Source organism: Nicotiana tomentosiformis, chromosome 2, assembly GCF_000390325.3.
Source record: "Nicotiana tomentosiformis chromosome 2, ASM39032v3, whole genome shotgun sequence".
NCBI lineage: Eukaryota > Viridiplantae > Streptophyta > Magnoliopsida > Solanales > Solanaceae > Nicotiana > Nicotiana tomentosiformis.
The window spans coordinates 9,075,090-9,219,268 of record NC_090813.1 but is presented as its reverse complement, the minus strand read 5'-3'; the positions used below and the strand labels follow the sequence as shown (position 1 = coordinate 9,219,268).

Genomic DNA, 144,179 nt, shown 5'->3' with positions numbered 1-144,179 from the left:
AAATCTTAACCTACCTCAAACCCTAAACCTAAAAGCTTAACCACCCGCACACTCTCACCCCCACCGCCGCCGCATCACCATCCAACCTCACCGGAATCACGTGCCCATGGTCCCCTCCTCATCGTCTCTTTCTCCACATGGCATAACGACTTCTGACAGAATATTCTCATCTTCACCTCCCTCGCACGTTTTGATTTCTTTGGATGAATCTCGGATAAATGGGAGCAGTTGGATGCGAGTGAAATCACATCCACGCCTTCCATTTGTCCGGGTTTTGTTCGATGTGGAAATTTTCCTGGATTTTCGGAAGGGGAGAGGGATTTTGGGCGTGACTTGGAGGGAAAGGAGAAGCTTCTAGAGTGGGTATATAATCCAAGTTTTCGGATAGAAAGAAGGAGGAGGAAAAAAAAGGGCTAGGTTTTTTTTCGGATTTTTGAAGGTTCTTCCTTCTCATATTCAGTTGGTTCGCATATAAAAATTGGAGAGTTCTCTTTTATTTTTTTATTTTTTTTTGGATTTTCAAAAACAAAAAACATATATATATATATATATATATATATATATATATATATCAACTTCTGATTTGTTTTATCAAAAAAATGGAGTTTAGCTGAGGTCCGTCGACCGTTTGTGAGGTTCTTATGGAGTTTGATTGAGGTTTGCCGTTGAGTTGAAACTGTCGTTCGAGGTCGGCTCGTGGTTCCTGACTTGCATGTCACGACTTCATTCACTGCTGGTCGAGTCCATTGTACAATTTCCTTGCTTGTATTCCATCCGAACAGAAGCTTTAATTGAAATCCTCTTTAAGGTCCATTCTCTTTCCCTTGCTTTTGTTTTGGTGTTGATCAAAGTGTGATAAGAGTCGGGGTTTGATTAGTTCAGTATATGTTTAAGAGCTCATTTAGATGGAACTATTTTGATTTGAATGTTTGAGGTCGAATTTAGATTTCCATATATTCTGAGTGTCATTCTTATTCCATCCTGTTTTGTTCTGTAACGAGTTGGTCAGATTTCGTGATTACTGATTATAGCTCAGAAAAATCTAATGTTTTCAATCATGGAGTTTTGTATTTTAAAAAAATATTTTCTGACTCTCTTGCCGAGTGTCTGATAGTCCATTTTTTTTAATCAAAATGTTAGAATTCGATTCATGTGATGTTCATGAGTCTACCTTGGTTGTCCAGTGTTGAACTTAACAGTTTTGAGCATGAGGACTAAATTTGATTTTGTTGTCGATTTTCAATTGAATCTGTTCTCATCATAAAGATGCTTGGTGTCATCTGTTTGCTCTTATTGAGATTAAGTGCAAGTAATTGATATCAGTTGAAGAGTTCAGGTGCGAGTCGAATATCTAGTTCCCTGGGAATTCATTGAAATCATATTGTTGATCTTCTGCTGCGTTCAACTCGATTTGTTCAAATTATCTCATCATTTTCTGTTGCAAATTTGGGTAATTTCGAGTTTAATTGAGTTGGAATTGTGGTATCTTGCTTCAAATTCTTTATAAGAGTCACTGTTAAATGGTTAATTGCACGGATTACGTTCTCATGAACCGCTAATGAATTTTCTTCTCGAGTTGATATATTTGACATGTTTCTGATGACAGTTTGGATATAACATTGATGTTATTTGTGTTTGAGAATTTTGGTTGGTTCAAATAATGGAAGTCGAAAGCAGTATTGGTGTTGTGAATGGTCCATTCTGACGTGTTTTGATTTGAATTCAATTGTTTGTGTATTTCTGTAAGACTAATGAGAGGCTGCATGATACTAATTGGAGTCTGCAAGTGAACTTGAGAAATTAACAGTTATGAAGATAAAAGGGAATAAAAGAAAATGAGAGGTTAGATAGCATGATAACCCAAAGAAAAGAAGGGGTCTGGACGGGTTTTAAGCTCTTATCACACTGTGATTCACCAATTTTGTCCTGATTTTATTGTCGTGTTTGTTCTGTCGAGCTATTATTTTCTCTCTTTTCTTTTATGTGTTGACTGCTATCTTATCTTTGTGAGTAAATAATTTGAATAATTTGAATGAGTTAATTTTGAATGTTTGTGGGGGAATGGGGAAAGGACACGCCCATTAGAGTCCATTAATGATTAAACTGTCTATATGCTTTAGGATTGGGCTCAGTCTAACAAATGAATTTAATTGTTAAGAAAAATGAGGCATTTTGAACATTGTAGCTTGCTTTAGGTGCGATTCATAAATAAATCATCGTGATTATGGGTACGGTTCCCGTGGCATAGTCATGATGCATAATTTCAAATTCGAGTGTGCGTTTCACGTGACTCGACCATAACTTCTAATAATAAAAAATAAACATGTTGTAAATTACGGGTGCGTTTCACGTGGCGCGGTTTGCAATCTGTACCAAAACGACAAGTGTACGACATCGTGACTTGTTTCAAATAATTTCATAAATATTAAAAGCGGTCAGAAAGCTAAAAAACACAATAGATTTTAAAACATGTATTAAATCAGATAATTAGGCCAATTATTAATAGTTGAGCGACCGTGCTAAAACCACGGAACTCGGAAGTGCCTCACACCTTCTCCCGGATTAACAGAATTTCTTACCCGGTCTTCTGTGTTCGCAGACCATAAATAGAGTCAAATTTCCTTGATTTGGGATTTAAAATAAACCGGTGACTTGGGACACCATAACTTATTCCAAGTGGCGACTCTGATCAAATAAATAATCCCATTTCGAATATTGTCACATTAATTGGAAAAAATCCCTCTCCCCCATCCCTTCGGGAAAAAGGAGGTGTGACAGCTCTGGCGACTCTGCTGGGGAACCGAACCCAGAATCTCTGGTTCAGGGTTCAGAATTCGAGCTTAGATGACTGTTATACTTGGCTTTTACTTATTATCTGATTTTTTTTACGTGTTTGAGCCTAATGTGCTAAATGCTTATTTTTACAGCTTTGATATTGTTTGGACTGTATATAAACTGTCACGAAACCATTCTCCTCTCTGAGTCTTCTAAATCTTCTGGGAAGTGCACGCTGGCGTGACTTCTTTTCTGTTAGTGTCATATCCTAATTTAGAACGAGGATCGGATCAGTTACAAAGCCGTATGGCCTTTTGGTTACCGGTACATTGCCCCCCCCGGCTCGAGTTGTCCGCTCGGGTAAGCCAGGTCTAGTACCATACACCCAGGGTTTTAAACCTAGAATAACATAGCCTCATGCCGGATCCCTAGTAGGTACGTTTGTTTGCATCACGTGCATTTGACTTTGGAGACTCAACACAGGGGTTGGGTCTGTCTAGGACAGGTGTACCCAATTTAAAAGACCATTATGATACATTTCTACATGCTACTTGTGCATTTATCGGTTTCGGCTTGTATGTTGACCGAATTTTAGAATAGGGAAAGAAAATCAAGCAAAATCAAGAAGTGAGGTAGGATAGAGAAACATCCGGAAAATACCGATGTTCAAAATATCTTGAAACTCTGCCGAATTTAAAAAAAAAAAGAGAGAAAAGAAAAGGATGAGTCTTTGAAAATACAAGTCCTATTTTTTTCACGAGTCAAAACTCACCGAACTACGCGGGTCTGATTTTCACCGGATGTGAGATACGTAGGCAAACCTCATCGGTTCCGGCCCCCAATTTTCAAGAAAAATCTAAAAATATTTTCATTTATTTCCTTGTTTAGAAAGCCTTTCTTTGAGACCCCATTTTAAAAAATCCAAAAATATTTCCTTTAATTCCTTCTTTTAGGAGTCTTTTTCTTTTTTAGAAAAAATCTCAAACAAATAAAAGATTAAAAAATAATATTTTATTTGTAGGAGTCTTTCATTAGAAAAAGAAAATAAATGAAATTAAAATCCAAAAAATATTTTCTTTCTTTTTATAAGTCTTTCTCTTTCTTTTTTGACCACTTAGCAAACACAACCCTAAAATCTTCTCCTACAAAGTGTTGAAAGGTCGTATTTGCAAAAGTGGCCGTGATTTGTTTTCGGTTGTGTTTTGCAAAATTATCTTTTCATGGTCAGTTTTGTACAAAATTTTAATCTGGTCACCCTAATTTAAAATGTGCAGAATGAGCACCGTTCAGAACTTACCTGTGAAGGTTATGGATCAGATTCCACTGGCACTCCACATGTGGTGGGAGGATTTGGGAAAACAAGGAAGAGACATGGTCAACCAATACCTAGGGGCGCTCACAGGACTATTGAAAATTCATCCTAGAAGGGACCTGATAGAGGCATTAGTGGCATTCTGGGACCCCGCTCATAATGTTTTACACTTCTCAGATTTTGAGCTTACGCCCACTTTGGAAGAAATGGCGGGTTATACTGGGAGCACGGAAGGACTGAGACACAAGTACCTGGTATCTCCAAGGACTGTTACTCCCCACAAGTTTCTGGACTTACTAAAGATAAGCAGACAAATCAAGACGGGAAGTCTAGCACGGGGAATTTCCACTTTTCATTTTCTATATCAGCGATACGGGCATCTAGGGGGATTCGAAGACCCTGAAAATGGACTCTGCGGTAAAGAAAACCGATCAAAATGGGAGACCCATAGATGTTTTGCCTTCATGGTGGCATTTTTAGGACTTTTGGTGTTTCTAAGGGAGGACGGGCACATTGATTTGCGGATAGCCGGGGTTGTCCACGTTTTGACTACTCAGGCCAAGAGTACTCTCGCACCCATGATCGTATCAGATATATTCCGAGCCCTCACGTTCTGTAAGGCCGGAGCCAGTTTTTTCGAGGGATGCAACCTGTTGTTGCAAATGTGGATGATCGAACACCTCTGTCATCGTCCTCGATACATGAACTATGGGTCTACGGGAAAAAACTGCATTGAAGAGTTTAGTGCACGAGTAACAGGATTCGAGATGCCGAAAGGGGTCAAAGATTGGATTACCCGCCTTCAATCTACGACCGCAGATCAGGTAGAATGGACATTGGGTTGGCTTCCCGTTGATGAGATTGTTTATATGCCCGCCACTGGTCCCTACTTCTTGCTAATGGGTCTCCGAAGCATCCAACCCTATGCTCCGTACCGGGTTTTGAGACAGCTTGGAAGATGCCAGACAATTCCTAGAGATGAAGATCTTAGCACTTATGTGGTCGAAATCCGTCCTGATGCCCAATTTCCCGAAGAAGCGGTTCGCCAAATTTGGAGCGAATGCCAGTATTTGGGGGCAAACACCCGAGTACGTGATTTGTCTAAAGGTGAGGTCTTACCTAGTTATATTGCCTGGTATGGAAAGAGAGTCGCGACGAGTGGTGAACCCGAACGACCAACTAAAAGACCTCATATCCAAGAATTTGTTGACGCATCGCAAGAGCAGTGGGCTTGGTTAGCCAAAGAAAGGGAGTACCGGACCACCATAAGCAAGCTAGAAGAACAAATCGAAAAAATCAAATTTGATAGTAGTTTGCAGGCAGCTGAAGATGAAGGGGAAAAGAAGAGGTTGGCCAAGGAAAATGAATCCCTTCGAGCCCAAATCCAGAGAATGAAAATAGCCGCCGAGGCACCAGCAAGAAGTGAGAGAGATGAGAAAATTATAACCAACCTGAGGCGGAAAGTGCAACGGTTTTGACTTGACAAAGGCCGAAAGAGACTTGTTAAATGCTCAAGCAAAGTTGGCCAAAGGTGTGGAGGAACAAGCTAGATTAGTCCACCAGTTGAAGCAGAAATATGACAAAGAAGCAGCAGTTTTACAGAAAAGGATGGTTGCCCTTGAGAATGAAATGGTCAAGAAAACAAAGGATTTCAAGGCAGAAAGAGAGCATTGCTACGCATTGATTTATCAATTACAAGAAAGCATGCAGCAGTTACAAGACCAAAACAACGCAGATGCACAAGTGTTGGAGGCTCGGGCCCAGCAGATTGGACGTTTGCTTCAAGAAAAGGGTGTCATCAGAATGAGGATTAAAGAGATAGTTGATTATGTTGTAATGAAATGCCATGAATGTGAAGACATGACCAAGTCTATGTTTTTTGCTTCTGTAATGACATTCGTCCGACAAGTGATTGTTGACCTAGACCGCCTTCAAGAAGATATTGCCCGCAGCCCTATGCGGAGACCGGCTGATGTCCTGCAAGCCTCCGGAGTACCAGTGGAGGCTCTTATGTATTTTTGATTTCCTTTAGTAGTCTGTATTTTACTTTCTCTGAGTCTTGTTCGTCTTTGTCAAGGTTGTCTATTACTTTATTTCGAGTCTGTAGATTTTCCTTTTGCAGTCATCGCTACTTTAGTCCTTGTAATAGAAAATCCAAAAAGATGTCTTTTATTAATGAAATAATTTATTTCGTATCTATTTATCTGAACTACGTAATGATCTGATTCATGCGGCGTCATGATACGTAGGCAATCCCCATAGGATTCGATCATATTCTTAAAAGAAGAGAGGGAAAAAGAAGAGAGAGGAAGAAAGAAAAGAGGGGCCAAACTAAAAAAAAGGGAAAGAATAAGAATTAAAAGAGCGAAACACAGCAGGAGGTGAGAGGGAAAAGTCAGGATTTGGAGAATTTGGAAAAGCCGAGATGAAACATACGAGCCGTCGCAAAGCATCTAGGAACGTTAACTGCTCAGGTGCATTGCATACCCAATGTGCGATTAACTATCTGTAAATTGCTTTTAAAACTGACCAAGTTTTTGTGTGCGCATAGACAGGTTTTGTTTTAGGTGGTTAGTTTGTTGGCATCCTGGCAAGTTACCCTTATAACACCAGATCAAAGTGCAAGGCAGTCATGACTAGCAAAGAATTAGACACGGGTGTTGTCGACCCGCCGAGGGAGATTATAGAATTGGAGTCTGAATTGAAAGAGGAGGTCTACAGGTTGAAGCATCAAATGGCAGAAATGTATCAAGCCTGGGTCAGGGGGCATCCTCCACCTTCATTCCCCGCTAACTACGCAGAAAATCCCACTTTCATCCCACCACTGTCACAAGCCCAAGATCCCATTACCATTGATCTTTCCCCTCAGCACGCACCAGGCTTTACCCCTTATCGCCACTACCCTGGCACCTCGTCCCAAACCTTTCACGCTCCACCAGCCAAAACAACTGCATACCCTGCTCCGACATCCGCTCCTATTTTCATAGCCCCTCCGCAAGCTACCCTTCACAGATCTTCTAGTGAACCCGCATTCCAAGCTCCAGATACCTAATATTATGTTCCAGAACCAACTTTCAAAGTCGCGGATCCTTATTCCCATGCCCCTCGCTTTGAACCTCTTGTCGAAACTGAGAAACCATCCCGGAATGTGGAGCAGGACGAGATGTTCAGGAAAGTGAAGAGCCTAGAGCAATCTTTGAAGAACATGCAAGGGATAGGAAGCCAAGTAAGTGTGGCTTACAAGGATTTATGCCTATTTCCGGATGTTCAACTGCCCGCTGGGTTCAAGATGCCCAAGTTTGACCCGTACGATGGACATGGAGATCCTGTGGCCCATTTGAGAGGCTTCTGCAGCAATATGAGAGGCGCCGGTGGGAAAGATGAATTATTAATGGCATATTTCAGTCAGAGTCTGAGTGGGGCAGCTTTAGAATGGTACACCCGCCAAGACACTAGCAGGTGGTACACATGGGATGACTTGGCTCAGGCCTTTGCTCGGCACTTTCAGTACAATATAAACATTGTCCCGGATCGCCTATCTTTGACCAAGGTAGAGAAGAGGCCCAATGAAAGCTTTAGGGAATATGGTTTCAGATGGAGAGAACAAGCTGCACGAGTCTACCCTCCGATGGAAGAAGATGAGATGGTCGAGTACTTTCTTCAAGCCCTAGAGCCCACTTACTTTGGCCATTTGATCTCGGCCATAGGTAAGTCCTTCAACGATGTGGTAAAGATGGGAGGAATGGTGGAAGAGGGACTCAAGTCAAGCAAGATCATGAGCTACTCTGCCATAAAAGCAACCACACAAGCAATTCAAAGTGGCACTGGAAGCCTGTTAGGCAAAAAGAAGAAAGAAGATGTCGCTATGTTTGTCTCCGGATCATGGCGTGGCCCAAGGGGTCTGCCTCACCAGTACACCCAAACTCAACCCCAGCCTCAAACCTACACCCAAGCTCTATATAATCCATCCCAGCATTATTTCCCACCACAAGACCCTCGATATTCTGTCGAGCTACCCCAATACCATGTTCACCACGCACAGTCATATGCTCAACCCCCTCCTTACCCGCAATGGCGTGCTCCAACTCCACAAAATCCTTATACACCCCCACAACCATACCAAAACCCTACTGGTCCAAGTTTTCGACCAAGGCCAGATTACAGAAAAGAGAGGCAACAACGGAAAGAAACCTTCACCCCTCTTGGAGAGTCCTATACCAGTTTGTTTCATAGGTTGAGGCAGTTGGACGTTTTGAGGCCGATTGAGCCCAAGATACCAAATCCGCCTCCAAGGAACCTTGATTACTCCCTTAGATGTGCATATTGTTCTGATGCTCCGGGGCACGACACAGAGAAGTGCTGGCATTTGAAGAGGGCGATCCAAGAGCTTATTGATACAAATCAAATTGTGGTCCAGAGCCCGAAGGCGCCAAACATCAACCAAAATCCTTTGTCGGCCCATGCAGAGACACATATGATCGAGATAGTTCATAAGGATGGGGAGCCCAAAAACTCTTCCAAGTCTATCATGATGATCCGGGCTAGCGAAAGTAATCCAATCAAAGCTCTAGATTCTGCAAAAGCAATGTCCTTGACAGTTAAAGGGGTGTCGGAGAAGCCAAGCACGCTCAACGTGAAGCCTTCTGTATTGGTTGTGAAAGGGCCTCCGGTTGGTGTTAAAGCGAACCAGGAGAGGCAAAAAGTTGTCGTGCCAGGGGTCCCAGGCAAGCCTGTCATAATCGTGGAAGGGGTTCGTGTTACCCCCGTTATTATTAAGCCAGTGACCCAGTTACCAATGGTTGACACAAAGGCCGTCCCGTGGAATTACAAACAAGTGATAGTAACATACAAAGGGAAAGAAGTAGAAGATGAAGTCAATGAAACCGGAGGACTAACTCGTTCTGGGAGATGTTTTGCCCCAGAAGAACTGAGGAAAACCAAGCCATTCAAGGACGGCCACGTCCCAGTAAAAAAGCCGGTCACCGAGGAAGAGGCCGAGGAATTCCTGAAAAAGATGAAAATGCAAGACTATTCCATTGTAGAACAGTTGAGGAAAATACCAGCTCAGATCTCTCTTCTGTCTTTGTTGATACATTCAGATGAACACCGCAAAGCCCTAATGAAGATTTTGAACGAGGCCCATGTTCCTGATAAGATCACGGTGAACCACTTGGAAAAGATTGCTAACAAGATTTTCGAAGCGAACAGGATCACTTTCTCAGATGATGAACTCCCTATAGAGGGTACAGAACACAATCGAGCTCTTTATCTCACAGTGAAGTGCGAGGATTTTGCTGTCTCAAGGGTACTGGTGGATAACGGTTCTAGTGCGAATATTTGCCCTCTGTCCACTTTGCAAAAGTTGAAGATTGGCACCGAAAGGATCCACTTTAATAATGTATGCGTTCGAGGCTTCGATGGAGGAGGGAAAGATTCTGTCGGTGATATAATGCTAAATTTGTCAATAGGGCCGGTTGAGTTCACTATGGAGTTCCAAGTGCTAGATGTGGCTGCCTCTTATAACTTGTTGTTGGGCAGGCCCTGGATCCACGCTGCCAAGGCAATCCCGTCTTCTCTGCATCAAATGGTAAAGTTCGAATGGGACAGACAGGAAATAGTTGTGCACGGTGATGAGAACTTATCTGCTTACAATGACACAATCATTCCATTTATTGAAGTTGAAGATGATAAAGGGCCTTGGGTTTACCAAATGTTCGAAACAGTGTCTGTCGGGAAAATTCCCGAAGGAGAATGCATCCTAGGTTCGAAGATACCATCCGCGTCTGTCATGGTAGCAAATGAAATGTTGAAGAATAGTTTTCTGCCGGGCAAAGGTCTGGGTTCATCTCTGCAGAGTATTGTGCATCCGGTGTGTCCATGTGAAAGTTTTAGTACATTTGGTTTGGGATTCACACTCACAGGAAAGGACGGGAAAAAGGCTAAAAGTTTGAAAGGAAAGGCATGGTCACTTCCTAAGCCTGTTCCACATATCTCCAAGTCTTTTGTCAAGCCAGGGGTCGCAAAACGCCCAATATCAGCGGTCCCAAAACCTGTGGTCGACTTTGATGAAGAGTTGATCAAGAGGTTCCAGAGTCTGTTTGATGAGGTCAATATGGTCGAAATTGGGGAAGGTTCCAATAATGCCGATGTGCAGTTTGTCGGGCCAAACGTGAAGCTTAGCAATTGGAAAGCTATTCCTCTCCCCATCCGGAAAGAGTTTTGGTAGTTTGCTTTTTTTTCCTTTCTGCTATCTGGGTTTTTCCAGGGTTGTAATCCAGATTTTTTATTTTTTGCTTGTTTTGATGTACAAACCCTCCTATCCTTTTATTTTCAATGAAATACAATTTCCCGTTTTCCATTAATCCTGATAGCGTTTCATTTTTGTTTTTGCTTTTCTTTCTGTACAGTTCCTTTTATGCTGGTTTCAATGACATGACATGCATGAGAAATTTTCAGCCAAATCTTAAAAGCCAATCTAATTCTGAAATAACGATCCAAGAAGTAGAGGGTGATGATGAAACAGAATACGATGAAGAGGCGGCATTTGAGGAAGTCAGTAGAGAACTAAAACACTTCGAAGAAAAACCCAAGCCTAATTTGAATGAAACCGAAGCAATCAATTTAGGGGATCAAAATAATGTCAGAGAAACCAAGATAAGTGTGCATCTGGAACCGCAAATCAAGGAAGAAATAATCAAAACACTATTTGCATACAAAGATGTCTTTGCATGGTCGTATGACGACATGCCGGGCTTGAGTACTGATTTGGTAGCTCATAAATTGCCAACCGACCCTACATTCCCTCCTGTCAAGCAAAAGTTAAGAAAGTTCAAGACTGATATGAGTGTGAAGATTAAAGAAGAAATCACAAAGCAACTGGAGGCAAAGGTCATTCGGGTCACTCAGTATCCCACTTGGTTAGCTAATGCGGTACCAGTACCAAAGAAGGATGGTAAGACGAGGGTGTGTGTTGATTATCGTGATCTCAACAAGGCAAGTCCAAAGGATAACTTTCCATTGCCGAATATCCACATTCTGATTGATAATTGTGCCAAGCACGAGATCGGGTCTTTCGTGGATTGTTATGATGGATGAGGAAGACGCAGAAAAGACAGCATTCATCACGCCATGGGGGACGTATTGCTACCGGGTAATGCCATTCGGTTTAAAGAATGCTGGGGCAACTTACATGAGGGCAATGACCACTATATTTCATGACATGATACACAAGGAAATTGAGGTTTATGTAGATGATGTGTTCATAAAGTCAAAGAAGCAGTCCGACCATGTTGGGGATTTGAGAAAGTTTTTCCAAAGGCTCCGCAGGTACAACCTCAAGCTCAATCCGGCGAAATGTGCATTTGGTGTCCCGTCGGGGAAACTGTTGGGATTCATAGTCAGTCGACACGGCATCGAGTTGGATCCGTCAAAGATTAAGGCCATCCAAGAACTACCACCACCAAAGAATAAAACTGAGGTGATGAGCCTGCTCGGGAGGTTAAACTACATCAGCAGGTTTATTGCTCAACTCACGACAACTTGTGAGCCCATCTTTAAGTTACTAAAGAAGAATGCTGCGGTTAAGTGGACCGATGAGTGTCAGGAAGCATTTGATAAGATCAAGAATTACCTGCTGAACCCCCCTGTGTTGGTCCCGCCAGAACCTAGGAGACCTTTAATCCTCTATTTGACAGTCACGGATAATTCTTTTGGTTGTGTGTTGGGTCAACACGACATCACGGGCAAGAAAGAGCAAGCCATTTATTACCTCAGCAAGAAGTTCACTCCTTATGAGGTTAAGTATACTCTTCTTGAAAGGACATGTTGCGCCCTGACTTGGGTGGCGCAAAAGTTGAAGCATTATCTGTCATCCTACACTACTTACCTCATTTCTCGCATGGATCCTCTAAGGTATATCTTTCAGAAATCTATGCCCACAGGGAGGTTGGCAAAGTGGCAGATTTTACTCACAGAATTTGACATCATCTATGTGACTCGAACCGCGATGAAAGCCCAAGCCCTAGCCGATCACTTGGCCAAAAATCCGGTGGATGAAGCATATGAGCCATTGAAGACTTATTTTCCTGATGAGGAAGCGATGTATGTTGACGAGGCTGATCATGATGAAAAGCCAGGTTGGAAACTTTTCTTTGATGGAGCCGCCAATATGAAAGGTGTCGGAATAGGGGCTGTATTCATTTCTAAAACAAGGCATCACTATCCCGTAACAGCTCGACTTCGATTTTATTGCACTAACAACATGGCTGAATACGAGGCATGCATCCTGGGTTTGAGGTTAGCTATAGACATGGGAGTTCAAGAAATATTGGTTTTGGGAGACTCAGATTTGTTGGTTCACCAGATTCAGGGAGAATGGGAGACCCGTGATTTGAAGCTCATACCGTATCGACAATGTCTGCATGATCTTTGTCAATGATTCAGGTCGGTAGAATTCAGGCATATTCCCAAGATTCATAATGAGATTGCCGACGCCTTGGCCACTCTGGCGTCGATGTTACACCATCCGGATGAAATTTATGTCGACCCTCTGCATATCCAAATCCGTGATCAGCATACCTATTACAATGTGGTCGAGGAGGAACTCGATGGCGAGCCTTGGCTCCACGACGTTGAGGAATACATCAAATCAGGGGTATATCCGGCACATGCCACAGGCGATCAAAAGAGAACCATTCGACGTCTGGCTAGCGGATTTTTCTTAAGTAGGGGAATATTGTATAAGAGAACTCCAGATCTAGGTTTACTAAGGTGTATAGATGCTAAACAAGCCTCGACTATCATGGCTGAAGTGCATTCCGGGGTTTGCGGGCCACATATGAGTGGGTATGTCTTGACGAAGAAGATTCTTCGAGCAGGTTATTATTGGCTCACCATGGAACGTGATTGCATCAGCTTTGTTTGCAAATGTCATCAATTCCAGGTGTACGGTGATTTGATTCATTCCCCGCCATCTGAGCTACACACAATGTCGGCACCTTGGCCCTTTGTTGCTTGGGGCATGGATGTCATTAGACCGATTGAGCCGGCAGCATCAAACGAGCATAGGTTTATTCTGGTGGCCATTGATTACTTTACCAAGTGGGTTGAAGCTGTAACTTTCAAGTCCGTGACCAAGAAGGCAGTGGTAGATTTTGTTCATTCAAACATCATTTGCCGGTTCGGAATCCCCAAGATAATCATCACAGATAATGCTGCTAACCTCAACAGTCATTTGATGAAAGAGGTATGCCAACAGTTCAAGATTATGCATCGAAACTCCACTCCATATCGTCCTAAGGCAAACGGAGCTGTTGAGGCTGCTAACAAGAACATAAAGAAGATACTTCATAAAATGGTGCAAGGTTCGAGGCAATGGCATGAAAAGTTACCGTTTGCTTTGCTAGGTTATCGCACTACTGTCCGCACTTCAATAGGTGCAACCCCATATTTGCTGGTATATGGAACCGAGGCAGTGATACCTGCGAAAGTTGAGATTCCATCCCTGCGGGTCATTGTTGAAAATGAAATTGATAATGATGAGTGGGTCAAAACCCGGCTAGAGCAATTGAGTTTGATTGATGAAAAAAGATTGGCAGCAGTATGCCATGGTCAACTGTATCAGAGAAGAATAGCAAGAGCATACAACAAGAAGGTGCGTCCCCGAAAATTTGAGGTGGGTCAGCTAGTATTGAAACGCATCCTCCCACATCAGGCTGAAGCTAAAGGCAAGTTCGCCCCAAACTGGAAGGGGCCGTTCATTGTGACAAAGGTATTGCCCAATGGTGCTTTGTATTTAACAGACATAGAAGGTAAATGTGTGGATATGGCTATCAATTCTGATGCAGTCAAGAGATATTATATATGATTTCTTTGCTTATCTTCAATTGTATTTTGTACTAGACACGTTCAAAGTTGGAATGACAAAGGCATTTTATTCTGCTATCCCAAACACTTTTAGCATTTGTTACCCCTTTTTGAGCCTTATTTATTTTCTTTCATACCCCTCTTTTGGAATCAGAAGCAGTATTAGAAATATAAAAGAATAAAAAAAAAGAGAGAAAAGAAAAAAAAAAAGAAGAGAAAAAAAAAAGAAGGAAAAGAGAAAAGCAAAGAAAGAAAAAGAAAAGAAAGGAGAAAAAGAAAAGCAAAGTAACAAAAACAAAACTCTTATTTTGGAACTACGTTAGACTTGATTCCTTTTAAGGATACGTAGGCAGCCTTACTCTGAGGTTCAGTCCCATCAAATAAAATTCAAAATTCCCCAGATTCAAAAACTGGGGCAGAAGTTTTAGTTTTGCAATAGGTTTGATTCCAAAAGTTGTAATTTTGAACCCTTTCATCTTAAGTCATGTTGAGCCTTATACTACCTTTTCTTTCTAACCCTTTCCAAAAGCCTATACTACGGTCCAAAGAAAGACCTTCCGACCAATCTTTGAGGATGCCAAGTCGAGTGAGATAGAGGTATGATCTCCATTATGGGTAACACTTTGTTCATTGGGTACAAGGAAAATAAATAAAATGAGAGAGTCTTATTGGTGAAATCCCTCATGGGCACCGTAAGGCGATGGTGAGCTGAGGAAAAATTTAAAATGAGAGAGTCTTATTGGTGAAAACCCTCACGGGCACCGTAAGGCGATGGTGAGCTGAGGAAAAATTTAAAATGAGAGAGTCTTATTGGTGAAAACCCTCACGGGCACCGTAAGGCGGCGGTGAGTTGAGAGATGAACAAATGAGAGAGGCTTGTTGGTGAAAACCCTTCGGGGCACTGCAAGTCAAAAGAGGTTGGTGACTTTACGAAAAGTTGGATCGTTGAAAGCCCGGGTTTTGAAGTATGAAGACATGACATGAACAGAAATGTGATTAGTTGGATGGACTAGGCTGATCAATCCGAAATGCATGTCATGATCTGTAGAGCTAGCTGATTCATTCAGATAAGTCTCTTTTCAATTCTTCTTCAAATAGTCATCTCAGTCTTTCTTTTTATTCCTAATTCTCGAAGTCACTTCGCTTCGTTTCTTTTTGGGTCTATTTTTCTAAGTCTCTGTCAAATTAGTTTTTTGTTAAGCAATCAAGAAAGGACTTCAAAGCTCATTACCGGCTTTTTATTTGCACCAAGCGAAATTTGGCCAGGCACATTCCAAGTGACATGGTTTAGAACGAGCAATACGATGGTAACTGAAGTTCAGGTGGTCAAGTGATTCGTGAATTTGTAGGAAATGCAAAGGTTCCACAGTTGTCAGAATGAAAGTGTTATACGACGAGTTGAATGTAAGGGATTCAAGTCATTCAGAGGTTTTGTGTTCGAGGTCTGATTGAAAGGTCAAACAATTCTTCATAGCCCGAAGAAGCTAATCAGAATGAAGAAGGATAGTGGCAGAAGCAGACACCTTCAGCAAGGATGCCACAAACTAACCGCCACAGTTTCAAACTGACAAAATTTTCTTTGTTTTAAGCAGGGGAAAGAAATCTTGTTTGCTTTGCTAGGAATCCCCCATGAGGAAAGTATGTTCCAGATAAGTTCAGCCTTAAGTTTTCAGGACCCTCCTGGATAATGGGATCTAGTTTTAAGTTTTCAGGACCCTCCTGGATAATGGGATGCAACTAACAATCAATGAATGTTCCTGGTACAAACTGGGGCAGAAAATTTTCTCTGTTTTGTCTGTGTTGTCATGATTGCAGGAGCCCGCCTGGAGAATGAGGGAATTCATTTCAGTTTTAAGTCAGCAGGTACCCACCTGGAAAATGAGAGAATTTATTTCAAGTTTTAAGTCAGCAGGCGCCCACCTGGAAAACGAGAGAATTCATTTCAAGTTTTAAGTAGATGATTGAAAGGCCAAACAATTCTTCATAGCCCGAAGAAGCTAATCAGAATGAAGAAGGATAGTGGCAGAAGCAGACACCTTCAGCAAGGATGCCACAAACTAACCGCCACAGTTTCAAACTGACAAAATTTTCTTTGTTTTAAGCAGGGGAAAGAAATCTTGTTTGCTTTGCTAGGAATCCCCCATGAGGAAAGTATGTTCCAGATAAGTTCAGTCTTAAGTTTTCGGGACCCTCCTGGATAATGGGATCTAGTTTTAAGTTTTCAGGACCCTCCTGGATAATGGGATGCAACTAACAATCAATGAATGTTCCTGGTACAAACTGGGGCAGAAAATTCTCTGTTTTGTCTGTGTTGTCATGATTGCAGGAGCCCGCCTGGAGAATGAGGGAATTCATTTCAGTTTTAAGTCAGCAGGCACCCACCTGGAAAATGAGAGAATTTATTTCAAGTTTTAAGTCAGCAGGCGCCCACCTGGAAAATGAGGGAATTCATTTCAAGTTTTAAGTCAACATCAGGCGCCCACCTGGAGAACGAGGGAATTTATTTAAAGTTTTAAGTCAGCAGGCACCCACCTGGAGAATGAGGGAATTTATTTATTTCAAGTAAGTCAGCAGGCACCCACCTGGAGAATGAGGGAATTTATTTCAAATTTTTAAGTCATCAGGCGCCCACCTGGAAAATGAGGGAATTCATTTTTATTTTTAAGTCAGCACAGGCGCCCACCTGGAGAATGAGGGAATTTATTTCAAGTTTTTAAGTAAGCAGGCACCTACCTAGAGAATGAGGAAATTTGTTTTAATTTTCAAGTCAACATCAGACGCCCACCTGGAGAACGAGGGAATTTATTTAAAGTTTTAAAAATGAGGGAATTTATTTTAAGTTCAAGTAAGTCAGCAGGCACCCACCTGGAGAATGAGGAAATTTGTTTTAATTTTCAAGTCAACAGCAGACACCCACCTGGAGAATGAGGGAATTTATTTTAAGTTCAAGTAAGTCAGCAGGCACCCACCTGGAGAATGAGGAAATTTATTTCAAGTTTTAAGTCAACATCAGGCCACCTGGAGAACGAGGGAATTTATTTCAAGTTTTAAGTCAACATCAGGCGCCCACCTGGAGAACGAGGGAATTTATTTAAAATTTTCAAGTCAACATCAGGCGCCCACCTAGAGAACGAGGGAATTTATTTAAAGTTTTAAGTCAGCAGGCACCCACCTGGAGAATGAGGGAATTTATTTTAAGTTCAAGTAAGTCAGCAGGCACCCACCTGGAGAATGAGAGAATTTGTTTTAATTTTCAAGTCAACATCAGGCGCCCACCTGGAGAACGAGGGAATTTATTTAAAGTTTTAAGTCAGCAGGCACCCACCTGGAGAATGAGGGAATTTATTTTAAGTTCAAGTAAGTCAGCAGGCACCCACCTGGAGAATGAGGGAATTTATTTCAAATTTTAAGTCAACATCAGGCGCCCACCTGGAGAACGAGGGAATTTATTTCAAGTTTTAAGTCAACATCAGGCGCCCACCTGGAGAACGAGGGAATTTATTTCAAGTAAGTCAGCAGGCACCCACCTCGAGAATGGGAAAATTTATTTCAAGTTTTAAGTCAACATCAGGCACCCACCTAAAAAATGAGGGAATTCATTTCAAGTTTTTAAGTCAGCAGGCACCCACCTGGAGAATGAGGGAATTTATTTCAAGTATTAAGTCAACATCAGGCACCCACCTGGAAAATGAGAGAATTTATTTCAAGTTTTGAGTCATCAGGCGCCCACCTGGAGAACGAGGGAAGTCATTTATTTTCAATCCAAATCAGAAGTAGCACGAGCCGCCTGAAGAACAAGGTTTGCAAGCTCAAGTCTACTCCAAGTTCAAGTGCAAGCAGCAGGATGCCAGCCTGAAGAACATGGTCAGCTTTCAGTTTTCTTCAAATTCAAGTCAACAGGATGCCCACCTGAAGAATAGGGTAAATTTTCAATTTCAAGTTGAAGGATCAAGTGGAGATTCAAGGAAGATTCAAGACAAGAAGTAGATAGGATCTTGTATTTTCTTTTATTTTTGCTTTCAATTTATGATGTAATGGCAGGGACCGCGGACCGGAACCTCGACGGAACGGTATCTCACTCGACTCTGTCATCCTCTCCACACACTCCATTACTTCATTCACTTCTAAACTACACGTGACATGATTCCTTTAAAGCCAAATATATGTAGGCAGCTCAGATACCAGGGCTTGGTCATAATTTTTTGTCCGTCTTTGTTTCGTTTTGAATAAGCGTCGGGTCATAAATCAATTACGTTGCTTATTGTTCTTTGCTCCGAAAACTCTTCATGTTTTCCAGCAAAGAGGGGCAGCTGTAAGCACGTAATTTTTGACCCGTCACGTCTTTAAGCTATATTAATTTTTCTTGCATATTTTATATATTTGTGTAGTGGTTCTTTGAGTCTTAATTTATTTTACTTCAATTACAATATTTGAAAAATACCAAAAATAGTTTCATCTTTATATTTAATACATGTGTTAGCTATACATCTTTATAATAAGATAAAGTTATCCCAATTTGCAGCAATTAGCCCAACTTAGAGGCCCAGTTTCGGGCAAGAAGGAGCCCAAATCGGCTCCCTCGCTTAAACCAGTCCAAACCCGTTTTAACCCTTGACACGCCCATTTTATTTTTAATCTCATCCACCCATCATTTCTCATCTAACGCCCCATATCAATTCTCTTAACCACATAAAATCTTAACCTACCTCAAACCCTAAACCTAAAAGCTTAACCACCCGCACACTCTCACCCCCACCGCCGCCGCATCACCATCCAACCTCACCGGAATCACATGCCCAAGGTCCCCTCCTCATTGTCTCTTTCTCCACGTGGCATAACGACTTCTGACAGAATATTCTCATCTTTGCCTCCCTCACGCGTTTTGATTTCTTTGGACGAATCTCGGATAAATGGGAGCAGTTGGATGCGAGTGAAATCACATCCACACCTTCTTCCTGACTTGCATGTCTCGACTTCATTCACTGCTGGTCGAGTCCATTGTACAATTTCCTTACTTGTATTTCATCCGAACAGAAGCTTTAATTGAAATCCTCTTTAAGGTTCATTCTCTTTCCCTTGCTTTTGTTTTGGTGTTGATCAAAGTGTGATAAGAGTCGGGGTTTGATTAGTTCAGTATATGTTTAAGAGCTCATTTAGATGGAACTATTTTGATTTGAATGTTTGAGGTCGAATTTAGATTTCCATATATTCTGAGTGTCATTCTTATTCCATCCTGTTTTGTTCTGTAACGAGTTGGTCAGATTTCGTGATTACTGATTACAGCTCAGAAAAATCTAATGTTTTCAATCGTGGAGTTTTGTATTTTAAAAAAATATTTTCTGACTCTCTTGCCGAGTGTCTGATAGTCCATTTTTTTTAATCAAAATGTTAGAATTCGATTCCTGTGATGTTCATAAGTCTACCTTGGTTGTCCAGTGTTGAACTTAACAGTTTTGAGCATGAGGACTAAATTTGATTTTGTTGTCGATTTTCAATTGAATCTGTTCTCATCATAAAGATGCTTGGTGTCATCTGTTTGCTCTTATTGAGATTAAGTGCAAGTAATTGATATCAGTTGAAGAGTTCAGGTGCGAGTCGAATATCTAGTTCCCTGGGAATTCATTGAAATCATATGGTTGATCTTCTGCTGCGTTCAACTCGATTTGTTCAAATTATCTCATCATTTTCTGTTGCAAATTTGGGTAATTTCGAGTTTAATTGAGTTGGAATTGTGGTATCTTGCTTCAAATTCTTTATAAGGGTCACTGTTAAATGGTTAATTGCACGGATTACGTTCTCATGAACCGCTAATGATTTTTCTTCTCGAGTTGATATATTTGACATATTTCTGATGACAGTTTGGCTATAACATTGATGTTATTTGTGTTTGAGAATTTTGGTTGGTTCAAATAATGGAAGTCGAAAGCAGTATTGGTGTTGTGAATGGTCCATTCTGACATGTTTTGATTTGAATTCAATTGTTTGTGTATTTCTGTAAGACTAATGAGAGGCTGCATGATACTAATTGGAGTCTGCAAGTGAACTTGAGAAATTAACAGTTATGAAGATAAAAGGGAATAAAAGAAAATGAGAGGTTAGATAGCATGATAACCCAAAGAAAAGAAGGGGTCTGGCCGGGTTTTAAGCTCTTATCACACTGTGATTCACCACTTTTGTCCTGATTTTATTGTCGTGTTTGTTCTGTCGAGCTATTATTTTCTCTCTTTTCTTTTATGTGTTGACTGCTATCTTATCTTTGTGAGTAAATAATTTGAATAATTTGAATGAGTTAATTTTGAATGTTTGTGGGGGAATGGGGAAAGGACACGCCCATTAGAGTCCATTAATGATTAAACTGTCTATATGCTTTAGGATTGGGCTCAGTCTAACAAATGAATTTAATTGTTAAGAAAAATGAGGCATTTTGAACATTGTAGCTTGCTTTAGGTGCGATTCATAAATAAATCATCGTGATTATGGGTACGGTTCCCGTGGCATAGTCATGATGCATAATTTCAAATTCGAGTGTGCGTTTCACGTGACTCGACCATAACTTCAAATAATAATAAATGAACATGTTGTAAATCACGGGTGCGTTTCACGTGGCACGGTTTGCAATCTGTACCAAAACGACAAGTGTACGACATCGTGACTTGTTTCAAATAATTCCATAAATATTAAAAGCGGTCAGAAAGCTAAAAAACACAATAGATTTTAAAACATGTATTAAATCAGATAATTAGGCCAATTATTAATAGTTGAGCGACCGTGCTAAAACCACGGAACTCGGAAGTGCCTCACACCTTCTCCCGGATTAACAGAATTTCTTACCCGGTCTTCTGTGTTCGCAGACCATAAATAGAGTCAAATTTCCTTGATTTGGGATTTAAAATAAACCGGTGACTTGGGACACCATAACTTATTCCACGTGGCGACTCTGATCAAATAAATAATCCCATTTCGAATATTGTCACATTAATTGGAAAAAATCCCTCTCCCACATCCCTTCGGAAAAAAGGAGGTGTGACAGCTCTGGCGACTCTGCTGGGGAACCGAACCCAGAATCTCTGGTTCAGGGTTCAGAATTCGAGCTTAGATGACTGTTATACTTGGCTTTTACTTATTATCTGATTTTTTTTACGTGTTTGAGCCTAATGTGCTAAATGCTTATTTTTACAGCTTTGATATTGTTTGGACTGTATATAAACTGTCACGAAACCATTCTCCTCTCTGAGTCTTCTAAATCTTCTGGGAAGTGCACCCTGGCGTGACTTCTTTTCTGTTAGTGTCATATCCTAATTTAGAACGAGGATCGGATCAGTTACAAAGCCGTATGGCCTTTTGGTTACCGGTACATTGCCCCCCCCGGCTCGAGTTGTCCGCTCGGGTAAGCCAGGTCTAGTACCATACACCCAGGGTTTTAAACCTAGAATAACATAGCCTCATGTCGGATCCCTAGTAGGTACGTTTGTTTGCATCACGTGCATTTGACTTTGGAGACTCAACACAGGGGTTGGGTCTGTCTAGGACAGGTGTACCCAATTTAAAAGACCATTATGATACATTTCTACATGCTACTTGTGCATTTATCGGTTTCGGCTTGTATGTTGACCGGATTTTAGAATAGGGAAAGAAAATCAAGCAAAATCAAGAAGTGAGGTAGGATAGAGAAACATCCGGAAAATACCGGTGTTCAAAATATCTTGAAACTCTGCCGAATTTAAAAAAAAAAGAGAGAAAAGAAAAGGATGAGTCTTTGAAAATACAAGTCCTATTTTTTTCACGAGTCAAAACTCACCGAACTACGCGGGTCTGATTTTCACCGGATGTGAGATACGTAGGCAAACCTCATCGGTTCCGGCCCCCAATTTTCAAGAAATATCTAAAAATATTTTCCTTTATTTCCTTGTTTAGAAAGCCTTTCTTTGAGACCCCATTTTAAAAAATCCAAAAATATTTCCTTTAATTCCTTCTTTTAGGAGTCTTTTTTTTTTTAGAAAAAATCTCAAACAAATAAAAGATTAAAAAATAATATTTTATTTGTAGGAGTCTTTCATTAGAAAAAGAAAATAAATGAAATTAAAATCCAAAAAATATTTTCTTTCTTTTTATAAGTCTTTCTCTTTCTTTTTTGACCACTTAGCAAACACAACCCTAAAATCTTCTCCTACAAAGTGTTGAAAGGCCGTATTTGCAAAAGTGGCCGTGATTTGTTTTCGGTTGTGTTTTGCAAAATTATCTTTTCATGGTCAGTTTTGTACAAAATTTTAATCTGGTCACCCTAATTTAAAATGTGCAGAATGAGCACCGTTCAGAACTTACCTGTGAAGGTTATGGATCAGATTCCACTGGCACTCCACATGTGGTGGGAGGATTTGGGAAAACAAGGAAGAGACATGGTCAACCAATACCTAGGGGCGCTCACAGGACTATTGAAAATTCAACCTAGAAGGGACCTGATAGAGGCATTAGTGGCATTCTGGGACCCCGCTCATAATGTTTTACACTTCTCAGATTTTGAGCTTACGCCCACTTTGGAAGAAATGGCGGGTTATACTGGGAGCACGGAAGGACTGAGACACAAGTACCTGGTATCTCCAAGGACTGTTACTCCCCACAAGTTTCTGGACTTACTAAAGATAAGCAGACAAATCAAGACGGGAAGTCTAGCACGGGGAATTTCCACTTTTCATTTTCTATATCAGCGATACGGGCATCTAGGGGGATTCGAAGACCCTGAAAATGGACTCTGCGGTAAAGGAAACCGATCAAAATGGGAGACCCATAGATGTTTTGCCTTCATGGTGGCATTTTTAGGACTTTTGGTGTTTCCAAGGGAGGACGGGCACATTGATTTGCGGATAGCCGGGGTTGTCCACGTTCTGACTACTCAGGCCAAGAGTACTCTCGCACCCATGATCGTATCAGATATATTCCGAGCCCTCACGTTCTGTAAGGCCGGAGCCAGTTTTTTCGAGGGATGCAACCTGTTGTTGCAAATGTGGATGATCGAACACCTCTGTCATCGTCCTCGATACATGAACTATGGGTCTACGGTAAAAAACTACATTGAAGAGTTTAGTGCACGAGTAACAGGATTCGAGATGCCGAAAGGGGTCAAAGATTGGATTACCCGCCTTCAATCTACGACCGCAGATCAGGTAGAATGGACATTGGGTTGGCTTCCCGTTGATGAGATTGTTTATATGCCCGCCACTGGTCCCTACTTCTTGCCAATGGGTCTCCGAAGCATCCAAACCTATGCTCCGTACCGGGTTTTGAGACAGCTTGGAAGATGCCAGACAATTCCTAGAGATGAAGATCTTAGCACTTATGTGGTCGAAATCCGTCCTGATGCCCAATTTCCCGAAGAAGCGGTTCGCCAAATTTGGAGCGAATGCCAGTATTTGGGGGCAAACACCCGAGTACGTGATTTGTCTAAAGGTGAGGTCTTACCTAGTTATATTGCCTGGTATGGAAAGAGAGTCGCGACGAGTGGTGAACCCGAACGACCAACTAAAAGACCTCATATCCAAGAATTTGTTGACGCATCGCAAGAGCAGTGGGCTTGGTTAGCCAAAGAAAGGGAGTACCGGACCACCATAAGCAAGCTAGAAGAACAAATCGAAAAAATCAAATTTGATAGTAGTTTGCAGGCAGCTGAAGATGAAGGGGAAAAGAAGAGGTTGGCCAAGGAAAATGAATCCCTTCGAGCCCAAATCCAGAGAATGAAAATAGCCGCCGAGGCACCAGCAAGAAGTGAGAGAGATGAGAAAATTATAACCAACCTGAGGCGGAAAGTGCAACGGTTTTGACTTGACAAAGGCCGAAAGAGACTTGTTAAATGCTCAAGCAAAGTTGGCCAAAGGTGTGGAGGAACAAGCTAGATTAGTCCACCAGTTGAAGCAGAAATATGACAAAGAAGCAGCAGTTTTACAGAAAAGGATGGTTGCCCTTGAGAATGAAATGGTCAAGAAAACAAAGGATTTCAAGGCAGAAAGAGAGCATTGCTACGCATTGATTTATCAATTACAAGAAAGCATGCAGCAGTTACAAGACCAAAACAACGCAGATGCACAAGTGTTGGAGGCTCGGGCCCAGCAGATTGGACGTTTGCTTCAAGAAAAGGGTGTCATCAGAATGAGGATTAAAGAGATAGTTGATTATGTTGTAATGAAATGCCATGAATGTGAAGACATGACCAAGTCTATGTTTTTTGCTTCTGTAATGACATTCGTCCGACAAGTGATTGTTGACCTAGACCGCCTTCAAGAAGATATTGCCCGCAGCCCTATGCGGAGACCGGCTGATGTCCCGCAAGCCTCCGGAGTACCAGTGGAGGCTCTTATGTATTTTTGATTTCCTTTAGTAGTCTGTATTTTACTTTCTCTGAGTCTTGTTCGTCTTTGTCAAGGTTGTCTATTACTTTATTTCGAGTCTGTAGATTTTCCTTTTGCAGTCATCGCTACTTTAGTCCTTGTAATAGAAAATCCAAAAAGATGTCTTTTATTAATGAAATAATTTATTTCGTATCTATTTATCTGAACTACGTAATGATCTGATTCATGCGGCGTCATGATACGTAGGCAATCCCCATAGGATTCGATCATATTCTTAAAAGAAGAGAGGGAAAAAGAAGAGAGAGGAAGAAAGAAAAGAGGGGCCAAACTAAAAAAAAAGGGAAAGAATAAGAATTAAAAGAGCGAAACACAGCAGGAGGTGAGAGGGAAAAGTCAGGATTTGGAGAATTTGGAAAAGCCGAGATGAAACATACGAGCCGTCGCAAAGCATCTAGGAACGTTAACTGCTCAGGTGCATTGCATACCCAATGTGCGATTAACTATCTGTAAATTGCTTTTAAAACTGACCAAGTTTTTGTGTGCGCATAGACAGGTTTTGTTTTAGGTGGTTAGTTTGTTGGCATCCTGGCAAGTTACCCTTATAACACCAGATCAAAGTGTAAGGCAGTCATGACTAGCAAAGAATTAGACACGGGTGTTGTCGACCCGCCGAGGGAGATTGTAGAATTGGAGTCTGAATTGAAAGAGGAGGTCTACAGGTTGAAGCATCAAATGGCAGAAATGTATCAAGCCTGGGTCAGGGGGCATCCTCCACCTTCATTCCCCGCTAACTACGCAGAAAATCCCACTTTCATCCCATCACTGTCACAAGCCCAAGATCCCATTACCATTGATCTTTCCCCTCAGCACGCACCAGGCTTTACCCCTTATCGCCACTACCCTGGCACCTCGTCCCAAACCTTTCACGCTCCACCAGCCAAAACAACTGCATACCCTGCTCCGACATCCGCTCCTGTTTTCATAGCCCCTCCGCGAGCTACCCTTCACAGATCTTCTAGTGAACCCGCATTCCAAGCTCCAGATACCTAATATTATGTTCCAGAACTAACTTTCAAAGTCGCGGATCCTTATTCCCATGCCCCTCGCTTTGAACCTCTTGTCGAAACTGAGAAACCATCCCGGAATGTGGAGCAGGACGAGATGTTCAGGAAAGTGAAGAGCCTAGAGCAATCTTTGAAGAACATGCAAGGGATAGGAAGCCAATTAAGTGTGGCTTACAAGGATTTATGCCTATTTTCGGATGTTCAACTGCCCGCTGGGTTTAAGATGCCCAAGTTTGACCCGTACGATGGACATGGAGATCATGTGGCCCATTTGAGAGGCTTCTGCAGCAATATGAGAGGCGCCGGTGGGAAAGATGAATTATTAATGGCATATTTCAGTCAGAGTCTGAGTGGGGCAGCTTTAGAATGGTACACCCGCCAAGACACTAGCAGGTGGTACACATGGGATGACTTGGCTCAGGCCTTTGCTCGGCACTTTCAGTACAATATAAACATTGTCCCGGATCGCCTATCTTTGACCAAGGTAGAGAAGAGGCCCAATGAAAGCTTTAGGGAATATGGTTTCAGATGGAGAGAACAAGCTGCACGAGTCTACCCTCCGATGGAAGAAGATGAGATGGTCGAGTACTTTCTTCAAGCCCTAGAGCCCACTTACTTTGGCCATTTGATCTCGGCCATAGGTAAGTCCTTCAACGATGTGGTAAAGATGGGAGGAATGGTGGAAGAGGGACTCAAGTCAAGCAAGATCATGAGCTACTCTGCCATAAAAGCAACCACACAAGCAATTCAAAGTGGCACTGGAAGCCTGTTAGGCAAAAAGAAGAAAGAAGATGTCGCTATGTTTGTCTCCGGATCATGGCGTGGCCCAAGGGGTCTGCCTCACCAGTACACCCAAACTCAACCCCGGCCTCAAACCTACACCCAAGCTCCATATAATCCATCCCAGCATTATTTCCCACCACAAGACCCTCGATATTCTGTCGAGCTACCCCAATACCATGTTCACCACGCACAGTCATATGCTCAACCCCCTCCTTACCCGCAATGGCGTGCTCCAACTCCACAAAATCCTTATACACCTCCACAACCATACCAAAACCCTACTGGTCCAAGTTTTCGACCAAGGCCAGATTACAGAAAAGAGAGGCAACAACGGAAAGAAACCTTCACCCCTCTTGGAGAGTCCTATACCAGTTTGTTTCATAGGTTGAGGCAGTTGGACGTTTTGAGGCCGATTGAGCCCAAGATACCAAATCCGCCTCCAAGGAACCTTGATTACTCCCTTAGATGTGCATATTGTTCTAATGCTCCGGGGCACGACACAGAGAAGTGCTGGCATTTGAAGAGGGCGATCCAAGAGCTTATTGATACAAATCAAATTGTGGTCCAGAGCCCGAAGGCGCCAAACATCAACCAAAATCCTTTGTCGGCCCATGCAGAGACACATATGATCGAGATAGTTCATAAGGATGGGGAGCCCAAAAACTCTTCCAAGTCTATCATGATGATCCGGGCTAGCGAAAGTAATCCAATCAAAGCTCTAGATTCTGCAAAAGCAATGTCCTTGACAGTTAAAGGGGTGTCGGAGAAGCCAAGCACGCTCAACGTGAAGCCTTCTGTATTGGTTGTGAAAGGGCCTCCGGTTGGTGTTGAAGCGAACCAGGAGAGGCAAAAAGTGGTCATGCCAGGGGTCCCAGGCAAGCCTGTCATAATCGTGGAAGGGGTTCGTGTTACCCCCGTTATTATTAAGCCAGTGACCCAGTTACCAATGGTTGACACAAAGGCCGTCCCGTGGAATTACAAACAAGTGATAGTAACATACAAAGGGAAAGAAGTAGAAGATGAAGTCAATGAAACCGGAGGACTAACTCATTCTGGGAGATGTTTTGCCCCAGAAGAACTGAGGAAAACCAAGCCATTCAAGGACGGCCACGTCCCAGTAAAAAAGCCGGTCACCGAGGAAGAGGCCGAGGAATTCCTGAAAAAGATGAAAATGCAAGACTATTCCATTGTAGAACAGTTGAGGAAAATACCAGCTCAGATCTCTCTTCTGTCTTTGTTGATACATTCAGATGAACACCGCAAAGCCCTAATGAAGATTTTGAACGAGGCCCATGTTCCTGATAAGATCACGGTGAACCACTTGGAAAAGATTGCTAACAAGATTTTCGAAGCGAACAGGATCACTTTCTCAGATGATGAACTCCCTATAGAGGGTACAGAACACAATCGAGCTCTTTATCTCACAGTGAAGTGCGAGGATTTTGCTGTCTCAAGGGTACTGGTGGATAACGGTTCTAGTGCGAATATTTGCCCTCTGTCCACTTTGCAAAAGTTGAAGATTGGCACCGAAAGGATCCACATTAATAATGTATGCGTTCGAGGCTTCGATGGAGGAGGGAAAGATTCTGTCGGTGATATAATGCTAAATTTGTCAATAGGGCCGGTTGAGTTCACTATGGAGTTCCAAGTGCTAGATGTGGCTGCCTCTTATAACTTGTTGTTGGGCAGGCCCTGGATCCACGCTGCCAAGGCAATCCCGTCTTCTCTGCATCAAATGGTAAAGTTCGAATGGGACAGACAGGAAATAGTTGTGCACGGTGATGAGAACTTATCTGCTTACAATGACACAATCATTCCATTTATTGAAGTTGAAGATGATAAAGGGCCTTGGGTTTACCAAATGTTCGAAACAGTGTCTGTCGGGAAAATTCCCGAAGGAGAATGCATCCTAGGTCCGAAGATACCATCCGCGTCTGTCATGGTAGCAAATGAAATGTTGAAGAATAGTTTTCTGCCGGGCAAAGGTCTGGGTTCATCTCTGCAGGGTATTGTGCATCCGGTGTGTCCATGTGAAAGTTTTAGTACATTTGGTTTGGGATTCACACTCACAGGAAAGGACGTGAAAAAGGCTAAAAGTTTGAAAGGAAAGGCATGGTCACTTCCTAAGCCTGTTCCACATATCTCCAAGTCTTTTGTCAAGCCAGGGGTCGCAAAACGCCCAATATCAGCGGTCCCAAAACCTGTGGTCGACTTTGATGAAGAGTTGATCAAGAGGTTCCAGAGTCTGTTTGATGAGGTCAATATGGTCGAAATTGGGGAAGGTTCCAATAATGCCGATGTGCAGTTTGTCGGGCCAAACGTGAAGCTTAGCAATTGGAAAGCTATTCCTCTCCCCATCCGGAAAGAGTTTTGGTAGTTTGCTTTGTTTTCCTTTCTGCTATCTGGGTTATTCCAGGGTTGTAATCCAGATTTTTTATTTTTTGCTTGTTTTGATGTACAAACCCTCCTATCCTTTTATTTTCAATGAAATACAATTTCCCGTTTTCCATTAATCCTGATAGCGTTTCATTTTTGTTTTTGCTTTTCTTTCTGTACAGTTCCTTTTATGCTGGTTTCAATGACATGACATGCATGAGAAATTTTCAGCCAAATCTTAAAAGCCAATCTAATTCTGAAATAACGATCCAAGAAGTAGAGGGTGATGATGAAACAGAATACGATGAAGAGGCGGCATTTGAGGAAGTCAGTAGAGAACTAAAACACTTCGAAGAAAAACCCAAGCCTAATTTGAATGAAACCGAAGCAATCAATTTAGGGGATCAAAATAATGTCAGAGAAACCAAGATAAGTGTGCATCTGGAACCGCAAATCAAGGAAGAAATAATCAAAACACTATTTGCATACAAAGATGTCTTTGCATGGTCGTATGACGACATGCCGGGCTTGAGTACTGATTTGGTAGCTCATAAATTGCCAACCGACCCTACATTCCCTCCTGTCAAGCAAAAGTTAAGAAAGTTCAAGACTGATATGAGTGTGAAGATTAAAGAAGAAATCACAAAGCAACTGGAGGCAAAGGTCATTCGGGTCACTCAGTATCCCACTTGGTTAGCTAATGCGGTACCAGTACCAAAGAAGGATGGTAAGACGAGGGTGTGTGTGTTGATTATCGTGATCTCAACAAGGCAAGTCCAAAGGATAACTTTCCATTGCCGAATATCCACATTCTGATTGATAATTGTGCCAAGCACGAGATCGGGTCTTTCGTGGATTGTTATGATGGATGAGGAAGACGCAGAAAAGACAGCATTCATCACGCCATGGGGGACGTATTGCTACCGGGTAATGCCATTCGGTTTAAAGAATGCTGGGGCAACTTACATGAGGGCAATGACCACTATATTTCATGACATGATACACAAGGAAATTGAGGTTTATGTAGATGATGTGATCATAAAGTCAAAGAAGCAGTCCGACCATGTTGGGGATTTGAGAAAGTTTTTCCAAAGGCTCCGCAGGTACAACCTCAAGCTCAATCCGGCGAAATGTGCATTTGGTGTCCCGTCGGGGAAACTGTTGGGATTCATAGTCAGTCGACGCGGCATCGAGTTGGATCCGTCAAAGATTAAGGCCATCCAAGAACTACCACCACCAAAGAATAAAACTGAGGTGATGAGCCTGCTCGGGAGGTTAAACTACATCAGCAGGTTTATTGCTCAACTCACGACAACTTGTGAGCCCATCTTTAAGTTACTAAAGAAGAATGCTGCGGTTAAGTGGACCGATGAGTGTCAGGAAGCATTTGATAAGATCAAGAATTACCTGCTGAACCCCCCTGTGTTGGTCCCGCCAGAACCTAGGAGACCTTTAATCCTCTATTTGACAGTCACGGATAATTCTTTTGGTTGTGTGTTGGGTCAACACGACATCACGGGCAAGAAAGAGCAAGCCATTTATTACCTCAGCAAGAAGTTCACTCCTTATGAGGTTAAGTATACTCTTCTTGAAAGGACATGTTGCGCCCTGACTTGGGTGGCGCAAAAGTTGAAGCATTATCTGTCATCCTACACTACTTACCTCATTTCTCGCATGGATCCTCTAAGGTATATCTTTCAGAAACCTATGCCCACAGGGAGGTTGGCAAAGTGGCAGATTTTACTCACAGAATTTGACATCATCTATGTGACTCGAACCGCGATGAAAGCCCAAGCCCTAGCCGATCACTTGGCCAAAAATCCGGTGGATGAAGCATATGAGCCATTGAAGACTTATTTTCCTGATGAGGAAGCGATGTATGTTGACGAGGCTGATCATGATGAAAAGCCAGGTTGGAAACTTTTCTTTGATGGAGCCGCCAATATGAAAGGTGTCGGAATAGGGGCTGTATTCATTTCTGAAACAAGGCATCACTATCCCGTAACAGCTCAACTTCGATTTTATTGCACTAACAACATGGCTGAATACGAGGCATGCATCCTGGGTTTGAGGTTAGCTATAGACATGGGAGTTCAAGAAATATTGGTTTTGGGAGACTCAGATTTGTTGGTTCACCAGATTCAGGGAGAATGGGAGACCCGTGATTTGAAGCTCATACCGTATCGACAATGTCTGCATGATCTTTGTCAATGATTCAGGTCGGTAGAATTCAGGCATATTCCCAAGATTCATAATGAGATTGCCGACGCCTTGGCCACTCTGGCGTCGATGTTACACCATCCGGATGAAATTTATGTCGACCCTCTGCATATCCAAATCCGTGATCAGCATGCCTATTGCAATATGGTCGAGGAGGAACTCGATGGCGAGCCTTGGTTCCACGACGTTGAGGAATACATCAAATCAGGGGTATATCCGGCACATGCCACAGGCGATCAAAAGAGAACCATTCGACGTCTGGCTAGCGGATTTTTCTTAAGTAGGGGAATATTGTATAAGAGAACTCCAGATCTAGGTTTACTAAGGTGTATAGATGCTAAACAAGCCTCGACTATCATGGCTGAAGTGCATTCCGGGGTTTGCGGGCCACATATGAGTGGGTATGTCTTGACGAAGAAGATTCTTCGAGCAGGTTATTATTGGCTCACCATGGAACGTGATTGCATCAGCTTTGTTTGCAAATGTCATCAATTCCAGGTGTACGGTGATTTGATTCATTCCCCGCCATCTGAGCTACACACAATGTCGGCACCTTGGCCCTTTGTTGCTTGGGGCATGGATGTCATTAGACCGATTGAGCCGGCAGCATCAAACGAGCATAGGTTTATTCTGGTGGCCATTGATTACTTTACCAAGTGGGTCGAAGCTGTAACTTTCAAGTCCGTGACCAAGAAGGCAGTGGTAGATTTTGTTCATTCAAACATCATTTGCCGGTTCGGAATCCCCAAGATAATCATCACAGATAATGCTGCTAACCTCAACAGTCATTTGATGAAAGAAGTATGCCAACAGTTCAAGATTATGCATCGAAACTCCACTCCATATCGTCCTAAGGCAAACGGAGCTGTTGAGGCTGCTAACAAGAACATAAAGAAGATACTTCATAAAATGGTGCAAGGTTCGAGGCAATGGCATGAAAAGTTACCGTTTGCTTTGCTAGGTTATCGCACTACTGTCCGCACTTCAATAGGTGCAACCCCCTATTTGCTGGTATATGGAACCGAGGCAGTGATACCTGCGAAAGTTGAGATTCCATCCCTGCGGGTCATTGTTGAAAATGAAATTGATAATGATGAGTGGGTCAAAACCCGGCTAGAGCAATTGAGTTTGATTGATGAAAAAAGATTGGCAGCAGTATGCCATGGTCAACTGTATCAGAGAAGAATGGCAAGAGCATAAAACAAGAAGGTGCGTCCCCGAAAATTTGAGGTGGGTCAGCTGGTATTGAAACGCATCCTCCCACATCAGGCTGAAGCTAAAGGCAAGTTCGCCCTAAACTGGAAGGGGCCGTTCATTGTGACAAAGGTATTGCCCAATGGTGCTTTGTATTTAACAGACATAGAAGGTAAATGTGTGGATATGGCTATCAATTCTGATGCAGTCAAGAGATATTATATATGATTTCTTTGCTTATCTTCAATCGTATTTTGTACTAGACACGTTTAAAGTTGGAATGACAAAGGCATTTTATTCTGCTATCCCAAACACTTTTAGCATTTGTTACCCCTTTTTGAGCCTTATTTATTTTCTTTCATACCCCTCTTTTGGAATCAGAAGCAGTATTAGAAATATAAAAGAATAAAAAAAAAGAGAGAAAAGAAAAAAGAACAAAAAAAAAAGAAGAAAAAAAAAGAAGGAAAAGAGAAAAGCAAAGAAAGAAAAAGAAAAGAAAGGAGAAAAAGAAAAGCAAAGTAACAAAAACAAAACTCTTATTTTGGAACTACGTTAGACTTGATTCCTTTTAAGGATACGTAGGCAGCCTTACTCTGAGGTTCAGTCCCATCAAATAAAATTCAAAATTCCCCAGATTCAAAAACTGGGGCAGAAGTTTTAGTTTTGCAATAGGTTTGATTCCAAAAGTTATAATTTTGAACCCTTTCATCTTAAGTCATGTTGAGCCTTATACTACCTTTTCTTTCTAACCCTTTTCAAAAGCCTATACTACGGTCCAAAGAAAGACCTTCCGACCAATCTTTGAGGATGCCAAGTCGAGTGAGATAGAGGTATGATCTCCATTATGGGTAACACTTTGTTCATTGGGTACAAGGAAAATAAATAAAATGAGAGAGTCTTATTGGTGAAATCCCTCATGGGCACCGTAAGGCGATGGTGAGCTGAGGAAAAATTTAAAATGAGAGAGTCTTATTGGTGAAAACCCTCACGGGCACCGTAAGGCGATGGTGAGCTGAGGAAAAATTTAAAATGAGAGAGTCTTATTGGTGAAAACCCTCACGGGCACCGTAAGGCGGCGGTGAGTTGAGAGATGAACAAATGAGAGAGGCTTGTTGGTGAAAACCCTTCGGGGCACTGCAAGTCAAAAGAGGTTGGTGACTTTACGAAAAGTTGGATCGTTGAAAGCCCGGGTTTTGAAGTATGAAGACATGACATGAACAGAAATGTGATTAGTTGGATGGACTAGGCTGATCAATCCGAAATGCATGTCATGATCTGTAGAGCTAGCTGATTCATTCAGATAAGTCTCTTTTCAATTCTTCTTCAAATAGTCATCTCAGTCTTTCTTTTTATTCCTAATTCTCGAAGTCACTTCGCTTCGTTTCTTTTTGGGTCTATTTTTCTAAGTCTCTGTCAAATTAGTTTTTTGTTAAGCAAGCAAGAAAGGACTTCAAAGCTCATTACCGGCTTTTTATTTGCACCAAGCGAAATTTGGCCAGGCACATTCCAAGTGACATGGTTTAGAACGAGCAATACGATGGTAACTGAAGTTCAGGTGGTCAAGTGATTCGTGAATTTGTAGGAAATGCAAAGGTTCCACAGTTGTCAGAATGAAAGTGTTATATGACGAGTTGAATGTAAGGGATTCAAGTCATTCAGAGGTTTTGTGTTCGAGGTCTGATTGAAAGGTCAAACAATTCTTCATAGCCCGAAGAAGCTAATCAGAATGAAGAAGGATAGTGGCAGAAGCAGACACCTTCAGCAAGGATGCCACAAACTAACCGCCACAGTTTCAAACTGACAAAATTTTCTTTGTTTTAAGCAGGGGAAAGAAATCTTGTTTGCTTTGCTAGGAATCCCCCATGAGGAAAGTATGTTCCAGATAAGTTCAGCCTTAAGTTTTCAGGACCCTCCTGGATAATGGGATCTAGTTTTAAGTTTTCAGGACCCTCCTGGATAATGGGATGCAACTAACAATCAATGAATGTTCCTGGTACAAACTGGGGCAGAAAATTTTCTCTGTTTTGTCTGTGTTGTCATGATTGCAGGAGCCCGCCTGGAGAATGAGGGAATTCATTTCAGTTTTAAGTCAGCAGGTACCCACCTGGAAAATGAGAGAATTTATTTCAAGTTTTAAGTCAGCAGGCGCCCACCTGGAAAACGAGAGAATTCATTTCAAGTTTTAAGTAGATGATTGAAAGGCCAAACAATTCTTCATAGCCCGAAGAAGCTAATCAGAATGAAGAAGGATAGTGGCAGAAGCAGACACCTTCAGCAAGGATGCCACAAACTAACCGCCACAGTTTCAAACTGACAAAATTTTCTTTGTTTTAAGCAGGGGAAAGAAATCTTGTTTGCTTTGCTAGGAATCCCCCATGAGGAAAGTATGTTCCAGATAAGTTCAGCCTTAAGTTTTCGGGACCCTCCTGGATAATGGGATCTAGTTTTAAGTTTTCAGGACCCTCCTGGATAATGGGATGCAACTAACAATCAATGAATGTTCCTGGTACAAACTGGGGCAGAAAATTTTCTCTGTTTTGTCTGTGTTGTCATGATTGCAGGAGCCCGCCTGGAGAATGAGGGAATTCATTTTAGTTTTAAGTCAGCAGGCACCCACCTGGAAAATGAGAGAATTTATTTCAAGTTTTAAGTCAGCAGGCGCCCACCTGGAAAACGAGGGAATTCATTTCAAGTTTTAAGTCAACATCAGGCGCCCACCTGGAGAACGAGGGAATTTATTTAAAGTTTTAAGTCAGCAGGCACCCACCTGGAGAATGAGGGAATTTATTTATTTCAAGTAAGTCAGCAGGCACCCACCTGGAGAATGAGGGAATTTATTTCAAATTTTTAAGTCATCAGGCGCCCACCTGGAAAACGAGGGAATTCATTTTTATTTTTAAGTCAGCACAGGTGCCCACCTGGAGAATGAGGGAATTTATTTCAAGTTTTTAAGTAAGCAGGCACCCACCTAGAGAATGAGGAAATTTGTTTTAATTTTCAAGTCAACATCAGGCGCCCACCTGGAGAACGAGGGAATTTATTTAAAGTTTTAAGTCAGCAGGCACCCACCTGGAGAATGAGGGAATTTATTTTAAGTTCAAGTAAGTCAGCAGGCACCCACCTGGAGAATGAGGAAATTTGTTTTAATTTTCAAGTCAACAGCAGACACCCACCTGGAGAATGAGGGAATTTATTTTAAGTTCAAGTAAGTCAGCAGGCACCCACCTGGAGAATGAGGGAATTTATTTCAAGTTTTAAGTCAACATCAGGCGCCCACCTGGAGAACGAGAGAATTTATTTCAAGTTTTAAGTCAACATCAGGCGCCCACCTGGAGAACGAGGGAATTTATTTAAAATTTTCAAGTCAACATCAGGCGTCCACCTAGAGAACGAGGGAATTTATTTAAAGTTTTAAGTCAGCAGGCACCCACCTGGAGAATGAGGGAAGTTATTTTAAGTTCAAGTAAGTCAGCAGGCACCCACCTAGAGAATGAGGGAATTTGTTTTAATTTTCAAGTCAACATCAGGCGCCCACCTGGAGAACGAGGGAATTTATTTAAAGTTTTAAGTCAGCAGGCACCCACCTGGAGAATGAGGGAATTTATTTTAAGTTCAAGTAAGTCAGCAGGCACTCACCTGGAGAATGAGGGAATTTATTTCAAATTTTAAGTCAACATCAGGCGCCCACCTGGAGAACGAGGGAATTTATTTCAAGTTTTAAGTCAACATCAGGCGCCCGCCTGGAGAACGAGGGAATTTATTTCAAGTAAGTCAGCAGGCACCCACCTGGAGAATGGGGAAATTTATTTCAAGTTTTAAGTCAACAGCAGGCACCCACCTGGAAAACGAGGGAATTCATTTCAAGTTTTTAAGTCAGCAGGCACCCACCTGGAGAATGAGGGAATTTATTTCAAGTATTAAGTCAACATCAGGCACCCACCTGGAAAATGAGAGAATTTATTTCAAGTTTTGAGTCATCAGGCGCCCACCTGGAGAACGAGGGAAGTCATTTATTTTCAATCCAAATCAGAAGTAGCACGAGCCGCCTGAAGAACAAGGTTTGCAAGCTCAAGTCTACTCCAAGTTCAAGTGCAAGCAGCAGGATGCCAGCCTGAAGAACATGGTCAGCTTTCAGTTTTCTTCAAATTCAAGTCAACAGGATGCCCACCTGAAGAATAGGGTGAATTTTCAATTTCAAGTTGAAGGATCAAGTGGAGATTCAAGGAAGATTCAAGACAAGAAGTAGATAGGATCTTGTATTTTCTTTTATTTTTGCTTTCAATTTATGATGTAATGGCAGGGACCGCGGACCGGAACCTCGACGGAACGGTATCTCACTCGACTCTGTCATCCTCTCCACACACTCCATTACTTCATTCACCTCTAAACTACACGTGACATGATTCCTTTAAAGCCAAATATATGTAGGCAGCTCAGATACCAGGGCTCGGTCACAATTTTTTGTCCGTCTTTGTTTCGTTTTGAATAAGCGTCGGGTCATAAATCAATTACGTTGCTTATTGTTCTTTGCTCCGAAAACTCTTCATGTTTTCCAGCAAAGAGGGGCAGCTATAAGCACGTAATTTTTGACCCGTCACGTCTTTAAGCTATATTAATTTTTCTTGCATATTTTATATATTTGTGTAGTGGTTCTTTGAGTCATTTATTTTACTTCAATTACAATATTTGAAAAACACCAAAAATAGTTTCATCTTTATATTTAATACATGTGTTAGCTATACATCTTTATAATAAGATAAAGTTATCCCAATTTGCAGCAATTAGCCCAACTTAGAGGCCCAGTTTCGGGCAAGAAGGAGCCCAAATCGGCTCCCTCGCTTAAACCAGTCCAAACCCGTTTTAACCCTTGACACGCCCATTTTATTTTTAATCTCAGCCACCCATCATTTCTCATCTAACGCCCCATATCAATTCTCTTAACCACATAAAATCTTAACCTACCTCAAACCCTAAACCTAAAAGCTTAACCACCCGCACACTCTCACCCCCACCGCCGCCGCATCACCATCCAACCTCACCGGAATCACATGCCCAAGGTCCCCTCCTCATCGTCTCTTTCTCCACGTGGCATAACGACTTCTGACAGAATATTCTCATCTTCGCCTCCCTCACGCGTTTTGATTTCTTTGGACGAATCTCGGATAAATGGGAGCAGTTGGATGCGAGTGAAATCACATCCACGCCTTCCATTTGTCCGGGTTTTGTTCGATGTGGAAATTTTCCTGGATTTTCGGAAGGGGAGAGGGATTTTGGGCGTGACTTGGAGGGAAAGGAGAAGCTTCTAGAGTGGGTATATAATCCAAGTTTTCGGATAGAAAGAAGGAGGAGAAAAAAAAAGGGCTATGTTTTTTTTCAGATTTTTGAAGGTTCTTCCTTCTCATATTCAGTTGGTTCGCATATAAAAATTGGAGAGTTCTCTTTTAGTTTTTTTTTTTTTTGGATTTTTAAATCAGAAAACATATATATATATATATATATATATATATATATATATATATATATATATATATATATATATATATATATATATATATATATATATATATATATATATATATATATATACAGCTTCTGATTTGTTTTATCAAAAAATAGAGTTTAGCTGAGGTCCGTCGACCGTTTGTGAGGTTCTTATGGAGTTTGATTGAGGTTTGCCGTTGAGTTGAAACTGTCGTCCGAGGTCGGCTCGTGGTTCCTGACTTGCATGTCACGACTTCATTCACTGCTGGTCGAGTCCATTGTATAATTTCCTTACTTGTATTTCATCCGAACAGAAGCTTTAATTGAAATCCTCTTTAAGGTTCATTCTCTTTCCCTTGCTTTTGTTTTGGTGTTGATCAAAGTGTGATAAGAGTCGGAGTGTGATTAGTTCAGTATATGTTTAAGAGCTCATTTAGATGGAACTATTTTGATTTGAATGTTTGAGGTCGAATTTAGATTTCCATATATTCTGAGTGTCATTCTTATTCCATCTTGTTTTGTTCTGTAACGAGTTGGTCAGATTTCGTGATTACTGATTAAAGCTCAGAAAAATCTAATGTTTTCAATCGTGGAGTTTTGTATTTTAAAAATATATTTTCTAACTCTCTTGCCGAGTGTCTGATAGTCCATTTTTTTTAATCAAAATGTTAGAATTCGATTCCTGTGATGTTCATGAGTCTACCTTGGTTGTCCAGTGTTGAACTTAACAGTTTTGAGCATGAGGACTAAATTTGGTTTTGCTGTCGATTTTCAATTGAATCTGTTCTCATCATAAAGATGCTTGGTGTCATCTGTTTGCTCTTATTGAGATTAAGTGCAAGTAATTGATATCAGTTGAAGAGTTCAGGTGCGAGTCGAATATCTAGTTCCCTGGGAATTCATTGAAATCATATGGTTGATCTTCTGCTGCGTTCAACTCGATTTGTTCAAATTAGCTCATCATTTTCTGTTGCAAATTTGGCTAATTTCGAGTTTAATTGAGTTGGAATTGTGGTATCTTGCTTCAAATTCTTTATAAGGGTCACTGTTAAATGGTTAATTGCACGGATTACGTTCTCATGAACCGCTAATGATTTTTCTTCTCGAGTTGATATATTTGACATATTTCTGATGACAGTTTGGCTATAACATTGATGTTATTTGTGTTTGAGAATTTTGGTTGGTTCAAATAATGGAAGTCGAAAGCAGTATTGGTGTTGTGAATGGTCCATTCTGACATGTTTTGATTTGAATTCAATTGTTTGTGTATTTCTGTAAGACTAATGAGAGGCTGCATGATACTAATTGGAGTCTGCAAGTGAACTTGAGAAATTAACAGTTATGAAGATAAAAGGGAATAAAAGAAAATGAGAGGTTAGATAGCATGATAACCCAAAGAAAAGAAGGGGTCTGGACGGGTTTTAAGCTCTTATCACACTGTGATTCACCACTTTTGTCCTGATTTTATTGTCGTGTTTGTTCTGTCGAGCTATTATTTTCTCTCTTTTCTTTTATGTGTTGACTGCTATCTTATCTTTGTGAGTAAATAATTTGAATAATTTGAATGAGTTAATTTTGAATGTTTGTGGGGGAATGGGGAAAGGACACGCCCATTAGAGTCCATTAATGATTAAACTGTCTATATGCTTTAGGATTGGGCTCAGTCTAACAAATGAATTTAATTGTTAAGAAAAATGAGGCATTTTGAACATTGTAGCTTGCTTTAGGTGCGATTCATAAATAAATTATCGTGATTATGGGTACGGTTCCCGTGGCATAGTCATGATGCATAATTTCAAATTCGAGTGTGCGTTTCACGTGACTCGACCATAACTTTAAATAATAATAAATGAACATGTTGTAAATCACGGGTGCGTTTCACGTGGCGCGGTTTGCAATCTGTACCAAAACGACAAGTGTACGACATCGTGACTTGTTTCAAATAATTCCATAAATATTAAAAGCGGTCAGAAAGCTAAAAAACACAATAGATTTTAAAACATGTATTAAATCAGATAATTAGGCCAATTATTAATAGTTGAGCGACCGTGCTAAAACCATGGAACTCGGAAGTGCCTCACACCTTTTCCCGGGTTAACAGAATTTCCTACCCGGTCTTCTGTGTTCGCAGACCATAAATAGAGTCAAATTTCCTTGATTTGGGATTTAAAATAAACCGGTGACTTGGGACACCATAACTTATTCCAAGTGGCGACTCTGATCAAATAAATAATTTCATTTCGAATATTGTCACTTTAATTGGAAAAACTCCCTCTCCCCCCATCCCTTCGAAAAAAAGGAGGTGTAACAATTACATGCAATAATTAAATATTTTTATTTTATTTAAGTAAAATATGAAAATAAAATTTAAAAGTACTTGATTCTTTTAATATAAGTTAAATATATTAAAAATCATTCAACAAATATAAAAAGCATTCACCCCTAAAGTCATTATATATTAGAAAGCTATCCTAAAAATAATAAGAAATATTTATACATTAATATCCTAAGTATTAGGTTTAACTGCTTCTCTCCAATTTTGATATATAATATATTTTATTAAGGGTATTTTTGGTAATAGGAAAAATCAAAACTGCTTCTGCTTATGCTTTTCGGAATAAGCTATTTTTTCTATAAACTTGCAAGTTAGGAAAAAAATATACTTTTGAGAAAAAAACACTTTTGGCCTAGCCAAACATGCTATGAGAGAGAGAAATAGAGGGGTATTGGATGTATACCTTTGCTTTACCACATTACTTTCTTTCGTTCTATTTTCTTTGTTTTGGATATTTGTTACTCTACATAGTATTTTTTTTTTCTTTTTTATGGGATGATAAAAAGATGTGATAAAGAAAGAAATTACCGTTACATGATAACTGAATTTTATGCTTATAAAATTGAATTGAATCACGCAAACTAATTTTTGGTATGGAGCGGGGATTGAATTTTTTTTACTTTCTCAAAATAAAACTTACATAGTTAGAAGTTAAATAAAATTATTATAAATCATAATTTTGTATATATGAAATGTTTAAAAATATTTGCAACCGTATTAAATAATATCATTCATTTAAGATCTGGAGAGGAGTACTATTTAGGGTGAGATTTAAAAAATTAAAGGTGAAAGTTTCTTAGAAACATATTAGAAAATTGCTCAAGAAATCTTAATTGAAATTGAAAATATTTCAATTATTTGGGTCAAGTTGGGTTGTTTCGACTATAAATTATCGCTTAGCACATTTTGACTCAACTATCTTGATCCAAGTGAAGTTTGGACTAGGTTGGACAATGACTCGTTTATAGGTTCAGCCTATTTTGACCAGCGTAATCTCAGTCCAACGGCACATTTGCGCCCCTAATCTGATCTTAAATTTAAAAGTAGAAGCCCAAGTGGTGGACGAACATCCAAATATTTTATCTCAGCTAATGAATTGTTTTCATTCTTATTTGGTCGGGCATCAGAAGACTATCCCAATCAAAGCTCTATTTCAGTTGTTTAACGCCTCTCAAATTTTTTCTGCGTCATTTTTCGATGATGGTAAACTTGATTTTTTGTTACTACGTTATACTCTTACTGGTGGTTTAAAATCCTTAGTTAATTATCTCTATAAATTAAATCAAGCGCAGAGCTTTAAAAAAAAGAGAATAAAGCTCAAGAACTAATAGTATGATGAATTTTTTGTCTTTAACAGATAAAGGATTAGAGTAAAAATTAATTTTAAATATGGAACAAGCAAAAGAGCAATAAAGTAATGAGCATTAGGGGCTTTCATGGGAAGAGATAATGACCTTCGGCACCAAAAAAGAAGGAGACAATCCAAGGTTGGGGAAAGGGAGGAGATAGTCTAGGGGTGGAGGCGGGGTTTGTCTTCCTTTTTTTTTCCTTTCTTTCTTTTGTGGTATTTTTTAAAAAATATTTTTTAGTTATACTTATCAATTCCTTTTCTTTCAAAATATACTATATGTTATTTAATAACTGGTACACTTGACACATCAATAGGAGGTGTATTTCATGCTCTTGGCTTTGTCGGCATAGGTGTTCAAAAGAAACACATTTTTCGAGGTAAAGTGCCTATATTCAAAAGTTTAAAATGCTATGTAGGTATTTAGCCATGGTAAATTGGAAGACTCAAACCCTTAACATTGAAATTATATTGAACATCCTTCACTACTGAACTAGCTTTCTCATTTGTGTCAAGGATTTTCTATAGCGGCGAATTCAGAATTGAAATTTTATGATTTTAACCTTTAAGATTTTTAGCATTGAACTCATTATATTTTTAAAAGTATGAGTTTATATCTACTATTTATTGCAATTTAATAGATTTTTACACATAAATTTAAGTTGGAAGAATTGACTAAGCTTGGATTTTTGAGTAAACGACCTCGGAATCGGGATTTGAAGGTTCCAATAGGTTTGTATTATGAATTCGGACTTGGGCGTATGTCCGGATCGGGTTTTGGATGACCCGGGAGCGTTTCGGCGCCTATTGTGAAAGTTGGCATTTTGGAAGAATTTCATAAATTTGGGTTGAAGTGCATTTCAATGTTATCAATGTCCGATTGGGATTTCGAGTCTGGAAATAGCTCCGTATGATGATTCTGGTATTGGGAGCACATCCGGAAGTGGATTCGGAGGTCTGTAGGTCATTTTGGAGTCATTTGGCTAAAGCTAGAAATTTGAAGATTTTTGAGAAGTTTGACCGGAAGTGGACTTTTTGATATCGGGGTCGGAATCTGATTCCGAAAGTTGGGGTAGGTCCGTAATGTCAAATGTGATTTGTATGCAAAATTTGAGGTCAATCGGACGTGATTTGGTAGGTTTCGGTATCGAATGTAAAAGTTGAAATTTTAAAGTTCATAAAGTTTGAATTGAATTACGATCCATTATTTCGATGTTATTTGATGTCATTTGAAGGCTCGACTAAGTTCGTAATGTGTTTTGGAATGTGTTGGCATAATTGGTTGAGGTACCGAGGGCCTCGGTTGTGTCTCGGATCGAGTTCGGACGGATATTGGACTTTGAGGAATTGCTGGTTTCTGGATCTGGTTTCCTCTTCCGCGATCGCTAAGAAAGGGCCGCGATCGCGAAAGGTTAAGTGGACTGGTGGGATTTTTACTCTACGCGATCGCGTATAATGGTTCGCGTTCGCGGAGGGTCGAGCGGGAGGTTATTCGCGTTCGCGTCGGGGCTATCGTGAACGTGCTGTGTTAATGGGGCTGGCCCGTTTGGTGAAGGTTGTTCTATGCGATCGCCTAGAGGTGTTCGCGGACGCGAAAGTGGAGGGGGGCTAAGCAATGCGATCGCATCCTTGGCATCGCGTTCGCGAAAGGGAAGCTTTTAAGCAGCTGTTGATTGGCCTTCGCAATCGCAAGTGGATTTCCGCGATCGCGAAGGGGAAAGACCTGGGCAGTATTCTTTTAAAATCGAGGTTTTGGCTCATTTGCACTTCATTTCCTCCATGGGAGCCGGTATTGGAGCGATTTTGGAGCTTCATATTCATCATATATGTCAAGGTAAGTGATTCCCACCTATTGCAAGTTAAATACAAGGTTTATATACGGATTTAGATATGAAAACTAGTAGAAATTTAAGATTTTGAAGAAAGACCTAGAACTTGGTATTTTGGATTTTTGCCACGAAATTTGGGCATGGAATTGGGAATAAATTATATATTTGAGTTCATAAGACTATGGGTAATAATTATCTTCGAAAATTTCCGGAATCCGGGCACGTGGGCCCGAGGGTAATTTTATCGACTTTTCGAAAGGAGTTGGAAATTATTGTTAATAGGATTATAATGAGTATTAGAGTATATATTTATGGATTTGCTTGCTTATTGACTAGCTTTGGAGTGTTGGACATCGATTTGAGTTGATTGAATGGCTTGGGAGCCGGTTATGAAACTTCAGAGCGAGGTAAGTCTCCTTTCTAACCTTGTAAGAGGGAATTAACCCCATAGGTGAACTAAATTATTATGTGCTTCTATTTGTGGGGGCTACATACGCACGAGGTGACGAGAGTCCGTACGTAACTACTAGTTATGCCTATGTCCGGGTAGTTTTAGGCTCACATCATGCCTTGTTGATATTGTTATTGATTTATGTTTATTGTCTGCCTTGAGAGGGAGCGATATTGAGTTTGCTTATTATATGTTTTTTAAAGGAGTTTAAATTGAAGAACGTAAGATTTAAAAGGGTTCGTTTGAACTTCATAATTTCTAAAAGGATTGAGTAATGCTATAACAGCTTAAGAAATCTATGTGTAACCGCGTCGCATGTATGTTTTGTGAGCGGGGTAATTTCCTTAAAAAGCTACGAGCTGAATTTCCCTTATTTTAAAAAGAATCAAGAAAGAGATATGATTTTAATATTAAATTTATATTTGACCGCATCGCAAGTATGATCCGCGAGCGAGGAGATTCATTAAATTTATATTTGACCGCATCGCACGTATGATTCGTGAGCGGGGTATTTTCTTTTACCACTCTTATGGGATCAGGTTGTTTGCCTCGGCAGAATTTATATACCACACTCTCATGGGAGCGAGCCGTTTATCTCGGCAGGTTAATAGATGCATCTATGGTTCGCGTCGTTTGACCCTCGGCAGTGCACAGTTTACTTTTATATTAGATCGGGCCGTACGCCTCAGCATTTCCTATATATATATATATATATATATATATATATATATTATCCTCATGGAATCGTACGTAACGTTTGGCAAGAAGCCAGTGTATCTTAGGATTTTTCCCTGATTTGGATTATGACAACCTCTTTGATAAAATCCACTATATCTATATATATATGCTCCGATTACGGAGGGAACTTGCCAGTTGAGAGCTTGAGTAAATTGTAAAGAGAAAAATTGTACCACGTATGTTATACTTGTTTGTTTCATATATTTACTCTGTCTTATATTTATTCACTTCTTTATTGTACCTGATATAATTGGACCACTAGTAAGTTTCGAAGTCGACCCCTCGTTACTACTTCTTCGGGGTTAGGCGGGATACTTACTGGGTACGCGTTAATTTACGTACTCATGCTATACTTGCTGCACATTTTTGTGCAGGTACACATATGTTTAGCGGCCTTGTGGGCGAGGAGGCACGATTATGGCAGGGACTTAGGTGAGCTGCATTCTTTATGACGATCTGCAGCCAACGGAGTCTCCCTCAGAGTATTGTATTTTATTTTCTGTCCAAATTTATATCCCGGACAGTTATTGTATTTTATTTTATCTTCCTAGTTGATGCTCATGCACTTGTGATACCGGATTTTGGGATGATTATGAGTTGTGCTATATTGGAATTGTTTTTAAAGATATTATTATTATTATTATTTATTTTGTAAGCTTCATCTTTTATGATTTAAATTGAAGGAAAATATGATTTCAAAAGTAACAAAAATGAGAACCCATTTAAGTATTCATTGTTGGCTTGCCTGACAGTGGTGTCCGGCGCCATCACGACCTTTATGGATTTTGGGTCGTGACAACATGGTATCAGAACACTAGGTTTACTTAGGTCTCACGAGTCATGAGTACGTCTAGTAGAGTCTTGCGGTTCGGTACGGAGACATATGTACTTATCTTCGAGAGGCTACAGCGCTGTTAGGAGCACTTCCCTTCTTGATTCCTCATCGTGCGATTTAATTCCTTTGAGGCGTATGCCTTCATTTCCTTCCCATTCAATCTTGTGCGACGTGAAGCGCTGGTTACAAATCGGGAATTAAGGAATTTTTATGGAACTGCAGATGTGGTGCGAAATGTTTCTCCCTGCATAGTTGTTTGGGCTATTGTCGTCGCCTTGCGGAAGGATGTTCTGTCATTTCAGCTCAGTAACTGTACTTCTGAGAGCTTTGAGGTTGTGCACAGGTTGATATGATGCTCAGGGGTTGTTGTTGCACAAAATTAATGTGATGGTAGGATGCTGCCTATGTGTCGGGGCAGTGAATGACTTGGAATAAGGTTTACTTAGTGCATGGTTCCGAGATTAAGTATCTTATCTCGGCGGAGGAAAAGCAATTGGCCTATGAATGTCCAGATTCGGGTTGATGGAGTAACGGGGCTTGGTATTTTCTAGTGTAATGGAATCTCCATCTGAGGTGTGATGTCGTCGTCCTTGATTGAATGTGTTAAGTTCGCCGGTGTTATGATTTTCTTTGATTCGCCTTTGGGGCAGGGTAGCATATAGGTTTTGTGGTAGGATGACTACACGCTTTGAGAAAGTTTAGAGTGATTTGGGATTCATGGTGGACCGTGACTAGGTCTACAGACTTAATTTAGAATATTGGCTGCTATATTGAGGAAGATTGAGTGTGATAGGAGGGAGTTGCTTGATATGAAGAAGGATACAACATGACTTTGGATTGGAATGTATTGTCGCACCTTTAGTTGATGTCCATGAGGAGTGAACGGACCTGTACAACTGGTGAATGAGCACGGGTTCAGGATGGGTTACTGATTTCGTAGTTATTGTACCTAGTGCAGCGGCATTGGATGATGTCGACATGGAATTTCCACAGGTGGGTTATCTCCTATGAGCAGGTTAGCGGTTGCGTGGTGTTGATGGGGCTGTCACGAAAGATTTTTACTGGTTATCCGGCAAGAGGTCGAATATGTGTATGTGGCTAGTGACTCAGATTGGCTATGAAGAGTTTAACAGAAAGGTTTCGAGGAATTTGGTGGGTTGATTGTGCAAGATCATGTCAACGATGAAGAAGGAATCTTGGCAGGTTCTAGAGTTATGCAATGGTAGCTTCAAGCTAAGTGAGAGAGTCCCACCACCTACAGTTGGATTGCATGGTCGGCTAATTGTGAGATTTCTGGTTATCAGCATATTGGTGGGACATTATGACTAAGGAAGAGGGTCATCAGTGGTGATTTGGGCAAAGAATTTGAGGAATGTGTGCTATAATTGGCCTTATCGATTCATGTTCAGGCTTTGGGGAAGACTTATAGTTTATGTTTCGTGTAGATGTGATGTACAAGGAAAGCGATTCAGTCGGGTGCTTATTGAGAGAGTGTTCATATGCTAGCAGAGCCTTGGATTTGATTATATTCGGGACCAGGTCGGAGTGGGTGACTCGTAGCAATGATTCTAGTGGGTTCAAAAAACAAATCAGAGTGCGGTGCCTAAGGATTTCGAGCTAGTAGTATGGTTGAGTATCGAGCTTTTGCAGATCATGAAAAGGGGCTTGGAGTGTTCTATGTTACCTTCGGTCTGCGGTGTAGTATTGGAGGAATGAGAGAAAATAACTTCAGACTCATAGAGGAATTATCAGAATGGGTGTACCAGTTGAAGATGCGAATATGCGCACAAGGAGGTTATGAGATGGTTCGTGGGATTTGAGACAACATGGTCTCGTGATTCAAGGCCACTCAGGATGAATGCGGATTGAGTTCGTTATATGTTGACTGGAGTTATGATTATTTCTAAGACAAGTTAAGGATAAGTTAGAAAAAATCGGATCGGTTAGCCATGGTTGAATTGGCATGATGGTGGCAGTGATCAGTTCCTCCAGCGTGATTAGATTATGCATGTGATTTATGGCAGGATGTGCTAGGCTTGACGGCCGCCGTAATTGATTGTATTTGGATGCATTCGAGTATTATGGCATATTATGTGTAGGCGGATCCCGGAAGGGTTATGGTGGTTTAGACCACTACTTGAGGATTTGTGTGTTCTACGATTATCAGAATTCAGTCATGTATTGCAATGATTCTCCTGAAACGAGTAAAGTGAAAGGTTTCTACAAAGTGAAGTGTGTATCCTATTAGTGGTTTAGGAGCTATGATGCAATTCTTGGGTCCTCGCGTATTGTTAAGATAGGTGCGGTGAGTGACATGAAATTTGAAAGATTAGGGATTGAGGTTGCAGTTCGGTATTGGCAAGGATGTCACGAGCTCGGATGAGCAGGAAAAGGAATTTAGATGTTTAGAATAAGCTGGTATTGTCTCCAGCGTCACCTGAGATCAGTGTCCTGTGTAAGAGGCTTTGCATACTGATTGCGGATTCTTGATATGCTTTACAACATTAGTGTGACCGGTGGTATGGATGTGCAGACTTGTTACCTGGTGCGGAAGGTCGTGGGAGCGTGTCCCACAGAAAGATTGTGTAAGAGTGGCATGTAGTCACTTGATTGAGTGAAGATTGAAACCAAGTATGAAGATTGTGGTAATATCGTTGATTCGAGAATTTATGCCTGAAAGGTGCTCGGTTCACTTGGTTGTGGACTGTGGAAGTTTGTTCCGGTTATGATGGTTGTTCTTTTGTGTTATGGGAAAAAAAGGGTTATTATGGATCCTTGAAAGGTTATTAGCCTAGTACGGTGCGATCAGAATCGGCTTGAGGTCTGTGGATGGATTTAAATATGAATATTGGCTCTATATCAGGCCGGATGTGTTCATTTCAGCATAGCGCTCCTTATGGAGGAGTATTCGGGCGTTGATGTCATTTTGTTGTAGGCTTTTTCATGTAATACTATATTGTGACGTGTGAGTTGTGAAACAGCTTGGTAAATTTCTTATGTGTTGAGGTTCCGCATAGCGGTGGTGTTATGTGAGCAGGATGGCTCTCGAGATTCAAATCATATATCGCACCTTAGTTGTGCTTGAGTTTTGTAGCGTATGGCGCTATCTGTCTCCCCAGGGATGGTATTATGGACTTAGCGTTCTTGCGGCTGATATTCGGGTATGTTGTTTGGATTGGGTTGCACGCCGCAACAGTGGGATGTTGATTACAGTCCCCTATATCTATTTTGGTGTGTTTTGTTTTCCATTTTCTAGGGAAGGTTCATAACACCTTTTTGGTTGTCTAATTAGTTGTGTGGGTTGATTAGTCCCTTCCAGAGATTTTTTCCCCTTATGTATCACGTTCGAGTTTGTAGCTTATAGACACATTGCGGCATCATATGAGACTTTTGGTCATGTCTGGAGTGGCTTGTTGCCTGAGCAGCTTATACTGGGTGAGACGATATTTTTGGATCTGGGATCAGTGCGATCGGATTATATGAAGTATATTAAAGAGCAAATACCATTATTTGGTTCATAATTGGGTGATTATTCTAGTCAAAGGGAGAGATTCAATGATTTGTTAACTCTGCAGTTGGTTATGAATTTCTACACATCTCTTCCGTCGTGGCGGTATTGCAAGAGTTGGAACAAGACTTATATATGTCATGAGGTGTATTGTGAACATCAGATTCGTGGAATTTTGGCTATTGTTATCAGATGATGTTATTATGGTCATGTGAGTTATGTAGTGCATAGTGTGAATTCAGCAAAGGTATACAATCATGTATCGGTGCATCGTGTAGTGATTGATACGGTGTTCGTATGATGGGAACATGCCTGGCAGAGAATTCCGGATGTTGGAATTGGACTCTAAGGCTTATTTGGCTAAGTAAAAAGGGACAATCTTCATACTGGCTCGAGCTAGTGTGCTCAACTGAGTTGTGGCAGCACGGGTAAGTGCACGAGGTATTAAACAGTGATTTCGGACAACCCCAGAGCAGTTCTTAGCACGTTCGAGGACGAACATATGTTTAAGTGGGAAAGAGTGTAACGACCTGAACAGTCATTTTGAGCTCTAGCGCGTCGTTCAGCAGTTTGAGGCCATGAGCAACTTCACTTCACGTATTATGACTGGTACGCGTGGTCGGAATTGAAATTTTGAAAGTTCAAAGTTGATTTGAAAAGAAAATTCTCATTACGGAAGCTTTAAGTTGGAAGAATTGACTAAGCTTGGATTTTTGAGTAAACGACCTCAGAATCGGAATTTGAAGATTCCAACAGGTTTGTATGATGAATTCGGACTTGGGCGTATGTCCGGATCAGGTTTTGGATGACCCGGGAGCGTTTCGGCGCCTATTGTGGAAGTTGGCATTTTGGAAGAATTTCATAAATTTGGGTTGAAGTGCATTTCAACGTTATCAAGGTCCGTTTGGGATTCCGAGTCTGGGAATAGCTCCGTATGGTGATTCTGGTATCGGGAGCGCGTTCGGAAGTGGATTCAGAGGTCCGTAGGTCATTTGGCTAAAGCTAGAAATTTGAAAGTTTTTGAGAAGTTTGACCAGAAGTGGACTTTTTGATATCGGGGTCGGAATCCGATTCCGAAAGTTGGAGTAGGTCCGTAATATCAAATGTGACTTGTGTGCAAATTTGAGGTCAATCAGACGTAATTTTATAGGTTTCGGTATGGAATGTAGAAGTTGAAATTTTAAAGTTCATAAAGTTTGAATTTGAGTTGCGATCCATTATTTCGATGTTATTTGATGTGATTTGAAGGCTCGACTAAGTTCGTAAATGTGTTTTGGAACGTGTTGGCATAATTAGTTGAGGTCCCGAGGGCCTCAGGTGTGTTTCGAATCGAGTTCAGACGGATATTGAACTTTGAGGAATTGCTGGTTTCTGGATCTGGTTTCCTCTTCCGTGATCGCTAAGAAAGGGCCGCGATCACGAAAGGTTAAGTGGACTGGTAGGATTTTTACTCTACGCGATCGCGTATAATGGTTCGCATTCACAGAGGGTCGAGCAGGAGGTTATTCGCGTTCGCGTCAGGGCTATCGCGAACGCGCTGTGTTAATGGAGTTAGCCCGTTTGGTGAAGGTTGTTCTATGTGATCGCATAGAGGTGCTCGTGATCGCGAATGTGGAGGGGAGCTGAGCAATGCGATCCCGTTCTAGGCATCGCGTTCGCGAAAGGGAAGCTTTTAGACAGTCGTTGATTGGCCTTCGCGATCGCGAGTGGATTTCCGCGATCGCGAAGGGGAAAGACTTGGGCAATGTTCTTTTAAAATCGAGGTTTTGGCTCATTTGCACTTCATTTCCTCCATGGGAGCCGATTTTGGAGCTCCATCTTCACCATCTATGTCAAGGTAAGTGATTTCCACCTATTGCAAGTTAAATACAAGGTTTACATACGGATTTAGATATGAAAACTAGTAGAAATTTGAGATTTTGAAGAAAGTCCTAGAACTTGGTATTTTGAATTTTTGTCATGACATTGGGGCATGGAATTGGGAATAAATCATATATTTGAGTTCATAATACTATGTGTAATAATTATCTTCGAAAATTCACGTTGGCCCGAGGATGATTTTATCGACTTTTCGAACGGAGTTGAGAATTATTGTAAATAGGATTATAATGAGCATTAGAGTATTTATTTATGGATTTGCTTACTTATTGACTAGTTTTGGAGCGTTGGGCATTGATTTGAGTTGATTGAATGGCTTGGGAGTCGGTTATGAAACTTCAGAGCGAGGTAAGTCTCCTTTCTAACCTTGTAAGAGGGAATTAACCCCATAGGTGAACTAAATTATTGTGTGCTTCTATTTATGGGGGCTACGTACGCACGAGGTGACGAGAGTCCGTATATAACTACTAGTTATGCCTATGTCCGGGTAGTTTTAGGCTCACATCATACCTTGTTGATATTGTTATTGATTTATGTTTATTGTGTGCCTTGGGAGGGAGCGAGATTGAGTTTGCTTATTATATGTTTTTGAAAGGAGTTGAAATTGAAGAACGTAAGATTTAAAAGGGTTCGTTTGAACTTCGTAATTTCGAAAAAGATTGAGTAATGCTATAACAGCTTAAGAAATCTATGTGTAACCGCGTCGCATGTATGTTTCGCGAGCGAGGTAATTTCCTTAAAAAGCTACAAGCTGAATTTGCGATTATGGCAATGACTTAGGTGAGTTGCATTCTTTATGATGATCCGCAGCCAACAGAGTCTCTCTCAGAGTATTGTATTTTCTTTTCTGTCCAAATTTATATCCCGGACAATTATTGTATTTTATTTTGTATTCCTAGTTGATGCTTATACACTTGTGATACCGGATTTTGGGATGATTATGAGTTGTGCTGTATTGGAATTTTTTTTAAAGATATTACTACCTCCGTTTCAGTTTATGTGAACCTATTTTCTTTTTGGTCCGTTCCAAAAAGAACGACCCCTTTCTAAATTTGGAAATAATTTTACTTAAACTTACAATTCTACCCTTAATGAGAAGTTTTTATAACCACACAAATACTCTGGACCCCTTTTTGAATTGTTTAGGACCACAAATTTCAAAAGTCTTTATTTTTCTTAAACTTCGTACTCAGTCAAACAGGTTCACATAAATTAGAACGGAAGGAGTATTATTTATTTTGTAAGCTTCATCTTTTACGATTTAAATTGAAGGAAAATATGATTTCAAAAGTAACAAAAATAAGAACCCATTTAAGTATTCATTGTTGGCTTGCCTGACAGTGATGCCCGGCACCATCACGACCTTTATGGATTTTGGGTCGTGACACGTTACCTTAATACTATATATGTCCCTGCATAACTAGAATTAATAATATTTAACTTATACATACGATATAATTTTTTGACGAAAGGAGTCGAGTTAATCACACTTCCACTAGTATAGTTTCACCCTTGGCCACCACCCATTATCAAATATTATTTCATAACCTTCTGCATAATCATTACTTCTCTCGACATCTTGGGTTAAAGAATAGTATGAAAAAGAGGGTAAGTATGACATCTTCAGAAGTGCAGAGGGAACTTTATCAAGTGAATGGATACATAAGGGGTTGATGTTGAAATAAACGTTCTTAAAATAGGATGAAGGTGTTCAGTTCCTTAACTTTAGGACTCAAAGCGGTATTTACACTTGTAGTTCGTTCTCCCTCATCGAACAGAGAAGAGCTTTACGGCACAATAAAAACCCTAGCTCAAGAGTGGAGTTCGTCCCTTCGGGGACATCCGATAAAATTGGAACGATACAGAGAAGATTAGCATGGCCCCTGCGCAAGGATGACACGCACAAATCGAGAAATGGTTCAAATTTTTTTGGCTCAGTTTTCCTCGTCCCTCTGTTATCTTTTGCCCAGATTTTGCGATGCTCTCTCACGAGATTTCTTGAGGGTTGCCCAGATTTTGTTGACGGGGATAGGCATATTATGCCCTAGTGTAAGTTTTTATTCTGATATTAGTGTTTTTGTAAAAGTCACTCATGAATCATCTGAAACATTTATGAATATGAGCACTTAAGGTCACCAATAAATTTTCTTTAGAATATGACCAAACAGCTCTATTTTGTTGACGGGGATAGGCAAATTTGAATGATCATTCTTTCTTTAGTTTTCATTTCGGCATAGTAGTGCTCTGGTGCCTATATTGCAACGGTCAAATTTTAAGGTCACCAATAAATTTTCTAGGTTGAGACTTTAAATGTATATCTATGCATTTGGAATTTTAGTAAATTGACTGAGAAGGGAAGAGTTGATGATTATTTAGAGGAATTTGAAACACAGAGAGCTCAAATGTTGGTTAAAAATCCTGCTTTGAATAAAGCTTCTTTCTTATCTAGTTTCATAAGAGGGCTTAGGGGGGAAATTAAGCCGTCCGTAAAATTGTTTGGACCTTCTACATTAAGTCATGCTATAGAACAAGCTAGAATTCAAGTAAAGGGAATTGTGTCTATTCTTAATAAAAGGAGAATGATGCTAAAAACTGTAGGATCATACAATCAACAAAAGTATGGTTCCTTGCAATTTACTTCCAAGGTGATAGAAGCATCTAAACCTATTAAGTACTTTGCTAGGATTACTTTTGGATGAAGAGGAAGAACCATACGACAATGATAGAAAATGCAAGGCTACTCTAGAACTAGAATTTCCTGCTATTGAAATCATGGAAAATAAGGAGCAGAAAGATAAAGGTCCTCAGAGAGATGAAACTGGTCTGAAAACTGCAGACATCTCAAATGTGGATGCTGCTCCAGGGAATACAACACAAGTAGTGCCGCGAAACTTATTGCAGATGCAAGTGCCAAACAACCTCCCAAAAGGAGCTATTGTTGCCTTCTTTGATTCTACTTTGGGTTATAGCCCCAAACCACAAGGATTTGATGGTCCAACAGATTCGCAAGGAGCATGAAGGGGGGACAGTATGGGACCTCTCTTTTAGAAGGAACATGCAAGATTGGGAGATTGCGGAGTTCCAAAATTTGTTGGCACTGCTATACGGGCAAGAAATACCCCATCCATCTTGCGATTCTTGGATATGGGGCTGCGTGCCGATGGTTTGTTCACCGTAAAGCTAAGTTACTTGGACACGGGTGTAGGTGTCCGACATGAGTGCGGATCTAGAGGTCGGATCCTTCGAGATGTAAATTGTAAGATTTGTGGATACGGATCCTAGTACGGATACGGGTGCAAGGATCCGGCTAAAATAATTCAAAAAATAAAAATATAAAAAATATTTCTAAATTATGATAAATTTTGGGGAATACTTGTGTATAGCTTGTAAAGTGTGAATTTCTTTTTTTACTCTCAAGTTGTAGATAAAAAAGGATTGATTTCCTAGATAAGGTATGCTATTTTATTCAAATTTATCCTAATTTTAGTTTTGATTTCGGGAATTAAATTGTATATCGCCTAGAATTTTTTCGTCCGTCGGGGTCAAAGTATCCAAAATCGTTTGACCAGATCCGGTACGGATCCCATACCCACACCCATACTAGTGTCGTGTCGACACGGGTGCGGTACCTAAACTGCCATGTCGGAGCAACGTAGCCGTAAAGTCCTTTTACCAGAGTATGTTGGTGAGAAAGGAGACTAATTTTCCATACTCATCGATCTGGATTCCTAAGGTGCCCACGAAGGTGTGCTTTTTTGCATGGCTAGCAGCGAGGGGAGTGATCTTGACAGCTGAAAATCTGCGGAAGATAGGAATTGCACATGTTAGTTGGTGCTACATGTGTAAAAGCTCAGGGGAATAAGTTGATCATCTTATGCTGCATTGCCCCGTGTCCTGGGGTTTGTGGAGGGCAATCCTGAATCTTTTTGGTGTTCAATGGGTGATGCCAAACACTGTAAAGGAAATGCTATATAGCTGGGCCGGTTTCCGTAGAAGAAGCAATCAAAAGGCGTGGAAGTTCGCCTCGTTAGCTCTCATGTGGATAGTCTGGGGAGAGAGAAATATGAGAGTTTTTGAGGGGATTGATTCTCCGTTTTCACATCTTAAGAATAGCCTTTTCTCTTTGATCGCTTTTTGGTGCACACATATAGCCCCTACTTGTGTAGAAGATTGGGCGTCTTTTGTAGAGAATCATGTTTTGATGTAAATTCTCTACTTTTTTGTATACTTCTTGTATGCGGGAGTTTTTTCTCCCTTTTGATTAATACAATTTACCTTATCAAAAAAAAAAAAAATAGCCCAATGCAAAGTAAGCTCAAGAGGTTTTGATTTTGATTTACATAATAAAAACACAAAAATTTAGGAGGAACAAAAGGAATATGGCATTAAGGCCGGAGATGGAGAACAGTGGCCAAAAAAATTATTTCTAATGGATCAAGGGTTTTGTCCTGTTTTTTGAGTTATTTCAAAATTGGAACGAGGAACTGTCGACATATGAGACTTGGAACCGCTGGGAAGCTTGTTAAATGTAACCAGTTACCTTTAAGTAGTACCTTTAAGTAGTAAAGTTTTAATATTAATTAGATAGAAGAAAGATATTGAGGCTTCCTGTAAAAAAGTGGGAAGTGAAGATGTTATGGAAGGTTTTTTGAGAAATAGTTTTAATAATGACATTTTATGGATAGTTCAATGCTTGGAGCTGCTGACAATTCCAAACACTCGCTATCATGCAATATCTGGTTGATGTGTTCGTTTGCTCAACGGAAACATTTATTTGTATTCTACATGGATTTGCAAATGCCAAAGCAGTGTCATTCCTTTGTTTCTGAAGAAAATAATGCCACTATTGAGGTAAAAGGCCTGATGTTTATTGAGGGTTATCCTAATTTCTGGGATGTACCATTGTGTTGCCTTTCTGAAGAAAATGACACCACTACTGCATGCTGCTAGCGCTCTGGTCGTACAACTTTATGACTGCGCAATAGAGAGCTTATTGGGTCATATTGCAATTATAACTGCTGCGGGTCAAGCTATAGAGGGTATTGCGAGACAGCCTGTGGCAGAGGGAAAAATACGAGGTATGCTATTGCTTAGTCTAGTTTTTATGGAAGCTTTAATAATTTATGGACTGGTTGTGATCCGCAAAAATTAGTTCAAGACACAAAGTTAGAAGCTGAAGGGTAGAATACTCCATCTTCATAAACATGTAATTGCAAAAAGTTGCATCCGATCTGAAGATGATGAAGATGAATGAGATAGTCACGTTATTGAAGAGTAAGACATATTCAACTGAGGATGAACACATGAACGTTGCTCTTTCCTGGCAATCATTATTGGAAGTTGACTTAATTTTCAAGAGTTTTGGAGGTCTTATGATTATTTTATTGCATTCAACAATGGACTGATTTATATTTCGGTGGTTAGGAAGCTATAAACTTTAAAAAAAAAAAAATCAATCAATGCTACAACTGCTGTGGTAAAATGGATTGGGATAGTAAGTGATACCATAGATTCCTCTATCGGGGCTCAAATATGGACTGTGGCTTTTCGTCCTCTGTTGATTATACTCTCACCAATTATTCTACGATTAATTATTAGCAATAATAAGTTGTTCTAAATTTTATGAGGAAGTTTATTGATAGTCTAGGGGTGTTTTTCAGGAGTTTATATGGCTGAAAATTGGTGATTTAGAAGAATTAGATATTGATAAGATATATGGTATCGGTAAACTACCTTAGATGGTGTCTTTCCTGATTTGTACAGTTTGTACAGTTTATAACTAATACAAACTTGAATAAATGCAGATTAGGAAGTTTGCGTAAAGCTAACTCCTCCAGGATCAGTCAAATAACTTCTCAGCATAGTTATTCTATTTCTGATGAGTTGGCTACTGGAATTACTACAGTGCTGTACAGAAAGTTGCATCCGATCTGAAGACGACGAAGATGAATGATATACTCATCGAGAATCGTCGTTGAAGAGTAAGACATATTTAACTGAAGATGAATACATACATGTTGCTCTTTCCTGATTATCAATATTGGAAGTTGACTTAATTTTCAAGAGTTTTGGAGATTTAATGATTATTTTATTGATTCAACAAAGTCACATGCCAATTATCCAAAAGTTTTATGTCTTGATTTATATTTCGGTGGTTAGGAAGCTATAAGCTTCTAATTTTTTCAGTCAATCAATGTTACAACAGCTATGGTAAAATGGATTGGGTTAGTAGGTTACAGGATAGATTCTTCTATCATGGCTGAGGTATGGAGTGTGGCTTCGGTTAATTATACTCTCACAAATTATTCTACAATTAATTATCAGCAATAATAAGTTGTTCTAAATTTATGAGGAAGTTTATTGATAGTCCAGGGGGTAATTTTTAGGAGTTTATCAGACTAAAAATTGGTGATTTAGAAGAATTAGATTTTGATAAGATATATGGTATTGGGAAACTATCTTAGTTGCTTCCTTTCTTGATTTATACAGCATAGGAGTCAACAAAAGTTGTGTAATTGCCTATGTTTGAGGTAGTAGTTGCTGTAATTTTCAGTTTAGAAGAAATTTTCATGTCTGGAAACTTACTGGAGATTAATGAAGGAATTGCATTAGATAATTTATGAAAAGACTATTTGCTGAAAAGACAGTAAAGATGGAGAATTATAAATTTCGTTGATAACGATGGTATGAACTTTGATTAGTAGTTTTTGCTTTGCTGTATTTAGCCTTATTTGTATATAATATAATTATGCTAGATATATCTTTGTTGATAAAGAATCAACTAAAATACACATTTTGGAGTTTAAATCCATGTATTGCAGATTTACTTACGAAGGCCATGACCTAATCATTGTAGATTATAAACCACCATGTCAATTACTACTAATTTTGGAGTATGTTTAGAGCTCTTACCAAATAATTATCTTGGACTAAAGAAAATACGTTTCTCGAAGTCACATCGTGATACATTCTTTCATCGCTAAATTAGTTGCTTGGACTTCGAATTCTTTTTTAGCCAAAAATTATATTGGCTTTATTTTGTACTAGAATGGTAGACAAGACTCTGTTTAGAGTCGTTTTATATTATTTATCATATATATGTTTCATTATATTGGCTTTATTTTCATTACTTTGTACTTGAATCGTAAAAAATGACATTCTACGGAGAATGTTTGTCCCGCTTGTGTTAGAGGGAATGGAATCGAAAAAAAAGAGGTCCTCCTTTGTGTGATATAACAAATGGTTAGTTCCAAATATTTATGTGTTTCACTGTAGTTATTCATATTGTATAACTTACCTAAACTGATTATGTTCATGGACAGTTGCCCCGTTGAGAAACAATAGGTGTTTTTTAAGTGATGATGTCACTGAAATGAGAAAACAGAAGGGTGTGATGGGCTCAAATATGTCAATTAGTACAACTGTACGCCAGGGAACATCTGACGCATGAATTCAGAATGTAATATATCAGTAAGATCCTTCTCAAAGGGAATGTTTAAGCAGGTGATTTACCTAGAATTGAGAAGAAAATCATAAATCCTGCAGATATCTGAACAACTCTTCTGCTGCCAACACGTGTCAGTGCTAAAAGACCCGCATTCTCACTGCATATACGCAAAGGAAAGGACATCTTAATCAACTATTATAACAAGAGTTTATCACTCGGCAGAAGATTGTTTTGGACTTACATAGATACAGAAGATCCATTCCCAGTGCCAAACAACCCAGACAGTAAAATGCCAATTCCCTGAGATACAAACAAAAGACTGTTAAGTTAACGACAGCAACAAGACCTGAAACTTGAAACTAATAAAGAACAATGTGGAAAGACCAAGAAAACAGTTCATTCTCATGAATCTTATTGAGCTCTTCTTTTCCCAATACATGATCTCACAAAAAGAGGCTTTCTTTTCTCTTCTCATGGTTCAGTTATCCAGATCCAGTTAATCAACACTCCTTTCTCTAGCTCTAGCTCTTGCTCTTCCCGATTTAACTAATGGGTTAGCTAGCATGTTTAAGTCTTGCATAGGTTCACAACATAACTGTAAAAAGTACAGATTGCAGAAAAAATGAGAAAGCACAAGAAACAATAATATTTGAACTAGATAATATTCACATAATTTTGGCTTGTAACACCCGATTCCCAGTCTTCTGAGATTATTAAGAATGCTCCAGGGTAAACACAAGGCATAGGAAAAGTGATTTACTATTCCCAGTTTTCTGAGATTATTAAGAATTCAATTGACGCATGAATTCAGAATGTCAATTATTTACTATGCCCTACTGTAATTTTTATCCTGATATTACTGTTTTTGTGAAATTCACTTGTGAAAATCAGAAGCATTTAGGAATATGAGCTACCTAAGGTATACTCCCACTCCATAGGCAGTTAGGGATCGTTAATGAGGAGATTGTCGGTGGGATTAAATTTCACGCACGAGAATATCTTTTTTATAATCTATGATAATTAGTCAAAGATATATTACATCATAACGGAATTAACAAATAGGCATGAGCACATGGTATACCAACAGTGAAGTATTTCTACGAAAGGTAGAGATATGATTCTTTTCTGAAGTCCTCGCGATTTAAGTTACAAAAGAAGTTTTTGTCCTAGTGTTGTGGCAGCTTATAAATAGTTATGCAGTTTGTGGGATCTATCCCTGATTCCCAGAAGATAGTGGAAGTTGGTTCAACAGATAGACTACAAAATGAGAAGACAATTTTACCTAGTTAAGTGAATTCTGAACTTATTTTAAAAAAAGTGATGCAGCATGTTGTCTAAGGTACTAGTTTTGTATGTCGAAAATGGGTACACCTCAGGTACATGACTTTTGTGTGTCCGAATAGCGTAATAAACAATTTGTTGTTTATCGAGTTCTCCTAGAAAGCATTTGTAATGCAGTAGGATGATTTTATCCTTGCATATCTTGCGTTTATTGTTCTGTTATATATGTGTTAACATCAGAATGTCTAAATGACTAATATCATATGGCGTATGTTATTTCCGATTCAAACAAAATGGATTAGGTTCTATTTAACTTCGCCTCGCAATCCCAACTTCCGTCCTCAATGATTTGATCTGACAGACAGCCGAAAGGTGGTTTAACTGTGATTCTCCTAATTCTTAAATTGTCTATTTACCACGTGAGGTGAATTGGAGTAGATAACTTTTTATTCCAGTTCAGTTTTTGCAAAACACCTAATTGAATTGTTAATGTGGAATATATGCATTATGTTTGCTTTAAGACTTACATGATATGGTACAAAATATTTGTCGATTTACCACTAGTTTTTTCTTGGCAATTCACAGTGGATGTTGCTTCCATGCTTAATGGGCTAGGAGTGAAGACAAATGTGGATCTCAGAAAGCTTACATTGGCTGGAGACTTTGTACTTTATTTGCAAACCTTTTTCGGTCTGCTTCTGGTTCTGTGGTTGCCAATTACTTGAGCAATGAGCAACTGGTACTGCCTAAATCTTAAGGTATCTCTAATGCCTTTGGCATGTCTATACTACATTCCAATTTTGACATGAAAGTCCCTCTGGACCAACTCTCACTGTACCATATCATCGTCTTGTGTTGTAAAACATACCCACATCGGCATACATGTCCAAGTGAGGACTGCACAAATTCTGTGTTGGCTTGCAAAGATAGAAGGAGGACATACAAGAACAATATACCTAACGAATGCTACTGTAATGATGATGGATGGGTTTGTAAAAGTGGAGGGTACTAAATCTTGGAACAAACTCATTAATGATACTGTCTCAATCAAATGTTCTTTGAAATGAATTTCTTATTTGAACTTCAATTGGTTGCGCTGAGTCGATGGACCTTTAAGTGATATTCTAGTCATGGCAATTAGGTAGAATATTGCTAAATAGGCTCTAATAAGACTGTACAAACTCGCTTTGGGTATAATGCTAGTATGCTACTGCATGTAGTATCCACCATAATTGTTGAACTCAAGCCATTGCTTTATCCACAGCAACATGTTGTAGGACCTCAGGATATGTTGCGGCATGATGTTTTGTCAGCTCTTGGGGTTAATTTCACGAAGCATTTACATGTTTGAGAATTGTACAAAACATTTGTTTCCTGCTGAGAACATATACGATTGTGAGTAGTAGTAGATGCAAGAGTCCTAATTCATGGCTGTGCTCTTCTGAATGTTTACAGCTTCTTCAGGACATTAATGACTGGGCATTTATTGCCTTCTCAGAGTGCACTTTGGAGATGCCAGTTCTTGAGAAGTTTGGTTCAATAGGATTTGGATTTGCTCACACTTAGTCCTGAAATTATGTTCAGGAAAAGATTTGTGAATAATTTTTTTAACTTACAGAAAGCTAACTATGGTATATTAGTTTCTTCTTGTCTATGTACTTTAGAATATGTCATTTGCGAAGCTAAATTTCATAAACTAAAGGGAAACAAAAAAGAACTAAGATGGTGTATTGATAATTTATGCATAATTTTAGATAGGGGTGGCAAATGGGTTATTTGGGCAGTATTGAGCTAGCCAAGATGTGTTGACTCATTCAATGCGTCATTGCTTAACCCTGGGTCAAGATGAATTAAACAATAGGTTGTAGCACAACTAAATTGACCCAAATCTTTGCAATATTCTCAACTTTCAAACAAGCATATATAAAAGTTGTCTTATGTTTTGGAATAAATGTCAATTCATGCCTAATGATTTCTTTCTTCAATTTAGATTTAGAACTTTATTTGATAGTTCTTTATGTTTTAATACTAAGAAAGATCATAATAATAAAAAAATAGTAAAATTAGAACTTCCCACCACCCTAACCCTGGACCCCCCCACCCCACCCCCACCCTCACCCTAAATAGAAATATTATTTAGAATATTTTCTTTTATTTCAACAAAATAGCTACTTTCTTTTTATGATGTAGAGAAAGTATTTTCTTTTTCACAAAATAGCTACTTTCTTTTCATGTTGTAGAAAAAATATTTTCGTTCATTTCAATAAAATGAGCACTTTCTTTTCATATAGTAGAAATAGTACTTTTGTTTTGTTTCAACAAGAAAAAGAGTATTTTCTTTTCAGTTATGAAGTTCAAATTTCAACGTTGTTCTTGTGTGAAAAAGTAAAGCAGCACATTAGTTCCTTTCGTTTTTTGTGAATTTTTAAAAGAATAATTGTATTTTTAAAGTAAAATGAGGTATTTGGGGGGAGGGGGCACAGGAAACATGAGGAGTTGGATGGAGGGGGTCAAGGAGAGTAGCATAGAAAATTATTTTCCTAAAAAATATTTTGACACTCTAACCAAATACTAAAAAATATTTTTCGAAAAAAGTTTTTCACTCACCAACCAAACATGAGAAAATAAGTGATAAAATCACTCATTTTCTAGGAAAATATTATTTTCCTTCGTACCAAACACACCCTCAGAAGTTTTAAAAGGCAATAGCTATTCATGAGTCAGTTTGGGATAAAATTATGGGTTGATTTGGACTTCTAAAAATAAATGGGTTTAGTTGGGTTGTGCCCAAATTTAGCCCATCATTAAAGTAGTTCATGTCCAATCCATTAAAATCTGGGCGGGTTGGACGGGTCAAATGGGTTTGGACCATTTTTGACACCCCTAATTTTAGTACATGAACTAAAGGTGAGTAGATATTAAAGTAAAATGACGAAATAAAAGATAGTACTAAAGTAAAATAATTAAAGTGTATGTGCAAGACTAATACTACTGTTAATTCTTTTTCTTTTAACCTCACCCTTACTCAAAAGGATCACAGTGCTTTATGCTTCTTTTTTTTGTTGCTAATACAAATATTTATTAAAGGTTAAGAAAGACAAGTAGTAGAGGTTTTACACGGGGGGCTGTTCTGGCTATACAAGTTCCGGAACAGTCATTATTGCAAGCAAATGAAGCATAAAGAGGGGGTTCTTCATAGTGTAGACGATGACAACGTTGATGGCCTGCGCAAGGAGCTAAAGTCATGCCTTACTTAGCCAGTAGATCCGCTACAGTGTTGGCTTCACGATAAATATGTTGAAGCTCCGGATGTCCTAGCATTATCAGTAATGACCTGCATTCCAAAATAATAGGCAAGTAAATATCAGTCCCCGCGTACAAGACTCTTTGCATTACCTGAGAATTTGTTTCTATCTATAGTGGATATAGGTGGAATTGTTGAGAAATTTTCAATCCTATCAACAAGGCTTGTAATTCTGATTCGAGTGCTGATGAGCACGGGATGTTTTTTTGGAAAAACCACGAATCCACTGGCATTGATTGTTCCTAAATACTCCAGCACTACCACCTATCTTAGTGATGGGATTAAAAGCGCCGTCAACATTACGTTTTAAAAAAGGTGATGTGGGTGGGTGCCATTTAATATATTCGAGGGTGGAAATGGGATGGGGAGTTGGAGATGGAGTGAGGTAATGAAATTTGATCATATGGAGGAGAATATTTTTTATGGAGACATGTGTATGCAAGTTATTGAAGAGGTTGTGATTTCAGTTGGTCCAGATATGCCAAAGGATGAAATGGGTAAGTAATATTTTTGGAACTTCAATTCCTTAGTAGATGAAAGACCGGTGAATGTTGGTACAGTGCATTCTAAGGCAAACAGTGAAGGAAATAACATTAGTAGTGTTAATATTAAAGAATTTCCAAATGGTATGAGAATGAATGCACTCGAAGAAAAGATGATGGAGGGATTCAGGTATGTTCTCACAAGAGTGGCAGTGAAGGTGGTGAAGAACATTAATAGATGACAGATATGAAGCAGTAGGTAGCCGATTAAGAATGAGTAGCCAAAAAAATATTAATTCTATTAGGGATATGAAGGGTCCAAATCCATTTGATATCAGGCGGGTTGGCAGGAAGATTACAATGTGTGGCAAGATAAAGGTGGTAAGCTGATTTAGCGGAGAGGGAGCCTGTAGAATTAGCAAGCAAACAATATGTATCAGGCCGTGGAGAAGTAGGATTAAAGTACGTATTGTGGATGAAAAAAGAGAGATCTTCAGGTAGTTCAAAGGAAAGGGTATTAGTGTCCCAATTACCATTGGATAGAAGGTGATCCAAGATAAAGGTGGTAAGCTGATTTAGCGGAGAAGGAGCCTGTAGAATTAGCAAGCAAACAATATATATCAGGCCGTGGAGAAGTAGGATTAAAGTACGTATTGTGTTTGAAAAAAGAGAGATCTTCAGGTAGTTCAAAGGAAAAGATATTAGTGTCCCAATTACCATTGGATAGAAGGTGATCCAGTGTAATGAATTATTCATTAAGAGTTAAAGTACCATGGATAAGGCTACGAAGCGTGGAGTTATTGGGTAGCCAAATATCATTCCAAATGTTAATAGAGGTTTCGGTGCCAATGTGCCACTTAATTGCTGGCACAATAAAGGAAAGGCCTTTGTGGAGAATTTTCCAGGTACAGGAATCTCGTGGCCTTGGAAGGGGAGTAGCGGCCAGGAGAGAGGTTGATTTTTACTTGGAGGTGATAATTCTGGCCCAGAGAGAGTTGGTTTTACGACGAAACTCCAAGCCAACCCAGCAATAAGGGATAAATTTTTGCCCTTGGATTTTTGAATGCCTAGTCCTCCATGTGCACGTTGTAAAGTAACTTGCTCCCAATTTACTAGGTAAATTTTTCGGTGTATAGCGGTGGATCCCCAAAGGAAGTTACGTTGGATTTTATCAATATGGTTGGTAATCTTAAAAAGAAGTATTGTATATTGCATCGCATACGTGGGTATACAAGCCAAGACAGATTTAATTAAAGTCGTGCGACTTGCAAGATTGAGAAATTTGTTTTTCCAACCTTGAAGTCGATTGTTCATTCGGTCAAGGATGTATTTATAGTCCCGACTCTTGGGTTGAAGGTTAGTAATTGGGAGGCCAAGGTATTTACTAACATGGGATGAGGTACGCATATTCAAAATGTCAGAAATTGTGTCTTGCGTGCGTTAGAGGAGTATCTGGTGAAAATACAATTTGAGATTTGTTATTGTTAATTTTTTGACCTGCCAAGGTACCAAATAAGTCTAAGACCAAATGAATTGACGTTGCGTTTTGTGGAGTTTCTCAAGAGAAAAGAATTAAATCGTCAACAAATAACAAATGAGATAAATGAGGTCCATTGCGGGATAGCTTGATAGGTGTCCATTCATGGTTTGTGATGGAGAGATTAATAAATCGAGTTAGAATTTTCATACAAATGATAAATAGATATGGGGATAAGGGACCTCCTTGACGATTTCCTCGTGTAGGGGAAAAGAAAGGAGTAGGGTGTCCATTTATAAGAATAGAGATAGTAGAGGATGTAACACAATTCATAATAAGATTTATGATGCGAGGAGGAAAATTGAGTCTGGATGGTGAATATTTAATGAAGGACCATTCTAAGCGATCAAAAGTTGTTTCGAGGTCAATTTTAAGAAGCATGTTTCCTCGACTGCCCTTTTTGGTTTTGAATGTATGAATCGCTTCTTGAACAATAATAGCATTGTCAATAGTGTGACGACCTGGGATAAAACTACTTTGATAGGGGCTGATAATGGTATCAAGGTATGGGCGAATACATGAGACAATAATTTTATTGATGATATTATAACTAGTGTTACAGAGGGCAATATGACGGTATTGAGTGATCCGTTCATGACTTTTAACCTTAGGAATTAATGTAATATATGTTTGAGTTATTAGAGGAGGAACTAAGGAAGTGTCAAATGCATTAGTACATAATTATTGAATAGTCGTTTGTGTATCGTTCCAAAATTGTTGAAAAGATATTTGGTGAAAACCATCGGGGCCAGGTGCCTTTAAAGGTTGGAAGGAGTAAACATCTTGATGCATCTCTGCATTAGTGAGAGGTTTGGATAGGTGTAGGGAGATATCATATTTAAGAGCATTTGGGGCGTGGATAGCTTGTTGTTTGAGACTTAACAGGAGAACAATGATGTAAAGTGTGTGAAAATGAGTAACAATGATGTGGTTGATAGTGGATTGATCAAATGTCCAGTTTCCTACTATATCATTAAGACCAAGAATACGGTTTTTTTGTCGCCGACGAACTGTGGAAAAATAGAAAAACTTAGTATTCGCATCGCCGTTATGAAGGTTCTGAACTCGAGATTTGAGTTTCCAAAAGTCTTCTTCATTTTTCAAAAGGAGATTAAATTTATGAATAAGGTTATTTTCTAGGATAAGGTGAAAGTCAGATTTCTTATGGGGGTCCATTTTTTGAAGACCAGCAATATGAGCCTGAAGTACCTTTTTTTTGTGGAAGATATTGCCGAAACATTGACTATTCCAACTTTTAAGAACATCTGTGAAATGGGTAAGTGTGGGCAGATAAGTGTTAGAGTGATGTCAAATAGTGTTTACTAGTAGGGCAAAGCTCGGGTGATTAGTCCACATAGTTTCGTAGCGGAAGGAGGGCGAAGGATGTCGAGTTGCCCGAGCAAGGTTTAAAAGAATTGGGCAATGGTCCGAGTGGATACGTGGAAGGTGATGGACAGAGGAATCTTGAAATAGGTGGAGCCAATCAGAGTTTGTCAGAAATCTATCCGATCTTTCCATAATAAGAGATGTTGTGAAAATTATGTTATTGGTCCATATGAATCTAAAACCAGTAAAGCCTAGGTCATGCATTTCAAGGTCGCGAATACAGTCTAAAAAGGCATCTATTTGATTATCATTAACAGGGTTGCCACCAAACTTTTCGAAGGGGCTGACCACTTCATTAAAGTCACCGCACATAAGCCAAGGTCTTGGAAAAGTAGTATTAAAATTTTTAAATTCTCCCAGAGTTGAAATCTGTTAACTTGATTAGTGCTAGCGTAGACAACAGAAAGATTCCAAGTAGGGGAAGAGGGACTTACCTGTACTGTGGCATGGGGCTCTATATTTGTGGCGACTAGTGGGTCAACATTAACTTCGTCAGTTTTTCACAGTAGCACCATGCCGCCGGAGAAGCTGTCATCCCGTGCTTGAAGGAGGCCAGAGAATCCAAGTTCTTCCTTTAGATTTTCATGTTCATAGAGCTTTGTTTCTGTCAAGGCTAAAACAAAAGGGTTATTCCATGTTAAAATCGATTTGATATTACGAATAAAATTTGGGTTTGCTGCCCCCCGACAATTCCATAGAAGAATTTTTATTGGATTATCAGTGGAGATCGTTGAGCTGCCTCCCGGAGTCATAGACATGGCCAAGTGAATCATCAAAGGATGTAGTGGTGGCTCCTTGTCATACAGATGATATGGGAGTGACATAGCCAGGTCGGTATCTGGTTGTAAGAGAATCTGCTCCTCGTTCTCCGAAGGTGGTGCTTGGAGTGCTGAGAGAAAGAGAACAGTATATTTCTCCAGAATGTCCGCTAAGAAGGCTCGTAAGTTGATGGTTATCTCCTTGATATCGCGATGGACTTTCACTTGAATCCTTCTTTCTGTTTTTGTGAGAAGGGTCAAGGTGAGTGTCGTTTTCAGCAGAAAGGATTCTAGTTCCAGTGTCGCTGGGGTGCTTTAAGGCATTTTTTCGAGCAGAGGAATCAAGGCAGGGATTGTAGGGGACAATGTCCATTGTGGTGAAATTGGATTTTCGAGGTTTTCGAGGTTGTCTAAGTGAGGAATTTGTGGTGGTGAGTGGAGTGAGTTGATCAGTGGGTGTGAGAAGGGATTGAGAGGTTCATGTCACGATCCAAATCGGAGGGCCGCGACGATCACCCGTGCCTTACTCAACCGAATACCAACGTAACATATCTTTCTTATCACACCATCATAGGTAAATGAGCCATAAGGGTCATCATGAGATGAATGGGAAAAAACATAAGGGAATACAAGACATAGGACGACCGAACATGATATAAAAACTTATACACGTGACATACGGGCCTATAAGGCCGACATGATTATTTGTACACTCAAACCATAAGCCGATAAAGCCATACAAGTGTCCATATACATGAAATCTGTCTACAAGCCTCTAAGAGTACATATATGTCATAAAGGTCGGGACAAGGCCCCGACACACCAATCAATACATGTCCAAATCATACTGACCAAATAGGCAACTCCGAAGCAAGTGGAGTGCACCAACACCTTCCGCTGAACTGATAGCCTACTAAGAGGACTGTCAACCTGTCTATCGAAACCTGCGGGCATGAAACGCAGCGTCCCCAGGCAAAAGGAACGTCAGTACAAATAAAGTACCGAGTATGCAAGGCATGAAAGAAACATGATGTAAAGAACTCAACATGTAAGTCTGAATATCTCTATGAATCGTGAAACATTTATAATGTCATGCATATGCGTATAAATGTCATACCATGCATATGTATATGAGTACATAACATCATCAAGCCTCTAAGGGTATCCTATCATATCATCACGGCCTCTATGGGAGAAATCATCAACGTATACCTGTTAATCAGGTGGTGGTGCATATATAACGCCAGAACCTTTCCCCATACCCCATATACATATAATATACGCGTATATAACACCATCTGGTTATGTGTCAATATACATGTATAAATGAATGCAATACATAAGAAGTAAGTGAATAAGATCTCTCGGGATGACATAAGATCAATATGTCTTCGGTTAATATCATGAAATAAAATTTATCAACTTACGTATTTTCTGAAACCCATGAGAAGACGATAGAATAATAGGACGCATGGGGAATCAAGAACGTAGGAACCCCTAGTATTTTTAAGAATAGTGTCATTTGTGAAAGTTGCGCGTTTGCTCGTTTCGTTTGTTTCATATGGTGTCTAAAGAAAAGAAGGGATAACCTTAACATACCTTTGTTGTTTACCTAACCACACGACGTCGGCTCATCCCATTAGTACTTCAATTTACAACAAACAATAAGGGACCATTATTAAGCTTGCGGAAGCTAGAACTCAGCACAAATGACTAGCTCATCTACGAAATTTTGGACAGGACAACCCCTTATTCTTTTCATTTTCCTCAAATCCACAAACTAGACTAGCATATCCAGAATATCAACAAACACACACACACACACACACAACACACACACATACACATATATATATATATATATATATATATATATATATATATATATATATAAATATAAAACCTCATATTCATTATAATACATCAACAAAACAGTCCACACCATCTCAACCAACAACCAAGTTCTAACTTGCACTTTCCAAGCATTCTCTTCTTCCAAACACATCAGCCACAATAGCAATAGTATTCTTAAGTTATTTCTACTGATTTCCAGCCATAAAACATCAAGAATTCAACTCCAAAATAGTCCAGCAACTACAATACTTCAACATGAAGTTCAACTTACTTCAAGTGTTTCCTTTATCAAATCAACTAGATATACATAGATGATCTTAAATACACATAGGAGAAGTTAAACTTTACCTTGGCAGCAAGAATACTCATCCAACTAAGCTTTACTTCAATCTCAAATAAGCTCTTTACCCCAAACAACAAAGTAGAGAGATAACTAGGTGATCTTGATCTTCCAAGAGAGAAATCACCTTACCAAGTTGTGGATTTGGTCTTGAACCCTAAGATAACTTTGAGAGAGATCTTGGGTTGATATGTTGGAGCTCCCTCACGTTGCAATAGTGAGAGAGGGATTATGAATTATTTTTTAAGTTAAATTGATATATATCTATGTTTATATGGCCCCACTAATAGGCTTGGGAAGATGGGTCTTGAGCTGCCCCAAGACTTGCCCATATCCATCCTCTTCCATTCCCTTTTAATTTGATCCACAAGCTCTAAGTAGGTGATGCACCTACTTGTCACCTACTTAATCAAGTAGGTGATTCATGTTTGTCCTTTTTCCATTTTGAAACATGTGTCTCATCCTCATTAAATAATTAGACATGTGTCGAGTAGATCAAGCAAGTAGGACGGAAAGTAAGTTGGTGAAGCTGGCACGTCGGGTAAGGAAGCATCTCATTTTAATTTGTCCAAAATCTCTTTTCTTACATTTAAGTGCATTCATCTTCAACCTAGTCGTTTTTATGTTGAACGGAAATACGGGATGTAATATCATTAGATCACTTTATATACTTTCAAATAGAATCTCATTTCCGAGCTTACATCAATTGACTTACGGCGTACTTTCACGTTCGAAAATATGGGGTGTAACATCATTCCCCCCTTTGGAACATTCATCCTCGAAGTTGACTGATGCCCTTATCATTCTCATAACCTATAGCTCTTGCAAATACTTTAATACTCTTCTTTCCATCTCGGCAACTGTTCTGTGAATAAATCCAAAGGCCAGGGCATTCCCCCCTTTAGGCCTCTTTCTCACACCTCGAATTGTGATCGAAATTCTTCCAATCTCGTAACTATTGATACCTTCTATCATGCAGTCTATACGACTTTTTCCTTGTATGTGTGCCTATGCGACTCTTCTCTCATTTTTCATCCAGTTTTTAACCAATCTCTAGGCCTCACTTTGTGAACATATACATAATTTTGACAAGATGTCCCTCTAGGTGTTTATGGCTTTACTGTAGCTAAGTAGGTCATATTATACCATAACCCTTACTTGAGTTTATTGTTACTGAGGTCTGCTACCAAACTCCAGGTTACTCTCCTTGATTATCCTATATGTATAAATCTAAGTCATCTAATGCTTCCTCATTACTCAATCAAATGTCTAAATGTCATCCTCTTTTCTTTCACAATTACACCCTTATTCTACTACCAGGGCAGCATTCCATCTCTTCTAAATGCTTCTAGTCTTAGACTCTTCTGAGTTCACTCATGTTATACTGAACTTTCTATAACTTAAGGAAACCATCAGATCTCTTGTTTTGATGGGCTTAATCCCGAGGACTTACCTATTCTCACTCGCCTTTTCTTATCCTTACTTCTGTCTTCCTAAAACCTTGTCTTTCTACCATACTTTAGCTTACGACCTACACATATCTATTTATACTACTCGCAACCTCCTCGGACTTGCTTGCACCATAGATTTCCTTATGTTATTATGGAACCTCAAGCGAGACATCACATTGTCTCTAACTCTTATTTACTCTCTTAACTAGACCTCTCAGTACCTGGAAACCATAGGCTGGTAGATATGTCACTGACGACACCACTATCATTTCTTGATACTGAATCCCAGTGCTTCTAGCCCTCTATCTGAAGTACGGACTATTCACAACCTTCTGTACGTGAGTATCTCGTACCTTCGTTACCTTTACCTTACATACCTTAAAATCTTGCATTGTATCTTTCATCTCTTTCATAACCTCCCTTCCATATAGGTATAATTCACATCCACAACTTGAAGCTCTACTATAATACTTACACCTCTAGTGCATACACAACCGATGAAAGCTTCATATTGACTTCCTATGAGGCTGATACTCTTCTAACTAGATTTATCGTATAGTCGTTATAGAATATGGCTGATGTACAATCTCTCTTGTACCTCTGATATTAAGAGTGATTCTGCAATAGTTTCAATCACGATTGTCCAATAATCAGACTCCTGATTTACTTAGTTGATGTAACTCTTTAGTTTCCTCTTATCTCTCAGCCTTTATGTAGGCTTAAGCTATCTTCCGATCTGTGGCTCAGGGTATTAGTTATTACTTTAGTCTTTCATGGACGCTATGAAATATCCATGATATACTCTTCTAATAATTCAATCCTTTGTCTATGACTCGGGCTCAATTCTTTCTTTTAACTTATATTGAAGTCTTATACGGCTGTATAAATGTCAACATATATGTTGTATGGATAATACTCCAAAATCCTAAATATGTTTATAACGTAACTGACTCTGGGTCATTGATAAAATAATTCCTTTCGTTCCTTCTCAGCTTTCTTTAAACGTAAGCAATTACTTTTTCCGGTCATTCTGCTACCTGCTGCATGAATAATTGGCTTATCTTAGTGCCCACAAATACTAGAATTTCCTATAACTCATATGATCTCAAATGTCACTTTTGGATTATTATTTTTTTACTTCCCCTTCATTAGCTACGGTAGGTGCCACTTTCTTATGGAGTGCATACAATGTTGTAGTGAGACTGTTTTTACATGACCATTTCTTCTTCAAGTTACAATGCGTAGGTTGAAGCCTTCTTTCTTATTTTCTCAGCTAGTCTTTCATTGTAGTACTTCGGGAGGACCCTCTGACTCTTGTAAAGCTGCGAGCTTATTACATCGTATACTCAACGGAATTTTTTGATGTTCTTCCTCGCCTATAATTATCCTTAGTTACTTACCTCCACGCCCTTGTACTTGTATGGTGTGAATTGATATTTTGACTGTCTTCTCAGTGGAACTCTCTTTTATTTCCGTAACACCAATACGGTACCTTTAACTACGCCAACTACTATATGAATATTTCTCAAGGATTACAATGTCATAACTGAGAGACTAAATTCACCATATTGGGTTTCACTATGTTTATCTTGCACGATCTGCTGATTTGTCTGTATCCTCTTGTCTAGCCATAACTGGGCTCTTCCTGAATCAACTACTAACTACTCGTTGGTCCATTCTCATATCTATATTCCGCGTAATCTCTCTTGGGATATGTCCTTTGACTTAACTTACCTCTCGTACTGACTCCTTATGTATTAAGTATTCATTCATACTTATTTATCAATAACATCCTAGTCGGGAACCTTTATTGTCCCTCTCTGCCATCATGTTTGCGTAATGTTCTGGAGTCGTAACCTATCTGTGGGATTTGAATAAGTGCAATCTCATCTCTTTCTCATTTTTATCGCATTCTTTCTTTACTATTCCATAGTTCCCTGAACAATATAACTCCTACTTAATACCATATCACACCATTTTCCCCTTCTCTTCATCTTTAGCATTTTTTCACATATTCACTGACTCTTACTCGCCTTGCGATAATCCTTCTATATCAAGGATAACAAAATTTCTTACTCACGAGGGTGAAACCTAGTGTAAGTGGCACACTTAGTCTCGTAAGTTTAACTCTGCTCACAGTGCTTGCTTTAGGGAAGCGTTTTCCTGAATGAACGTTAAAGGTTATTCTTGTGTTGTCCATTCTATTATTGTCGGAACACTATCCCTGAAATTCTCACGATGCCGACTATTATAAAATCCTTCGGTCCCTAATTCATGTTCAGTTTATCTTATTCACTAGCCCATAGTAATTTTTATTACTCCGGGGGTCTAACTTTTCCTTCTGATAATCACGTTGGAGTCACCAACTCATTTTTCGAAATTGGGATATGACTTTATGGCTTATGCTCTTTTATTGTCTCAAGGCATGTCACCTCTTATCTTTTCCTTCACTTGACTATAGACTCTGTCATCCTGTCATATTTTGATTTTTCGTTATCACTCACTTATCACATCATGCTCATAATGCTTCATTTACTCTTTTCTTATTCTCCTGCTAATATTTTTGTCTATCACTTTATTCTGAAAGCTTTAACAAAATATTCTTTTGCTTTTAACTCCCCTTGCTCCATCTACTAGCTCTTCGGGTCGCCTAACATTCTCTCCTTACTAGGGACGGGAGCCATACTAAGGTAAATATTTTTCTCTTCTAGGATTCAAGTGCCTACCTTTGTAATTTGTTTTAACATTCTAGTATTCATATCTAGTTGTACTATTCTAGAATGCACCATCTAGGTTTCTCACAAGGAGAATTATTGTCGTGTTTGCAATATCCTTTGGAAATGTCAGCTAACGCTAACAATCCATCCATTATTTTGGGTTACTCTAACCCTAGCTGGATCCTGATATCCCGTCCTTCTCTTAAACTATATTTGCTGGCTCCCATGGAGCATACCTGAGATGGGTGTGGCCAATTGTACATACCTCTGTTACAATTGAAGGTAACTCAAAATGCTTATATTTCTCTGCCTGAATTGTAAATATTGATAATCTTCACTAATTGGGTACCTTGTACCCTTCTTCACCTTGATTCTTTTGCTTATTGAAACTTGTATCTATGTCACGACCCAAAATCCAACTAGTCGTGATGGCACCTAACCCAACCCGCTAGGTAAGCCAACTTTAAACTATCCAATTCCAATAACAATTATTAAAGAAATATAAGTAAATAATTATCTTAATCTTATACATTCCCCAATAACTGGTAGTACAAATCATGAGCTTCTAAGAATAGAGTATACAAAGCGAAAATAAAATAAATACATAGTTTGTTTGAATAGTACATAAACAGAGCTTTTATAAATTTAAGGCTACCATGAATAAGAGACAGCTACAACAGGAACGCAGGTACATCTTCAAATCCCGCAACTATCGAGCACAACAACAACAGCAGTCAACGTCTGCACGCAATGTGCAGAAGTGTAGTATCAGTACAACCGACCCCATGTACTGAGTAAGTAACAAACCTAGTTGTAGGTTGAAAGTAGTGACGAGCTTCTACCAAGGTCGGGTCCATAACCAATAGTCCACCACAGTCCATAACAACATAAAGCAAATAATACCAAAAGTAACTCAGAGATAAAATGCTCAGCCAAATCATGATTTCAAAAATAATAGTTCTTCCTTTCAAATGCATCAGTGAAAACTCAAATCATTTGCCGAAGTTGCCAAATATATGAATAGTTTGAAAACAATAATTTCTCCCAAAATCTTTTCAATAATAAATAAGATGTTTTATTTTCCTTCCGGATAACCCGTGTAAAAACAAATGCATCACTATGCCCATCTGTCAAAAATGTGTAAAAATCATGAATGATGTAATGCAGTACAGCATAAGGAAAAAATACATCTCTATGCATGTATGTCATCTGTGTATGCCAATGCGATGCAACTCAATGATAAAAATCATAAACAGCCCCTCGGGCAAACCTCACAGTCACTCGTGCCACTCGGGCATACCTTACAATCACTCTTGCCACTTGGGCATACCTCGCAATCACTCTTACCTCCCAGTCACTCAGCACTCGGCACTCGCACTCAGTAGGTACCTGCGCTCACTGGGGTGTGTACAGACTCCGGAGGGGCTCCTTCAGCCCAAGCGCTATAATCTGCACGGACAACTCACGTGTTGCACGGACAACTCACGTGCTATAATAATAAAGTATGTTGCAGGCGGGCAGCCCCGATCCACACTCATCCTCACAATCAGGCCCTCGGCCGATATCAAACATGCTGCGGCGTGCAGCCCGATCCCATAAATATGCAACATGTTGCGGCGTGCAGCCCGATCCCATAAATATCCTCACAAATCAGGCCATCGGCCTCACTCAGTCATCAATCTCTTAGGCTCACCTTGTCATGAAAAATAGCCCAAAAATAATGATATGATGTATCAATAAATAACAACAGAGACTGAGATATGATATGCAATGAAATGAATATGGCTGAGTATGAATTTTCAATTTAACACAATAATTCACAGTAATATGACCTCTGTGGGTCCCAATAATACTGGCACATAGCCTCAACATGATTTTTAATATGTTTTTCAGCTCAATTTCTTTAACACATAAAACCGCATGGAAAATGCCAAGATTATTTAACTATAAAATTCCACAAAAACAATTATGTCACAATTTCTATAGTGCACGTCCACACGCCCGTCACCTAGCATGTGCATCACCTCCCAACAATTCACGAAATACATATATTCAAGGTTCATACCCTCAACTCCAAGATTAGAAGAGTTACTTACCTCGAACAAGCTGAATCCAAAGTCGAGCAAGCTAAGCAATGCTCTAGAAATTCCATTATGCGCGTATCAACTCCCGAACGACTCGAATCTACCACAATTAATTTGATTCAGTTCACACAATTTATAGGAATTAATTCCATGCCAAAATGCTAACATTTTTCACAAAATTCGAAATTACGCCCCAAAAATCACCCGTGGGGCTCACATCTCGAAATCCGACGAAACTCATAAAATACGACAACGCATCCAATTACAAGTTCGACCATACTAATTTCACTCAAATCCGACTCCAAATTGGTATTCAAACTTGAAGAATTCATTTTGTGACATTATAGAAATTTTCTTCTATTTCTCTTGAAGATTCAATAATCTTACACCAAAAATGAAGATTAATTCATGAAATATAATCACAAGGGAGTTAAGAACACTTACCCCAAGTTGTGTAGAAAATTTCCTCTCCAAAATCTCCCAACCCGAGCTCCAAAATCCGAAAATGGGTGAAAATGTTGAACCCTCGAATTTTAAGGTTCTACCCCCAGCGATTTCCGCATCTGCGGACAAAATTTGCGCATCTGCGCATCCGCTTGTGCGAGCAAAATGTCGCATTTGCAGACTCCACTCGCCTGCCCAGTTTTCACTTCTGCGCGCATCCATCCGCATATGCGCTCACGCAGGTGCGGAAGTTTCCCTCGCACCTGTGACCAATGCCTCACAGCCCTCTGCCCGCATCTGCGCTCCTTCTCGCGCAGGTGCGATTCCGCGCCTGCGAAGCATTTTTCGCACCTGCGCACCTCGCTTCAGCGTACCCCTGCTCGCACTTGTGAGCTCGCACCTGCGACTACTTTTCCGCAGGTGCGATTACACCATAAGGCTTCAGTTCCAGCAGTCTTCCAAATTCAAAAATCAATCTGTTAACCATCTGAAACTCACCCGAGGCCCTCGGGTCCCCGTCTGAACATACCAACAAGTTCCATAACATAACACAGACCCACTTGAGGCCTCAAATCATACCTAACAACCTCAAAAATATGAACTACACACGGATTCAAGCCTAATAAATTTCCAAATTTCCAAATTCTACAAACGACGTTGAAACCTATCAAATCACATCCGATTGACCTCAAATTTTGCACACAAGTCACATTTCACATTACAGACCTATTCAAATTTCCGGAATTGGATTCCGGCTTATATCAGAAAGTCAATCCCCGGGTCAAACTTCCCAAAAATTCATCTTTCGGCATTTTAAGTCTAATTCCACTACAGACCTCCAAATAATTTTCCAGACATGTTCCTAAGTCCAAAATCACCTTACGGAGCTATTGGAATCATCAAAATTAGAATCTGAGGTCGTTTACCCATAAATACATATCTAGTTACTATTTTAACTTAAGCTTTAAACCTTGGAACTAAGTGTTCCAATTCCTTTCAAAACCTCAATGGACCCGAACCAATTACCCCGGCAATTCACACAACAACTGTAAAGTACAATTTGAGAAGTAAATGGGGAAACGGGGTTGTAATACTCAAAACGACCGGCCGGGTCGTTACAATCTACCTTCTGATTCTCTCTTTGCTTTAAACCATATGGGTGGATAGATATTCATGTCTTAGGGCTCCTTATCAAGAAGTTTACACATCTTAGTACACACGTGATCTACTGAAGACCTCGCATTTACTCATCATAAGCTTGATGCAAAATCGAGTTCCTCTGACACAACTCTTCCACATCCACAATCAATCTCTTACCAGTAGTCTTTATAGATGTAGGTTTCATTGTATTACGAATAAAATAGAATTTAGGAGTTTGAATTCTTACAACTGAGCTCTACCACAAGATCTAGAGTAAGAAGAAAGAGTGACAGTCCTAAATGCCCTATAGCCTCCTTCTTATAAGTGTGGTGCACAACACACTCATAAGCAAGACTCTACTAGACACGGTTTGTAGACTCTCTAGGACAAAACTACTTTGATACCACTTTTGTCCCGACACAAATCGGAGGGCTGTGACAGGCACCCGGTGCCTTACTCAACTGAGTACCAACGTAACATATCTTTCTTATCACACCATCATAGGTAAATGAGCCAAAAGGGCCATCATGAGATAACTGGAATAAAACATAAAGGAATACTAGACGTAGGACGACCGAACATGATATAGAAACTTATACACGTGGCATACGGGCCTATAAGGCCGGCATGATCATTTGTACACTCAAAACATAGGCCGATAAAGCCATACAAATGTTCATATACATGAAATCTGTCTACAAGCCTCTAAGAGTACATAAACGTCATAAATGTCGGGACAGGGCCCCGCCACACCAATCAATACATGTACAAATCATACTGACTAAATAAGCAACTCCGAAGCAAGTGAAGTGCACCAACACCTTCCCTTGAACTGATTAGGCCTCATTTTTAAAGATGGCATTATCTACCAACCAACCCTTCCATCAATTGTCTAATAATGCTAAGCAGTTAGATAGATGGCAACTTCCTACCATTAGGTTTAGGTATGACAACATTAAACTATTTTTTTTGTTAGTTGAATTAATGTATGGAGGGAGGGAGTTGTAATTTGTTAGATTTTTGTCCACGTGATCTCCCTCTCTATAAGTTTTTGTATTGATTGTTTTGATAATCAGTGTTGTAATTTGAGGTTAGGCCAAAGCACCCCTCCTTGTGCTGCAGATTTATATACAAGACAGCCTAGAATGCTTACTGGGTCAAACTTATGAATAAAATAAAATATCCAAATTTGCCATGAACAAGACGATGGAGAATAACTGACCACATTCTTCAAATTCTCTCGAGAAAAAAGTAAAAGCGATGCTCCATTTGTCTGTGACACAATAGTTGTACACTTGTGCTCCACAAGTTTAGAAAAAAAATAAAGACGTCTTTGTCACAGGGAAAAGAATTGAAGGTGGGAGAAAAGAATTGTTACATCAACCATGCATATACAGGAAGCAATGGAAGTTGATAGAAATATAGAATTGGTTGTATTACACTTTTTTATTTTGAACGTTTTAAGTTACTTAATATAATTGTATTTTAGCATAATTTTCACAACTTAATTCGAGCTCATTAACTCTTTAAAATCTTTAACTTTGAAATGATATTTTCTCAATCAAATTAATTATTCAACCATCATCTATATATTTTCGTCTATTATCACTAAAATCGATAAATCAAAGCTAACATCTTAAATTACATGTATAGTCAAATATCACCACATATGAAAAGATTGAACGAGACTATGTAATGAAACGGTATCTTTTTTTCACAAATAGTACTTCACGAATAGTACTTCGAATGGAACTAGCATAAATAGATTAACAATACTTCTTTATTTTTTAAGATACTCCGCCAAGTCACCACATAAGATCTTTGGTCTTTGCTCGAACAGATGAAAAGATGAGATCACTTGTATTTGGACAAATCTAGCATGTCTCTCCATTTGGACCAAGAGGAACCCTTTTGACGAGCTTAACTTTCAGACCATGTTTCATTTGAATAATAATAGAAGCACTTGGAGAAATTGTTTGTGGTTCCACTAGTTGGATATGATAATTGTATATGATTGTGGATGCCACCATTTTCATCTGAATGAATGCCATTTTCTTCCCTAAACAAGTCCTTGGACCCTCATTAAATGCAGGAAATTTAAAAGATGACTTGTGTTTGATTCTTCCTTGCTCTGAAATCCATCTCTCTGGCTTGAATTCTAAACAATCTTTTCCCCATATAGTCTCCATTCTCCCCATTGTATAGAATGAGAGCACAATTCTTGTGTTTGGATTGACACGGTGACCACTTGGGAGGATGTCAAATTCAAGTGGAACTTTATGCTCCAAAGAAACTGATGGAAATAGCCTAAGGGTTTCACACAAAGCACCATCTAGATAGATCAGTTTTCGTGTTTCTTCTATGTTGAAAAAATCGAGGTTTTCATCTTCTTTTAGATGCAATTGTTGTTGAGTCTCTTCACTAATCCTTGTCTAGACCAAGGGATTTTCAGCTAAGAGCCAAAAAAACCAAGTGATAGCTGCACTTGTAGTGTCTCTCCCAGCAAGCATCAAACTTACAAAAGTGTCCCTCAAACATTCTTGTACATTGCCTGAAATTACAGTCTTCCATTGATTGTATGCTTTCACATATACACTTAGCAAGTTAAAGTCCGTCTTTGACTGTTTTGTTCATCAACTCCTTTTGCTTACTTGAAATGCAAGGATATAGAAATTGATCAATAGCTTTTCATGCTTGAACAAGCTTCTTCTCTTTACCAATAAGAAGCCACTTTTGCAACTTCCAACAACTTTCTGGTAAGATATATCTGTACAAAACTGCATCCACAATGTTGTTGAAAGCCTTTTCGCATGGCACATGAGGTAAACCAATGGACAAACTTGTCGGATCATGATCAAGTAACAACTTGGTAATAGCATCAAAAGTGAATCTCTGAAAAATGTCTTGCAAATCAAATGGTGTGCCTTGTTTTGCAAAAGCATCAAGAATTGGTCGAAGCCCTTTTTCAATAGTGTCCCACGTCTTCCTTTCTAACAAAATTTTGAACTTGGTATGACTCATTAAGGACATGGTGGTCTTCCTATGAATCTCCCATAGTTCAGAATCTAGATCCCATTTCCTAATATATCGAAAATTTTACGGAACTCAAGACCTTTTGGATAGTTAGAGAAATTTCTACTAAGGATATGGTTGATATTTGAAGGATCACTAGTGATTAACATGTTTTGATTGGTAAACACAGAACCACGGAACTCGAAAGTGCCCCAGTTTCTCCAAGAAAAGCAGTTATAAATTCATGGATACGGTAAGCATTTCGAATAAGGCCAGGTAACATTCCAAAGAGAGGCCAATTTGTTGGCACTGAGCTTTTCCACCATCAATTTATAAGTTTCCACCATGTAAAATAAGTGAAGGAGAGGATTATCAAGAGAGAAAGAGAAAATTCAAGGACATACATTGGGTTGGAGTTTCTTTTTCAAACTAGCTTTTGTTCAGTTAGTATTTTGTAAGACACTATATGAGGTTTTTCAGAATCTACACATGGAACATGAGACTCAGAGAGACTGAATCTAGTAAGAGACTCAACTCGTTTAAGTAAGGAGTATTTCTTTGTTTCTGAAGGGGAAGAACTTTAAGTTTTATAAGGAATAGTTGTGATTTAATTATTAGATTAGAAGTAATAAAAGACTGAGATGTTAACTTTATCGTAAGCTTTTTATTAGTTTCAAAGAGGTTGCAATCGGCCAACTTAATTAAGAATGCACCTTTTACGTACATCTTCCATTACAAACATAAACCACAAAAAAAAAAAAAAAAAAAAAAGGGGAACTACTATTAGGCATTGAGTTAACTAGAAATAACAAAACAATGTGTTACTTCAAATAGCCATTAATTAATGATTGTACTATATACATAAAAGACAAATTACATAAGGAATTAAAAGCAAGACATGCATGGCCTCATAATTGAGTTAGTCATTTTCCAACCAGAGGCGGTGCTAGGATTTGTATGGATTATGAAATTACCACCGAACTCATAGCTTGTTCTAGTTTTTGGTTAACAATTAAATTACACTAATAAATATTTTAATACAAATACAAGATCTAAGCAAAAGCTTCTAAGTTTGTCAGAACCCATACCTAATATTCTAACTCTGTCCCTGTTTCCAATTGCTATGTTGGAGCCCTACATGAGTATTGGCAAGCACAAGTGTCAATGTCATTTGGCTGGGAAAATAAAGATGTGGGAATTTGGCAGGGAGTTATGCATATCAGTCCTAAAGAATGAGTTAGATATTGGTGCCATTCATGTCCTCTCATTTCTCTCCTTGTGGGAAATCTCTAACAGGGAAGGAAGGTTCATTATGTTTATTATTTTACTGCACTTCTAGTTCTTCCAAAATGTTCAACTTCTGTAAATTTTTGAACTGAAGTTGAAGAGAAAAGTACTTAAAATGAAAGAGTTAATAAAAGTTATCTGGGAGCAAAAGATTTAAGAAGGCAATCCAGCTTATGAGAAGAGAGAAGAACAAACTAGTATTTGCAGCTACTAATTTCAGTATTTGCATACCAATCATGTAAACTAATTTCAGCTCGAGTATGAGTTTAGTTATTGTTTTAACTTCACAAACAAATCATGTAAACTGATTTATGACAATGTATCATCTTTAGTCTTTGATTGATTAGACAAGTGAAACAATCATACTAGGACAATTCTGTAAGGAGTTGATCAGAGACATAGGACCAGTATCACGTGGGATTCTTTCTTATCCGACAAATTGGATCAATGTATTTGTCACCATCCTGTTCCAATAAATACAAGGAAGTACCTCTTTTATTATGACCATTTTTAGTAAGGACTTCGGATGAATCTGCCGCCTAATGTTAGTTGCCTTGACGTAACGGGTAAAGTTGCTGGCATATCGTCAGGAGGCCACGGGTTCGAACCGTTAAAACAACCTCTTTCAGAAATGCAAAGTAAGATTGCGTACAACACTCTTATAATCCGTCCCTTCCCCGGATCCCAGAGCTGAGCTGCCCTTTTTATTCCAATATCTTTTGACAATCTTAGCATGGGGAACAGATTTGTTTAACTATATTATATATTTACATTTGGCATAAGGATTAACAGGACACATTCGACTTTTGAACATCTACAACAGAAATATAATTCATTAAACTTCCTAATTCAGGAAAATTAGGAATCCTTTAAGAAAGATTGGTGCCCAACAGTAAAGAGTTTGCCATCAATTTTAGACTAAACATAAGCCATTACCAAGCTGATGAATATATAAGGAAAAAGGAAGAGATTTCAGGATTTGAAAAAATCAAGAAACTATTGTCAACCTAATTTGGTCAGATTTACAATCACCAGAATACCAGTAAAACCTCGGTCCACTGCAAATATACATGACCTAATCTCTCAAAATGATTTGAACCCTGTATATGCTGATTTTGGGATTATAATCACCTACGGTGGTTTTGGAATGAGACAAGTGCATGAAGTGCTAAAGAAACAGAGGAGACTACAAAACTAAGAGCAGTTTGAAAGATTCGTAGGACGAGTGTAATCCAACTTTTCCAGAAAATACCAAATTTTGTTTTAACACCCTCTAGAAACTGGTGTAAACCTAACACCTGGAGCTTCTTTTCCCCTATAAGAAGATCTGATTTATATTTCAGTGCGATTGCGACTCAAGAAGGATGTTTGTGGCTGTATTAACATCATTTCCAGCATGGATGAGTGCCTGCCTTGCCGCGTTCCTATCAAAGCCCATTGACATCAGCGTCGCGATAGTGTCTTCTGGTGGCTCTACGGTGGACGAGACTGGAGCAGTATAATTTCTCTGAAATATGCAGGAGAAAGCAGTACATTCATATTAGCGTGGGCATAATCTTTCAAAAAGGATCTAAGAAGTTTAAGTTGTCACTGGAGTTGGTTCCCATTGGAACACACCAAGAATCAACTCATTGGTGATGAATATGGCCCATCAATTCACTCATCTTTTAAACAAGGTGACCTCTCAATTCCACTGGTCTAGATTAAATGTGAAATTCAATGACATAAGTGGAAAAAGTGAAAGCCAAATTTAACTGATAAAACTCTAACATAATAACATGCTTCCAGAGTGCAAATATCAGTTCATTTAGTTCAATCACTTGCAGTAGCTATCTGGACATTTTGGCTGAATGTACACTCAAAACACTTGAAGGCTCAGAATTTTGACAAGAAATGTTAAATCATTTGCATAATAACATGCTTCCAGAGTGCAAATATCAGTTCATTTAGTTCAATCACTTGCAGTAGCTATCTGGACAATTTGGCTGAATGCACACTCAAAACACTTTAAGGCTCAGAATTTTGACAAGAAATGTTAAATCATTTGCATGCATTGACTATTTCACTGACCACCTAGGCTCCCACCATACTCTAATTTGAACAACAAAAGAATGTAAATTTACAGTAAACTCTACGCAATAATTGTGCTCTCATCATTTGATGGATTGAATAACTATGCAATAATAAACTCATTAATTCTCTTTTTCTTTTCTTTTTTTGTTTGTTTTGAAGAGTAAGAAACTCATTTGTTCTGAATTTGCTTTTCCATGTGTTGTCCATAAGCTATAACAGGAAAGAAACTTGCATCATCCAGATGAATAAAAGGGAGCTAGATGAGGTGGTTAATGAAAGCATCAAACAGGGAACTATCACTTAATCGGAATCTTTATATGAGAAATTTAATGTCGCAGGTTGTTTTATCCACACACACACACAAAAAAAAAAAAAAATTGATGTGACGGGTTGCCTCTTTGTATAGCTATAACAGGAGATTACCCCTGGGATTTGTTTGTATTTCGCTAATCACTACTTGTTTCTTGCTTACGTGATACTCAAAAGAAACTGGAAAATATATATACATATACATATATATATATATATACATACATACATTATATATATATATATATATATATATATATATATATATATATACACACAAAAAATTGGCATGTTTGCTCCTGATGTCCAATATATGTCTCAGCAATACAGCTAATTTATCAAACATCTCGAAAATAAAACTGCAAAGACAAATAGTACCCCTCCACCAAAGCCAAGTTCTGCTAGAATGTCAAAGCTTTAACCTAGAATAGCAAAGATAGAACCCTAGAACTGAGGAGATGGAGGTTCAGCTGTCTCTGTGTATGACTAAAGTTACCATACATTGGTAATAAAACACAAATTTTACTGAGCATACCCATGTGGAGTTACAACCATATATCAGACAGGATACCCAAACCACAGAATCTGATTGGTTCTTCTACAACGATGCAAAGGGCTATGCATACCTTAGTCAACATAGAACATGAGAATTAAGTCAAAAGAGGTCTAGATGTATATCCTAGGCCTAAAACCTAAAATAAGGGCATTAGGTTGCTACACCAGTTTCAGAGAGATATTAGCTCAATCTAGTTCCTGATGCCTTGTTATCTGATTAGCATTTGCTAATTATGTGGGATTAAGGTGCTCTTTCTGTGAAAAGCAGCTAATCGTCACATTTGTTATTGTGATATGCCAATATGAGGCAAGCCTACTAATATCATACATGGCTAGGACATAGGGAGGGAGATACCCAGAGGGACAATAACAACACATATCACATATCACATGCACAATAGTAGTTACGAGGAAGCTTACTAATGTAGGACTGCAAAAAAAATATAGGAAGTGAAGGAGAGTTATGGACAACATGGTTTTAGCTGCTGCACTAGGAGAAGCAAAAGGTGTTCTTTACACAAGTTCTTTCACTTGAAGACAATGTTACAGAAAGCTCCAGTATTCTCAATTATGTTTGATGGCAGGCAATGAAGAGAAGATACATGTTATAGATTAAAGATGGCCACGGAGAGGTCGTGAGATATTGATTGGGAAATTATAGTACTTATTTTCTTCAGGATTTGGTACTCATGAACACCTCGATCTCTAACAACCATGAAGAGATATCTTTTTTGGGATGTTAAGTGCTTTATATTTCATCAAGCTGGAGTAATACTGGTTTACTTTCAAGCCAGCCAACCCAAGGAGGATTATGCGTTTTATAGGACCGACACAGTCTCACAAGCAGGAGCTCTTTTGCTCTTCGAGGCAGTAACTGAAATCGAACTTCTTTTGACTAACCTGATATTGAGACAGGTGCAGCTTTCTATTAACTAACTAAAGCATGTGACCAAGGCATCAAAAACAATACTTGCCTCCATCTGGCGACCTGCAAAGGATGGTACATTTCCTGGAGAGTTCCTTGCTGGTGCTGAAGGTGGTGGCATGTTACCCATCGATGGCCAAGAAAGTCGAGCGAAGAAGGATGTAATAAATTCTGGGAACTAAAAGAAAATAAATTAATGGACGTCAGCTTTTTAATAAGAAATCATGGCAAGTCATGTCTAATAAAAGGTCCAACATAAGCACCTCAAGCAAGAAATTATAAGGAGAACGTCATTTCAAAACCATAAAATCACTTTGCAACTCTACAGTGGTGCTCAGAGTTCTTTACTTCTATGAAGCTTATCTACTTGTTTCCTGCATTGCATTATGATATGCCGATATCTGGGCTAACAATTACCTTCAACCACCATATACAAAAAGTAAAGTGGAAGGACTAACTTTGCTTCCAGCAATAGCATTCAGCCTATAAGACACATCCATCTCTGAGCAATTGGTGAGATATGGTGCCTAGTGCCCTATTTCTTGTAGTCATTCAGAAGTCAGAATATGGGTTATTCCTAGCAACTTAGAAGGAGAATGTCCAAGTGCATGGAATTTAAGTACAGAAGACCCCAAAAGCCAATAGTATTGACTAGCTAAATATTCTACATTTGTGCATGCAAGACTAAGTCAAATTCTCTAGCCATATAACAACAGTGAAGTGATTAAACAACAACAACAACAACAACCCAGTAAAATCCCACTAATGGGGTCTGGGGAGGATAGTGTGTACGCAGACCTTACCCCTACTCCGAAGGAGTAGAGAGGCTGTTTCCGAAAGACCCTCGGCTCAAAAAACAAAAAAGATAAAAGGACAAAAAGGGAGACAATATTAGTATCACAACAACAATCATAGGATAAATAGGAACACCATGAAATCCAGAAGAAAGATGCAAAGCAAAGGGAGACAATATTAGTAAATATTAGTATCACCACAACAGTCATAAGAAAAATAGGAACACCATGAAATCTAGATGAAAGATGCAAAGCACAAAAATACTTAATACCATGTAACTATGAAGACTATTACAAAGAATGCTTTCTTAATAGAAACGGAACTTTGACAGAGAGGGGGGGGGAGTATTCTGAAGAACAAGAACAGCACAAACCTTCACTCTCCTAATACGGAAAATGTTCAAACGATACAAGCAACCTGCAATTATTCCACAGAGCCCAGGTATAATAGATCTTTTCCAGGATGAGAAAAGAAGCTGCAAGACAAAATATCAAACGGATATTGATGGAAAAAAACTCAATCTAGGGACAAAATGTAATTAGGAGTCATGATAAAAATATAAAATACCTGGAGACCAGCTAAATAAATGAAAGCCTTGTCAGAGAAATGGAGACTGAGCATGCGGAACCGGGTAGAAACCGGAATGTCGAGATAAAATGGCACAAAGGATGAAAATATTAGTCCGTAGGGCCCAGACAGTGTACTCAAGGAAGGATCTGACAGAGAAAAATTAAAATATATCAATGGCTAACAACCTATTTCTCCAATTCAAGAATAGCAATAAGAAGGGTAGAATGCAAACTGCATAAAAAAACCTATACTAATGGAAACTACGAGTGAGACCGGAATGATGTACACCAGAGGGTGTGAAAAATATCAAAGTAGATTATTATGGTATAGTATCATCTCAAGCACTTCGGAATGTTCAAACGATACAAGCAACCTGCAATTATTCCACAGAGCCCAGGTATAATAGATTTTCCAGGTATAATGAACATTATTATGGTTTAGACAAGAGGGGGTTGCTCGTGGTGAGCACCCTCCACTTCCAACCAAGAGGTTGTGAGTTCGAGTCACCCCAAGAGCAAGGTGGGGAGTTCTTGGAGGGAGGGAGCCGAGGGTCTATCGGAAACAGCCTTTCTACCCCAGGGTAGGTATAAGGTTTGCGCACACATTACCCTCCCCAGACCCCACTAGTGGGATTATACTGGGTTGTTGTTGTTGTATCATCTCAAGCACCTCTTTCATGCAAATTTGAGGTAAAGGATCCCTTAAAAATCAAATGCTTAACAAAGATTTGGTACCTAGAAAATTAAGATTTCCAATTTCCAGCAGTTATTGTCGATTTCTACTCCTTCATGTTGCTCTCTATTATGCACATCATACTTCTCAAAAGACCAAATTTGTAGCCAGCTCTCTAAATTTGGAGCAGGTTCTGATGACACACTATAACTAGCCTGCTGCATGACTTATAAAATTGCACCAAATAAGTCTATATTTGATTCAAAACACCTCGTATACAAGGATCTGACATTTCCCTAGTGAAGTACTAGGTACTAGCAAATGTCGTGCTTTGTCGCAAGATATCTCCAAGAAGGTTCTTTTACATAATTATCAAAAGGAGGTTCTTTTACAGATATCAACCATATTAATAACAAGATAACTCAAACCACATAATCTAAAGGAGCACTAGTATCGTTCAAAGCCTCTAAACCTTTCGAATAGAAACATACTGATTGCTTCCAAACTCTAATTTTTTATCAAGGCTTCCAAACTCTAATTATATCAGCTTCACAATTCCTTTTCCTCGTAGGATATTATGTGGCATTATAAGTCAGAGATGATGGAGGGTTGACCAAAATGAGCACTTTCCAAAAGATGACCAATTTTATACTAAAGAACAGTTGGAGTTAGCCCTTAGCAGCGGCTTCTCTTACCCATTATTGATTTGACTTTCATTTGAGTAATCAACATAAGATACGACAAAGCAAATAACAGATCTGACTTTCTCGCTAGAGTAATAATACAGGAAGCACTCACAAATCATAAATTGAATATTCGCTCAATATTCCAACTTATTTTATTTGTTTGTAAATTAATTTGTTGATTTGTTAACAGCTCTTCATATGGAGTCATATGACTTCTCATCACTATCTCTAATCAATGATGAAGCCAACAGAATTCAGAAAAATACTGTAAATGCATGGTCAGAGTTCAAAGTTGTGACTTAAAGCAACTTTTGAACCCCCTTTATCACTACACTAGAATTATAATTTATGTCAAGGGGATTCAGCAGTTTATAAATAACCAAAAGCTTTTTTTTTTAACCCTGTTTGTGCAGTAATACTTTTTACTTTTGGAACTTCTGCTATCACTCTACGCTGGTGCTTCTCTATGAATATCAAGTCACTAATACAACTTGATCAAGCTCATTTGATATCTCAAGATACTTTTAGCCACATTATTAAAAAAAAAAAAAAAAAAAAAAATTTATCCACATATCTGCATAATATCACCCAAGCATCTGATTGATCTCATTATTTTTGTGTCAGGCCCATAACGTCGAGCAACATCCATCTTATGCGATATGTATGATCAATTGATCATGTCCATCCTACCTCAAAGAGGATACCCAATCCATGAGCAATATTTTACCCAAAGCAGTATGTAGTTACAGAAATTCAAAGCACAGTCAGAGGAAAAATATAGGGAAGAGTGAATATTTATCAAAAGCAAAAATAAGGAAAAAGAAGATAATCACAGTTGTTACATATTTTTTTACCATCTTTACATAATATGCTGCATGGTTACTGTAAAACAGGTATAACTGTTTGAAGGAGTTGCAATCACAAGCTACAACTATAAGGAGAATGAAGAATATAGACCCCTTCAGGCTGTCATTTCTATATATCAGTCCAGAGTAGGAAAAAATAGTCAAAAGCAACAAGTGCTCACTATGCAACTTATGTTGTACAGACTAGAAATGATGATTACAATGAAAACCATAAAACTAAACATGGAAAAATTCAATCAGATAATTCAGGGGACTGAATCATGATACCCAAACTAAACATCCCCTTCACTAATGCAGATATTATGGCCAGAAAGTTTGGGGAATATTATAAGGACAAAGGGGAATCTGAATTTAGACTTCGTGTTGCTTTTGGAATGTTTCTACACTTGTAATTGTTAAGTGTAGTTCCTTTCTCGGTTTAGCTATTTATCTATTTACGTCTGTGTTATAAGGGTATTTCATCATTTTATGTTTAAAAGGCGTATTTTTAATATTTTTGTATTTTTTGAAAAGATGTTTAAAGGTGTTTTATGTCTTTCTGTCTTCTGGATATCTCCAATTTGCGGTATCTTTGAAAATTTGGGCAGCAAGCCAAGTGTAACAAGCTAAGAGCCTTGCAGACGCATTAGGAGACTTGGACAGCAAGTCAAGAGTCTTTGGCAGCAAAAGACGGCTAACAAATTGCTCAGAAGAATCTGCGAACGGGCTTCTGGAGAGCCTTCCCTCCAAGCTGTCGTCCTACTTGGTTGTGCAGATGTATCCTTATAAGTATTTGAAAAAATTAGGATGAAGAATGTTCTTAGTTACTGTACTTTCTCATATCTGTACAATCTCAAAACATCACTATTTCTTATCTCCCATATTAGCCACATCTCATCCCCCACTTCCACCAGTTTAGGAGCCTAACCTTTTTCTTTTTGAATGATCTAGCCTCATTGTTCTGAAACTGCTTTCAATTATTAGTTCTTTTAAATGATTGAAGGTTTATTAGATAAGCATCAGGATGAATAACCCAGTAAGAAACTCTAAACACTTTCTATCTATTCATATCTGATGATTAGAAATGACCAATACCTTTAATAAGTTGTAGAGCAAGAACTGCAAGCAACAAAGAGAGTACAAAAGAGAACAGCAGGAAAACCTGCAGAACAAGAGGTAAAAACATAAACTACACAATGTAAAAGAGAAAAAGAAAAAACAGGTAGAAAAGACAATGAAAACAGTATCTACTGTGGCTTTTATTATTTGCCTAGTAGTTGATTCAACACCTGCAGCTTTTATTATTTTTCCATTAGCTAATTTAGGAAGTTGAAGATAGTACTGTCCCAATAACTTATCCATCCAAAAAAAAAAAAACTACTACCCCAATAAGCACTTACAGAATATTTGTTCGAACCGATTTGCCTCTCAAAGACACGGAAGTAGTATAGCAGATATAATCCAAATAATAGTTCAGGAGTAGATGAAAAGGTAAAAACAGATATGATCAGCTTCCAGATTTGAAGCTTCTGGAAAATATCCTGGCACAAGCAAAAAAAATGCATCAATTAGCATATCTAATATAATCTTTAAGGTATCCACTAAGAGCATGCCCAAAATCCTACTGAAACAATGAGATTATACCTAATAAGACAGTAAGAGAGAACAAATCTGCTACTCCCTCCGTTTCAATTTATGTCTCTTACTTTCCGTTTTAGTGTCATAAAAAGAAACCCTCTTTGTATATACAGTAACCTAAGTTGCTCCGACACGGCAGTTTAGGTGACGTACCCGTGTCGACACGACACTAGTATGGGTGTGGGTATGGGATCCGTAGCGGATTTGGTCAAGCAATTTTTGGTACTTTGACCGCGACGGACGGGAAAATTCGAGATGAGATACAATTTGATTCTCGAAATCAAAACCAAAACTAGGGTAAATTTGAAGAAAATAGCATACCTATCTAAGAAATCAATGCTTCAAGTTGAGAATAAAAAAGAAATCCACACTTTACAAGCTATACATAAGTATTCCACAAAACTTTTCATAATTTAGATATATTTTTATATTTTTGAATTATTTTTAGCCGGATCCCCGCACCCGTATCCATACTAGGATCCTTGTTACCAAATCTTAGAATTTACATCTCGAAGGTCCGACCTCTAGATCCGCACCTGTGTCCGAGCAACTTAGACAGTAACTCTTTTACTCCAACTTTCCACATGGCATATTTAAGACCACAAGATTCAAGAACATTTTTGGTACATTACATACATCTTTAGTTTAAGAGCATAAGATTTAAAAGCCGTCCTTACTTTCTTAAACTATGTGCCCAGTCAAACTAAGACACATAAACTGAAAAGGGAGGAGTATAATACAAAAATGTAAACTAGGAGAAAAGAGAATCCTATATTCTGCAAAGTTTCAAAACTCGGAATGGATGAGCTGAGATGAAATAAGTACTACGTTAAAAGAGAATCCTATATTTCTTAAGCTCCAAAACTCATAAGAAATGAGCTATAAAATGAAAATATATACTAGAATCTTTTTCCCTTAAGTTTCCGGAACTCAGAGATGGTTGGGTGCTTCTAAAACCATTAGTTGTTGTGTGGGATATCCTTTGCTGCTACAAAAAAGTTATACGTATGTCTTTACGTGAAATTGGGAGAGCTCGTATACCTTCAGATTCGTATGTTTGGAGTAACATAGGATACGACCATATACGATCTAGTATTGCTATCGCATGATTGGTAAAGAGTATTAGGCGATTAGCAACCCTATCAGGAAACCATATAAAATCTGCATTACTATTGGATAACATAGCTTGTCGGTGTCATAATCACAAACAAATTGTGGTTGCATTAACACCACCTTACATGGTACAAATAAAACCACTTGATATCAATGTTACATGTATTCTTTTCAAGTGGATAAGACATTGGTATGACCACTTTATAAGGACCCCTCGAAAGACATTAAAAGGCTACTAAAAATTGAATGTGATCTTGTTAGATCCACAGACAAACCTGTACTCAAGCTTGATCAATTGACGTAGTCTAATACATGTGGACTCAAAATTAGCAAGTTGTATCTGCTAATTGTACTTAGTCAAGGTCTACCCTCTACTATCAAGTTGGGCGAAGGAGTTTGTATTGTTATATGTTCATAAACAAGCCATTTATCTTATCCAGGGACTAAACCGTAGTAGCTTCATGTAGTGACAAACCCATCTCAAGTTCGAGAAATATAGAATATAACCTATTTCATCATGGCCTCACACGTAAATATTGGTGAATGGAAAATGACCAGAAATGTTGTTAACATAAGCATTCATGACCTGATGAGCAAACAGGGTGCACTTGTATGCTCTTAGACATTAAAAGTCGGCAACAACCACAAAATTACTCAACCTCCCTTCCCTCTCCCCCTCTCAAAAAAAAGAAAGTATGTGTACACCTTAAACAACTAATCAGCAGCATCCACTAGGCTTATAATTGGACAAAGGTCAAACCTAGAAAACTCCTTTCATGAACACAAGATCAAATCAGACGTGGTTCTCATTTCAAACACAAATTTATGAGATCTCCAAGACCAATTGCAGTTATGCACTAAAACAAAGTAAAACATATTGGGTGTACACTATAGATGTGTTCATTTCCATCTGGTTTTTGAGAGTTTTTTTTTATGACGGTGGTGTCCGGGTCAGTTTGCGCGCACCTAGACTAATTCGATGAGGTGCCTGCTATCTCCCACCAATACAGGTAGCGGGTAATTTTATTCATCAAGGCTCAGACAGTTGCGAAGAAATCACCTAGTGTTTTATATCTCCATTGAGATTTGAATCTTCATTGATCACTAGGCCATACCTTTGGGTCAATATGCACTAAAGATCCGATCTTTATATTCTTCTTTCACAGTTCTAGAAACCCTAAAACTTAATTCAACTCAATACTTAGCCCCATTCAGTAAAATTACACAGAAAAAAAAACAAGACCTAATTCACAGTACTAGAAAAAATATCAAAACGAAAAAGGATCGAAATTAAGAGAAACCCAGAAAGCAAAAAGTACCTGATAAGACCAACCCAGCTGATTTGCACGGCCTTGGGTACCAAATATGATGGTGAAGAGGGTACACGCAATTACTAATGCCCTTGTCACTGGCGCATTGTCTATTGTCAAAATTACAACATCAAAGTGAAAATTAGAATTAGAAATCAATTCCTATAATTCATGCATCAAAATAAAGTGTATATAGATAGAAATTGATGAGGGATAAAGACGTACTGAAACCAGATGGGCCAACGTTCATTTTTGCAGCGATTACAACGAGTTTTTTCCCTTTACTATTTTACCACTTTGGCTAAGTCCTGCCTCTTCTGACTTCTCTGTTCCTCAGCGAGATCAATTTTTCGCAAGTCAGAAACAAACAAGTTTGTTGGAAAACAATTGGTCTCTATTTAAAAACCAAACTGTTTTCCTAATCCCTTTCCCAAACTAGATGTTTAGAGGGGACTAATACGGTGTTTTAAAGTTGTTTAAATCCTTGTTTTTCCCCACCGTCCTTTACCTTTTTAACAAAACAATATAAATGCAAATAATACAATGAGACCTTCTATAACACTATTTTTATAAAACAATCATTCACTAGAAAAACTATATTTTTTTAATTAATTTTTTATTTTGTAACAGCAACAGATATCTTTCTAGCAATAGAATTCCAAAAATTACCGATAAAATAAGCTTAAAGATCTTAATTTGATCAAATTTTTAAAATTTTAAAGGTCGTTTGATTGGGAAACAAGTTATCACATGATTATTATCTCGGGATTGTTATCCCACTCTCACATAGGAATAAAAATAATACTACAATTTCGAGACAATTAATCCCGAGATTAGTTATACCGTAATTTTATTCGAATCAAACGTGATATAAATTCATTTTAAATTTAATTTCGGGATAAATTATCCCTTATACCTCGCACTAACAAGCCCTTAGTGCGTCACTTGCAACAAAAAATATTATGTTAGTGCATACTATTATAATTAAAGGCTTCATTTAATTCAATTAATAGATATGTTTGTATATTTTTATTTCATTGCACAAAAGATTCTATCTAGCATAATGTATAATATTTGAAGATCCACACATATAATCTTTTCCATTAAACAAAGTTTTCATCTTGTATAATGCTTAAGATTCGAGATTTGTACATATCTTTTCCATGGCTCGTTCATTAATTTTAAATGAATTTAATTTTCTTGTAGCTTTAGAATATGTGCATTAGAGTTTCAATATTTATATATTTAGTTATGAATTTATTAATAATGTATTAGCTTTCTTTAATATTTAACTAATAAAATATGCATATCTTTTGAGATTTTTAATTTGAATAATTTCTATCTTTTATATGTAACATTAAAAAAGGAAAAAGAAAGAAATTTTGATTATTTCGTCCATAACGGCCAGAAAATATTTAAATGTCAAATGTTGTTATAAGTGTATAACAGTCATTTACTATAAAATCTTAAAAAATCGTAACAAAATAATGATATTATACGGAGATTTGACTTGGTGTGAAAATCAAGCTACAAAAACATGTGATAAATTGTAATGTAATTTCTATTTCTTAAGTTAGATTTCAAATCAAGATACTTGTTTATTCTGTAATATTTTCGTCATTCCATTTTTATGGTCGCACAACCATCAACTTAACAAATGCAACTCGTTATATGTCGGCGCATAGCTATGTAGAGCCAAGGATTCAATTGAATCTTATTTCAGAAAATTATAATATACAAATAGGAGAGTCGATGGTTTATTGGAAACAGTCTCTATATCCTCACAAAATAGAGGTAAGGTCTGCATATACACTACCCTTCCTAGACCCCACGGTGTGGGATAATACTGGGTATATTATTGTTGTTGTATAATATACAAATATGACAAAATTGGTTTTTGGTTATATATAGATGATTAAAATTCTTTAACATAAGGAAAGATTTTAATAAAATGACAATGATGATTCAAAATTCGGTTTAGATCACAAGTTTAAATTCATGTAGTATTTTTTTTATTCCCCTTTAAGTTTCGGTTCCACCACTGCTCATATGTTCAACTTTCTTCCGCATTAAATTAATGCCAAAGTCTTAAAAAAAATTAAGAAAAGTGCTAACTACCCAGTTATTATTAATTATATACTCTCCTCTTTCTCAAATTATCTGTCATAATTTCTAAAAAAATAGTTATTTCAAATTATTTGTCATTTTAGAAGCTCAAGACAAACTTAATTGTCTTTTCCTATATCCTTAGTAGTAATTATTCTTGAAAACTACAAACACTTATAAGGGTAAAATAGTCAAATATAAGGATAATATAATGATGATTTAAATACCAATAAGACATAAATAAGGGTAAAATCGTCAAATATACCTCTTAATTATTATATTTTCTTAAGTTACATGTAAAATAATATATGACAAATAATTTGAGACAGATGTTAGGTATTTTACTGTCTCAACATGCTTCTTGCAATTTAAGAATTTTATCAAATTACTGAGTTGTATTTACTTGTTTGTTCATAATCCCTACACGTCTCAAGTGTGGTAAGGTGCTTGTCAAATTAAGTACTCCTTACTCCCAAGAGGAAACTACTTACTATTCAATATCTAAAATAATTTTCATTCATTTTTCTACTATAAAAGTATGTGCTCTATATAACGGAATAATACCTCAATTCTCTTAAAATTTGTATTATCAGCTCGAAGTGATGGATTGATAGCTGATATAAAATCATTATTTGTCAAAATCGCTCGGCAGATGAAGCATTCTTATCTCAATTTACAGAAACATGAAGAGTTACGAAATAATTATAATATTTATGAAGTTACAAGCTTTACTACGTAATGGGCCGAAAAATATTGGGCTAGAATTGGGTAGGGGCCGCGCGAACGCAGGCCCCCACTACCACAAATTATGACGTAGGCTCGACCACTTGGGCCGACCTTAGGCGGGCACCCCTCCTAAAGTGCAATGGAGGTCACCAACCTAGGCCATGAGTCTTGTTGATCGCCCATTGACCCCGTCCAGGTAAGTATGTTTCTCTGTGATCTCAGCCCATTTCTTATAATAAGCCTTTCGCTCCCCTTTGCCTTCAAACTGCCGATGTGGGAGCAATCACTCACAATGAAGCTGCCATTCTTTTGGCTTTCTTTTGAAATTAAAAATTAGACTATATTTCTTTTTAATACAAAAACAATAATTATTATAATAAAAGTGCTTTATTTTGAAGAGTAATTGTTTAATTATGCAATTTTATGCTTAAACTGAATAAAACCATAATATATGAAATATAGACATAGAAATAAAGAGCTAATATATGATCCTCAAGATTTTACGATTTTTGAAGATGAGAATTGACATGGCATTGCAGACAATATTTAACAATAAATTAAAATTACTTAACAGACACCCAAATTGATAACCAAAATTAGATTTGATCTATATGATACTAAAATCACCTAGTTGAGCAGATAATGCATTTGATTATGGAAAAGAGAAGCCAATATATAAATAGTAGCACGAGTTGCAAAATGGTTTCAACCAGCAGCCTATACATCCTCGTCACATGATTATCAAAGAGTAGACTGATAATCATTTTAGTTTGTTAAAGCTTTTGTCCTGCCATTTTGTTCATTGCCTTTGGTGATTCACTAGAGACGTACATTTAGAGTGCCCGTTATTTTACCAATTTATCCTTAATGAGAAACTTTTATAGACATATAAATGTCATGGCCCGCCCCACACAATGTTTGCCCCCTAAACTTTTAGGACCATATGTTCCAATAATCTTTTTTTTCCTTAAACTTTGTGCCAAGTGGAACTACATCATCTAAATTGAAACGGAGGAAGTAATAAATTTCGTTTCAATATGGCATTCTCTTCATTTTTGTCATATACTGCGCGCAGAGTATAAGTTAATATCCATATTTACGGAGGACACTAAAATTCGTCACCTATAAATGATTTTTGACACACTAGAAGAGAACTACTCTAAAACTTAGGCGTAGAAAAAGAATAAAATCTACTTTACCCCCTTAACCTTTAAGTGTTGGGAAACTATACCCCCTTTACATTTTTAACGGGAAAAGGAATCCCCTTGTGCAATATTTTTTTGGTGAGCATTCTTTTTTAAAATAATATTTTTTCTCTCTCTATCCTTTCAAAGGTGAAGTATAATATTTTTTACTCTTAAAGGAATCCCGTTCAAAATGTAAAGAGGGTATAGTTTCCCAACACTTAAAGGTTAAGCGGGTAAAGTAGATTTTGCTCTTTTTCTATGCCTAAGTTTTAGAGTAGTTCTCTTCTAGTGTGTCAAAAATCATTTATAGGTGACGCATTTTAGTGTCCTCCGTAAATATGGATATTAGCTTATACTTTGCGCGCAGTATATGACAAAAATGAAGAGAATGCCATATTGAAACGAAATTTATTACTTCCTCCGTTTCAATTTAGATGATGTAGTTCCACTTAGCACAAAGTTTAAGAAAAAAAAAGACTATTGGAACATATGGTCCTAAAAGTTTAAGGGGCAAACATTGTGTGGGGCGGGCCATGACATTTATATGTCTATAAAAGCTTCTCATTAAGGATAAAATTGGTAAAATAAAAGATTTAAAGTTAAATTATTTCCGAATATAGAATTGTGTCATTCTTTTTGGAACACACTAATAAAAAAAGTATGTGTCACAACCCATTTTCTAAATAGGTCGTGACCGGCACCCGATCTCTAAAATTGACCGAGCGAACCATCTGCGCTTATCAATACTATTATACTTCAAACATTATATACAACAAGACAATACCTTAATCAAATACTTTTTAATAATCTGTATGTCTAAAATAAGTCAACTCCAAAACTTTATTCGTAATAACTGATGAATGCTAAAATTTTAATTATGCAAAATGTCTGAATCTTAACCCACTGACTATGTCGATGAAGCCTCTACTGATAAACTGGCACACTGCTCTGGACATGAGATTTTCTAGCTAATTCTCCAAGTAAAAAAGGAAATAGCTAAGTAAGGATGATACAAAGGAATACTCCACGAACAAAAGCGGAGATTACCAATAACACTGAAAGTGAGGGAAGTCCTAACATGTAATTTGCTCGCCTGCAAAATCAATTCTTACGTTTTACTGCAGGTCAACGCAGGTTCCCAAAAGAGAACGTCAATACTATCCACTGTACTCAAGGAGTCTCCACGACCCCCCACTAAAGCAGGGAACTATAGTTTCTAAAATATGCATGCAAGAAAATATTTTAAAAGCATAGAGGGCATAAAGCTTCTATGAACAATTCTAAAATAATTGCAGATGGTTAAGAATATTCTAAAATAGTTTTATTTCTTTCTTTATTATCTGACAAATACTTTACCCTATGCTTAGGGTGTTCCAGCTATCCTGATTTATTTTTGTCTTAATCATTGTGTGATCGGTATGAGTTCGATTCCAACCTGATCGAATAGGTCCAATCCGCGAGGTGCCACTCGCTTCATGGTTCTCAACGCTCATGTATTATATCTTAGCCTAGTTAGGCAGATTCTCAACAACGAGACCCTCGGCTCGAATGCTTCCTATTTTGGCACAAGAGGTTTCAGGTCAATGCCTTGGTTAGGACTCTCGGCATGGATGATGACCCATTTTCATAGAGGATAATCCCTTAAAGTAATAAACTTTTTTGTGTGACCTCTTTAGGGTCTAAATTAACTTCTCAACTTTCTTGACCATTCAAGTCTAAATCTTTTCTGGAATAATCTGTATCTACTCATAATGGTATCTTTAAATATTAAATATGGCATAAGCAGGAAATAAATATTCAAAAATATTTTTCAAGATTCTTTCTTCAACTTTCAACATGGAAAAGACATATAAATGTAACACAAAAATCTAAAAATACACACACATATATTATGAATAATTCATCTAAACTTTAGCTAGAACAATTCTAAGTTAATATGTACTCACTCGCTCCAATTAAGTATATATTAACCCTTTCAAGCAATTTATCAAACACCTTGTATGTGTGCTTTTGTAAGTTAAACCACTTTAGTAAAGGGTTATATCAACTCGCTTCAATTTCTTCTTTCAAGCAACAACGTAAGCTCCAATCCTTATTACCGACTCAATGATCAAATACTACAATTAATAAATCACATTCAATCTCCAACATCTCCAAAGTATTATTTTATTTTATAAATTTTGTAACCAATAAAGATAAGGAATAACTTATTCCTTTTGCTGGCACTACCATTTGGCAGTACATGTCATATAATCTTTGGCAAAACATAACTAATTTATATTTTATTTTTATTTTCCTTTTGTGATTATTTCATCCATTCAACCTAACTAACTAACTAACTAACTAACTAACTAACTAACTAACTAACTCTATATATATATATATATATATAGTTCAGGCTCGACCTTCCTTCTTGCTCACTACTTCTTTTGAAATTAATTTTCATACTAATAATATCGTGATACTTAGAAATTTGTTTACGAACGTCAAAGCATGTCATTTAAATTGAAACATAGAGAGTATTAGATAAATCATTTAAATTCAGTTGATATATGAAAATTTTGAATGGGCTTACATTTCATCCCAAACAATAATGTGAAAATAGTACGGGCTAGCTAGTTTCGAACTGATAATCGAAAATAGCCAACATTTGCAAATTTACTAAAAAATAGCCACTATTTATGCAGAGATAAAATTTAGACAAAAATACACTAGTTGAAACACGAAAAATTCCAACATAATATGTTGGATTATGGAGCTCATGCATATAAACTTTCAGCACATGATGTTGGAACTCCAGTACATTATGAAATTTTAGCACATTATGTTGGAATCTCATATGTATGAAATTCGAACGGTAGCATATTATGTTGGATTTTTTTTGGTTTTTTAAGGGTGTTCCTATTTGAATTTTATCTTTACATGAAAAAGTGGCTAAATTTCGATTACTTTAAAACCGTGGCTATTTTTCAATTACCGGTTGTAAATCAGGCGATTTTTTATTTTTCTCCAGCGATAATTTTACTTATTGGGCCGCTAAAATCTTAGAGTTAAAATCGGGTAAGTGCAGATATACCCGATTTTGGGGCTACTATTGAAGTCATATCCGCATTGCACAAAAATGTATAAAATTTACCCACTTCGAAACGCACTTCAAAATTTGCATATGAAGTTGCAAATATAGGTTTTCAGAATCAAATATAAAGTTCTTTTATATCTCCTCAGTGCCACTTCTCCTCAATTCAACTTCAGAATCGGGACATGAAGTTCTTCTATCTCTTCAATATAACTTCAAAATTGAATCTGAAATTTTTCTGTCTCTTCAATGCAATTTAAGAATCGAATCTAAAGTTTTTCTACCTCTCAACAAGCCTATTTCATCGATCTCAGCAGGTCACCATCGAGCAAGCTTTCTCTTGGTTCAATAATGGTGGTTTTGATTTCTCCACTACAATCTACAATTACCACTTCAAATTTGAATTTCAATTTTAAAAGAAGAAGAATGAGCAGCATAGAAGAAAGCGATATTTGAAGTTACCTAAATATTGGGTATCAGTTAAACTTTTTCTTTAAAAAATGGATATAGTTAAATAGGAACAACTAAATGGTCGCCCCGAAAAAGTTTTACCTTAGAATTAGGTAGGTGCCGGACGCAAGCCTCTACTATCATAAATTATGACGTATGCTCAACAACTTGGCCATCTTAGTTGGACACCCCTCCAAAATGTGATAGAGATCACCCATCTAAGCCATGGGCCTTCATGATAGCTTACTAAGCCATATGGCTTCATGATCACCAATTGACCCATTAAGGTAAGTATGTTATTCAATTAGCTCAAGCCAGTTTTTTTATAAGAAGAATTAATCTAAAAGTCACTTACCTAATTGTTTAAATTAAAAATAATCGGTAAATATAGAATATGTGTATAATAAGTATATATTCTAACTATATGGGCTAAAAAAAGTTTTAAAAAAAAATAGATATTTGCATAAAGATTCTTTTTATATCGGTTCTTTTGCTCCGTCTTTCTTTTAGATACCGATGGGGATGAAACTCAATTAAAGAATCATTGTCACTTTGTTTAGTTTTTTTCTTCTTCTTTTTTCTATGTAATGGATTATATTTTTGATTTTCTTTGACATTTCTTCATCTGGTCTTATTGAGTAAGAGCTCGTTTGGACATAAGAAAAATTTTCTTTTTTTTAAATTTTCTTTTTTTGAAAATAATGTTTGGTTATCAAAATCTTACAATTTTTCCAATCTCAATTGAAAATGGGAAGGTTGCTAGTGTTTAGTTGCAAAATATGTAGAAAAAAAAATCCAAATATGTTGCAAAAATTATAACCAAACACAACTTCATCTTCATTTCAAATTTTAGTGAAATTCCAAATTTGAATTTTATTTTTGGAATTCATGTCCAAACGCCTACTAAGTATACCAGTAGTGTTATATTTCTTCTACTAAAAGTTGTAGCCTTGTAGGTGCTAATAAACTTTGGCGAACTCATTTTTTACATTTTATTTGAAAATTGGTATATTTAGTTTCTGAAAGAGCTACCTTTACACTCTTTATCAACATTCAACAAAGCAAGAGACTAATAATCTACATGTTATTGATCTTCAAAGTGATTCAACTTGACCTTGAAAATCAAAACAAAATGTTATCAGTAAGCTACTTCCTCGAAGAACATATCAGCACAATAGCAAAGAAGGAACCGTCTGATAGCATTTAATTTTTGATAGTTACTCCTATATGTTTGCCATTGAAAACTTTTTGTACGGAGAAATTAGGAACTACTACGTATACTAGAATTGCTCTAGTGGTGAGCACCCTCCACTTCCAACAAAAAGGTTGTGAGTTCGAGTCACCCCAAGAGTAAGGTGGGGAGTTCTTGGAGGGAGGAAGCCGAGGGTTTATCGGAAATAGTCTCCCTACCCTAGGGTAGGGGTAAGGTCTGCGTACCCTCCCCAGACTTCACTAGTGAGATTATACTGAGTTGTTGTTGTACGTATACTACAATAGTAATTTGGGAAGTATTAGGACTTTCACTAAAATGAAATAGTGCTCGATTTGTATTAGCTCTCCAAGAATTACAAGCCTACGAAATTTGACCGCTATAAAGGCACGAGACCCGAGCCAATCTATTTTCAATTGTTACATTTTTTCTCTGCACTTTTTCACCCTTAATTTTCGTTGCCTTGTTCAGTGTTTCAACTTCTGACATTCGTTCACTTGCCCCTCCTTTGTACTTATACAATTTTACAAATACAAAAATATCCAAAATTCAGAATCTGTAGTGCAACAATGCGAGGTAATAAAAGTGGTATAATCTTTCCTTGTTAGGATCATCGACCAGCCACAATATGATGTCGTATGAACAACTCATACCAATAACTGCTCAAATAAATCTACGTTGCCAATCCCACAGAGAAGAAAGATGTTTTGGTCATGTATTCTCGGTATTGTTTATAGAAGAACTCGTTCTCACTGATTAATGCAAATGCATCAGAAGACCTAATAATACCGCCATCTGAGGTATAGAATTCTAACATAGGATGAAATGACACTCTTTTCCTGAATTCTAGAGTTGACCCAGCCATCACTCCTTCTCATCCTGTTTTTCAAAATGCCTCTGATATGATCATGTCGATGATAGAGGATAATTCCATTTTTAGGGGAGGGGTGATTCCATCTTCTTTCCCCGTGAGTTTCAAAAGCTGTGGAAATAAAAGGTGATTGTAGATCAGTAAGCCAATTAATGGTTATGCACTACATGAAAAAAAAAACTGTGAAAGATGTTGGTGCATAAGGTGTGGAAATTAGAAGAATAGGTAAATAAAAATAAACTTGTAATCATGCTATTTAAAGAGTATGTTGCATTTGTTTTTTCTTGAATGGAGTTCTCCACTTGGAAAAAAACTGTAATGCCTATTGCATAACGAAGGTAAGTTAAAAAGTGGCAGTGTAGCTAAACCAATTCTTTTCTACAAAGGTTAGAGCCTAAAAACAATGCAGGCAAGAATTAAAAGTTAATCTTCTATTTAAAAACCTAGTTAGAAATAGCACTCCCCTAATTGTCAATACATATAAAGATTCATGATCACTTATTTCACATGTACCATTCAATTTTCTTTTTTCTTCACTCAATTATATATGTCAAAATGCATGAGTCCATGTATGTTTTTCAAAATAACTTTAATGCCGGTACCAATATATAAAAATAACAGGGAACAATAACTGAACTACAAATATATCACATGAATAGTAAGGTAAGACCGGAAAAATATAATGAAAGCAAATGTAAATGATCTACATATATCATGAAAGATAAATCCTGATCCCAGAGTCAATCTTATGGTGAACTTTTTTTTTAGAGAACATCTTTTTTAATTGTGGCAAAAATCTACTTTGATTCTTTTCCAAAAAACAGTTTAGTTTGATTCATAGTAATCAACAAATTACAGCATATAAAAACTGAATTATAAATGTATCATAATAGCAAGGTACATGTCATGACTCATAAATAGATCGGAAAGACACTAGGAAAGCAAATGTAAATGAATTACATTTGATATATCATGTAAGATAAAATCCAGTTACAATGATCATATAAAAATTAAAGGCCATCCTTAACTGTTCCTGATAATTCCATGAGTCAACCTTATGGTAAAATTGTTTTTGGAGAACAATTGTGTTCATTTTGGTGAAAGACTACACTGCTTCTTTCCTGGAAATGTTTTAGCTTTATTTGTAGTAATCTACAAATTACAGGGAAGAAAAATTGAATAACAAATGTATCACAATAGCAAGGTACATGCTTTAAATATCCACCCTTTTAGTTTTAATTCACATCACCAGTGTTTCTGAAGGAAATAACAATCAATCATACCCAAGTCAGACATACGGTAATGAACCCTAAATGACCATTAAAATATAATCCAAAATTAAACAGCAAAATAAAATAAGTTGTTATAGCATCTTCTTGTAGATACCAAAGTTGAAGGTTTACCGGTGGTGACGAATTTGCGGAAGATCTATCAGAATGGCTGTGAGAGTTCCTTGAACATATGAAACTATAATGGTGGCAAAGAGATGTGGCTTCGCATACCCTCCTGAAATTGAAAAGCCTGATTTTTAGCTTGTCGTTTGTGAATCGGCAGCTTTATTCCTCTTTCATTGGTCTTAACGGAGGTAGAAGTAATTAGTATTGTGAAACGGTGCCTTTTTTAAGTAATAATTGATTTTGTCTTAAAATGTGAGTAATAAATGTAAAAACAAAAGAGATAATAGATAAATACATTTCTTGATTTATGAGAGGTGCCAACTCATGTTTCTCAAAGAGCTACCTTTACACTCTTTATCAACATTCAACAAAGCAAGAGACTAATAATCTACATGTTATTGATCTTCAAAGTGATTCAACTTGACCTTGAAAATCAAAACAAAATATTATCAGTAAGCTACTTCCTCGAAGAACATATCAGCACAATAGCAAAGAAGAAACCGTCTGATAGCATTTAATTTTTGATAGTTACTCCTATATGTTTGCCATTGAAAACTTTTTGTACGGAGAAATTAAGAACTACTACGTATACTAGAATTGTTCTAGTGGTGAGCACCCTTCACTTCCAACAAAAAGGTTGTGAGTTCGAGTCACCCCAAGAGTAAGGTAGGGAGTTCTTGGAGGGAGGAAGCCGAGGGTCTATCGGAAATAGTCTCCCTACCCTAGGGTAGGGGTAAGGTCTGCGTACAAACTACCATCCCCAGACTCTACTAGTGGGATTATACTGAATTGTTGTTGTTGTACGTATACTACAATAGTAATTTGGGAAGTATTAGGACTTTCACTAAAATGAAATAGTGCTCGATTTGTATTAGCTCTCCAAGAATTACAAGCCTACGAAATTTGACCGCTATAAAGGCACGAGACCCGAGCCAATCTATTTTCAATTGTTGCATTTTTTCTCTGCACTTTTTCACCCTTAATTTTCGTTGCCTTGTTCAGTGTTTCAACTTTCTTTTCCAAAACATGTGTATTCCATACAAATAAGCATATGAGTAAAAGGTAGAAATGGTGGAATTTCAACAACAACAACAACTAGGTTCAATTCCAAACTTAAATCGGGGATACGGTGGAATTTTATCTGGTCAAAATGGCAGAGAAAATAGAGCACAAAACCTCAATAGCATCAGCTTTTTCCTTGAGGCTCTGATCCTTCTTATGGCGAGCTTTGCCTAAAACAACCTTTTTCTGATCATATCATTAAAATTTCGGAAACATAATCTTGGTTTTTCATCTTTGTTCTCTCATTAGCATTCGTATCTCTATATCTTATCCAGAAATTATTCTGGTTGAACTACTGGCTTCACTAGACCACTTTTATTTCTGCTCCATGTACTACTGGACTAAGGGTGACAAAATGATTAAAAAAAAATATTTAATCATCCATATTATTCACTAAAAAATGGGTTGGATAATAAACTTTTTAAAAACGGGTCAAATATGGATAAGAACCATATTATCCATTTAGAAAATGGATAACCAATGAGTCTAACTTATACATTTGTAAAACCTCAAATTGAGGGTTCCTCAAGTTAGAGAGACTAAGAATTCTCCCAAAATTGATCATATTATCCACCAGTTAACCCGTTTTTTTATCCGTATTAAATATGAGTCGGGTCGAATAATTTATCATATTTTTTCATTACCCGTTTTCGACCCGAACCTTGTCCGACCCGACCCGCACGCTTGCCACTCCTATAATGGACGTGCTTTTCTTTATCCTCTTATCAGCTATGCCATCAGATGAGCTAGCCAGCTATGCTTGATTTAACGATGAGCTACTGCCATTGGACCAGGATGATCCAGATTGGAAACTTGTTTTCCTTGATGAAAAGCCACTAGAGGATGAGTCTAGACAAATTTTCAATTCTTCCTAGAGACATGTCGTTAGCACCCAGTGGCCAGTGCTTATGCATCGGCCTTCAGACACAGTGAGAGAAGTTATATTGATATATGTCTCAAGTCTTTCTTACAAAACTTAAAGCATAGCTGTTACTTTTCCTGAAACATCAAGATGCCATTAGTGGAAACAACCTCTCTACTCCCTCGGGTAGGGATAAGGTCTGCGTACACACTACTCTCCCAAGACCCACTTGTGGGATTTCACTGGGTTGTTCTTGTTGTTGTTATCAAGATGCCATTAGTAGGAGTCCACAAGAAGATCAGAGCGGTATAATTTTCTGAAGAATCTAATTTCACATCTTCAACTGTGCTTCTGCCTCTGCAGCATGCTCTTCATCGCTAGTTTATCTTTTAAGGTATTGCATTTCTCCCTACAAGAATATAGCCAGAGTCTAGTCGCCCAAGAAGTTCGTAGTGATTGAATACTGTCACATTAAGCGTTGTTTTTATCTAGCAGCCAATATAGCTTCCTCAAGCTCATCAATAGGTGATGTTAGTTTTTCAACTTTGCAACCTCTTGTATGTGTATCTTGTTGTCCTCTTCCTGCAGAAAGAATCAAGATGCTTTACATGAAAATCTTGATAGTGGCGATATATGCGCCTATTGATATCACAAACTGATGGACCATAAGCAGATCTCGTCTATATCTAGAAGAACAACTTCCTTAATCTAGAGCTTTCTTGTCATCCTGCAGCTTGGTCAAACAGACTCTTAATCTCCCATCGTCTCCCATTTGTAGTACAACCCCTCAAGATATTCGATTTGAAGTATACAATGGAGTCAAAGAGAATAGGACGCAAATTGATTTGTAAAGTTAAGCCTGAGAATAGACTCATGCACCATGCTTGAGAACAATTTCCTTAATCAATTTATGATAATGTACTTCTACAAACATACACAGAAAGGAAACAAATAGTACTATCACCTAAGTTCTTTACAAATTAACTACTAGAGAAACTGGACTGGCGCATTGAAAGGGTACCTTTTACTAAAGTGAAATATTGCCCTTTCCGGACTGCAATTAATTGGACATTGGAAGCTTACGAGCTCCATCCATTTCTGCAAACACAAGCTAATTTCATCACCTTTACAAATAAACATACAAGACCTGCAATTTCTTCTTCCAATGAAAACCATTCCTTGACCAAGAACATGTGCATCTAATGAAAGTAAGACATTATGTTTTTTCTTCCTAATATGAAACATAAATAAATGAGCCAATCTATTAAGCCAAAGCTAGTTCATGACCTATCTTCAGACATTTACGGTTAGAGGCTCACTTTCCCTCTGATGTATACAGCTCTTATTGATTTGATACAAATGATCCAAATTTAGTCCATCGTCAGCAGAAAAATTTGATAGTACAGGGTTATTCAAAAGCATCACCTTGTTGAAATTGCATGATCATTAACAGGTCCCTTGGCCGCACTGGTGCGCCCTAAGCTTTGATCATGCTCATTGCCATCACGGATTGCAGCAATCTCATTTTCAATGGCTACAAGTACTTCTTTCTGCACTTTTGGCCTGAAGTTCATTGCCTTGTTCAATGTTTTAACTTTCTTTTTCCAACATCAATGTATTCCATACAAAAATAAGGATAGGATTTAAAGGTAGAAAACAAGAGGGATACAGTGTATATGGTGGAAAATCATCTGGTCAAAATGTCAGAGAAAATAGAGCATGGACCTCAGTAGCATCAGCTTTTTCCTTAGGCTCTTATCCTTCTCACAGCAAGATTTGCATAAAACAATAACCTCTTTATGAAGCAAATCATCTAGTGCTCCAGAAACATATGAAATTCCATCCGAGATAGGGTCTAGACTAATTTCAATTCCTCCAAGAGACAAACATCATTAGCACCTAGATGGTATGCTTCGGCCTTCAGACACATTGAGAGAAGTAACACTGGTAAACGTCTCAAGTCTTTCTTTCCAAAATTTTAAAGCAAAACTGCTGAGAAATCAAGACATCAAGATGCCATTAGGACAAGAGGGGGTTGCTCAGATGGTCAGTACCCCCACCTACAACCCCAGGGTCGTGGGTTCGAGTCACCAAAGGAGCAATAGCTCCAACAAAGTGGGATCAAAGGGGAAGGAGGAAAAAAAAAGATGCCATTAGTAGGAGTCTACAACAAGTGCAGAGCAGTATAATTTTCTGAGACATCAAGTTTCTCACCTTCAACTGTGCTTCTGCCTTTGTGTAGCATGCTGCACTCACTAGCTTATCTTTTAAGGTATTGTGTTTCTCCCTACAAGATTATAGAGAAGAAATATTAGTCCCTAAGCATTGATACTCTTAACTTCTCCATACGTGTGTATATCCATATATGAAATTTGATGTCATTCTTTATAGTGAACTCTCTTTTCTTATCTCGCCTTTTTGGTTGGACCTCTCATTTGCAATAAATTCTAAACTACATGAACAGAAGAGGGTCCACAAAAATATTGGAGTAGTGCAAAGAGTAATAAATAGTGAAGCGAAAGAGTTTCCATTTAAAAGGGGATAACATTCTGGAAAGGACTTGATGGAACTACAACAACTAAAAGGGAAGATTAAGGATGTTGACTTGCTTTGCTGTCACAATATTTTCCCTCGCAGGACACCAAACTTGTAGGGAAGGTTCTATAATAACGCTGCTATGACAGTTACAAGAAAAGCAATATAATGACACAACAGCAGACATGCCCAGTTATGGGCATTACTGTCATTGGCATCTTTCCAGTCATTTGCAACAACAATTTCTACTCTATTTGCAGATATCTTTGCACGGGCCAGCTCATAATTTATATGTATAAACTTAAAAAAAACAAACAACCAAAGAACAGATAACCAATTAAAAAAAAGCTATCAATAAAGAAGAGTTAAAAAGTTGATAGCCATTTAAATTATTTTCTTGAACTGTTCTCTGGTATTCTTGTACAGCAGCATTTGCTGCAGCTCCACCAGCCAATATAGCTTCCTCAAGCACATCGACAGGTAATGTTAGTTTTTCAACTTTGCAACCTCTTGTCTTGTCTGTGCATTATGTTTTCCTCTTGCTTCAGAAAGAGTCAAGATGCTTACATGAAAATCTTGATAGTGGCAGCTAACAGGAGAATATGCTCCTATTGGTATCACAAAACTGAAGGACCATAAGCAACCTGGCATACCGCTCTCTGTTTCATCAGATCTTGGTTTGCCTTTGCAGGTTTGCCAATGCCATATAATTAATAGTTCGTTGAGTCGTTCTGCCTCCAGTACAACAGCTTCTTTAGATGTAAGTTGATCTAGAGCTTTATTGTCGTCCTGCATTTGTAACCCATCCTCCAAACAGGCATGGATAGAAGATAAGAAGAATCACCTTTACTAAACTTAAACAAGGTAGCACATGCAATTCCTCAAACAAATGCAAAGCGCTAAAGTTGTATGTACCTCTAATTGGGCACACTTTAAGCCTCTAACTCTTGCCTCCAGGGGTGTGATAACTGCCCTAATAGGAGGCATTTCATCATATTTTATGCAGCATGAACTCTCAAGTAGTAGCTTCTTTTTTCTGCTGTGGATTTTGTAGCCAGAGCTTCTTTTTTCTCATCATTTATTTTATTAATCAAGATTCCCGAAACACACAGAACTTGCAATATATATAAAACAATCCGTTTGAAAATGTTAGCTTCTAAATATCACAATGAATTTCTCTTGTCACTGTTAAAGATACTACAATGAGTACAAATATTAAAAGTAGGTAGACATGTACCTTTCTTTCATGGAGAGATACTGATTTATTTAAACAGTAACTGGACATACAAATTCTTTATTAGCAGATTCTACATTTATAATTTTTCTCCTTTTACTTATTTTTTTCTTCTTATTTGGCCTCAAAAAGTCCTCGCATAGAAAAAATTACAAATGTTTTATAGTTCTAGTTGATTGGAGAGATCAAAAGGACAACAACTGGCTAGGTTTCTGATCTTCGTCATAGCAAACTTCCAGCTTAAAATAAAATAAAATTAAAAAGCAAAATCATCAAACAAACCCATTTAACACCTACTTTCGTCAATTTCCCGTCTTGTGGAATTTCTGAAATCTTCCAATGTTCCATAACCCTATACAAATTGTTAACATCAAACGGCCTGCTTTCATTTAGATAGATATCTGAAATCTTCGCATATGAAAGCTGACTCAATTCCACTTCGTGCACTGCAGAACGACACTCTCTCTGTCCCTCATCGGCAATATAAAGCACAGAAAAGGCATTTACAAGCACAGATGACGAAGATGAAGTTCACGACCTTACTTGAACAGGATCTGTTCTATAGGCTCGTACCACTGTATCCTTGAGTTCTAAGGAGACAGGAAACCAAGTCTGGTTGATGAGACATGGCCATTGGACCAGAGCGTGATTAACAGCTCCCACGGCCCTCGGGTTATATGGTGCCGTAGATGATCGTTCTTAGCCCCCTAACCATGGGTGTTGGGATGGTCTAATGGCTGTCTGACAGACTACAATTCCTTTTTTTTGCTCTTGATATTCTCCATTTCTGTTACTTGAAGTTGAGCTGAATCCCTCCTGCAAATTTCACCATAGATGACTGCTAAAATTCACCATTCATATTCACTAGAATAACTTTTCGAGACAACAAGCCTTCCCTATAAGCTAAAGCAATCTACTTCACCTAAATTGTATATTGTTTTTAGACTAGTCAGGCGCTTTGAGCGCGTGTAATGCACGTATCAATGAATATATAAATTTTTAAAAATTACATAAATAATATATTTTTCGTTATTGAACAAACACTAAAGAAAGAAATGTAAGTTCCTAAAATAACTAATTTTAATCTCACTAAGCTAGCTCAATAAAATAAAGAAATCCTATTCCACATAAGTTTTTATATGTCCTTATTATGATTTATGAGGCGTGAAATATCTTATAAAATTTATTATTATCTTTGTTACTAAACACTATAAGAAAGTAACACAAGAAAATATTTTTACCACAATTATTCAAAGATAACAAAATAAATTAAAGAATTTGAATCTTTTGGTATTTTAGAAATTTGTGAGTGATGAGGTAGAACTCCTCATAGAAAAATGTTAATAAATAACAATAAAAATTTTAAGTAACTAATATTGAATTACAAAAATATATAATACTATATTAAAAATTATAGGAAATTATCATTTATTGGAATGTTACATATATCTTTTATATGTAACATTTTAAAAAATTTGATAATTTTGTCCATAACAGCGAGAAAATATTTAAATGTCAAATGTTATTATAGGTGTATAACAGTCATTCACTATAAAAGTTTAAAAAATTATAATAAAATAATGATATTATACAGAGATTTGACTGAGTGTGAAAATCAAGCTACAAAAACATGTGATAAATTGTAATGTAATTTCTATTTCTTAAGTTAGATTTCAAATCAAGATACTTGTTTATTCTGTAATATTTTCATCATTCCATTTTTATGGTCGCACAACTATCAATGTAACAAATGCAACTCGTTATATGTAGGCGCATAGCTATGTAGAGCCAAGGATTCAATTGAATCTCATTTCAGAAAATTATAATATACAAACAGGGAGTCGAGGGTATATTAGAAACAGTTTTTCTATCCTCACAAAATAGGAGTAAAGTCTGCATACATATTCCTCTTTCTAGACCCCGTGGTGTGGGATAATACTGGGTATATTGTTGTTGTATAATATACAAATATAACAAAATTGATTTTTGGTTATATATAGATTATTAAAATTCTTTAACATTAGGAAAGATTTTAATAAAATGACAATGATGATTCAAATTTTGGTTTAGATCACAAGTTTAAATTGATGTAATATTTTTTTATTCCCCTTATATAAGTTCTGGTTCCACCACCGCTCGTATGTTCAACTTTCTTCCGCATTAAATTTATGTCAAAGTCTTAAAAAAATTAAGGAAAGTGCTAACTACTCAGTTATTGTTAATTATATGCTCTCTCTGTTCATAATTTCTAAAAAATAATTATCTCAAATTATTTGTCATTTTAGAAGTTCTAGACAAACTTAATTGTCATTTTCTATTTTACCCTTAGTACTAATTGTTCTTGAAGACTACTAATACTTAAATTGTGTTGTAATATTATGATGATTTAAATACCAATAAGATATAAATAAGGGTAAAATAGTCAAATAAACCTCTTAATTATTATATTTTCTCAAGAGAAGTGAAAAATAATTAAGTATTTTACTGTCTCAACATGCTTCTTGCAATTTAAGAATTTTATCAAATTGCTGAGTTGTATTTACTCATAATCCCTACACATCTCAAGTGTGGTAAGGTTAAATTAAATACTCCTTACTCCCAGACAAAGTGAAACTACTTACTATTCAATATCTAAAATAATTTTCATTCATTTTTCTACTATAAAAGTATGCGGTCTATATAACGGAATAATACCTCAATTCTCTTAAAATTTGTATTATCAGCACTAAGTGATGGATTGATAGCTGATATAAATCGTTAGTTGTCATAATCTCTCGGCAGATGAAGCATTCTTATCTCAATTTACAGAAACATAATGGGCCGAAAAATTATAATAATATTTATGAAGTAACAAGTTCTAAATAATGGGCCGAAAAATATTGGGCTAGAATTGGATAGGGACCGCGCGAACGCAGGCCCCCACTACCACTTGGGCCGACCTTAGGCGGACACCCCTCCTAAAGTGCAATGGAGGTCACCAACCTAGGCCATGGGTCTTGTTGATCTCAGCCCATTTCTTATACTAAGCCTTTCGCTCCCCTTTACCTTCAAACTGCCGATGTGGGAGCAATCACTCACAATGAAGCTGCCATTCTTTTGGCTTTCTTTTGAAATTAAAAATTAGACTATATTTCTTTTTAATACAAAAACAATAATAATAATTATTATTATAATAAAAGTGCTTTATTTTGAAGAGTAATTGTTTAATTATGCAATTTTATGCTTAAACTGAATAAAACCATAATATATGAAATATAGACATAGAAATAAAGAGCTAATATATGATCCTCAAGATTTTACGATTTTTGAACGATGAGAATTGACATGGCATTGCAGATAATATCTAACAATAAACTAAAATTACTTAACAGACACCCAAATTGATAACCAAAATTAGATTTGATCTATATGATACTAAAATCACCTAGTTGAGCAGATAATGCATTTGATTATGGAAAAGAGAAGCCAATATATAAATAGTAGCACGAGTTGCAAAATGGTTTCAACCAGCAGCCTATACATCCTCGTCACATGATTATCAAAGAGTAGACTGATAATCATTTTAGTTTGTTAAAGCTTTTGTCCTGCCATTTTGTTCATTGCCTTTGGTGATTCACTAAGTAGGAAGACTCATTTCCAAACTTCACCTCTCCCAACAAAAGTTAAGCCTAAGACACGGTCGCAGACTCAAATGACTGCAGCATGTTTAAGAACAGTTTTCCTCAATCAAAATATCAGAATGAATTTGTACAAACATACAGAGAAATGAAACTAATATCACCTAAGTTTCTTGAAAATTTGTAGAGTTGGCCAAGAAAAACTGGAGTGGCATATTGAAGAAACACATTCCAGTACAGGTACCTTTTCACTAAGAAGAAATAGTGCCCTTTTGCAGTTGGACATTGTATTTCTTGACTTAGAAGCTTGTCTTTTGTGCAAAAACAAGTCTGCCTTTGCTTTTTCTTGTGAAAACCATTCCTTGATCAATACATGCGCATCTAATGAATTATGACACTATGAGTTTTTTTTCTTTCTCATAAGCAGAAGTACAACTGTGGTAATAAAAGTATTCTAACCTTCTCTTGAAACTAAGAAGAGAACAAAGAGAGTTCAAAGTGTTCTCACTCCTTTGCTTGGTTTAAATACAGTCAAACATCTCTATAACAGTCTTGTTTGTTCCGAATATTTTTAGATGTTATATTGAAATGCTGTTATAGACAACATATATTATAACATAACATAAAAATTGGTTCCGGAAAAGCTTAGCTTTTATAGTGAAGTGTTATTATATAGGAATATTGTTATAGAGAAGTCTGACTGTAGTATGAAAACATTTTTCTCCGGGGGCACACTTAATTAATGAACATGAGGCTAGGGAAAATGTCACAGTTTTCCGATCATTTTCCTCCTTTCCTAAACCATCCTTTCCCTCATTACCAAACAAGATGTTGCAGAACTGTTTTTAGATGCATTCTCCCCTTCAGCAAAGCGTTAACAATGCATGTACAGGGGAACTACAAGCCCAATAAGAAGTGTCGAAAGATGTTATCAACTTCACCCTTATAAATGTTCTAGATAGTACTAGATGATATAAGCTCACCAAGATTATGAGCCTTCAAAATTTGACCACTAAAAAGGCACCAGGCCAAAGCCTAAGCTCAACCAATCCATAAGGTTTGAGGCTCTCACTTTCACACTGATGTATACAGCTCACAAGCTTAAATTTGGTCCATTTTATGAAGAACAATTTAATAGAACAGGGTCATGCAAAAGCTTCACCTCATTGAAAGTGCATGACCATTTACAGCTCCTTCCTAGCACAGTTTCGCACTACCCTTTGATCATGCTCCATTCCATTGGGGATTGCAGAGATCTCCTTTCAATTGCTGCAACTTCTCTAGCGCCTTTTTCGGCCTTGATTTCAATTGCCTCGTTAAATGTTTCAACTTTATTTTCAAGCACCAATGTATTTCATACAAAAATAATTAGAGGGGTGAAAGGTAGAAAATGAAAGAGGGATGTAGTGTGTCTTGTGGAATTTCACCTGGTCAAAATGTCTGAGAAAAGAGAGCATGAAACCTTAATAGCTTCAGCTTTTCCCTCAAAGCTTGATCCTTCTCATGGCAAACTTTGCTTTAAACAATAACCTTTTTCTAGTGCCACTGGACCAGGATAATCCAGATTGAAATCTTCGACCTTCAGACACAGTGAAAGAAATAAGATTGGTAGACGTCTCGAGTTGCCTTTGCAGCATGCTCTGCAATCGCCACTTTATCTTTTAAGGTACTACATCTCTCCCTACAAGAACATAGAGAAGGATATTAGTTCCTGGATGTACATATTCTAATTGCTCCATACATAATATATGTTCACATGATATTATGGAATTCATAGTTTCTTCCGACTTTTCAATTACCAGGGGTGCAGATATAGAAAAAGCTTAAAAAGTTCAGAAAGGACATTCTTCTTTAAGAAGTTTACTCGTTTTACTTATTTTGTCTGTTCTGGTTAGACCTCACATTTGCAAATAGATTTGAAATTTACATACACGGATAACAAAAAGAAAACAAATAAGACGCTATCAATAAAGTAGAGTTAGAGATTTGATAGCCACGTATATTTATTCTTGAACTTTTCTTAGGTATTCCTGTACAGCATTTGCTGCAGCTCCACCAGCCAATAAAGCTTTCTCAAGCTCATCGTCAGGTTTTGTTAGTTTTTCAATTTTGCAACCGCTTGTCTGTGCATTGTATTGTCCTCTTGCTGCAGAAAGAGTCAAGATGTATGCTTACATGAAAATCTTGATAGAGGCGGCTAAGAAGAGAGTATGCTCCTATTCATATCACAAAACTGATGGACTAAAAGCAAACCTGACCTATCTATATATATATGTTTCATTAGACCTTGGTTTTTGTTTTGCAGATCATCTACCAAGGCAACCCTTGTGCCTCCAGAAGTACATCTTCTTTAATCTAGAGCATTATTGTCACCTTGCAGCTTTGCAATCTTTAACCAATCTTCCGAACAAGCATTTACAGAAGAATCACCTTTACCATTAGAACACAAAAGGAGCAAGACGGAGAATTCTCCTACGAGTTTTTCATCTTCTTCTTCTTAATCTCATTGTTGGTTATGACTTTTTATATTGTAATCTTGCATAGTAGTATGAGTAGCTAAACTCGTCATCTAGGGTTGATGGAACTAATTGTTGGATGAAGTCTTGATTACGTTTTGATATAATTGAGCCGTTTTTACTCTATAATTATTCAACTATGTGTTTCTTGTGATTAATTGAAAGGGCCATTGATTAATCGTGTCTAGTTGTCTAGTGTTGCTTGAGAAAGAATACTTGATTAGATTGTTGTTGAACAATGCTACTTTCGAGTAAGTTAAGAGATTAATTACTTGAATTTAAAAGCAGGATTAGAGATAACGAAGCTTTGGTGTGATATTGATGAAACAGGTGCACATTGTTGATACGACAAATGGAGGCCTATGCACTCCCTACATAAATGAGTCATATGTTTGCTCGTAGAGTGGAAAGAATGATAACCATAGGCCTCCCTACATAAATGAGTCATATGTTTGCTCGTAGAGTGGAAAGAATGATAACTAGGGCTTCAGAAAAAACATGAATTACGTCAATAATTTTGGGGGTCAGAGGCAAGGTGGACAACAATGAGGACCTCAAAATCAGTAGTACAGAACAACCCAGCAACAATACAATACCATTCCAGGGGGAACACGACCACAAGGCCAAGTTGTGCCTTATCAAAGGCAGCATGGCTACAATCAGCAATACCAACAACAGTTGGCTTACCAACCGCCTCATCAACAGCAGGACAGTAATATGATAGAAATAAAGGGCATGCTGCAACAACTCATTGGGACAAATGGAAAGATGCAAGAAAAGTTAGCATCACATGATTCGGCTATTAAAGGCATCGAAACTCAATTAAGCCAGTTATCTATGGCCTTGAACAATCGCCCACAAGGAACGTTGCATGCAGACACAAACATCAATCCAAAGGAGCAGAACCCAAATCAGCTAATGGCAGTAAGTCTCAGGAATGGAAGGGATTTAGATAGAGAGCAAGAAGTTTCTCAATCTAGGAGAGACGCAGTGCCAATTACTCCAGTGACATTAGAGACCGACGAGTCAAATGAGCTCACAAAAGTTGTAATTGAACAGGCACAAGTAGACAAAGGCAAGGAGAAGGAATTTGAACAACTCCAGAACAGGTGGTGGAAAAGGCTCCTAATAAAGAAAAGACACCAAGCAGTGGGCAGAAGTTAACTCCTGCACCATTCCCTCAAAGGTTGGCAAAGCAAAAGAGAGATGATCAATACAGGAAATTCATGGAAATGCTTAGACAAATTCAATTGAATATTCCGCTGATAAATGCTTTGAGGGAAATGCCAGGCTATGCAAAAATGATGAAGGATCTGATGTCTCGAAAATTTGACTTCCAAGACCTGTCTACTGTAACTCTAACTCAAACTTGCAGCGCTGTAGTGACAAGACCCATGACTCAAAAATTGTCTGATCCCGGTAGTTTCACTATCCCATGCACAATTGGAAGTTATGCTTTTGCTAAAGCATTGTGTGACTTAGGAGCCAGTATCAACTTGATGCCTTTGGCAATCTACACAAAATTAGGTATTGGCAGAGCTAGACCGACCTCAATGTTGTTGCAACTGGCTGATCGCACAGTCAAAAGGACGACATAAATTTGGATGATGTGCTTGTCTAGGTGGGGAAGTTTGTATTTCCTGCCGACTTCGTTATTCTTGACTGTCAAGTTGACGAAGAAATACCAATAATTTTAGGGAGGCCGTTCTTAGCCACTGGGAGAGTATTGATCCACTGTGAGACTGGAGAGTTAAAAATGAGGTTGAATAATGAGGAAATAATATTCAATGTTCAACAATCTATGAGGAGGCCCAGAAAATTTGCAAATTGTTCATTAGTGGAGGCGGTGGATGTAATACTACAAGAGGAGGATGAGACCCTTAATGTCAGAGATCCATTAAAAGCGTGCTTGATGAATTTGGAAGATGTGGATGGTGAAGAGTTGGCAGAGTGGGTCATGGCTCTCGAAGGTCAAGGGTTCTGGCAAAGAGAACCCCAGTTCGAGCCACTACACTTAGAATAAAAGGGCAACACCACATGCAAAGCCATCAATAGAGGAGCCACCACAGTTGGACCCGAAACCGCTTCCTGGTCACCTCAGGTACACTTTCTTAGGGCCTAACTCTACTTTACCTGTTATTATCTCATCCGGTTTGTTAGCTGTGCAGGTAGAATTATTCCTACAGGTGTTACAGGAATGTAAGACTGCTATTGGTTGGACCATGGCAGATATAAAAGGTATCAACCCGGCCTTTTGCATGCACAAGATTCTCTTGGAATAAGGGCACAAACCTTCAAGAAAACATCAAAGAAGGCTGAACCCGAACATGAAAGAAGTGGTGAAGAAAGAAGTGATCAAGTGGTTAGATGCGGGTATCATTTCCCCCATCTCTGACAGTAACTGGGTTAGCCCAGTTCTGTGTGTGCCAAAGAAGGGCGGAATGACGGTCGTGAAAAATGAGAATAACGAGTTGATCTCGACTCGTACAATCACGGGTTGGAGAATTTGCATGGATTATAGAAAACTGAACTCAGCCACCCGGAAAGATCATTTCCCCTTGCCATTCATTGATCAAATGTTGGATAGGTTGGCTGGGCAGTCTCATTTCTACTTTTTGAATGGATATTCGGGGTACAATCAGATCTCAATAGCCCTTGAATATAGAGAGAAAACATCCTTTACTTGTACGTATGGCATTTTTTCCTTTCGGAGAATGTCGTTTGGCCTGTGCAATGCACCGACTACATTTTAGAGGTGTATGTTAGACATTTTCACTGATATGGTGGAGGATATTATGGAAGTCTTTATGGATGATTTCTTAGTGGTGGGGGATTCATTCGAAGACTGTCTTCACAATTTAAGAAGAGTGTTAAAAAAGTGTGTGGAGACAAATTTAATGCTGAACTGGGAGAAGTGCCATTTTATGGTACAAGAAGGTATAGTGTTGGGGCATCGAGTGTCCAGTAAAGGCATTGAGGTTGACCATGCTAAGGTTGACGTGATTGAGAAGTTGCCACCATTCACTTCGGTCAAAGCAGTGAGAAGTTTGCTTGGGCACGCCGGATTCTACAGGCGATTTATAAAATATTTATCTAAAATTGCTAACCCCTTATGTAAACTCCTTGAAAAGGATCATCCCTTTGTATTATCTGATGATTTCAGGTTGGCATTTGAGGAGCTGAAGAAGAGACTGGTGACTGCACCAATCATCGTTGCACCCAACTGGGAGCAGCCGTTCGAGCTCATGTGTGACGCAAGTGATTATGCTATAGGAGCAGCCCTAGGGCAGTGAAAGGACAAACTGGTGCACCAATTTACTATACAAGCAGAACACTAAGCGGTGCACAACTCAATTATATCATGACTGAGAAAGAGATGTTGGTTGTGGTGTTTGCATTCGACAAATTCAGGTCTTATTTGATTGGTTCAAAAGTGATTGTTTATACTGACCATGCATCACTTAAGGTACTTGATAGAAAATAAGAAGTCAAAGCCACACTTGATACGTTGGGTTCTGTTGCTATAAGAATTCGATTTGGAGATCCGCGATAGGAAAGGGACATATAACCAAGTGGAAGACCACCTTTCAAGGTTGGAGGGAGCTAAAAAGAAAGTAAAGGTTGAAGATATAACTGAGACATTCCCGGATGAACAATTACTAGCAGCGGTAATGGAGGAGATGCCATGGTATGCTGATATTGCTAATAATTTGGCAAGTGGTATTGTACCTTATGAACTCTCTTCGATTCAAAAGAAAAAGTTCTTTCGCGATTGTCGGTCTTATTACTGGGATGAACCTTTACTTTTTAAAATATGTATAGATAACATGATCCGGAGGTGAATCCCCAAGAAAGATCAATCTTCAGTTTTGCAGGCTTGCCATGCTTCACCATATGGTGGGCACTTTGGAGGAATTCGGACAACGGCAAAGGTGTTGGAGTCGGGTTTGTATTGGCCGACTTTATTCAAGGATGCCCATGCTTGGGTGAAAATTTGTGATGAGTGCCAAAGGACAGGCAACATATCTCGCCGTCACGAGATGCCGATGACTACAATTCAAGAGGTGGAAGTATTTGACATGTGGGGGATTGATTTTATGGGACCATTTGTCAGCTCGTATGGTAACAAGTACATAATGGTAGCAGTTGACTATGTCTCCAAATGGGTTGAAGTTGTGTCTCTTCTAACAAATGATGCCAAAGGAGTGACATGCTTTCTAAAGAAAAACATTTTCACACGTTTTGGCACTCCGAGAGCTATAATCAGTGATGGTGGAACCCATTTTTGCAATAGAGCATTCGCAAGGCTGTTAGAAAAGTATGGAGTTCTCCATAAGGTTGCCACACCTTACCACCCACAAAAGAGCGGGCAAGTGGAAGTGTCCAACAGGAAAATCAAAAGTGTCATGACCAAAACAGTGAATGCGACGAGGACTGATTGGGCAAAGAAGTTGGATGATGCATTATGGGCGTACCGCACAATATTTAAAACTCCAATTGGTATGTCTCCATACAAGTTGGTGTTTGGAAAAGTATGCCAACTTTCGGTGGAGCTTGAGCATAAAGCCTTATGGGCACTGCGGTAGTTGAACTTGGATATGGAAACTGCAGGCACAAGTAGAGTCACAAAGCTATATGAACTCAAGGAATTCCGGTTCCATACATTCGAGAATGCAAGATTGTACAAAGAAAGGATGAAGATGATGCATGATAAGCATATTCTAGATCGGAACTTCAAAACCGGAGATCTAGTGTTGTTATACAACTCGAGATTAAGATTGTTTACGGGTAAGATGAAATCTAGATGGTTAGGACCATTTAGAGTTGTGCAAGTGTTCTCAACTGGAGCAGTAGAAATTAAGTCCAAAGATGGAACGAATAGGTTTAAAGTGAATGGGCAAAGGCTGAAACACTACCTTGGAATGGTGGAAGAAAAATGGGAGAAATTTGTGATGTCTTTGGAAGAGCCCCAATAATTGAGCGAAGTGCAATCATGAAAGCATGCGTCGTGCCTCGACGTTAAATCAGGCGCTTCCTGGGAGGCAACCCATGATTTTGTTGTAATTCGTTGTGCCGTGACGTTAAATCAAGCGCTTCTTGGGAGGCAACCCAATATTTTTTCTTTGTTATAACTTTTTTCGTATTTAATTTTTAACGGTGAAAGTATTGACAGGTCTATTAGTATGCAAGGATGCAATTGTACGCGATGGAAGGACTCGGGGTGAAGAAATCCATCTAGAGATAGGTAAAAAGTGGCAAAAAGGGAGGAAGTTCGAAGGACAAACGTGCGCGGCCGTGCACAGGCCGCGCACTTTCGGACCCCTTCTATTGCACATGCGTGGCCGCGTACTGACCGCACATGGACCACGCATATTTCGACCTCCACTGCCCCACGTGCGTGGCCGCGCACTAACCGCGCACTGGGCACCGTTTTTAGGTTATTTCATTAGTTAATTTTAATTTTGTTTTTCTCCCTTACTAATAACCGACCCCCCCACTCCTCCCCTAAAATTTGAATAACAACAAAACAAACCCTCCCCTCTCTCACAACAAACACACGCCTAAAACCCTCTCTTCTCCCCAATTTCAAAAGCAAAAACCTACCTCCCTTTCCTCCTCTTCCCTACTCAATCACCCCCCAATCTCTATTCCTCACAAGCTTCTTCAGGTAAGTGTCATGGCTTCTTTTTTCCTTTTCCTTCAGTTTTTATTTTTTTTTTAGTTTTTTCGATTTTTTTTCTTCTCTTTTAATTGTATGGTAGTAGAAGTCATTGTTATTCTTTTCTTTGCTTTGTATTACTAAGTATACTTGTTGGTATGTGAGGATAGTAGAATTTCATCTTGTTGGGTTGGATTAGACATTGTTAAGATTGTGGTGGAATTGAGGTATAATTGGGTGTTTGGGGAATTTAGGGTGAATTTGCACATCAAGTGTTTGTTTAAATGCCACAGTGAGTTCGTGAATGTAATTTGTGACCAATTGTGCGGGTGAAGTCTGAATAACTGCTATTGGTTCACACATCCCGCCTTGTACTGATAGTGGTATTTGTTTTGTAGGTATTATGACACCCTCAAAGAAAAGACGAACCACAGGCGCCTCTTCTAGTGGTCATACGGGCTCGTCCTGGGCACGGTCCTTAACCAATGCGCCTCAGTTTGATAGCACAAGATTTATATCAAGTTCAGCCCAGGAACGTTTTAGGCAGAAAGCTCCTAAGAATCCCATACCGGAATGGGGTGACGATAGGGGGTCCCTGCAGATTGATTGCCCCAATATGTATCAGGAGTTGGTTCGACGCAGGCTGGATATTTTCTTTGAAGAACTTGAGGAGGCCAACTTGATGATTGTACGAGAGTTCTATGTGAACTGCTCTGAACATGAGGACCATATTTGCACTGTGCGACAAAAAAATGTTGGTGCATCGATAGACGCCATTAGGATGGCATATCGGCTGCCAGTATTTGGTGGGGAGGAGGACTATTATGATATGTATAGCCGAGAACCAACCTCATGGAACCTATTTTTCAGAACAATCTGTGTGCCAAACAAAGACATGGTGTGGGTTACGCCGGGGCGGAAGTTGCACTCGGCCTTACTCACCTTTGAAGGGAAGTGTTGGCTTTATATCATCAATAGCCGCTTGCTGCCTTCCTCCAACACCACTGAGGTGAACGGTCCCAGAGCTGCATTGATCTGGTGCTTCATGAATGGCCACAATTTTGATGTGGCTAAGGTTTTTCACGACGAGATGTTCATCCGCTGTCCAGTTCAGAGGTATGGGTTCTTCTTCCCTTCACTAGTCACTAGATTATGCTGGGCAGCACGGGTGCCGGAGAACAAGAACGTGGATGGAAGAGTGAAAAAAGAACTAAAGTTCTGGGCAGATAAAGTGACCATTAGAAAGGTTCCTGTGATACCTGGCAGAGCTAATAGTGATGAGTCTGATGCGCCAGAGGAGGGAGATGAAGGGCAGGCTGAGGCTGTGGCTGAGTCACCCCCACACGACCAAGTTGCTGAGGCTGACGGAACATTTGTGGTCAGATGGGATACACGGATGATAGCCCTAGAACATGATATGGCAGGGTTACGCACTTTTGTCACTAATTTGGGGACTCGAGTTGATGCACTGGCCATTCAAAATGTAAAATCTAAGAAGAAGATCATGGCTTGGCTGCGTGCGCTGGGGAGGGCTTGCCATCTCGACCCCGACACTATTTCCAATCAGGATAGATGTACCAGGGAAGTTTCCTTTACCTCGCAATTTTGTTTTTATTTTTTATGTGTGGCATGGGGACATGCCACCATTTTAAGTATGGGATGGGGAATATTTTATATGTATGTTGTATGTATAGAGTTATGTAGAGTAGTGTAGTTTCGTTAGTTAACTGAATATATAAAACAAAATCTTCAAAAGTTTTGATTTGTCCCGACGATGGATATCATTCGATGGGTTTCTTGAGGGATTCAAGCCGAAGAAAAAGATTTTCTATTGTTAGGAGTGTATCAATTCCCTCTTGGTTTTTCTTTGGGCCACGGTTTTTTTCCAAGGGTTTCGTTTGAATCGGGTGTAGTTAGTTTTTTTTTGTTTTTTTTTTATGTTAGGAACCCTTGGGCTATGGGATGAATTGGAAATAGGATCTCTTAACTTCGTTATGCCTTGAATATAGCGGGTACTTTAGTGTGACACTTATGCTCAATTGTTGATTCTTGTAAGAGTGCCTTAAATTGTATGTTCTTAACTTGGCTTAAGTACCCTGACTAGAGTGTTTTGATGATCCAATATGGAGTGACTCTTGTGCCATGTGTGTGTGAGGCTTGTTGTATTCTGTGTACTGCATTTTATGCCTAGAACTTGCCCCGTGTATTTGCAAAGCGAAATAGTAGTCTTGTTCAGTCTTGGAAGTGATATAGGCGTTTATTTGTTGAGCCATATATATATTCCACTCGCCTAAATGTTATGTATCGTAGTTAACCCCTTTGATCCTGTAATCCTGTTTCTTTGGCAACCACATTACAAGCCTTACTCCTTTGTTTGAAATAACCATCTATTTAAACTTGTTCACCTCTCATGAGCACTTGAATTGATATGAACTTGTAAATGTTAAAGTGTGGGGTGGTTGGTGGGGCTTTTGAGTGGAACTAATGAAATAAGGAGAAAGGTGCACTGTGTTAAAAAACAATAGTTGTATTGTGGTGAATAATATTCCTTTGGTGGCTTTTTGATATAATTGTGCTTAAAGAAGTATGGGGTAATATACGTTGATATGAAAGTGGAGTGTTGGTTTGACATAAGTATGGACTTGAATGTTAAAGTATATGTATTAAAGTGCTTAGGGAGGTGTAGTCGCTCTTATATCCAAATATATCCTACCCGACCCGCAACCTACATTACAATAAAATAAAGTCCTACTTGATCCTAGACTAAATGAGCTCGATTAGTAGAGTAGTACACTACGGGCAAGCCTATGGAGCATCTTTTGTGGGACAATAATATCGTTTCTGAGGGTGAGTGAATTCTGTCTATTTTGAAGTCCCTCATTGTGCATGAATTTTATTGATTGTGGAATGAGTCTCTTTTGTTGTGAACAAGCACTTGATTTATGAAGGAAAGGTAATTCTTGACCTCTGCGTTAGAGTAAGTGAGTAAGTTAGGAATATTGTGTGGTGCGTGGGAGTCAACTCTTGAGGTGAAGATGCTACACTACTATGCTCAATCTATGTTAAATATTCTTGGTGTGATGAGTTAGGGAAGTCGCTTAGTGAGTTTAGGCCTCTGTAAGGTGTGGTTTGATAGATCGGGGACGAGCAATAATTTAAGTGTGGGGTATTGATAGTAGGCTTTAATTATGTAGTTTAGCTACTATTTGCACTCTAACTTAACTACACTTTATTGATATTTGAATGTTAAATTATAACAAATTGCTCTAATTAAGAACTTTATGCTTTGCAGGAGCAATTCCGGGCTATGGGGACGTTAAAGAGTGTTTCGGAACTAATATGGAGCATTGAAGGCCAATTGGAAGTTAGTGCGCTTAAAAAGAAGAAAATAAAAAATGCTGCAAAAAATCCTCTAGGTGCGCGGTCGATGCGCGGCCGCGCACTGGGCAGCACATGTCAGGCAGAAACTGGCCAAAGTGCGCGGTCGATGCGCGGCCGCGCATATGCTTCCGAGAAAAATCGTCCAAGGTCAGTTTTGTAATTTGAGAGACGAATAACCTTGACTTATATGAAGCCCAGCTCGCCCAAAAAGAGGGTAGCTCTGTTTTTAGAAGAACTTTGGAGGCAAGAACACAAAAGGAGCAAGACGGAGAATTCTCCTACGCGTTTTTCATCATCTTCTTCTTAATTAATCTTGCATAGTAGTATGAGTAGCTAAACCCGTCATCTAGGGTTGATGGAACTAATTATTAGATGAAGTCTTGATTACGTTTTGATATAATTGAGCTGTTTTTACTTTATAATTGTTCAACTATGTGTTCCTTGTGATTAATTGAAAGGGCCCTTGATTAATCGTGTCTAGTTGTCTAGTGTTGCTTGAGAAAGAATACTTGATTAGATTATTATTAAACAATGCCACTTTCGAGTAAGTTAAGAGATTAATTACTTGAATTTAAAAGTAGGATTAGAGATAACGAAGCTTTGGTGTGATATTTATGAGTTGTACAATTTGTCAACTAGAGTAGCTCGAGAGAATGATTCTAGTTAATTATCGTAATTGATCAAGAGATAAGTACGGTAAGCAAGAACTCATCATATTTATAGAGTGTTACATCGAGATTATAGCTAACGTGTCAGGAATTAATCCGACAATTGTGAAAATCAATAACCCTAGATTCTTTTACTATTGAATTTAACTTCATTCTTGCTTATTGATAGTTTTATTGTCATTTTTTCCTTAGTTAAATAATTTCTGTTAATTATCAAATAAAATCTCAAACTCTGAAAATTGTATGAGCTTATCATTAGCGATACTAAAGGTTGTAGCAAATAGGTTAGTTCCCTGTGGGATTCGACTCCGGACTCGTGAACCGAATTATTTTTGCAGCGACCGCTTAGTCCTTTTTATAAGACATAATTGGGCGTGATAAGAAGTTGATTTTGAGAAGCAGAATGTAGCTTCTCCCCCAAAGCACTTTTCTGAAAAGTACTTTTGAGAAAAATATACTTATAAGCAGTTTTTAAAAGTTTAGACAAACACTAATTACTGCTCAAAAGTGCTTTTCAAATTAATTAGCCAAACACAAACCGATTCTCACAAAAAGTATTTTTTTTTTCTTTAAAAAGGTGAAAATTACTCAATACGAACATATAAAATTTGGAATTTTAAATCTCTTTTCAATCTTTTTAACCATCTAATATTTGGAAGGTGGGTGTGGCTCCTATAAATGACAAGATGCGGGAATCGAGGCTCATATGGTTTGGACATGTGCAGAGAAGAAGCCATGATACCCCGGTAAGAAGGCGTGGGTGGTTAGCTTTGGCGGGTACGAGAAGAGGTAGATGGCAACTTCAGAAGTATTGAGGAGAGGTGATAAGGCAGGACATAGTGTGGCTTCAGATTTTCGAGAACATGGTCCTTGATAGGATGGTGTGGAGATCGAGCATTAGAGTTGTATGTTAGGAGGTAGTCAGGCATTTTTCTACTTCATTCCGGGTGTGAGGCTAGTCTGATAGGATTTGTCTTAGATCGCTAGTGGTTAATGTTGTGTTCACATTATTCTCCTGTTTTTTATAGCATCAAGCCTTATTTACTGGTTATTGTTATTACGTTTCAACTATTTTATGGTTCTTATAATTATGTTATTATTTCTATGGTCTTTTTTCTATTGATGGAACTGATATATTGTCCTTTTTGTCTTTTTCGTTTTATTGAGTCGAGCTTCTCTACTTCATCGGGACACGGATAAGGTTTACGTATACACTACCCTCCCCAGACCCCTTACCTATATGATATTACTGGGTTGTTGTTGTTATTGTAATATTTGGAATTCTTCTATTCTCGGGGCTCAAACCTGGAATCCCATTCATTTCACGTGATACTTTGATGTTCTCTTTTCATTTTCAAAGTGTTTTACCAGATTTTTCCCTTAAAACTTTCAATGAACTTGAACATATCTTTATGATATATACAAATCCACATTTATTTTCTCAAATTATAGTTGAGGTTAATATAAAATAATGGGTTTGGACTTTGCTTAGATTTTACTACATCAAAGTTTTAACTAGCATCTGAATATAAATTTGGTTGAAACTTGAAAAAAACGTTTTTAAAGATGAGATGAGAAATAGTTTTTGGAAGTTAAAATTATATTTGAACATGAGTTAAAATTATGTTTGAACATGCATTTTACTTGAAAAGAAATTGAAGTTTTACGAGTAGAAAAATACAAAAAATTGAAAAACTAGTATAAACCACTTTTTCAAACTTGAAAAAATTATCTTCAAAAATTGCCCAGAACTAGTAATATTGTACAACTAAACAATATTTTTAAAATATTTTGAAAAGAAGTATTAAAAAAAGAAGAAGAACTTATCCAAACAGAAGCTTAGAATAGTTCTCTTCTAGTATTCTATTACTCTTTTACATGAGTAATTTTGGTTAAGCTTTTAGCAAACTAGACATTTTTCAACTAAATTATAGTTTCTTAGTATTTTGTCATCTATATTCTAAAGTGTCCCAAAAATCATTTATAGGTGATGAATTTTAGTGGAATTCAAAAGTTACAGATCACCCCCAAAAGTATCATATTTTCTGCAATTTCTTTTAACAATAATGTTACTCATTGGGCCGATAAATCATGGAGTTAGAATTGGGTAGGTGCCGCACAGACGCAAGCCTTTGCTATCATAAATTATGACGCTCTACTGCTTGGGGCTTCTTAATCGGACAGCCCTCTAAAATGCGATGGAGGCCACTAGTCTAACACCCTTCTCCAATCTTAGAAACACTTTTTTTTTCTTCAAAAAAAATATTTTTTTTCAAAGTTGAAGTGTTTGGCCAAACTTTTGGAAGAAAAAAAAGTATTTTTGAGGAGAAGTAGAAGCAGTTTTAGAGAAGTAGAAAAAAGTAGTTTCTCCAAAAGCACTTTTGAGAAAAACTATACTTAGAAATAATTTTTAAAAGCTTGGCCAAACACTAATTGCTGCTCAGAAGTGCTTTTCAAATTAATTAATCAACCATAAATTGCTTTTTAGCAAAAATACTTTTGAGAAAAGCACAAACGGGCTATAAGTCATAAGCCTTCATGATTACCTATACACACTTTATCGACAAGGCAAGAGACTAATAATCTACATGTTGTTAATTTTCAAAATGATTCAACTTGAACTTAAAAATCAAAACAAATTATTATCGGTAAGCTACTTCCTTTCAAAACTATTAGCACAATAGGGTGACGGACCTACTAGCAAAGAAGGAACCGTATGATAAATTTAATTTTTGATAGTTACTCCATATGTTTGCCAATGAAAACCTCTTGTACGGAGTAGTATTAAGTCTTTCACTAAGATGAAATAATGCTCTTTCCACGGTGCAAACTGGACATTGCATTTCATGACTTAGGAGCTCCGTCCGATCCATTTCTACAGAAACAAGCTAATTTCATCACACCAATATTAAACATTAGCAGATCTACCTTTGCTTTTTCTAATGAAAACCATTCCTTGATCAAGGACATGTCCTTCTAATAATATAAGCTCAACTTCACTCTTATATATGTTCTAGATAGAATTAGAAGATGTATAAGCTCTCTAAGAAATTACAAGTCTACAAAATTTGACCGTTGTAAAGGCACGAGACCTGAGCCAATCTATTTAAGGTTTAAGGCTCTCACAATCAGCCTGATGCTAGCTCTGATGTATACAGCTCATATTGACATAATAATGATATGATTGATTTTAAATTGGTCCGTTGTAATATAGGGTTATTCAAAATCTTCATCTTGTTGGGAAGTGCATGATCATTCATAGGTCCCTCGGCAGAAGTGTTGTGTCCTACCTTTTGATTGCAGCAATCTTTCTTTTCCAAAACATGTTGTTGGAGACTGCCATGAAAGTGATTGAGCTAAAGCTTGGACATAGTTAGAAGAGAGAAGAGAGGCTGAGGAAAATGAGAACTCTTGTATATGTGTATTGAAGAAGGAAGCTACTGTATTAATACATTGTTCTAAACAAACTAATCCACAAATTACATAATTACCCTCTACACTGTAACGACTTAACTACCCTTGTTTCTATATCCTCAATACTCCCCCTCAAGCTGTGTAATGTGAATAAGTTGTACACTCCCAGCTTGGACAATAGAAAATCATGTTATGCCTTCCCCAGTCCTTTGGTTAGTACATCTTCTATCTGCAGGTTTGTAGAGACATGTGCAGTCTGGGGATTAGGCCTTGTTGAATTCTCTCTCGAATAAAATGACAGTCAATCTCGATATGTTTGGTCCTTTCATGATAGATGGGATTTGCAGCAATCTGAATAGCCGCTTTACTATCACAATACAACTTCACTCGAAGTTTCAAGCCCACATTCAACTCTTTGAACAACCCTGTTAACCAGACCACTTCTGCTATTGCATTGGCCATACTTCTGTACTCTGCTTCTGCAGAGCTCCTTGACACTGTATTTTGTTTCTTGGAATTCCAAGAGATAAGAGAGTCACCCAGCTTTATTACAAACCCACTCACTGACCTTCTAGTCATTGGACAAGTGGCCTAGTCTGCATCACAATATACTGTGAGTTGGTCAGAAGATTGAGATGATAGCAGAATCCCCAACCCAGATGCATTCTTTAGGTACCTTACCACCCTCAATGCTCCTTCCATATGTGACTTCTTTGGCTTGTGCATGAACTGGCTTAAGTTCTGTACTGCATAACTGATGTCTGGCCTTGTCTTGGTAAGGTACAACAGCTTCCCAACTAATTTTTGATAGCTGCTTGGATCACTAAGCAATTCATCAGTATCTAGAGTTCCATGTGCATTGGCATGATCATATTCTGCACTAGTGAGCTTATGGCTTATGTCTAGAGGTGTGCAGGCTGGTTTAGAACTTGCAAGCCCAAGTGTGGCAATGAGATCAAGAGTGAACTTCCTTTGACAAACCAAAATGCCATGTCTGCTTCTTGCAACTTCAAGACCAAGGAAGTATCTCATCTCCCCCAGGTCCTTGATCTTGAAGTGATGTTGAAGCACAACTTTGGCATCCTGAATTAACTGAGGAGATGATCCAGTGATTAAGAGGTCATTCACAAATATGAGGTTAATGACCAAGTCAGAACCAGACCTCTTACTGAAGAGGGAATAGTCATGATGTCTCTGTACAAAACCTGAGGATGAGAGGGCCTCACTGAGCTTCAACTTCCATTTCCTAGAGGCCTGCTTGAACCCATACAAGGACTTATGAAGCTTGCAAACTCTAGGAGGCTCCCCCTCACCTAGAAGACCAGGGGGTGGAGTCATATACACTTCTTCCAGCAAATCACCTTGAAGAAAAACATCGAAGACATCCATTTGGTGCAACTTCCATCCTTTCATAGCAACTAAGGATAAAACAGTTCTTACTGTGACCATTTTTACCACAGGTGAGAAAGTCTCTTGATAATCAATACCCTCTTATTGTGTGTAACCTTTGGCCACTAAGCGAGCTTTGTACCTTTCCACCTCACCTTTGGCATTGTATTTCACTTTAAACACCCATTTACACCCTATAGATCTCTTTTCAGTTGGCAAAGGAACTAACCTCCAGGTGTGGTTGTCCTGTAGGGCCTGTAACTCTGTATCCATGGCTGCAATCCACTTGGAATCTCGAAGAGCAGTAGCATAGAAAGTTGGTTCTGTAACAACCGAGAAAGAGAAAAATACTTTGAAGTAAGGTGGAGACAATGAAACATATGACATGTATGCAAACATGGGATAACTAGAACCCAAAGCAGTAGAAGGACTAGCTTTTGGCATTCCATGAACAAAGCCATTGAGCCAGCTAGGTGGTTTGGAAGTCCTAATAGACTTCCTTAGTCCCTCTTCTGGAAAATCATGTAAGGGAGACACAGTTGGGTGTGGCATCACTGCTGTAGGAGGTGATGTGAAGTGAGGCTGCTGCAGAGTCTCAGAAGCTGGATCAGCAGGATTAGGAGCTGAGGAGGCCTCAGGATTAGGAGCTGAGGAAGCCTCAAGGTTAGGAGCTGAGAAATCCTCAGGAGAAGGTGAAGGTGCTATTACTGAATCAAGAGCTATCTCTGAGACCTCGGAGCTAGAATCAATGATGAAAGCATCATATGCATCAATAAACTGTTGAGCATTAGGCCTCCTGCCTGTGAAAGTTGTGGTCTTGAAAGGAAAAGTGTATTCCTTGAAAGATACATCCCTGCTTACAAAAAAAAGCTTGTTAGTGAGACTGTATAGCCTATAACCCTTTTGAGTGGATGAATATCCCATATGCACTGCTGGTTCTGCTCTAGCTCCAAATTTGTCACTTCTATCAGTGACAATAACATAGCATAGGCTTCCCAGAACCCTGAGATGCTGCAATCTAGGTGGTCGACCATAGAACATTTCAAAAGGAGACTTTCCTGCTAATGTTGTGGATGGGATTCTATTGATCAGATACACTGCATTCTGCAGACAAAATCCCCAGAACCTCAGTGGAATTCTTCCCTGAAACTTGATGGCCCTAACAACTTCAAGAATCTGTCTGTGTTTCCTTTCTACCACTCCATTCTGCCGAGGTGTGTAGACACAGAAACTTTGATGAACTACACCTGCATTCCTAAACATGTCTGTACAATGTGAGTCAAAGAACTCTGTTTCATTGTCTGTCCTGAACACCTTTATTGCACTGTTAAACTGAGTCTTTACAAGATCTATGAAGTCTTTTATTACAGTAGGTACATCACTTTTAAGTTTGAGCAGAAATATCCAAACCATTCTACTATAGTCATCTACTAAAGTGAGGAAAAATCTATTCCCATCATAGGTAGGGATTTTATAGGGACCCCATACATCACCATGTATCAAATCAAATGCTTTAGAAGCCCTACTAGTACTTTGTGGAAAAGGAAATCTTGTCTGTTTTGCCAAAGGACAAATAGGACAGACATTATTACTATGCAATCTACTCTGTTTTATTATGTGCATCTGATGTGGAACCTTATGTGGAATGTACCCAAGTCTTCTGTGCCATGGCTCTTCTTCTTTGGTGACACACAGTGCTGCGAGGCTTGAACCCTGTCTCTATCACTGTGAGGCCAATAATATAGATCTCCTTTCAGCCTACCAGTCCCCTTCACCTTCCCAGTGTGAAGGTCCTGCATTAGGCAAAAATCAGGAAAGAACAACATATAACAGTTTAGTTCCCTAGTCAGTTTTGATACTGACAGTAAATTATATTTAAAACCTGGGATGCAAAGCACATTAGATATAATCCCTTGATCTAATTCAGAATTTCCTACACAAGAAATGGCCAAGCTATCTCCATTTGGCAAATGAACTTTTCCACCTATACTTTTAGACTACTCTTTAGGCTTAGAGATCATTTCACTGTTTGACACCATGTGATCTGTTTCCCCTGTATTTACTATCTACTTATCATCCTTTGCTTTACTATCAGTAGAATGAGTTACACTAACTGCATTTGTAAGCATTAGAGGGCCAGTTATACCTACTGCATTAGCTGTTGGCTCAAGTGTATTATCCTTTTGTAGCATCTTCAGAATCTGTTCATATTGTTCTGGAGTGAATTGCATTAGCATCTGCATGCTCAATCCTTCATCTTTCTCTGCACCTGCAAAACTACATGTTGATCCTCTATAACCTGCGTTGGTATAATCAACATTTGGACCTAATGGTCATGTAGCTCCATAACCTGTGTTTCCATTTCCTAAATTATTTCCCATTCCTTGATGTTGTCCATGATTCCCTAGTTGTGCAGAGTTACCAAAATGTGCTGAATTAGCCAATGGCTTTCTTTTGCCCTTGAAATCTGTAGGATATCCAATCAATTGATAACAATTCTCTTTGATGTGTCCTTTCATTCTACAGAATTCACACTGTATATTAAAATTCTTTCTAGATTTCTGCATCTGAGGCCCTTTAGCACTCCAAAGTGCAATAATGTCATTGCCCTCCATTAGTGAGTTGAGACCTGTAGAGTCACGCCTCGATGATCCTTTCTGAGTCTCATCCTCGATAACCATGGCATATGCTTGATTTAGACTAGATTCAGTGGATTTCATAAGGATTTGACGTCTTGCCTGATTATATGAGTCATTTAGACCTCCTAAAAATTGAAGTAGCCTCCGTTGATTCAAAAGCTCAACATAGTCCTTCACAGAGCTAGGAGGCGGCACAATTGCGTCAAATTTGCCCCACAATTCCTTCAATTTTGTAAAATATGTAGAAATAGAGTCGGTACCTTGAGAGATTGTTGCAATTTCCCTATGTAGCTGATAGATCCTCATTCGATTAAGCTTGTCAAATCTTTCACGAAGATCCTCCCACACAGCTCGGGCATTCGATGCATACACTATCCTACTGAGCAGATCTGGTGATACAGTATTCATGATCCATGAAAGGACTATAGCGTTACATGTTTCCCAATCCTCATGCAATGCTGCCGGAAATGAAGCCTTGGTGTGTTTACCATCAACAAACCCTAATTTTCGCTTAGCTTGAAGTGCAATCTTCATCGATCTCCACCACAAGCCATAGTTCTCGGATCCTTTGAGCTGAACCGGAATTAGCACTGAGCTCGGAGTGTCTAATGGATGCATGAACAACGGATGCGTATGGTCAATTTTATTTTCCCCCATTTCTGAATCGAAGAAAATGTTAGAGTTTTGAGAAATCATCTATCTTCTAACTGAGCTCTAGCTTCTGCAATCGAGTGATGAAGAGGCGTGTTTAGATCTTCTCTGATAGCTCTGATACCATGTCGGAGACTGCCATGAAAGTGCTTGAGCTAAAGCTTGGACATAGTTAGAAGAGAGAATAGAGGCTGAGGAAAATGAGAACTCTTGTATATGTGTATTGAAGAAGGAAGCTACCGTATTAATACATTATTCTAAACAAACTAATCCACAAATTACATAATTACCCTCTACACTATAACTACTTAACTACCATTGTATCTATATCCTCAATATATGTGTATTCCAAACAAATAAGCATATGAGTGAAAGGTAGAAAACAAAGGATAAATTAATGCAGATTGTGTATATGGTGGAATTTCAAAAATAACAACAACAATAACTGCAGGCATTTTTTACCTTTAACAAACTCAAATAAAGTAGCACATGTAATTCCTCAAAAGAATGCCAAGTGTTAAAAGTTGTATGTATCTCTAATCTGGCAAGCTTTAAATCGGATTTTATATTAAAAATTACAACATTCCGATAACATATCGAATTCATATATATATATATATATATATATATATATATATATATATATATATATATATATATATGTAAATCGTTCCATTTAAATGTTTTAGCTTTTGAATCTCACAGTAAATTTCTCTATCTCTATATATCAGAAAATGTTAGTAATGCCATATAAGACATTAGAAAAATGGGAAAGATGTACCTTAAACTTGAAGAGATTTCTTTTTGCTTTAAACTATTACTGCAAATCTAATTTCCTTATTAGCAGAGTCTACATGTATAACTTTTCTTCTTTTTCCATGTGTAGAAAAAATTACAAATGTGTTATAGTTCTGGTTGATTTGGAGAGAGAAGACGTACAATAAGAACCGGCAAAATTTCTCAATCTTCTCAAAACCTACTTTTGTCCCTTTCTCGTCTTGTTGAATTTCTCAAAACTTCCAATATTCCATAACCCTATAGAAATTGTTAACACCAAGCGGTCTGCTTTCATTTTGAAATAGTAGAAAATGAAATCCTGTTAAAAATTTACAGCACAAAGAAGGCATTTATAAGCACAAATGGCGAAGATGAAGTTCACGACCTTACTTGAACAAGATCTGTTCTATAGGCTCGTCTCCACTGTATCCTTGAGTTCTAAGGAGACGAGAAATGAAGTCTGGTTGATGAGACATGGTCATTAGACCAGACGGCCATCGGGTTATGGTCCCGTAGATGATCGTTCTCAGCCCCTAACTATGGGTGTTGGGATGGTTTTTTCTGCTCTTGGTTTTCTCCATTTCTGTTACTTGAAGCTGGTCTTAAGCCGTCCCAAAAAACTGCTTCAACCCTACATTCACTTGAAGAACCTTCTGGGGAAACAAGACTCCGCATAAACTAAACAATACTCAATGCTAGAATGTAATTTATAAATTCTGATTTGGACAAGACACCTCTACCAAAAGTATTTGTTATTTTGGATTTAAAAAAGAAAAGAAAAATCAATGCTAGAATATTATAAAAATTACAATTTCAAATCTCTCTTTCTCCTTAGGGGTCATTTGGTATGAAGGATAAGGTGGAATAAGACGTGCGATTAAATTTATATCGTGTTTGGTTGGAGGTATAAATTAATCGTGGGATAAATTTATACCTCCAACCAAACACGGTATAAATTTAATCCAGACTTAATCCAGGATATCCCATCTTATCCCACATTATCCAATCAAACTTGAAATTATTTTATCCCACCTCCTATATGGTATAAATTAATCCTGGGATTACAATCCCGGGATAATTTAGTTCGCGTACCAAACTACCCCTTAAGAATTTCGAAAAGTTTGAGTATACCTTCATATTTTTCTCCTTAAGGTATCACTCATATAAAAGCATAGATAAAAGAATCATGTATAGACATTTTTTAAATTTTTTGTGTCATTCTAACAAATTTCCCCTCTAATTATTGAAAATATTTCATCAAATTATTTCTTGGAAACTATGAACAAATAAACTTTTATACATTGCGTATATAAAATTTTTATATGAAATTACATTGTATCTTTCAAACACCATTAAAATTTTAACTCACTACCAATACCCACTTCAAAAAATCTGTACTTATAAAATATTATTAGGACCCGAAAAAGAAGAAGAAAAACAATAAGCATTCACATAAACAAAAAATAAGAAGAAGAAGCAGACATTTGTACATAATAAGAAGCAAAATTATTGCATTTCACTATTTTTTAAGTAGCAGCTCAAATTACAAAATGAATCAATAAAAAGAAATGAATATATGGAAAGGAGATGATGTTAAATGAATTGTGCTAGTGGACAAATGCATGTTTAGGTTTATATAAGTGTCTTTGTAAAAGCCACTTGCTAACTACTAAGTAACCGAATAAATAAATAAAATATAAATGCAAATGGAAGAGAGAGAGAAAAGTAAAAGGTAGGGGGAAAAGGAAAAGTTCTGAGGGAGACGTAGAAAGAGAATAAAAGTTACACCGGGAAAGAAATATACCATGGGTAGAGAAAAATCGGTACTTAGGGTGGTCAAGAGGAGAAAAATCTGTACATTGGAATAATGGCTATGTATAAAGTAAAATATGATATGACACGTGGTTATCTAAAATGAGGACACATGAAACCCAAGATGAGAATGGCGGAAGTCCAGATGTAGCAGTTCCGCTTGTCATCAGAAAGGATAACAATCATAAAGGTGTAGTAAATGCTCTGAGCCCGGTAGCATTTACTAGGGAATATTCTACAATATTAAGAGCGACGGTCTGTTATAGAGAATTTGGCATTTATGTTCAATGTTACATCTTCATCAATGACCCTCATAATTGACATTAAAGGAGGGCATGATCCTAGGACTTCCTTCCCTAGAGATAGCTATAAATAGTTGTCACGACCCCAAATTCACCCTCCATAGGATGTCGTGATGGCACCTAGTCTCTAAGACTTGGTAAGCCTAAAATATTTTGCGAAAATACATAAAATAAAACTGAAGCCAAATTCTCAGCCTATGCAATTAATATAAAACTGCAATTCAATATCCCCAAACCCGGTAGATATAAGTCACAAGCTTCTACGAATTTATTCTAAGCGTCTTAATACATTAAAGTCTAAAGAGAAATTAGGAAGACGACATAATAAATATAGATGGGGACTCCGAGGTCTGCAGACGCTGGCAGATGTACCTTGAAGTCTCTGTGTTCAACTAGTTCATAGATACCTGGTCTGATAGGAAGTACCTGGATTTGCCAAAAGGATGTGCAGAAGTGTAGTATGAGTACACCACAGTAGTACCCAGTAAGTGCCAAGCCTAACCTCGGTAGAGTAGTGACGAGGTCAGGTCAGGCCCTACTGAAAATAATAATAAATAAGGCAGAAATTTATAATAGGGTAATGAAGTGACTGAGAAATAAACAAAATTTACAGAAAGATAACAACACAATAATTAAAGGTAAACAACAGGGGCACTCCCGAGGTACCGCCTCGTAGTCTCAAAAGTAAATATACAGTACATAGGGATCTCCCGAGGAACCGCCTCGTAGTCCCAAAAGTAAATATGCAGTATAAGAGGATCTCCCGAGGAACCGCCTCGTAGTCCCAAAAGTAAATATGCAGTATAGGAGGATCTCCCGAGGAACCGCCTCGTAGTCCCAAAAATAAATATACAGTACATGGAGATCTCCCGAGGAACCACCTCATAGTCCTAAAAGTAAATATACTGTACAAGGGGATCTCCCAAGAAATCGCCTGGTAGTCCCAAAAGTAAATATGCAGTACAAAGGGATCTCCTGAGGATCGCCTCATAGTTCCAAAAGTAAATATGCAACAGGTAGTCGGAGGAACAACAAATTTTTAGCAAGAAATCTTACAGTTAAAGATTTAAATCAAATCAAGTAAAGCAGGTAATTTAGCTAAGCATGTTGCACATATTGCACGTAAGAGTTAAGGCACATAGATATGTGATACTAGGATAAACATGATCACTACATATTCTAAGGCAACTCAGTTAAAGAATTTAAAAGAAGACAACTCAGTTAAGGAAATTCAAAAGATGACAAATCACCAAGAACCAAATTTTCCATATTCAGCTTGTGTACACACTCGTGACCTCGCTTACACGACGCTCACATATCACGAATGGTTACAACAGTTCCAAAATCCAAGGGGATTTTCCCCATACAAGGTTAGACAAGTCACTTATCTCAAGCCAAGCTCAATCAGTCAATAAGCATGCCTTTCCCTCGATTTTCTGACTCCGATCGGCTCAAGTCTAGTCTACTTCGATTCAGTCAATACAAATTATAAGAATTAATTCCATATGAAAGTACAGATTTTTCAATAAAAATCCAAAATTTATCTCAAAAATTGTCCGTGGGGCCCACATCTCAAAACCCGATAAAAGTTACAAAATATGAACGCCAATTCAACCACGAGTCCAAAAATATAAATTTTACTAAATTCCGACATCAACTCGACCCTCAAACCATCAATTTAAACCAAGAGAGTTTTCAAAAATCTTCCAACTCAAATCACCAATTAAATATTAAAAACAATCATGGATTCGGGTAATTTGACCAAAATTGAGTTGAGAACACTTACCCCAATTTTTTCCTTGAAAAAACTCATGAAAATCGCCTTACCTGAGCTCTTAAAATCCAAAAATGGGTAAAAATGGCCAACCCCCGAATTATATGTTCTGTCCAGGGATTTTCGCTTCTGCGGGCTTCCAGTCGCACCTGCGACGCCGCATCTGCAGAAATTCCATCGCAGGTACGGATTCGACTTAAAGCCAAAAATCTCGCTCATGCGGACCAAGGCTTGCACCTACGAGCCCGCTTCTGTGGAGGGCATTTCGCTTCTGCGACCCTGCCCTAGGCCGGACCTTTCTGCTTTTACGGTCACGTCTCTACATCTGCGGCTCTCTTCTCGCAGCTGCGCTCCCGGCTGGGCCAAGCTAGCCTCGCACCCGTGACCACATGCTCGCTTCTACGAGTCCGCACCTGCAGACAACCCCTCCGCAGGTGCGATGACACCAGAAGCTGGAATGCTTCAGCAATTCTCACAAGTCCAATTCTAGTCCGTTAACCACCTGAAACTCACCCGAGGCCCTCGAGACTTCGACCAAATATACCAACAAGTCTTAAAACATCATACGAACTTAGGTGAAGCCTTGAATCACATCAAACAATGCTAAAACCACGAATCATACCCCAATTCAAGGTTAATGAAACTTAAGAATTTTCAACTTCTACATTTGATACCGAAACCTATCAAATCAAGTCTCATTGACCTCAAATTTTGCACATAAGTCATAAATGATATAACTGACCTATTCAAATTTTTAGAATCAGATTCCGATCTCGATATCAAAAAGTCAACTCCTCGGTCAAACTACCAAGCTTAAATATCTATTTTAGCCATTTCAAGCCTAATTTAACTACGGACTTCCAAAATCTTTTCCGGACACGCTCCTAAGTCCAAAATCACCATACAGAGCTATTGGAACCATCAAAATATATTTCGGGGGTCACTTACACATAAGTCAACAATTTTCAACTTAAGTTTTCATCCTTGAGACTAAGTGTCTCAATTCATTCTGGAACCTCACCGGGCCCGAACTGACTACCTCGACATGTTACATAACAGCTATAAAGCATAAATTGAACAGTAAATGGGGGAACGGGGTTTTAATACTCAAAACGACCAGTCGGGTCGTTACAATAGTGAGCTCAGTCATCATTGTAAAGGACACAAACTTTCTGGCTCAATTTATACTCTATTCTATACAAAGCTTTATACAATTGTACCTTCTTGCTTTTTGATCTCATCATCATTGTGCCCAGAAAAAATATCCCGGAATTATCAACTGTACCGTTTTATGGGTATACAGTTTGGCCTCCACCGTGGGGCCTAGACAGTCATGCAATTAAATTGATCTTTGCCATTTTTACTAACGTGTTTTGATTACTTTGTCTTAGAAAAAAATCACAAAAATGAGAGATAACACTGTTAACGACACACGCAACCCTGAAATTTGAGGGGATCAACCTCATTTCGAGGATTCAATCAATGAAACCCGTAGTGAGGGGAATGACGACATGTCGATGCATGACAGACAGTACCCTCGACAGGTTTGGGAGACAACTACCGATGATGATGATGAGGAGCATGTAGCGTATGTGGTAAGGGACCTACAAGAGCAACATGCAATCATTCTAGGCCATCTCACGCGGCATGATCAGGTTATGACGGAACTGAAGCATGCACTATCAGGTCCTTCGAATAATGTAAACAGAAGAGATCCAATTTCTCCCATTGTTCCCGTAGACCAGATAACGCAGAGAGTCGATAATAACACTCCCAGGGGTGAAGTTGGCTCCGATAGGGCTGTGGGGAGCAGATCCGGTCTCAACAATAAGAACGATCTGTTCAAGGATGAACTTTTTTGGTTCATAAGGGAAGTAAAAGCCCACATGGATCAAATCCCGTGTGCGCCACCAGTATTGAAAGGCCAGGACTCGAAGAAGTATAGTCAATTACCGTACAAGCCGAGTGCGGCTCCAAAACTAATCCCAAAATGGTTCAAAATGCCTGAAATTCCAAAGTGTGATGGAACTTCAGACCCATAAGAGCATATTACTACATATGCAATGACAGTGAAAAGAAATGATTTAGCTCGCCACGAAATTGAATCTGTGTTGCTAAAGAAATATGAAGAAACTCTCATGAGGGAAGCTCAAACGTGGTATTCATTATTACCCAAGCATTCCATAGATTCCTTCAAGATGCTTGCGGATTCCTTCATTAAGACTCATGATGGGGCCAGAAAAGTACAAGCTTGGAAGGCTGACATATTCAGGATCGCGCAGGGAGAATCTAAATTATTACGAAAGCTTGTTACTCATTTCCAGAAAGAAAGAATGTTGCTCCCGGCTATCCCGGATGAATGGGCAGCTGAAGCATTCACCAAAGGATTAAATCCAAGAAGTTCAGATGCTTCCCGGAAGCTGAAGGAGAGCCTGCTTGAGTTTCAAGCAACAACTTAGGCAAATGTACACAATCGATATGAGTCAAAGATAAGGATCGAAGATGATCAAGTAGTTTCTACATTATCAGCCAAAGGATGGGAGAAGAGCAGAGAAAAATTGAAGGATGACTACGACGCGGATATACGGACTTTGAGGGGCCGGTTTTTGCCCTATGAGCGGACCTAAGGCCGTGGCAGAAACTTTCGGGCAGCAAACAAGTTCATCGCTAACAGAGGGACCTATTGTGGTAGAAACAATAGATCACTCCAGGATAAGGAGACGTCAGGATCTCGGGATCCTTCTTGTTACACCCTATGGTTTTGTACGTGAACGTACATCGTAAGTCAATTGATGTAAGCTTGAAAATGAGATCCTCTTTGAAAGTATATAAAGTGATTTAATGATGTTACGTCCCATTTTTGCACGCCTTTAAGAGTTATCATTGGGGGACAAATGTTTCTAAGGGGACATGTTATTACACCCCGTACTTCAGACGTCACTGTCATTATAAGATTATCTAATGTAAGCTCAAAAAGGACGGAATCCTTGTACAAGGATAAGAAAGGTTTACCGAAGTCATAAGTAAGTTAAGATGAATATGAGACTTGTTAATCATGATTTAAATGAGTTTCAAGTCATGATACGACTATATATGATGTTCGGATATGATATATAAAGTTTGGAAAAAATCGAATTTAAGTTGCGAAAAAACCGACTAAGGATTTGCCTTGTAATGAAGCTTTTGAGAAATACATTTCGTAAGCTTTATAATGTCTTTTTGGGACATATTATATACAAACTTGAAGGTCTTTGAGTCTAGTTTCTAATGCATTAAAACGTTCTTCGATACTATATTAGAGTAGAGACATATCTACATTTTTGCGAGATTGCGCAAGTAGCTCGGTTGGGACCCACTTGAGACGACCGCCGACCTTATGGAAATTATCATGTGTTGGTTGTGTTGTTTGAGTGAAAAACCATAAGATATCACTTGAAATAACATGGGATATGGTTGTATTTTTGGTTGGACTATTTTGTGGATAAATATATGGTTTGTGGTGGCTGGAAATTGTGAGAAATAATTTGATAATGTTGTGGCTGCTTTTGTTAAGTTTTTCTAGGTGTTAATTAAGTTTATTGAAGAAGAAAAGATGAAAAACAAGTGATTGAAGATAACAATTAAGGTGCTAGACGTATGGGCCTGTTTTGGAAGGAATTTTGTGGATGTTTTGAACTAGAAATAATATAGTATATATAAGTATGATGTTCTGAAGGTTGTAAACTAATTTATGTAATAAGATTTGGATTCAATTTATATCTTGTTATGAGTAAAAATGAGTTTTCCGCTCAATATGATTGTTAAGATAATCGGAAAAACTTATATTGGATTATATTGTTGTTGTTTCTAATATAGGTTATAGTTGTTGTTGTTGGGGTGTTGATGACCCTTAGTGGTCTTTGGGATGTATTAAAAATAGGGGAGTTTCTTCCCGATTTTCCTTAAGCCATACGACTAGCCAAATACGATGGTACGACATTATATGTTAACATCAATATCATTTCACTTGTTGTAGATGCAAGAAGTTGTGTTGAGCTTGGTTGAGTAATAAGGAATAGATCATACATGTATGTTAAGGCTATCCATTCTTTCCTTTTGACATGATCCATATAATACAAACGAAATGCGCAAACGCAGAACTTTCATAAATTATTCTATTCATAGAAGTACTAGGGGTGCCTATGTTCTTGATTCCCCACGTGTCCTATTATTATATCTTCTGTTCATGGGTATTAAGAAAATACGTAAGTTGCTAAAGTTTATCCGAAGACATATTGATCTTATGACATTCCGAGAAATCTTACTGACTTACTCCATTACGCATTGCATTCATTTATATATGTACATTGACCCATGACCAGATGGCGTTATATACACGTATATTATATGTATATGAGATATGGTAAAAGGTTATGGCGTTATATACGCACCACCACCTGATCAACTGTTATATGTTGATGATTTTGCCCACAGAGGCCGAGATGATATGATAGGATGCCCTCAGAAGCTTGATAATGTTATGTACGCATATATTTATGCATGGTATGGAATTTATACGCAAATGCATGACATTATTAATTTTTCATGATTCACAAAGCTATTCAGAATTACAGGTTGAGTTCTTTACTCCATATTTCTTTCATGTCTTTTATATACTATTGTCATGCCTTACATACTCGGTACTTTATTTGTACTGACGTCCCTTTTACCTGGGGACACTGCATTTCATGCCCTCCCAATAGACAGGTTGAGAGTCCTCCTAGTAGGCTATCAACTTAGCGGAAGGTGTTGGTGCACTCCACTTGCTCCGGAGTTGTCTATCTAGTCAGTATGATTTGGACATGTATTGATTGGTATGGCGGGGCCATATCTCAAACTTTATGACATTTATGTACTCGGAGAGACTTGTAGATAGATGTCATGTATATGGATACTTGTATGGCCTGGTCGGCCTGTGTTTTGAGTATACAAATGATTGTGTCGGCCTTATAGGCCCGTATGTCGCATTCATAAGTTTCTATATCATGTTGGTTCATCCCATGTTGAGTATTCTCTTATGTTTAATTCTAGTTATCTCGTGACGGTCTTCCTGGTCCATTTATCCATGATAGTAGGATAAGAAGGTTACGTTACGTTGGTACTCGGTTGAGTTAGGCAGCGGGTGCCCATCGCGGTCCTACGGTTTGGGTCGTGATAAAGGTGCTCTGATACCACTTTTGTCACGACCCAAACTGATGGACTGTGACGAGTGCCCGAGTTCTACCTATCGAACACCCCTAAGCATACGTCTAAGAAATAAATATGAAATAAGTGTAGGTCATGCATGACATTTGCCCCTAAACTACTGAAAGAGAAGAAAAACCCTCTACAAATCTCCCGTAATAACCTGCCAAACCTAGGAAGCTACAAACCTCCGTCGGTGTCGTGGGTCTAGGCCAAGTCTTCACTGCCTCAATCTTATGTGTATCAACTCGGATACCCTCACCTGAAATAATATGACCAAGGAAGGCTACAAAATTCAAGCAGAATTCACATTTAGAGAATTTTGCATACAACTTCCTTTGCTTGTAGAACTCTGAGTAGAGTATGTAAATGATCTGCATGCTCAGCCTATGAATGAGAGTAAACCAAAATATATGATTTGACAATAGCCTACATCATGAGAATTTTATATATCACGTTCCGGCGATAATAGAATGGACAACAGAATAATAACCTTTAAAGGTCATTCAGGAAGATGCTTCCCTAAAGCGAGCACCGTGAGCAAAGTTAAGCTTAAGGGACTAAGTGTGCCAGTTATACTAGGTGTCACCCTTGTGCGTAAGAACTTTAGTTATCCTTGGTATAGAAGGGTTACCGCAAGGCGGGTAAGATGGCAGTAAAGATGTGAAAAGACGCCAAAGATGAAAAGGTAACTTTGGAATAGTAAATAAAGAATGCGGTAAAAAGGTGAAAGGAATGAGATTGCATTTATTCAGATCCTACATATATGATATGACTCCAGAACATTATGCAAGCATGACGCCAGGGAGAAGCAGTAAGGGTTCCGCACCCGATGATTTTGATAAATAAGTGGGAATGAACACTTGATACATAAGAAGGTAAGTTAAGACAAAAGAGATAACCCAAGAGGGGTTACACAGAATATAGATATGAGATTGGACCAACGAGTAGTTTGTAGTTGATTCAGGAAGAGCCTAGTTATGGCTAGACAAGAGGTTATAGACAAATCAGCAGATCATGCAAGATAAACGTAGTGAACCGCATCATAGGGAATTTGGTCTCTTTTATACGAGATCGCAATCGTTGAAATTTTTTTAGATAGGAGTTAGGGTAATTAAAGGTACCGTATAAGTATTACGGAAATAAGAGAGAGTGCCACTAAGGAAATAATCAAAATTTGAGTTCAGAAGTGACCTTACAAGCACAAGGGCACGGAGGTATGTAACTAAGGATATTTGTAGGCGAGTAAGAACATCGACAATTCCTTCGGGTATATAATGTAATAAACTCGCAAC

General features: G+C 38.2%; 4 protein-coding genes, 3 long non-coding RNA genes, 3 other non-coding genes and 2 pseudogenes across 20 annotated transcripts; 7 read left to right on the top strand and 5 right to left on the bottom strand.

Annotated features, from left to right (window-relative positions):
* The first annotated feature begins 4,041 nt into the window (after nucleotides 1-4,041).
* Nucleotides 4,042-5,565, top strand: LOC138904321 (uncharacterized). Its single transcript, XM_070192821.1, has one exon. It carries the CDS (start codon nucleotides 4,042-4,044, stop codon nucleotides 5,563-5,565), a length of 1,524 nt encoding a protein of 507 aa, XP_070048922.1.
* A 16,677-nt stretch (nucleotides 5,566-22,242) lies between these two features.
* LOC138904320 (uncharacterized) lies at nucleotides 22,243-23,766 on the top strand. The gene has a single exon (XM_070192820.1). The coding sequence runs from the start codon at nucleotides 22,243-22,245 to the stop codon at nucleotides 23,764-23,766; it is 1,524 nt and encodes a 507-aa protein (XP_070048921.1).
* Nucleotides 23,767-25,452: 1,686 nt separating this feature from the next.
* Nucleotides 25,453-31,934, top strand: LOC138904319 (uncharacterized). Its single transcript, XM_070192819.1, has 7 exons — nucleotides 25,453-25,724; nucleotides 26,523-27,450; nucleotides 27,652-28,511; nucleotides 28,697-28,947; nucleotides 30,232-30,586; nucleotides 30,734-31,535; nucleotides 31,590-31,934. Exons 1-7 carry the CDS (start codon nucleotides 25,453-25,455, stop codon nucleotides 31,932-31,934), a joined length of 3,813 nt encoding a protein of 1,270 aa, XP_070048920.1.
* A 19,968-nt stretch (nucleotides 31,935-51,902) lies between these two features.
* On the top strand, nucleotides 51,903-60,725 carry LOC138906368 (uncharacterized). Of its 4 annotated transcripts, XR_011413645.1 has the most exons (5): nucleotides 51,903-52,380; nucleotides 55,017-55,182; nucleotides 55,282-55,409; nucleotides 56,136-56,312; nucleotides 59,645-60,423. It is a non-coding gene; the product is annotated as an uncharacterized lncRNA (long non-coding RNA). The 4 variants fall into 4 exon arrangements; XR_011413644.1 differs by lacking the exons at nucleotides 55,017-55,182; nucleotides 55,282-55,409 and adding an exon at nucleotides 60,515-60,725 and having other exon boundaries at nucleotides 59,645-59,817; XR_011413643.1 differs by having other exon boundaries at nucleotides 55,017-55,409.
* On the top strand, nucleotides 52,158-52,260 carry LOC117277989 (U6 spliceosomal RNA). Its single transcript, XR_004508293.1, has one exon. It is a non-coding gene; the product is annotated as a U6 spliceosomal RNA (small nuclear RNA).
* Nucleotides 60,726-78,148: 17,423 nt separating the features above from the next.
* Nucleotides 78,149-79,893, bottom strand: LOC104101321 (alkane hydroxylase MAH1-like; annotated as a pseudogene).
* A 1,940-nt stretch (nucleotides 79,894-81,833) lies between these two features.
* On the bottom strand, nucleotides 81,834-92,806 carry LOC104101318 (rhomboid-like protein 20). 2 transcript variants are annotated; one of them, XM_009608757.4, is made up of 8 exons: nucleotides 92,572-92,805; nucleotides 92,356-92,456; nucleotides 89,686-89,826; nucleotides 89,381-89,447; nucleotides 86,080-86,228; nucleotides 85,886-85,987; nucleotides 84,767-84,895; nucleotides 81,834-82,362 (listed from the first exon to the last, which is right to left on the bottom strand). In XM_009608757.4, the coding sequence occupies exons 1-8, from the start codon at nucleotides 92,594-92,596 to the stop codon at nucleotides 82,195-82,197; spliced, it is 882 nt and encodes a 293-aa protein (XP_009607052.1). In that variant the 5' UTR covers nucleotides 92,597-92,805; the 3' UTR covers nucleotides 81,834-82,194. The 2 variants fall into 2 exon arrangements, with proteins under 2 accessions (XP_009607052.1, XP_009607053.1); XM_009608758.4 differs by lacking the exon at nucleotides 89,686-89,826 and having other exon boundaries at nucleotides 92,572-92,806.
* Nucleotides 92,807-95,220: 2,414 nt separating this feature from the next.
* LOC117277987 (U1 spliceosomal RNA) lies at nucleotides 95,221-95,382 on the bottom strand. Its single transcript, XR_004508292.1, has one exon. It is a non-coding gene; the product is annotated as a U1 spliceosomal RNA (small nuclear RNA).
* Nucleotides 95,383-105,361: 9,979 nt separating this feature from the next.
* LOC104101317 (uncharacterized) lies at nucleotides 105,362-109,987 on the bottom strand. 7 transcript variants are annotated; one of them, XR_011413636.1, is made up of 4 exons: nucleotides 107,508-109,987; nucleotides 106,719-107,285; nucleotides 106,315-106,391; nucleotides 105,362-105,875 (listed from the first exon to the last, which is right to left on the bottom strand). It is a non-coding gene; the product is annotated as an uncharacterized lncRNA (long non-coding RNA). The 7 variants fall into 7 exon arrangements; XR_011413640.1 differs by having other exon boundaries at nucleotides 106,719-107,282; XR_011413641.1 differs by having other exon boundaries at nucleotides 106,719-107,211.
* LOC117276035 (small nucleolar RNA U3) lies at nucleotides 109,596-109,813 on the top strand. The gene has a single exon (XR_004506267.1). It is a non-coding gene; the product is annotated as a small nucleolar RNA U3 (small nucleolar RNA).
* Nucleotides 109,988-113,939: 3,952 nt separating the features above from the next.
* Nucleotides 113,940-134,019, bottom strand: LOC117279345 (uncharacterized). Its single transcript, XR_011413410.1, has 3 exons — nucleotides 133,977-134,019; nucleotides 114,107-114,825; nucleotides 113,940-114,008 (listed from the first exon to the last, which is right to left on the bottom strand). It is a non-coding gene; the product is annotated as an uncharacterized lncRNA (long non-coding RNA).
* Nucleotides 134,020-134,153: 134 nt separating this feature from the next.
* Nucleotides 134,154-134,339, top strand: LOC117277069 (small nucleolar RNA U3; annotated as a pseudogene).
* The last annotated feature ends 9,840 nt before the right edge of the window (nucleotides 134,340-144,179 follow it).

Coding starts and splice junctions, on each gene's coding strand:
- LOC138904319 (XM_070192819.1), top strand. CDS start 25,453: ATGTTCAGGAAAGTGAAGAGCCTAGAGCAATCTTTGAAGAACATGCAA. Junction 27,451..27,651: donor ATGTTCCTGATAAGATCACG/GTGAACCACTTG, acceptor ACTTTGCAAAAG/TTGAAGATTGGCACCGAAAG. Junction 28,512..28,696: donor CCCATCCGGAAAGAGTTTTG/GTAGTTTGCTTT, acceptor CTTTCTGTACAG/TTCCTTTTATGCTGGTTTCA.
- LOC138904321 (XM_070192821.1), top strand. CDS start 4,042: ATGTGCAGAATGAGCACCGTTCAGAACTTACCTGTGAAGGTTATGGAT.
- LOC138904320 (XM_070192820.1), top strand. CDS start 22,243: ATGTGCAGAATGAGCACCGTTCAGAACTTACCTGTGAAGGTTATGGAT.
- LOC104101318 (XM_009608757.4), bottom strand. CDS start 92,596: ATGAACGTTGGCCCATCTGGTTTCA. Junction 92,457..92,571: donor CGTTGGCCCATCTGGTTTCA/GTACGTCTTTAT, acceptor TTTTGACAATAG/ACAATGCGCCAGTGACAAGG. Junction 89,448..89,685: donor TCGGTTCGAACAAATATTCT/GTAAGTGCTTAT, acceptor CTTGTTCTGCAG/GTTTTCCTGCTGTTCTCTTT.